Genomic DNA, 113142 nt, shown 5'->3' on the forward strand with positions numbered 1-113142 from the left:
CCGAAATTAAGTCCTAAGAACATTCTGTGGACGTCCTCTGGATGTAGCGCGCTATCTACGATCGATCTATAATTCTTGTTTTATTTGTTTGTGTGAATACGAAGCGGAAAATCATGGCTGTCACGCGTGTTCGACGGTGGAAATGGGCGTGTCGTATATACGCGACTCATGCTAACGAACGTTTTAATTGAGTTTCGAAGTTAATTTAATTGATATCGATGCAAGGTGTCTGTTACGCGTGAATGAACAAGTGGAGGGGAGTTGTTAGCAAGGTTTCTTGATTTTCCTACGTGACTCAGGACTTTTCTCCCTTGTTTGTTAAATAGTTAATGTGCTTTTCGATTAACGATAATAATAAATGAAGAATTTACAAATGAGTAACGCAAAAATTCAATAGGAAATCTGGACCACGGAATAAAAGATTCAGATTTGAACCAAAATGGAGGGATTCGATCTTTTCTGAGGATTAAATAGCTACCTGCATAACTGTGTATCAATAACGAAAATTGATTTCATTTTGTTGTTGTTGTGGCGCATTTGAAAGTCGTTAGATACAATTGCAATTGTTTTAACGACCCATCGAGACTCGTATGAACAGTTTAGCGCAATGTGGCTCATCTCGTAGAGTGATCTATGCAAGTTTTCATCCTGTTCGATGCATTATATCTAAGTTACGATTTCCTGATTGGGAAAATATTGATTTAACTAATATTTCAAAACGTTATTACGAGGAAAATTTCGTGGAAAGGGTCCATAAGTTAAAAAAGCTAAGGATGGTTATTATAAAGGAATGATTGTGTGATTTGCTCATTCGCGGGGTCTGAATTGGTCTTGGCGAAAGCCATTCACCAAGTTTCTGTGGTGTAGTGGTTATCACATCCGCCTAACACGCGGAAGGTCCCCGGTTCGATCCCGGGCGGAAACATGTTTTTTTCTTTCGATTTTTTATACCCACGCACACTGAACCCAGTACGAAAAACCTCTTTAAAAATACGCACATATGAGCGTTTAGTTCTTAAATTATTTTAAATGAATTAGAAACAAATGTTCATAATTAAATTTTTCAACTATAGATCATTGATAGATGAAGTTTGAATTTTTGTTTATTACGAGGAAAATAATTTGGCCCTCAAGAGGTTTGCACGATCTTCGAATGATACATAGCGTTGTAATAAATGTAAAATAAAAGCTCGAGAAAGGGAGTACTTGAAAAATTTTTCGAAATCAAACGTGCTTCGATACCTCGATAAAAGTAATACTTATAGTGAATGTTAAATTCACATTATAATATTGCAAATCGTGTAATTTATTATGCCCAGGTGAAAAATATTAAAATTTCATCTAATTTATAATTAGTTAGTAGAATGTTTGGACGTGATTTGCTATAGCAAAACATGTTTAGACACAATGTTTCCGTGGTGTAGTGGTTATCACATCCGCCTAACACGCGGAAGGTCCCCGGTTCGATCCCGGGCGGAAACATTATTTTTTGCGTTCGATTTTCTTTGCTGAAAACTTCTCTGAATTATTCTGCTCGATCGAACAATAATATAATTTTAATTAAACGATAATAACACAAAAAAAAAGTGATTAAACAATATATTTCACGCTACCATCTCTGTGAACTCTACACCAGTCAGTTCGTTATTATTCTTTGCAATTGCAGGGACATTATAAAGTACAATTTTCAATATATTTTTAAGCTAAACTATAGGAATGGAACGTTACGATCGTTGCAAGAATAATTTAGATATGATAATAAATTAATAATAAATAAATATATAATGGAATAAAGATCTACGAGGAAATTAGACAAAGTATTAGAAAATGGAGGAACTGGTGAACAGAGGGAATAGATTCTAATAAAAAGAAAAAAGACAGGAAATGGAGGTCTGAAATTTAGAAGCGTGGCGTAGCAGAGCAGAGACGGATAACCGCGAGCGAGTAGGATGACAGTTAGCCGGGCGATATGAAAGATTTGTGCGGACGAGATTGGCAAGGTAGAAACGGGAACCGGTGTCAACTATTTTATATACGAGACAACAAAGGTGGAAGATCCATTTCCGTTCCCGTGTTGAGCCAGCCGAACTTTTAAAAAAATGACGCGATCGAATTTACGACCATTGTACGCGTCGATCCCGGAAACTAGAGTTTCGGATACATTGAACACAACAGTGTATATTGAATTACCGTATCACTGTAAATTGGAGTTTCATTACTGCGATAAGAAAATACATTTAAAACGTAGAATAAATCGATCTTTACATTTATGGTGTACTTCGTTCGAAGAGGAAGCACTTGGAAGTCATTTTATCGTTTCTAACAATAGGTCTTCAATGAAAATTACCTTTTAAATTATTAGAAAATAATCGCGATGGCCCTGCAAGTGAAAATTTAATTTTCTAATAAAATTGACGAGTCTCGAATTTTAATCGATTTGAAAGTTTACGAAGACAGCTCAGAAGGGGTTGAAGGGCGACTGTACCTGTACGTGTCCAGTGTTGACGAATAGTTTACAACGTAAACAAGTTTTTCTCGTTATTCCCGATCGCGGGACTATGAAAAGTCAACGTTTCGAGATGCACGCGATACGCCCTAGCAAACTCGTGCTCTCATGGGTCGACGCTGTCTAGAATAGACAGTCCCGTTTGCAGAGCATCGTTTTCGGGACGGGCGAACGTGCAATCGCAACGAACAACAGAGGGTGGTTTTCGAGGGTGCAGTTGGGAACGATATCGGAAGGAAAATCGGGCCGCGAGCCAACCAACGAATCAGCGACCGCGGCGGGCTGTGGCATATCGAGGTCATCGCACGAGACCTCTTTTTCGCGTTGCTGCTGACGATTCAGAGCGCAGAATGATTAACCGTGACCAAAAAACCGAACAAATTGATCGTCCCTCGTCTTTCCAAATAAAATAAATATATTCCAAGGTACACGGGATATTCTACTCCGAGTTTACACCGATCCTGTGCATATCGTGTAAAATGCACTTTTATAATCGCGTTCTGTACGATAAATCTGTCACGAATTAATTGTCGCGATATTTTTTGCAACCACGGTCCCGATATCCAGAAAAAGGGCACAAAAGATAGGAACGTTCACGGTTTTACTGGCGATCGGTTAAAACGCGAACCATAGGTAAAACCGACGCCTGCACCGGTCTTGCTTATCGATTTCCTTGACGTCGCGGAACGCTCTATCCTTATCAAAGAGTTACGCGTTCTTCGGCGCGGCTCGATTACGCCTACGATCGTAAACATCGCTCGGCGATCTTAATAAACCAACCGAATGTTCCTGTTTTTATCGATTCAACGACGCCAAGCCTCGATTTGTGGAAGTCGATAGAACGAAATACGCGAGGTCGCGACGATTCGTCGTGGTTGTTTCGCGGCGATAAAACGCGAATTTACGGGGGGGGAGTCGACGAACGAGAGTAGTTAGTATTGTGCTACGTTTACCGTCTCGGTGGAAAAAATTGATCGATGATCGCTGGCGAATTAAAAGGCGTAACGTTGTTAACAAATCAGCCTTCAAAGATGTGTACTTGTTAGATGTTATACTAATTGCAATATCTTCGCTTGTACGGAGTCACTATTATTTGTAAATCGTATTCTTCTGTAATGTTCTCATTGTGTATGTATGTGTGTGTGTGTATATTACAGTCCATATTAGAACGTTATAAAATAAACACGTGCCAAAGCCAAAACCGTATTGTGTTATATATATAACAAGAAGATTATTTAACCATTCTCTGGGACAGTACTGAACGATTTTAGAATGTGTAGAATAAAAGAAAAGACGAAGATTTCTCTCTATTTCGAGCCTAATACAAATGTTCGCGTTACGGATCCCCAGCGAACATTAACGAGGGATCGCTGTACCATCTAGACTCCACGTCTTCCATTTTGGAATATCTCGTCGTAATTTGTAAAATGACATGTTTCTTTCGTTTGGATCAGTCGTCGAGGAATGGCGCGATAGAGAATCGTGGCAAAGAGAGGAAGTTTGTCGCCCACGATGGATCGAAAAGCGTCGAAGAAGGCGAGAAACGGTGCAGGGGTCGCGATCGATATCCTGACATCCTGGCCCACGCGCGAAATCAATGCCTGTTGGCGCCGGTGAGGGCCGGTCACCATATTGCGGCCGGTCGACGAGCCGCGAAGGCCTGGGTAATAAAAGAGGCTGGTAGGCGCGGCTGTTCGAACCGGTAGTCGCTCGTACCAGATAAGATTAGCCTCTCTTTCGACCAGCTCATTCGTCCACTCCGACGATTTCCCATCGTCGAAACGAGGACACCCTCCGGCCTTTGGTTCTACGACGATTTTTAAACCGGGATGCAAAAGGAACGACAGCTGTTTTTTTATCCACTCCGGTGGTCTTTACCTGCGAACCATAATTGTATACGACTGTCGCAGTCTGGTCAAAGAAACTATGCAAAAGTCGGTAATGGATGGCCATTTTTGATTTAGTCTTCTTGACTTAGGTTGCAAGATTCTGGACCTAATCCATGGAAAATTAGACTTCCTCGAGCACCATTTCTGAACTTGCTAGGTCTTTACCTCTGAACCATAATCGTATTCAATTTTTTCAAAGAAACATCTGTGCAAAATTCAGTAATGACTCAAGCCTCACTTGTTGCTTAGAAGACTTAGGCGTTACCCTCCACTTGTCGACACTATACAATGAACGATGTTTTTGTGCAATGATCACGATTCTACTGTCTCTTTGCTAGAAAACATGATACAAATATTTTCAGAACTCCAATGTTTACGCCCCCAAAAAAAGATAGATACGAAGTAATACAAATATCGAGTAACATTGAAACAAAAATGTGTATGTATCGTACATACATGCCCTTTGTTAAATAATTTTAAAACAAATTAAGCTGATGCATTAACTTGTCTTGGATGAAATTATAAGAACAATAAATTCAAAATCAATTTTACTCGATAGAAATATTATCGTCGAAGGGCTAATTTCCTTGTTGCAGTATAACGCGAAAGAGACGTCGACAGTGACCAGCATTGTCAACGCGATGAATAGTCCATCGTCGTCGAAGGATGTTTGGAAATTTATGCAGGAATCCCGGCCGCATTCCGTCAACATGGCGACCGTGGAACGCGGCCGAGCGATGCTCCGTCGCTCGATTCCGTTCGAGCATTCTGCTCGAGAATCGTCGCCCGTTACCGACAAATTATGATGATTTTCTTCTTCGCGGAATGCGAATGCTCCGTAAGCGGATCAACGCGATGGACAAACCCATCTCCGAGCTCGCGAGAGTATCTGCACGCGGTTCATGGCGAAAGTTTCGAGAGTCTAGAGAACAGAGTTTGGTCTCTCGATGAGTCTTTCACCCTTTATCAAGCAATTTGTATTTTAGATGCATAGAAATTGCTACCAGCTTCATGATCTAGGTTTAACAACTGTGAAACTAGAGCCAATTTTGGTTGAAAACTTCGGTTTTATACTGTGAAGTTTGAAAATTAATTATATTTGTTTTGGTTGTGCAACCCCCCTTAAAACGGTGTGTTTGTTATTCCATTGCATTCTATCGCTTGTATACGAATAAACCAATAAGAAACAAGCAAATTATATTGTCGAAGAGAAGATACAACTTTTTCCTTTACAAACTACAGACTCGTATCTTCGTTTGGAAGAAAACTACATGCCCTAGTTTCTACATGTTGTAATACGTTGTATAATCCCTGTAAATATAACCCAAACGAACCGTTTTGGTTGTTTTTATGTGCTCGAGCAGCGTGGAGGCGAGGTTCCCCACACGTTGGGATACATCCAGTGTGTCTTAAAGTTTATCAGTATGCTCCGTGGCCGCGACAAGAATTATTCGGTCGTCCATGCGTGTTTACGTCCGCGAGTCGCGAGTTTTTCCACGTTCCCCCCTGTTCACCCGATATATGGGGAACGGAAAGGACTCCGCCGACATCAAAAGAAGGAATACATTATCCTCTGGCAGCCGGCCAAGGAAATCGGTCTACGGCTGGCTGGCGTTTGCGCCCCGGCATGCGACCATGCAACTATATCCGGTGGTATCGCGAGATCCTAAGTGCAATTTCTGGCCCCGTTTATTTTCTCGTCGCAACTAGAGATTCTTGGCAGTTGCTCTGCGGATCGAGGCCTCCTAAAACGTCGCGATCGTTGCAGTTTTACCACCGGGACTACCCACTCGATCTATTTTACGCGAGGATTACCGTAAGAGTATTAATTCGTGAAGTTCAAGGATTAAATTCCATTAACGTTGAGAGAAGATCTAGTTGGGATCCGTTGAGATAAGTTTCGACTACGTTCCGAAGAGTAGAAAGAAAATGGCCCCGGATCTCCTTCTCCCTTCAAGATATAACCTTCCAATTTCTGAGATTATAATTTGATGGTTTTCATTAACAATCTATGGTGTCATTTTTAATTAAATAAACAATTAATGATCAAATTTTAACATAGAACAGTCGTACGATTAATAGAAATTGCTGAAACATCATTAGGTATGTAGCGTCAAAGTAAATGTTAAAATAAACATTGAAAACAACATAAATAATAACGGTTGATATGGTCATCGGATAGGGGATGAAATGCCCTTTAAAACGAGCGTTCGAACCAGTCGATAGCTTTATTAGTTCCCGAGATATGGGGATTTTAATTTCAAGTCGATGCGGTGGCTAGTTTCAGAGATACGAGGGTCCGAAGCGTTTGTTTCGATTCATTGAGTCAATGAACTCGCGCGCGCGAAAATAGTAAACAGTGCGTAGTAGATTCTTGGAAATACTACGACTTCCTGGTCACGTGACTGTCTCGACTCACGCGCGACAAGGAGGTCCAGCGCGACGCGTCAGACGGAGACAGAGATAGTCAAATTAAGAAAAATACCCTTTTACATAAATTACGATATCTCGAAAACGGTAAGTCGGATCGACAAAAACCAAAAACCATTTTAAAGGGGAGGCTTTGCCGCTGCCTACAATACTTTAATAATTAATAAAACACTAGTAATTTCGGAACTGCACGCGTCTAAAGTTTTAGTATTTTTAATACGCGTTAATAGGCTTTCGTAAGGCGGTGAGCGCGTGGACAGTGGAATTTAAAAAATTATCTTTTACATAAATTACGATATCTTCGAAACGAAAAGTCTGATCGACAAAAACCAAACGCCATTTTAAAGGGGAGGCTTTGCCGCTGCTAACAATACTTTAATAATTAATAAAACACTAGTAATTTCGGAACTGCACGCGTCTAAAGTTTCAGTATTTTTAATACGCGTTAATTGGGCTTTTCTAAGGCAGAGCACGAGATATAGTGATCTAGGAAGTCTAGTTCTTCCGTGGATTAGGTTCCAAACTGATCCAAAATACTGAAATAGAAATATCAAAGTTTCGATGATCGTCTGACGTTTTGCAACGAACGTGGAAAGCCATTAAAGTTCAGATGATAGATTCGTGGGTTATAGGGGTGGTTCGAACCCCTATAATCCTCCGTGTGTCTATTATTGACTACCCTGTTCCGTGTCGTACGAAATGCGGAAGAACAGGTCGAAGCATCCGAGCGTCGGGACAGCGTGACGCGTATTGTCGATATTTTTCGCGACACCACTTACGAGCGCCGCTGAAACCGGTATTTTTATCCTAACGGAGGCGCGTTATGCGTGCGGAGAACGGTGCTGGAAATTCTCAAAGTAATGGTGAACGTGGGCTGCGTGACATCCCGACGAGAGATACACCCGCGAGGAATCCACGCGTCTACGGCAAGGACACGCGTAATCACGATTACGTCAACGGGTGGGGCTCCCCTCGCCTTTCGACCCCTCCATCCACCTGCCTCTCGCGGAGGGGGAAAATTGGGTTAGAATAACATTAGGTAGTTCGAAGTTATATTTATGAATTGATAGTTTGTCGAGATACTCAAACATAAAAACCTGTAATTGATTAACACATATGTGACACCAATGATCTATTTTATATTCACATAAATAAATCAAGTATCAACCATTATTATACTATCTAAAATACTATATTCCAAATATCCAGTTGGCTAATTGTTTAATATATGTCGATGTAATTATATGAAAATTTATGCAATCTTCTATTAGTTCATTTTCAATTTCGTAAAAATTCAATTTGGTAAAAATCAACATTAAGTATAATAATTGAGACTGATAGGCCACTTAAGGGTTAAATACATTTTATTCATAGACAATTGAAGATTGCTATAAATATAGTCTATGAACGATTCTTCTAATGGCGACGTAAATGTACTTACTGTTCGATCGGAACACCTGACAGTTCCAGCGAAGTAACGAGTAATTATGCACGCTTACCGGGAGGTGTAACGCGCGTACTGCGAGCATAATCGTCGCAAGACGTCGTTCGAGCCGCGATTCAACCGATAGAATTCCATCGCAATTGGGGACAGCTGAATAAATTCCGCGGCAATACAGCCGGTCGCACGCCCACTCGTGTCGATGCGTCGAGTGGTCGATTATCTTTTAGTAGCCGATAACAGTATCGACATGAGAACGAGAATGTACCGGGTGACCCACGGCAGCCGCGTGACGGCCGCGTCGAGCGAAATAATGGCTCACGTGGCTCTCGCGACGCTCAAGGTTTTACGATCGCTCCGACGCTCGTTGGCCTGAAAAACCAGAGTCCAACTCGCCGGGGGAATCCGTGATGTCTTCGCGAGAATTCATTTACCGTGTAAAAAATTGCGGAGATCGTTGCAGGTTTTTCCATCGGCGGTTCGACGAGGGAAACGTCAAAAGCGAGCTGAGGCTAGGACCACTAGTTTCTACGTTCTTCCTTATCTTGCAATTGAAATCAACGAAGGCAGCCAAGACTGACGTTTTTATGTTTGTCTTGATTGTTTTCAATTGTAAGACAAGGAAAAGCATAAAAACGGACGTCTTTTCGGGGTAAATTCTCGTGGATTTTGACTATCCTTCTCGGTAGACGATATTTCGAATAATCTTTTTCGGTATTTATAATCGCAGAGAGTCTTCGAGATATTAGCAACAAATTTTGGTCCCATTTCCTCTACCGGAAACTCGAGCCCTTAGTAAGAACGACTTCCGTTGCCCTCCGGATAAATTGGATATCTGGCGGTCCTTTGCTCGTTTCCCTGTTTCGCGCGTGTTTATTTGTCGCCATCGAGGGTTTCGCGAGGGCCGACAGGATTTACGACGCTACTCCGAAAGGCACTTGTTCGACCCCTGTAATGGGCTCGTCGTTGTAATATTTCGTTGGAAAAATCAGGGGTTGCTTCGCACAAAAACGTCCCTCGAAGCAAGGTGCGCTCGACGCATAATTGCTTCCTCGTCATTGAATTAACCCCTTCACGGTTTTCTTTTCGATGCACATCGGTCTCTCTTTAATTGTCAACCCTCTGCGGTCTGTAATTAAACCGTAGACAGCTCGAAATTAAAACTAGGAATCTAACATTCGTAACTAAATGGATGCTATTCCATAAATACGAAAGACCGGTTTCACCAGCGAGCGCGAAGGAATTAACCAACTACGCGACACAAACGTCCAATAAACGACCATAACAAAATATTTTAATCCGTCCTCGAGCAGATAGCGCCGCTTGATACGATAATGCTCGTTTGTTCTTCGTTGCACAATCATTCTGGGGGTAAAAAGCGTTCAACGAAACACACACGATAAATTTTCATTCGCTCAACCAGCCGCGCGCGGTAAATTTTCATTCGCCCGACAAACCCTGCGCAACAAATACTCTTTAATTATCGCGATACTAAATTTCCTTTTTAACCTACTCGAAAGATTCGTTAGATACGTTTTTCGCAATTTTTTGGAAACGTGCAAGGAAGGTTTGAAGTTACAGTTCATTATTTTCTAAACGGAAGCAACACCTGCGTAAAATTCTTCCTCGTCAAAGAGTTCACCATTTGCCTTTCTCTATTCTTTTTTAATTTTAATGGTGTATTAAAAATGCAGTTTGTTCTTTATGGTGGTACCATGAAGTTTGTATCATTGGTGGAAGTTTATTATTTTCCAAACGGAAGAAGCACCTGCACGGAGCGGCTCGTCGTGAGAAAAGTTCGCCCTCTCCCTGGTTACGTTTTGTCTTTAAACCCGTCGCACGATGATTCGCAAACTCGCGCGTGAGTGACATGTGTCACAAGGTGCGTCGAACCCTTGTTCGAAGACGCGTCAAAAGTTAGCCTACTCCGGAGCCGCATACACGCACACACACACACCACGGCGGAATAGTTGCCCCCCTGTTCATTGTACTCTTCTAATACGGAGCGTGCACGGACGAATTCTTTTTCTTCGTCGACGTACGAAAGCGGGAACGGAGAGGATTCCGGGACACAATGCGACGTAATTGGAAGTCACCGGATGCTGAGAATTGGCCGTTTCCCATGATTCGTGAATTTATAGGGTAAACGTTATCGAGCGACGACCCAGTTCGCGAACGACCATCCGCTACGGACTTCTTTCGTCCTCGAAATTGCTTACGCTTTGCGTTTTCTAATTCCTTTGGCTTCGATTACCCTCCTGGCTGCACCAGGAAACCCATCTAGGGGGTGCAACAGAGTCCAGTTACGTCACAATACGGTCTTTGCAAGATACTTATTGTAAAATCCGTCATTGGTTCTATTAGCAGGCAAACCACCCCTCAGGAAGCAAATTACTAATTGTTTGGGCTTAACATATTGACTACCCATATATGGATCTCACTAAGGAGGTAAAAAAATTAATTCTGGACAGTTAGAATTCTTAAATTTGAACGAGGCTGTAAAAGTAAACAAGTTTCGTTTTCGTGGGCAATTTGAAGACTTTGATCTGGGGTTCAGTCAACGTGTTAAGCAGCTAGTTCAATAGTAATATAAAAATATGGTGCATCCAAGTTTCTAAGAGCTCTATCGTACATTAGTATGAAATCGTTGACAAGTGAATTTATATTTGCGGAAAGAGATCGTCAGGGGTTGGTACGGCCCTGATAGAGACAACGTAGTTGGCAACGCGCGATAGAGGTATCACTGGCGTCAAGTCGAGTGCCCCGTACCATTGAAATTACGTCGGACATTAATGAACCGATATCGAGCAAAACGCAAACGACGCCGGCCGTTTCGCGCGCCCTTCGTGTGCGGCGTCCGCTCGGCGGAGCCTCCTTCTCCTTCGCTCGTACCTTTCCACGGCGTATCTTTTCTTTTTCCCTCCTGTCCCGGCCTCTCTCTTCCTCTCGCGACGAGATTTATTAACACGCGGCGCGCCTCGCGGGGATACACGCGTTGCGAATTACGGGCGCATCCCGTGCGCCGCGCGAGAACCCATCACCCAGCGCCTGTTTTGCACACAATGCGACTTATGAAAAATATCTGTATTAAATAACCGCGTTTTCGACGTGGCCGTCTCATTGTTCGCCCGGTACGACGTTAAATCACCGAACCGACCCGCTTTTCGCGACCCTCGACGAACCCGTCATCGGCTGCTTCCCGAAACGGGACACCGGCCACTCGACAAAGACGCGAAATTAACCCCCGTACTACCAAACGGGGAGAGGAAGAGAATTAACCCTCGAAAATATTATTTCTTAGTAATTTAAATGCATGCAAATTTTACCAACACAACGATACGAGTCTATGTCCCAATTAAAATTAAAAACCAGTGTTGACGTACGATTCGACTCCAAATAATTTTTTGATTCAAACAAGGGGTTGATTTGCATTTAAACACTTTGATGGCCACGTGTATCGCGTGCAAAGAGCATCTAGAATTTGACTAGTGTCTTGCACCGTTAAAAAATTCTGTACGTAACAAACGTAGCACCCAAGTATCCGGGAAAGAATCTCGCCACGGAAGGCGTCGTCGTTCAGCCACCGGGACACGGAGGAATCCCATTAAGGTAAATCCATTTCCTGGTGGATCCACTCGAAACGAGCTCATCGCGACTTATCACGCTGCTCGATAACCAATCTGCTTGGAAGAAAGTTTGATTCCTCGTTCCACGCGTCGACGGCGTTTCCTAAATAGACAATCAACCTCCCTGCCCCCCAAAGAGAGCCCCCCCTGCTGCGGCCGGGATATTGTCGCGCAATTACAAATTCCCACAGTGAACGGCGCAGGGTTTGCCCCTCTGTCGACTATCTCGATCTTCTTTCCACGACGATCTCTCTCTCTTTTTCTCTCTCTCCTCGAGGTGGTTGATTCTTTTCAAGGCGGACGGCGTCGGAGAAAGAAAGAGGGTCGATCGCCGCCGCGTCCGTGAAGCTGTAAACAGCGTCGAGGGCCCGCTTTCCTGCGACACCGAGGCGCGACTTTTAGGGGGGTAGTCTGCTTTACCAAGGCTGATTAAAAACCCTTCTTTGCGAATTTTTTGGGACACCAACAATTCTTAATGGTTGATTTATAGCAACGAGAACTCCCTGACGTACGAACAAAATTGCAAAACTATGATGTCCAGTGTATAGAATTTTATAGAGATTAAACTAATAAACTAAAATTAAACAATTTTAATTTGTACTGCAACATAGTCAGTGATAAAACGGATAGATTGAATTCGAAAATTAATTAAAATTTCTTTTCAAACGGATCGAGTTTCGCGATCGCGTCGAACCGTCAGTCTGTTTCTTGAACGGATACGAATCGAGCCTCTCAGCGATTTCTTGGCCGTTCGAGCGAACCGAGTAACAACGTTAACGCGCGACGAGCAAGGTGGGAAACGTGTCGGGTGTGTATTTAGCGCGGTGAAACCTCCGACAACGGACACCGTTAACGTTCATCTTTGTCTGGCGAACGCTGGGAGTTCCGTTAGCTTCTTTCGTGACAGGTACTCTCCTTTCTCGTTTCTTTATCGGTAAATAATGGATAACGAGATTATTCGACAACGAAAGGTGTGTCTTTTGTGCCAGGAAAATGCACTGGTCGAAATAATTAGATGATCGCTCACTCCGAACGACTTTATCAGCCGGACGTATCGCGATTTAAAGCCACCGACGTACACAGCCTGTCCCTGTTTTCATCGGCCAGATGCTCGCCGGAAGAGGCACCGATTTCTCAAAATCTTTTATAAACTGGACATCGCTAATTCACAAAATATTATACTTCGATGTGTACTTTTATAAAGATCGCAATAATATCATTTGTTGCCTGTACAACACAATTAAATCTCTCATTTAATTTAAAGAAATTTGTGAAAGCATCTGCTAATTGAATTAATATTTCCCGCGCCAGTTTACGAAGGCTCTCGTGATAAGAAAAAGATAAATTGACGTTGCAAATGATAAATGCGAGAGAGAAGCGAATTTCATATTCGTTAGAATTTCAACGAGTTTTTAATGGAACAAGAAGCTGTTATAATATTTATCGTCGGTTAAAAAAAGGTATCCCTTAAGTTAATGACAGGGAACGGATAATACCGACAACGACTTCCTCGACGTCAATAAAACTACTTCGGTTCAGAGGCCGAACCGCTTTAATTAAGCGCATTCGTTTTAATTCGACTTGAAAGCGGCTGTTTAATTTGATTTTTCTGCGTCACGGCAGCATTCCATCGGCCGCGCGCAATCGTCCTTCTTAATTCGCTTGACCTTCATTTATTCAATAAATTCACCGGAGTCGGCTGTCATGCATGAAAAGAAAAAAGACAAGAGAAAGAAAATCGGAGCACCATTGAATCGCGTTTCGGTTTTATCCACGTTGAACGGAATTATCTTTCGATACAATATTGCGCAAGATAAATGAGCGTTCTAAACACATTTGATCTAACCCTAAACGCCACTAGTATCGCTAGAAATTATAATACAGTAGGGTAGAATGTTAACTGATCCGAGGATTTGATCTTTGGTATTTCTGGTTCTATTTCTATGTCAAAGTATGTCACCAAGAGCTAAATGATGATGACTAAGGGCTTCTCGTCCTTGCACCGTCCCATTAATCATATTTCCAGCTCTATAAAAACAACAGCCAACTTGTTATTTAATTTATCTTGCGACAGAAACGATTCTTTTGGTAGATATTTTAGAGTTTATCGTAAAATAAATAAATAATTAAATCGGTGTGGAAATTATCGGTTGCTAGGATCAAAGTTGCCCGCCATTTTACCCGAGTAATCTGGCGGAGGATAATCGAACGAGGAAGATAATGGAAACAAAGTCTCGTTTCTGAATGGAGGTTCGATAATAGACGATAAAGAGGCTAAAGTGTTTATAAATATTTGCGGTGTGGCGCGGCACGGTAAGTTCACAGGCGAACGCTCGTAAATCCCAGAATTAATGCGTGAAAGTGGAACACCGTGAAAAAGTAGAGTGAAGTAGAACGGTTTAGGAAAAAAATTCGCTTCTCCGACAGGTAAATGTAAATGCTCGCTGAAACAGGATGTTGCAACCGCGCAGGAGTTGAGGAATGCGCCAAATAGCCGTGGAAAAATTCGCTTTAAGGAACGTTTAGGAGGCTGACTCGAGGAAGGATTGAATTTGGACCTCCGCCATGATGGATTTTAAAAAGAATTTCACATGAGAAAGTACTACGAAAAATAAACGATATCGATGCCTAATTTGCACAATTTTTTCACTGTACAAATAGGGGTTTTAGTATCGTTTCCTGCGTTTGTCCCGTTTTTAGAACAAATGCGCTTCTTCGGCGAAGCCCCTCGATTAGTCTCGTTCGATTGGGTCTCGTGAAAAGAAGTAAGAAGTGGAAAACGGATGGAAAAGGAGATGACAATGGACGATAAAAGGAAGAAGGTACGACGCGGAGGGCAAGAACAAAAGGGCGAGAAAGAAGCTATCGAAAGGGGCGAAAGGGATAGGAAGTGGAAAACCGGGAAGAAAGGAAGGATGGCTGAGTGTACGTAAAAGGTAGAAAGACGATAGGAGAAGCTAGACACAGAGAAATCACGCTCTCTCCCATTTTAACGCGTGGTTCTTATGAATCGAGGGGAGGGCGTAACCCAGATTACTGCTCACCGAACTATAATATTGCGCGAACAGATCGGCCTGGGCATGTAACGGGTGATCCTCGCGATATTGTCCCGATCTTGGCTCCTTTGTGACCGCTCTCGGTGGTTCTCAACCCACTCTCAATCATTTAGACCGACTTTTGGACGAGTTAGAATCGGGAGCCTAAGCTTTCAACTATATAAATTATTTTTTCTATTTGTCTACGTAGAAAAATGAATCGAAAATGATATTTTTTAATAAATGTCAAAGATTTGTAGAGCATGCATATAATTTGACTGTGTTAGAGACTTAGTCTTCGTTGCTCTTTTGATTTAGGTTGTCACAATAATTTTTCGAGGCACAGGAAAGACTGTTGCAGTCGCTCGATCTTGGCGTCGCGGATCATTAGCCAGCAACCACAGATTTTTAAGGGATCGATCGATCAACGTAAAACAAATCGTTGGTAGCTCGAAACCGATATCTTAAGTCGATGATAATCGCAAGTCGCGTACCGGTGCTGTCACTGTCACCCGATCCACGATGAAACGGTCTGAACAATGCTGTCGAAACGTTGGACGCTTTCGCAAGAGGACACGGTTTATATTCGGAAACCTCGAGCAGTATCAATTGCAAGTGCGGAGGCCGTGAAAGCCTCAAGCATCTCAATTAGGGAGCTATTGTTTTAATTAATTTGTAGCTGTGTCGGAACATTGATCGATAACACTCGGGGCATTAATTAGTAATTGCGCTCCGATCGACTCTTCAGGATCGTTCCTTGTCTAATTCTTCGCGTTCGGTTCGAATCCTTAACTGACGTTCGATTCAAGATTTAATTACGAGCGTCACCAATGTCCTGAATAGAACTATCGATCACGTGTAATACATATTTTAAAAAAATCAATTCCCGAAACCGTGTCGAAGCAAAGGATTCTGGTAAAACAAAATAGAATCGAGAATATGTCTCGAAATCTTGCAGAACAGTCGACTCGATCGTAAACTGTTTACCTGTCTCAAAATTCCTGCACCAAACGTGTTGGAGGAATTACTTATAATAGAGTTTAGCTGCCATTTTGTTCACCTTTATTTTAAATCCACTATTTCTAGATGCATTTAAAATATAAAGTTTCTGCAAAGGTGTTAGACATTACAGATCTTCGACAATAAAAGGCTCAGTATCGCGATCAACTCTTTCATCCCCGAATCGTTAAAAACAGATATATCTCCAAATGTTTCGATTCGTTTCCAAGCGTACGCAACGATTCCCACATACCACAACGCCACGTACAGTCGTACGAAACGGGAAAGTGTTAAATAACAGCCGGGAGAAGTAAACGGGGAGGAAAGAAAAAAATCGCGACAACCTCCCCGGTAGGAAACTCGTTTCCATCGAGAACCCCGAGGACACGAATTCCTACGGAGTCACCCGGTAGGTATTCCCGAAGGATACCTCGGAATGAAACGAGACGGTAGTGCCCCCTCTCATTTTCTCCCCCTCAACCTCCCACTTTCCCCCTCTCTCTTAATCATTCTCTCGCTGTCTCGCTCTCTCTCTCTCTCTCCGTTCCCCACACAGACACAGGGACACGCGAACACGCGCGCGTACATACGCTCTGTGGCTGCCACTCCGGTGTTCAGGTAGTGTCAGAATTCTGGCGCGATACGAAGGGGTGGGAACCCTTGGCGGTCCGAATTCCCAACCCCGACGCGACCTTGCGCTCGCACATGCCTGCACACAACGCTGTTCTCCGTGGATCTCCCGCTTCTGTATCGTGGTTCCAGGTTCGAGCGCGTGCGCGCATCTGCATCGTCCGTGTGTCGCGGTGCACGTATGCACCGCTAAGTATGCAACGCTGCTACGTCGAGCATTCCACCGTGCACTTATGCGCACGTTCGTGCCGGATACTAAGGTAAACGTCCCATTGGTAGGACGATCGAGAAAAAAAATCCACATTATCAAACCTTCGCGATCCTGTCCAGATCGTATCTCGTTTCAACAAATTAGACTCGACGTACAATTCTTTCAGTGTTTACGTTCAACGAGAATAGACAGCATCTCATTCATCGACCATTGCTTGAGCCTTTGTCTATAACTTCTATAGATTTTTGTTGTTAGATCTTTCTTCTCGTATGTAATATCGTGATTCGAATATCTGACAATGCAATTCTCGAAACTGCTGACTCGGAAGATCTTGAGATCGCAGGCTGCGTCAGGTTACTATGACACAGTAGAACCTCGATTATTGCAAAAAATCGGGCTCGAAAGTTCCTTGCAACACACAAGCCAATCCAATGGATCCACACACGGCGTCCCTCCCCACTCACGGGCCCATCCAACCTCACTTGTTGCTTAGCAACCATCTCCATCTGTCGACGCCATGATAGGATCGAGGATCTCTTGCAATAATCGAGGTTCTACCCTGCTATCTCTCTTCTCGTATCTTCGAAACGAACACTTGCATTCCACACATGGCTACGTAAAAATTAACAAATATAATCAATACCTTTCGTATTCACAATTCTATTTAAATTGGAATCGATTCGACCCTATGGGGACCAATAAAAAAAATGGCGTCCAGTTAGGATGGGGAGCTTTTTCGATAGTCTGTTCGGTGGATTTCGAAGCACGGTCGCGTCCCGGGAAAGGTAAACGTTGGAAACCATCGTCGAAAGCCACGAGAGGATGCTCTCTGCGAAATGGTCCCGCGTACGTCGATTTACGATCGTTGGCGCACCTGGTCGGCAATAGAGCAGCTCTTGGTCGAAACACGGGCATGCACGCGCGTTCCCGTATATCATTGGTGGTGTAAGTGAGAGCGTGCAACACACGGGTGCAAGTTGGGTCGCGCGGCTGACCCAGATACGCGGAGCGTCGTTGTACGGAGCGAAACGCGATTGAAAGAGCCGCTCTAGATTTCGCTGCCGTTTATCGTTCCATCCGTGTCATCGACGGACTAGCCGCCTATCGGGCGAAAAATCGTCACGCGAGGCCTCGATCGCTACGATCGATCGCGAGCAAGCGCTAGCGTGCGCCAGCTTTTTGATCGAATTGTAATTCGGTAATTGTCGCAGACAGGTATCTGTCCCATCGTTGTTAAAATCGCGTTTAGTTTGTATCAGATTTACCCGTGGATCTATAATCGCGGAACTCCTATACTTTGTCCAACGAGACTAGACAAACAAAAGCAAACGGTGGTGAAATAAAGACTATGAGGATATAGCTAAAATACTCGAAAATCTGGCGCAAGTGCACCGGCCCTGTTCGAATTGTAAAATTGTAATCGGAGTTTATCAATCTGACCGTTCATTTTGCAGTTATTTTTGGTGGTAACCAGGTTTGTACGGAGACGGGGAAAAATTAGGATCGATACTTGGCGCACGTGCACCAGCTTCGAACGGTAAAACAATCGAAGCCATGATTTCCAAAACAGCAACTGTTTTTAACACGAAAATCTCGTTCCTAAAGTCTCTTTCAACCTCAAACGATCGTCAATATTGTATTGGGGTTAGACTGGAGCAATATGTCGGATCTTGTTCACGGAAGCATTGTTTCTATAGCGATATGTAGATCCGGAGGATGATGCAAATGTCGCGTACGTTATATGTATTAATGTAGTCTGTCATTTAGAGCCATTGAATGTAAATTTTTAGTTATCGATGATTATTGCATTGCTATTTTTGGCCCGAGTCAAGGGCATGCTCGAGACCTACTGCGCTGACTTGCAATAGAAATTTTTAGTTGCATAAACTAGCAGACAACGAAATCTTTTCAGTGATTGCACTTTTTAAAAACTCTGCTTAGAATACTTATACTAGTGTTACTTTCCAATCTGGAAGGTAGCTATAGGGAGATCGAGAATAATTCTAGTAGAAGTGGGCTGTCCATGTCAGACCTATTCTCCTTAATATTTGGCACCGCCTCGATATTGTTTGAATTGCTACATATTCTTCACTAAAATACGCGTTGTTTGCATTTTGAAACATTAAAATCCTCCAATCCGTTCAAAAGTTATGACGTTTTAAATGTACGCATGAAACTTTAGGGGAATCATTCATTCATGGTCAGACATTATATTTTCGGTAATGAATTTTTTTTCTCGAAACTGAGTAAGATTTCGGAGGTATGTCTATTCACCAAGGATGATTGTAATCGACCCCCGAAACTAAAAATAATTTTTTTAGAACGATTTAAAATTTTTTAATAACTTTTTATCGAAGCCTCAATCAAGAAATTGATATTCTTGATTTTCGTCTTATTTTGGCCTCTAGAATCTACCATACTAAATTTTTCCTAGGGGTGGTCGAACACCCTGTATAAAGAAAAATTTAATCACATCCATAAATTTACAAGAATATTGTTTCATTTAAATAATTGTGTCCACTTAATTATACTTAATTTCTGGTGTCCCAATGTGCCGTACGAGTCCCATGGAACGTTTTGTCGGACAGGTTTTCGCGTTTTCCGTGGAATCGTCCCGATGGACGATGAAAAAAATAGCAAACCCGCCGAAAGCGAGAGAGAAATGGAAAAGCGTGGCCGCGGAACGAGGTCGAAGTCGAACGGAAGACAAGATTGATTACCAAGAGGAACGTATGGAGGGTCGGGGACGACGCAGAGACAAAACAGATCGAAACACCATCCACGCTGGGGGCGGGTTTCTATTCGAGCACCCTCCAGCACGCTCGAGTGCCTTACTAATTCGATTAAACGTCCGTCCCGACCTTCCGTACCTCCGACACGTGACAGTCTAATTAGCGTGCGATTATTTCTGCGATACAGAGGCCGACGCGTCTCTAAGCACGGGCTACGGAATGTGGCAAGAAACGCTGCGAATGTCGTCATCAAATATTTATCTCCGTTCGTTCCACCAGTGGTGAGTATTGTTTCGGAGGGATTCGTTCGACAACGACTGGGCCGAAACCTCGATCAAGGATGGGGCTGCTCAACAAGTTAAACAAGCCTCTCGAGCCTCAGAAGCTCCCTAAACAACGTTATTAAAACATGGACATATGCACAGTATTTTATTTTCTTGTATAAATTATTTATGTAAGAACTTGTTAGTAAATGTAACGACTAGTGTTAGAATCGAAAGGGTTAACCGATTGGTTTTTTAACTACCTCGTCTTTGTCACGTTTGTCGAGATTACAAATATATTTTGGATTTTACAAAAATTTAAGGGGGAAAAAGTTGACAGTTAACAAGATAAGTCGCACGACCTTTTACGTGTCGCGCTGAAGATATTTATGCAACGTCGCCGCTACCAGAAATATCCTCACGCATTTGCTATTCACATGGAACGTTCTATTCGTAACGTTCGCGAAACGCTTGATAAATACATATTAAAATGTTACTGTAAACTTCGTGCACAACGTTTATCGGGTAGCTTCATTTTCTATTTTTTGACTTATGTTATTTTACTTGCATTAATGCTAAAAAAGTATTTTATATGCCATTTTCTGCAGAAGAATCCTTTGTATCCTTAGATCGAGATAATGGAGAAAATGGAGTTGTTCGATTTTAATAACGATAGAACTATATTTAGATATGTACAGTAACATTCTGCGTATGTTTATCAGTTCACAAACGTTACAAATGGAACGATTCGTATGAATAGTATATGAGGACATTTCTGGTTGCGTAAACGTCTCATATGGTACGGAAAAGGTCGCACACCTTAAATGTAACGGTTCTGAAAATATTTTGCACTTTATCGTGCAATTAAATATCCTTGCATTACCGTGGAGGACCGAAAAAAACTATAATCTTCAAAGAGAAAATACATGCAAAACGTATGCAGAATATATCTCATAAAGCAACATAATAACAATATTCCATAAACGCATCGCATCTGCAGTCTAATTATTATTACATAGTAAGGTATATAATTTGAAGTTCCATAAGGTCTATTTAATTTATTTTACCAATCAAGACTCTTACTGTAAATTACTTCAAATTATATACATTTTACTATTTTTTCAATATTATATTTCTATAGGACCGCCGAGGATAACAGAACCTAAACAAAAGGTTTACATTTAAGTTGTGTCTAAATTACGTTTCTCTATAAGAACTTACAAAGCATAATGCACAAATTCTGTAAAAAGTTCTCAGCTATCGATCGAGCACGCGGAGTTAACAGACTATCTTTAGACCATGTCTTAATCATAATCTATCTTCTAGGTACGACGCTTCTTCTAGCATTCTATCAGCGATTTTCTGCTCATGACAAAAGGTACTCGCGATGCTTACCAAGCTGGATGTGCATCGATCATCGTGACCCTATGAGAACCCCATTTATCTCGAAAACGAGAAGCTAGTTACCTCGTAAAAAGGGAAGTATATTTGTTAAACAGCTCGTCGAGACGTACAGGCTGTTCCATCACACGGTTGTGGACTTAATCCCAAGCTGTAGCCATCTTTGTGCTCGCGAATTTAGCTAGCATAACTTTTACTGAACTAAAATTGAATTAAATTGAATCGAATAAGCGCGGATAAATGCACGTTTCGGGTCAGAAAGATTGCAACAAACGGCTGCTGGAAAGTTTTCGTGCGGTGCATCGCGAGCGTCATATGCAGCGCATCGAGGCCGACGCATGACGCACTGGAGCATTATAACCACTTTACCAGTTAACCCTGCATAACCCGGTGTAACTTTCAGGTAACGTTTACCGTGATCTTCTATAGCTCGGATCATCGAGCCACTTGCACCCTACTTCCACCGCCCGTAAATGATACTCATCAAAAAGTAACGTACCAGTTGCTTCGAAAACAACTAAATCGGGACAAACTATCGAGGCACAACAAAATTGTATATTCTTTCGAAGTGACAAAACTTCAAATCGAAAGAGATGAATGAAAGATCTAGATGATCTTCTTTGTAGTTGTTTACGTTTACCTGTCGAAAAAGATTATACCCTGATAAGTAATTATCTAAATATTTGCCCCACTCTTAGCCTCCTCCACTAAATAGAGTTTTGAGCAGTCATCGAGCTTTTTCGAATCGTTCCATTTTCCAGTACGTCGGACGAAGATTCTCACGCGTCGGTCACGCGATCCTCCGAGTGGACGCGATTAATGCCCCACGATCGGCCATTTTTTTATTCGATCGCATCCCTCGAGTTGTTTCCGTCGCTTTCCTGTCACGCTCGGTCGCGTAATATCTTAATAATCGGCCGTGTATCGCGCATAATTAGCCAGTCGTGTAAACATCGCATGCAAATGGGGATACGCGGTTAATCATCGACGCGTGTACCCGGAGCGATGAATCGCGCTGACGCGATGTCGGCCGAACCGTTGCGCAACGATCGTGATCGCTCATGCCTCGGACAAACGTTTCTCTGTTCGTTCGAATGCTTCTTTTTTCGTGCTCTCTTTGATTCGCGTATCGGTAGGAACCCCAACGACGCCGGAACATTCGCAGTTTGCCCTTACGGCGGTCAACTGTCAGGGTTTTTCACCTAACAAAAGTATGGACTTACACTCTGAAAGCTGACATTCCAACTAGTATAAAATACGATTTGGTAGATAGAAGTTTCTGAGATGCAAACATTTTTGTAAACGTAACCTAATAAAGACAGAATTTTGGAAGGAACGAGGAAACCAAACGAAAGACGAGGCGTAGCGATGGACGTTTATCTATCAGGATCATCGCGAGGAACAGAGGCCAAGAATCGGCGCGTTAAAAGCGAGCTTTAATCAGCTTCGTCTCAACAGTAAAAGTCGATTTCCCGTTACCTTCCATAATTGACGCGTCGCGGCTTAATTGGCCATCGCGGCGTAATGACATCGTCCGAGGATCGATTGTTCGATGCGTGGCGAGCGCTCTTTCCCTTTCTTCTCTTCCGCAACCTGTCCCGACGGGCCGACAATAAATCAGTGGGCGCGTCCCGCGTCTTTCACGAGACGCGCGCGATTAAGAAATTTTCGCAAAAACCGATCCCGAACGTCTCCGGTTAATTGCCACCGGGCCCCCACCGATGCGAAGTCAATTAAGGCCGAACTTGCAGTATCGCTCGATCGATACGTACGAATGCGATCGATCGCGGAATACTCCTAAATCGATCGCGATCGACTCTTGATTGTCGAAAGAGAGGATCCAATATGGCGTACAGTCGAGACCGTACGCTTGAAAATATTGGAACGAAACGAGTAAAATTAGAGTGTTGCTGTTCGTATATGACAACCCAAATCTCACTATTTTCTAAATATAATTGAAATAAGTGAACTTCAATATCCTTTTATTACAAGAAATTATTTTAATTAGGAAGAACCAAGATGTCCCAGTTATCGGGCTCCTAATAATAATGAAATCCTGAGATTGTCGACCTGAGAACATTTATGCTAACTAACTATCTTCAATCTTATCTTTCAATCTTCAAGGATAAGATGTGCATCCTATAAATAACGATTTAAAATATTCTATAATAAAATGGAAATTGAAATTGAGTAGAACGAATGAAGCTTACGAGGATAGCGCGAGTTGCAAGGATATTTCTTCGTCTTAATTTATCACGTCAAAGGCACGCTACCGCCTCCATTTTTAATCCCATTTATCCCCATCGCGACAATCTTGATAGCAATCAACAAAACATCGGTGAACAGAAGATAAACTTAATGGTGTGTCTCGGCTTTAATGACAGTTTTAACGACAGTAATTACAGAGATTACCGACGCATAATAAATAATCGCAACTACACGGATCACTATAATTAACAATTCCCGGCGCGCCGACTATCGCATGCGGCCATTTTTCGTTCCCCGCGTCTCGTTTTTCGGCGAACCGAAATTTCATTTTCTACTTAAAGCGACGATACCTGAAAGCTTTTATTCGTCACGCCCATTTGTAATAATTCGACGCGAGTCGACCCATTTTTATTCGCAATTAACAAACCGAAACCACGTAACGTTTAGTATATCTTTCGTAATTTTTGCTCAGAAAGCAGTTCGAAAGAAAATTCAATAATCAGAAATTTTATTACAATTTGAAGCGCAGAAATCGTTTTCAAAACTTTAGGAATACGTGGTCGACAGGAAGATATACTAGTTTCGAGTATTTGCGAGCAAGAAAAGCCAGGAAGTTCGTTCGTCATCGCGTAAAAGTCTGTTCGAACGCTTTTCGGAGGAAAATGGCAGAGGCTACCGATCGTTTCCCGTGTCCCGGAGCTTAAAAAGCTGGGATCGCTCCACAAAGAGGATAAATGCGACTGACAGGCAACGAAGTTCGGGGAACGGCTGACGAACGGAGCAAAGAGGAGAGGAAAAAAGGAGGAAGAGAGCGTATTCAGAGGCGCGGTGGTAAATAGGTTAAACAGCGGGTCGAGAGGGCAGCCAATTTAAATCACCGCCAATTCCATGTAGCCCGATTCGATCCGGGGTACGCTTTGAATCCTTGATGGTTCGTGCCTCTTCCGTTTTAACCGTTCCTACGTCGGAATGTTTCTTAAACTTCGTTCATTCTCGAGTAACGTCTTTACATCTACTAACAAAGAAACAGTACCGACTGTAGAACATTGATCTCAACGAAACTCTGCACAAATGATCAGGGATATCTAAAAATTATGATGAATAGAAATAAGTCAAACGTCAATGTTAGAAAAGGCTACAATGACCACGTTTGTTTAGTTTTATACTCCGAAGAGGATCAAATGTGAGGTCGAAACTTTATAAATCGAATCGACTGACTGTGGTTTCTGAACCCGGAGACTCAAGAAGGCGCAGGCTTTGAAAGTTTAATAACCCTTCCGCCATTTCCGTACAGCGTCCCGGTAAACGCCCCCAGAAAAGGCGAACCAAAAGGTCACCCAATCAGTCATAACTCAAATAAGTCTAATGAAATTGCTCCACCCACGCACAATATGTAAACACGAGCTCTAATGTCCGAGTCGAGTACCAAAATTATGCGATTCGGTCGACTTTTTACGAATCGTGACGTTTAATACTTAGACGTACTACTCACTGGGAATTATTTTATCGTTTGTACCACACTATACTGATCATCACTCATCATAGAGTCTCCTATATTAAAATCAACACAAATTCGCGAGGTATTAGCAGTGAATTCACGAATCGAATTCACCGTCGACGTTTGCCCGGATCGCCATTTTAAAAAGGGATGTTGGACGTTGATAAAAATTGCCAAAATTCTGTCGAAAGAAGACGGTGGGTCGGCGTGTAGTCGCGCGACATCTCGATATCGACTCGCGGAAGAATGGGCGACGAAAGAATGGAGAAATCGGGGCTGGGAGGGGAGTACGGGGGCGATGAATACCGACGATGAGGAAGAGGATGAAGAGGCTGAGCCCTGCGAGATCTCTCGCTGGCACCGAGCCAGCCGTGGTCCGCATCGTCATCGTGTACTTTCGTCGTTCACGCGTAATAAAGATCGCCTTGGTACTTTAAATCGCCAGCCACGGCCCTGTTTCGACCGAGTTGCGGATCAACTTCCAAGCACCGCCGTTGGTGCTAATACGGGACGCAATCCGGGGGACTTATCCGCGAAACTATTCCGATTCAGGACGACACGGCGCTAAGGGCGCCTAATTTCGACGCTCAATTTCCTTCGTTTGCCACCCTTAACCCTCAACTTCCACCATCATGTAGCCTGAGTCTGCTGGAAGATTTCAATTTTCTGTCGTATCGAAGTGTTTCTTAGATTTACTCGCGTAAATTTAAAGCTTGTTGCACAGAATGTAACGCGAATCTTCGATATTAAACGGACACGACATCGTTGATAAAACTGAGATTAACGTAACGAGACAAGTTTCGAATCACCGTTTTCGTGTCCTGTTAAAGAATTTATCCAATTTGTTCTCGTCCGGGCGATAAATGTTAAAATAAAGCACCGATTAAATTTGTAAAGGGAATTCTAAAGTTATCCATCAAACGGTGAGTACGAACGCGCGCTCAAATATTAATTATGTATGCTGATTGCTGGATTTAAAACGTTAGTCGTATTTCAAGTGTTTCAATTGAAACGGATTGATATGCTTTCAGGAGTCTTCGCGTTGGAGATGCTTTCGACCTCGCGGCAAATTTGCGACAATTCTTTTTAAAGAAATGAGCGAACGTACGTGCGATTTAAGTGGGTGTAGGGATTTCTTTTATTCGTAAATTTTTGTGGAGGATAGACCGGTGCTCGGCTGGACGTCCCACGATTACATCTGAAACACAAAAAGAAAACACAGTTAATATCTGGCTGTAATTTTGTTGAAAGATGGCCTCGAATTAAATTACGATTTCGCAGGGTTTCAGAAGTAAAAATATTAGCCTCGTGCAGGCAACGACTTCTGCTTTATGTCCGTACGTGATCAAGATTACGGCTGCTACCGAAAAGTATGCAAACCACCGGGTTATGTCATCTATAGAAGCGTAGCGTTCCGGTGACGGCGGGGTCATCAGTCGTGTTGGCGGTTCGGTCCACGGTTAGGGTCAGATAAGCCCCGGGGAATGTCGTTTATCTCGAGATTCCAGTTTAGTCGTCGGGCTAAATAGCGAACCGGCTGTTCTACGTGCAGCGGATATACGTGTGCATTAAATGGGTCGTCCGCGACGCTCGTGTGAGCTCGTTCGCCGCTGCGTCGCATGCGCAGATTCGCGTGCGGTGGCCAACAATCTGTTCCACGGACATCCGCATAACCGACTCTCGTTATCGCGAGAAAAGTACTCGTAATGCTGGTCTGCACCAGCGTCCGTGGATTCGTCGTCCTCGCGTGCACGACGCTCTATCGTGCTCGTCAAAAAGTTACGTCCAAAGTTTCAGCGGGAACAAGCACTCCTTTTTTTAACGAGCAACTTACACGGGGAATACTATTTTCAGGACCCCCCGATTGTATTTCGTCTGAACTGCTAGGATGTCACGATATTTGATATTCTATCGTTGGAGAAATTAAAAAAATTGATCTGTTATGTTTTCGAAACTTAAATCGAGAGTTATTGGGAGACTCGAATTAGATGCCATTTTCTATAGGGGCATTCTAAAGGAGAAGCGTTTACCACGACTCTAAAATCAAATCAACAGTTGAATATAATACTTCGACCATTACGCTTGATTGGAGAATATCTCTTTGCGTTTTCGAGCTATTAATTTCTTTTTAACCGTTGGTATCCTTTGGGCCACCCAGGAGGAACAAAAGGGAGAGAAAGGCGTGAAAGATGAACAGGGGAGAAACGACGGGATAGGCGAACGCATTTCCCCAGCGAGTTTTCCTCTGTTTTTGCGTGCACGTCACGCCAGTTCGGGATCCAGGCGTACAGAGAGTCGCGTAACACTGGCCAGACGAAGGAGAGAGGAAGAGAGCGATTCGAGAGAGAATTATACTTGCATGAGCCAGGCCTCTCTCTGGCCCTCCGGCTTGAATGGTAATTAAAGCGTGCGAGACTTTCTTACGACGCTCTTAATTCCCAGGATTGGAAGGACCTCGGCTTATCGAATTTCCAAAGCGATTAAGAGAGATCCGCGATTCTTCAATTCCGATTTTCACTGTCGTTTCGTGAGCTTTTTGCAAAACTTACACCAGAAGGTCTCTGAAGTCACGTAAACTTATGATTATATTTTTTACATTTTTTAGAGGACTAGAGTTCTCTTGAAGATTCTCACAATGGAAAATCAATTAGATCGCGTCAATTTAATATGATTATATCTTGATAATTTAATTTATTTCTCTTTTCAACTAACTTGCAACATAAAATATATCGATATTTTATTACATAGATATAGCTCATATATCTTGAGCGATATCTGCAGTCCTCGCGTACGACAATCGTAACAGGCCGGCATTTGCATAATAAAGGTCCAATTAGTACGGCGAATCATATGTCAGAAGGAAAGAGGAATAGCGTGAACCGGACGGTAGGCAGGACCGGTCCTACAGCCGGAAACGTCGAATTTGTTTTTGTTTCCGGCGTGCTGCAAAGTCGTACGGCCGCGATCAACAGGTGACCAGTTGAATATCGGTCGAAACGACGTTTCGGCGAACTGGAGGGTTACAATAACGCGAAAATAAAACGCGGACGTCTTGATCGGTTCCGGGCGACGTCGACGAGAACGACTTTATTTATCGTTAATACCGATACCAACGACCGCTTCCGTTTTATCGGATTCGACTAAAATAAAATATTTCCTACGTAATAACGAAGCTTCGTCGAGATTGAAATAGCTCTGGGGCTTTCGATTAACGTCTTTGAACATTGTTCGTGAGGACATCAAATATGTAGACTAGCTGAGATTATGAAATAGACTCCATTTTATTCAAAAGTTATTAAGCTCTGATATTCAGGATATGATCCCAGTATTCTCTAATCTCGTTTCGACTAAAATTTAGTGCTTGCTCAAAAATTGTACGGTTCTCAGTCAAAAAATTAGCAGAAGAGGAGTTAAAAATAGGGGTTCCGAAGTAGAATAGTGAACGTCGTATCTGTCGCGAGTGTCCTAACGACCAAAGTAGCTGCCACCGGGCTTCCTTAGAGAAACGCGACAGCGGACGCGTCGAAGGGCGGGCCACGAATTGCTCACGGTTTTCACCGCTCTACGAAAACATCTGTCAGGGCGATAAATGGCCCGGCGAGGACCAACAAGAATCAGTTCGTTCCGTCGACGTATTCCGGTCGATCGACTTCCCTTTCGTCGAGCGGGATCCAACCACGTCCGTCCACACTGCCGGCAGATCGGCCCGCCACCAGAAATTCCAAGGGGCCCCCGAAGCCTTCGAGCCGTCGACGAGATAAATCATGAGCCTCTCAGCCTCCCTTTTTAGCTCTCTTTCGGCCCGTTTCTGTCCACGTGTCCGCGCGCGCCGGTGTGTGTATCGACCAAGCCGATAGAGGTATCCGCCAATGCGAGAGCAACAGACTGTGAAGACCTACGCGATGCGTACTTGTTGATTTATTGGCAGCTACACCCGCGCCCGCGAGCTCGCCCCCTCCCCCCACGCGAAAATAACGGGATTCCCTGAGCAGACTTGTCGCGATTTCTTTCATTTTTTCCCCCCCGTCTGCGACGGGAACTCGCGAACCCGCGGAAATAGAGGCGGGTTCCTTCCGAGAAACGCGAACCTCGAGTACCGTTCGCGATCTTTACCCTTTCGCTATAGTGGACGTCGCGAGTGAACAACCTCCGTTAGGCTCCCAACCTCAGGGCTGCACGATCATTTTATTACGCATTTTATTCCATCAAACTCTGTCGCCTTCGTCATCCAGCTAAGTTGAAAAGTATTTGCATCATTTTAACACATTGAAAGAAATCTAGATAGGGCTCTTGAATTTTAACGAGTCAAGGTTTCGTTTTCGTGGACAATTTGAGGTGTTTGGTCTGGTAGTCAACGTGTTAAGAAAAGAAATTTCATACGGAAGAAACGATACATAACTATGTTGAAAACATAGATGCAGAAGGTAGTCAAGTACTCGACCTATCAAATTTAGAAGATTCGCGTTGGTTAGTTTCGAGTTCCTTTGACCTGAAAGTTTTAGGTTTACTCCTCGCCGCGAGGAACTTCAACGAGCGACTCTAGAATGCGTTTAAACTTTGGTGTCGTTCTAGACAAGCTGCATAACTTGAACAGCACCTTCGTAGCTTTAGAATCTTTGCCTCTCGAGCCTCCATACTGTCTCCTGATCATCACCAGATGCCAGGTTTTTTTTTAGGAAATCAATTTTATAGTTTCATAGATACTCAGCTTGGTGAGGTTTATTATAAAAGAAACCTGGTGGTTAGATCATTACACGTTGAGTTATAGATCCGCGTCTCTGTATCTTCCCATCTCCATGGGAAACTTCTACCGAAAGTAAGATCTTAATTTCACTTGATGATTATCGCCAGTTATTCCTATTCATATATTTACACTGAATTAAAGAACAATATATGGAGTTTCTACAGCCCAATAACGAGAGTTGTGAATTCTGGTGAATCCTGGTAAACGATACAGCTAATACAAAATGTTCATCGATGGTTATTTACAGTAACCAAGTACAAAAGGTAACTCTTCGCCTATTCTCCATTGCTGTAACTCTCCGGATACCGACACCATTATTTCTTCGACATTAAGAATTTTTATATTGGCCGGTTTACCGCTGCGTGACACTCGTTTTTTAAACGAACCTGTGCCCCGAGAGGCGTTCGCGTATTCTCTGAAACGTTCTCTCGTCTGGCAGACGTCTATCGAGGAAACGCTTCGCATACAGACGTCTTGCTTCGCCTGATTGCATTCACCAAGTCCATACATCAAATGCATTACCATTCCCTGATCTGAATACTTATTCGTTATTTCTTCCGACGCGCCACAAATTAATGAATTATCGAGCGCTCTTCACAAAACAATACACTACACTGATTCGCAGAACGCTGTCGAGAAATAGCAAGGCGTTACCGAGCATCGTATACAAAGAGTTTGTATGCAATTTTAGTCTGCAACGAACGTGCTCGCAAACCTAGTCTGACGATTACGAAATCGACCTTGTTAATTAAAAGATACGTAATCTATAATCTCTCCATACAGATGACATCGTGCAGCCCTTCAAACTACCAAATCCACAGTCACGATTACGAGATCTGACAAATTCCTTGTTAATTAAAAGATACAATACGTAATCTATAATCACGGCGTATCGATGTCATCTTGGATAACATCGTTTGTCCCTTTGACCTACCAAATCCACTCCAGTTCCACAGTCGACGCGGTTGCTAACCTAGGCTCGCGTTTACGTAACCCAGACCACAAATCGGACATTCCGCGCGGCGCGTTCTCTAATTGATTGAAATTCATCGTGGCTCTAATTAGATGCGCGCGACGCGGCTGGCCCAACGTCGGATAGGAACAAGTGGCAAAGAGGTGGTGGGAGGAGCGGTGGCTCGAATCGTGCGAGAAAACAGCCGTGCCGCACGAATGCACGCGAGAACCCAAAGCGTTCGAGTTTTGCGTCCACTGTGGTTCCCCCGGTTGCGGTTGCCGTACGTGCGAGCCTGGCGATCCTAGGATTCGATAACGAACCCTCCCTGGCCCCTCTGGCAGGCTCCTCCCGAGCCCAGCGATCCCTCACGCGTTCGTCGTGCCTCCTCCACGACCTCACCGCACACCCATAAAACGCGGACGCCTCGTTTCCTCCTTGTCTCTCCAGCGATCGACTCTCCTCGTACCGTCGTGTCCGCCACCTTCGCTTCACGGTTGCTCCGAGAGGTAACAACCTAGTCACCCAGCCACTTCGCCAGCCAAATTTCGCCATCTATCAAACCCGGATGCACTCACGAAATCCACCGTCTATGAAATCTCTACCAGAAATTGCTCCTCCCCAAGTCGGGATTCGAAATGCACCTCCAAAACCACCTTCGAGAAGCGAACTTCCTGATACACCCCCACACTATAAGCGAACCATCAAATTTCATTGTTTGCTTCGCGTGACGCGGTAAATTCGATTAATTTTTGATTCGATAATGTTTACTAAAAATTGACTACACGAAATAAAATTGTACGAAACGAAATAAAAAGCCAAAAGATTGCAGATAATAACAAGTATTTTGTTTCTTTTGTATTCCACGTGCAAATATTGAATAAAAAATTATTTCTGTTAAAATGTCGTATTCAGCTCCTCACTGTATCTACCAAGAACTCTACGATCATTTCGTTGCAAGACAAAAACCAAAATGGCCGGAACTGTCCACGCCTCGAGGACGTTCGTACCATAGAAGTTTCTGACAAAAGACAATACTATGGAAGACTTGTTTCTCCAAGACGGAGTCGATCGTCCAATTTACTAATTGCAATTGTAACTCTCGGATTGCGAGGACCTGCTCAGTCGATAGAAGGAGGAGAAAACGGATGCCCGGTGTCTGTTCGGTGCCTGGTGTCCCCGCAAGCGTCGGCTCGACACCCTCGCGGACTCGGTGCCAGCAGCTATCCTCGTTCCAGCGCGTTCGTTCCGTTCGGGAACGAGGGTCGTGCCTCGGAGTTCCACTCCCGTCCGGCCGGTTACCTCCTTCGAGAACCAGAGAGACTCTTTTCATCCTCTTTCCGCGACAGTCCCGCGCAGGGACTCTCTCCCTCCGTCTCCTCGCGTTTTCTGTCGCTCTTTGTTCCTCGTCCGGTTAACTGCATCGACTGGGACTGCTCTTTTTCCCCCGTTCCTCGCGACTCTATGAACGCGTCCCTGTTTTTTCCTTTTTTTTTACCGTTGTACGCGCGCGGTTCACTGGGCGTTTTTTGTTCCCTCGCGGCCGTTTTTTTCTTTTCTCGCCGTTTCTCTTCGCGCAGAAAGAGAGAGAGCTCGTTCTCCAGCACCGGTAATGTCCAGGTTGTTACCGGGGTCCGGGAATTGTTCGAGTAATTTCAGATAACCCTCGGAAACTCGACGTTATCGGTCATGTTTAACGTAATCGTTTATACGTGATCCGCCATTTTTTTTTTTAGAGCTTGTAATTAACGGTTTTGAGAACCTGTGTGTACCAATTGTAGCGCGAACCTGAAAACTGCTATTTTCCGTGGTGTTTTCGAGATTTCGTGGCATTGTGCGACGCTCCTGTTCCCTGGGGAGCGAACGTGCGTGCGCGAGCGCGTACCCTGTCTACGTGTCGCTCGTACGTGACGATTCGCGCCGCGTACACCGGGTCAAAAATGCTCTCGCCGTCGGGACCTGATGGGTTTATGAATAATAAAAAGCGCGCCGAGTATGTATTTTCGGAACGCGTGTTCTCTCCACCGGCGAACGTTTCGCCCGTGAAACGCTCGCGTACCGCTCGTTCGCCGAATTGTCGGGATTCTGCACGGATTTCGGCATTTTTCCGTAATCGTTACGTTCGACGAAACACGCGTTCGCCGGTCGCTACCTAACCGCCTAACTGCGCCTAATTCCATCCACTAAAATTCGAATCGTTCTCCACCGAAGGGTAATTGATAGTTTGCGTCCAATTAGACCGAGAGAATTTTTTTTTACCTCCTGGTTTGTCACCGCGAGTGATTTAAAGTTTAAGAATTTACAAATTTCATGTGACAGACTCGGAGATGGTAGATTTTAAGAGGAATTTCTTCATTGCATTTTGAGTTCTTCGAACCTCGAATTTCAAGCAACTCTGGGAATAGATTTCAACTCCGAAGTCACTGATCTTATGTAATTTTAAGAATCTGGTGGCTTTGGAATCTTTATTCTTCAGTTTTTTTATTCTGCTAATTATCAAAAAAAGATACTCCATTTGAATATATTCATATTTTAATGACTGTGGTGTTTAAAGATGCAATATGCAAGTGACGCGTGTTATATTTCCGACTTGTTTTCAGAAGAGTCGAACAGTGAATTGCATCGAGATTTTAAAGCACCTCGGCGCGAAGGGGAGCAGAGATTCGACGGAGGGTTGTTTTGGTTAAAGTATGACGAATCAGAGGGTGGATCAAAGGGAAATTAGAGAGATATAGTACTTGTTCGCGAGTCCTTCTGCTTAAAAGAGATGATTAATCATTTGGGAACGGTGCATTAGAGTTTGAACCCTTGGCGGTTCATCTGTCCGAAGCATAAGCTACCAGAGAGCAGGTGCAACCTATTTCGGGGCAATGCGGCACGTACGAAGCATAATTTACGAGTACGCGAAGAATGGTACACAGGTGAAGCAAGAAGAAAGGTAGACAGTGGTGTGTTTCGTCCTGAACCTGTTACCGAATTCACCTATGGAAATATTACCGTCTTGAAGACAAACACATAAAACGGAACCGCGAAAAATCTGCTGGTAATAAAACGAAGCTTGCTCGGACCGTATAAAGATTTCATATACAATAAATTTCCGAACCCAGAGTATCCGGATTTGTTTCAATGAATATATAATGGAGTAAAATCGCGTTTCGAATTCATCTCTACATCGATGACGCTCGATTTCGTAACAACGAGTCGATGACACCGTATTCGCGACGCACGGATCGATCGAAGTACCGTTTCTAGAACCGATAGTTCGCTCGACACGCTCGAAGATTGTGATTTATCGTCGGCGAACTGTTGCTCGCTGCGATGTCGTCGACAATTTCAGAGCCTTGCGAACCCATACGCGCTCGTCTCCGCGATTAAGAGTCGATTGCGATAAATCAAACGATACCTTGCGTCGGAACTCAGAATTCCTATATTTTTTTGTGTAATCACGGAATTCCCCGCGTTGGAAGGCAACCGACAGTTTCTTTTGGCAAGAAGAAAACATTCGAAGGAGAATTCAAATTTCCCGCGCGAGCCGTGTAATTTTATTAAGAAGCATCGATCGTTTCCTTTACCACACGCGAACCATCGCGTTTCGCTCCGGAGACTACGGTTGAGCGATCGTCCGATATTTTAAACCACAGTGGTGCGTATCGAGGTCCCCGATTAACACGTTGACTGCCATGTCACCCGGATATGGGTGACACGTAAACTCCATAGGCGGTCCCGTCGCCCGAATACGCTCGAATTTTTCCGCGTGGCCATCGATATTTATTCATATTTGCACCAGGGAGCGAGACGACTAATAAATCGATCATTACAATCTGCTGAAATCGCTTCCACTTTTCGTATAGTCAACGTGTCTGTAAATCAATATTCTGGACTCCACGAAATAAAAAATAAACTATATACCTATCGAATATAGTCCAAGGTAGTCACCCTTAAATACCGAATCTATGGTTACTCTAACACACTTTCGACGATCACAAGGAGCAGAAGAGAAATTTCACCAAGAGAGTACTGCTCCGACAAGGGTCGACTTTAAAATGAGCTGCAAGGAATGGCGGCAAACTTACCTGGCTCTGACGGTGTTCGCAGGCCAGGTAACAAAACTGCTGACGGTGTGTAAAGGGCATATTCTATGACTTCGCAGTTTGGAATTTTGGCCAGGATCCCTCGATTTCAGCCCATTGTGCGACGCCCTCGTCCGCGCGAGCATTTCTGTTTACCGTAATTAAGCTCGCCATTAAAATTCAATGATTAACTTAATCGCGTTACGTTGAATGGAAATAGGAACACGAAACAATAAACCGTGCTGCCTTTGTATTACTTGTTGGAACCAAAATAACGGAGAGCCATTGAATAACAATTATTATTCACAACTTGGGAAACAAACTGTGGTTAATGACGTTACAAAAAATTGAATTTCAATCTGATATAGTAAAAGCTCCATTATCGTACGATATTTGAGACTGTCACGGATTTAGTTGATACCGATTTAGGTTTCCGTGAGCTTGCTTTGGCCGAACAATTAAAAATACCTATGATTAGCGACCAATGACCCATGACATGAGCTCGGTTATTGGTAACCAGCGATCCATAATACGGGCACAGGGCACCTTAAATAGCCTTAACCACACGACACACGCCGATATCGGTGTGTCATTTGACCCCTGAAGAAGCTAACTGAATTGCTTGCAAAAGGTCTGAACATACTCCTAAAATAACACACGGCTTTACACCCGGAAGCCTCGAACTGCTGTTCAAACTTTTCATCGCACGGAACAAAGTACGTCCTGGTAAAGCGTATTTTTCGACTATTACCGTTTGCTTGGAGAGTTGGAAACATTTCGCAACAAACGAATAAAAGTTTCACCGTTCGTCGGGAATAAATTGCAATACGTCGGTTTCATTGATTATCTATTATTCGAAATTCGTCCAACTCCGACGCAAAGTATCGCTCCACAATGGGGCATTTTATCCGGCGAAAGATTCGAGATAGAAACGGGCTGGATAAACAGCGCGCCGCGCTTTCAAACACGCGAATGTATCGCACGCGTCGTTTCCGCGCGCGCTCATGCGAATCAGCCAGATAGTGTCATCTCGGTTGATTTCAGGAACGTTGAACATGAGTCTCGGCGAACGTTTACACGAGCAATGTTTTTGCTATTTCTCGATTTGAACGAGCTCGGTTTGATCAACGATCTCTAAACGTTCTGGAAGACAAGCTGGGAAAGAAAGGAAAGACAGATAGTGGGTTCAAAACGATTTAGGAGGTTTCAATGCGCTGAATTAGTTATTAAACGCAAGTATTGTTGGTGGTAAGGTAAAACAGAGTCCTTCGAATTAAATCTGTATGGCCTACATGTGCAGCGACGCGGGTCCTGTGGGCTTCGAACAAACCGTCTCGAGCGAAACGCGTGACTAATCGGTTCCCGATTCATCAGAACCAAATGATCCAAAAAAAGGGCGTAAAAAGAGTACTCGACTATCTTTCTACCAACGTCATTGCGCTACTTTACAACGCAACACGATAGCGTAATCTGGAGCATCGCGGAATCAAATATCCGTATCTAATGAGACTGTATCGGTGCGTAGAGAACTAAAATTACATAATTAATCGAATACTCGAACCGCTAATCTAAGTTGAACTTCCTGCAGTGTTTCTTAAAACGAATTCGTAGCTTCGAAGGTTTCTTTTTCCATTGAAGAACAAAACGATGGTTTACTGTATCGTGGTTCTACCGTGTTTTAACAATGTTGCTGTTTTATTTTCAGTGTCTCGCAGGGGACAACGCGAAACCACCAGTTCTCGCCTCGTGACGGAAGAACCCAACACCCAAAGGGGTTAAAGACTCGTAAAGTCGAGCGTGGAAAGGGCGTCGGAAGGGTCAACATGGCGGGGGACATAAATCTCTGGTCGTCCTTCTTAGTGGTGGCCGCCACGGTCGAGTCGTTGGTGTGCGTGAGCGAGACCGAGTAGGTGGTGCCAGACGGCGGAAGGTAGATACACCACAAAAGCCCGTGGAACCACGCAGGTCCTTTACTATCATAATTAGGGACGGGGACAGTATAATTAGGGATTCAGAATTCTTTACGAGGACCTTAAAAATTCATAGCATCGCCACCATCGTAAATAGAACCCAGCCATCGGGAAATATGATCGAAGAAAATTAAAACGTAAGAGAATGCAATAAAATTTAATTTTCTGCTTTTAAAATACTCCGCTGCTTCGGGATCGAGGTGTGCGTCTATTTCAATTAAATCAACGTCTAGGTATATTTCATTGGCTACACAATTTTGTCAGCTATATGTTTTACTAGCTATCGAAATAAATGTGTAAAGATCCGAACAAACTTAACAACTGAAATTGGAACGGTAGTCACGTATGCGTGACACTGGCGTGTCAACAATTCTGAAAGAAGGGTTACCGAACTTTCGAAAGGTACAAAATCGAGTAAAGATGATTTTTGGTGGCCCGGTCGACGAGGTTCGGGGAGGACGGGAAATCCACGGGAGAAAAACAAGGGCCGGTCACGCGGTCAGCATCGAAAAGTCACAAAGGGCCGACACGAGGGTGAGATTAGGTGAAATGGACGCGAACGACGAAGAGGACCTCCTCGGTGTCCCGGCGAGAGGGGACGAGACAATGGCGAGGAACGGAGACGGAGAGCGAGAAGAAGAGGATCGACAGGCGCCTCGTTTCGCTTCATAACGACCTTCGGCGTTGTCGGTGTTGCTTTTCCCGACCCTCCGAGGCAAAAGAGAGTCGTCGACTACTTGTCCTACAATGAGGACCGCCGCCACGCCAGGAGGTGGTCCCTGACCGGAATAACGAGCCGAGAAAGACGGAGAGCGCGCGCGGGGCCCCGTCCGTGTCCTTCGGTCTGCTTCACTTTGCTGCATTTCGCTGCACCGCAGACTCGAGGGGAACGTAACGACCCTTGAAATCGTTTGCACCCCGAAGGAGGAAGGAAGAGACGCCGTGGTCCTTTTAATACGCGACTGCTGCGACGACCCGGGTCCACTCTATTCCCGTTCACGCTCTAGACGAGACACACCACGTGGGTGGGTCGCGGTTTCTTTTCCGTTCGAAGTTGACGATCGAGGCTATTGTTCGACGCGTTCGTGGCTCGCCCAACAGGAAACGCGACGATTCCCATTCGCGGGGACGGAAGCTTTTTATAACCATCCTCGTTCGGACTTGGACCAATTTTATTCCGAACAAAAATACGACTTTCGTATCGTAATGCCGCGATTCTTGCCTCGACTCTTTGATACCGGTTCTAAGCCTTCCCCAAAGCATTTTGTTTGAACGAGTTTTAAAAATTTTGTACTCAAAATATTCGCGTTGTAACAAACCTGGATACCCATAAAGATAGTACAAATCTCAAATGGTTTTATAGTATTTTTCGTGTACCGTCTGTTACGACAAGAAATCATAAGCGTTTAATGAGTTTTCAACGCAGAACAGGGTGACGAAGAGCAATTTGCCGTGGTTGAAATATGTTTGGTCACGATTTGGCCGAGTTCAATAAGTGAATTTGAGCCTGTGCCAGAATGGGGGAACTATCGTTGTTAACAGATTCAGGGTCGTTCGACGAAGGGCAGGGAAAGTGAATACACGTTATCGAGTTGTATCGTGAAAATTCCCTTGTTCCGCTTATTTCATTTATTTATTTACGAACGGGTTGATCGAATAATGCGTTTATTCGAACAATACATACAGTCGATCGAGTATTAATAACCTACAGCACTGTTCATAATTGTTACACGAGTCTAAAATATCCCTTGAATCTCAAATTTTAGTGCAAAGAATTCAACGTCTCTTCAACTCTATTTCTACCAAAATCGACTTCTTCCCCTGTAATGGTTGCATAAAATAGCGCTACGAGCCTTTAAAAAATACTCGAAGATCCCCAGTGACCACCAAAACGATCAACTTGTTAAACAAAAGGGAGAAATTCAAAATCGACGGATCGATAAAGCAAACAGTACTTGTTGATCGCGTATTTCGGATCTCTTCACTGCCCGGAACAGGGTATTTTGCGGCGGGCGTTCGCAGCCACGCAATTCACTTCCGGTTAACGTTCGCTGCTATCAATTCGAATCGCAAACGATGCGGTAGAGATAATTCTGATTAAGCCCCCTCCACGATAAATACAAACAACTCTCGCGTCGTGATCGGTCCGATAATTACATTCGCCGCGCGGCGATAATGATCGCGCGATCACGACGATCCGTCGCGAAATTCAGAGACCGTGTCGAAACGCGGATCGACGACCACGATTGAAAAAGACCGAACAAGAAACACGACTGGTCAAAATGTTGCGCGACAACCGCCATTTTCACTGTTTTCCGATTAACTGTTCCGAGACTTGGGGATATAATTTCCACTAGAAACTCGATCTGATCGCGATGCAATATCGTTTGATCGAAATAATCGTAAACTAACGCTTCCCTCGTTTATAATGTTTGAGATCAACGTGTCTCACAAAACATATAGTGCCTATTGCTGGAGTCTAAAATTATTATTCTGTAAATAGAATACATATGACTGTTTTTCTTTCGTTCTGATGGCTGCAATATAAATGCGAAGATTCGAAGACCACGGGCCGGGAGTTAGAGCTTCGTGTTCTTAGAATAAAGTTGAAAAAGTCGACGAGGAGCCCATTTTTCAGCATAACGGTCGACCAAAAGCGGACATTACAGTGGGTCGATCGTAAATTCGCGCGGTTTCTGCGTCACAATTTTGCAGGGACGTTAATCGTCGTCGGTGGCTCGACGTTGAAATATCGTTAGCCGGTTAACGAGGACGCGGACGCGTGTGTCGTGTGTGTCGTATCCAGGCAGCGAGATCGTCGAGCATGGATCACCCAGGGTCCAAGACAGAAACGTACGATCCCGCGAGTATTGATCCGCGATTGCACAATCATTAGGCTGCCGCGTAACTTCTGTTTGTGGACTTCTCTTCGAACGCGAAGCGAGAAGCTTATCGCTTCTGAGAAGCCATTGCCGTAGACTTCCGCAAAGTGCAAGGAAGACACTATGGAAAATGCAACGCTACAAGGTGATTCTACGCGAAACCGAACGCGTTCCGTTTCAACGCTTCGAATTATATACTTGGATACGTGTTTTTATCTTCGATGACGTTTAATCGAATTGGCTTTTGAATTATTTCCACCGTGCGTTAAGTCGAATTTGTATTATTTACCGAATCTATTCAGTGAAATTAAATTGAAACAACGAGTACACCGGATCACAATGGACCGACGTGAAACAAAGACTCGAATGAGCCCCATGATTGATGATGCTCGAAATCGGCGTATGTCGCGAACCAACGCGGCGGCACTTGCCCGAACTCGACTCCGAAAGAAACGCAAGGATGAATTAAGCCCCCGCTGAAAAGATAATTAAGCCGTTTTCTGCGAATCCGAAGTGACGTCGGTTGCATGCTCGAATCGCGTTCAAGACGAGGACGCTCTTGGCTGTCACGTGCCAGAAAAGAAACCTGTCCGCCGAAGACAACAGGTTTCCACTCTAACGCTTCGTAAATAGAATCACTGTTTACCGTAATTTCAGATACCGATTACGCTGGGAACACAAGAAGTCTCTTATTAATATGTAACGGGACGAAGGAAAAACTTGTACGCGATTCTATTAACTGGACGAAGCTTTAACTCTTTCGTAACACGATTGCCAGACCAAATCAAATCGTCCACGAAAAGTTATTTTTGGAGCCTCCTTAGAAGATCTATCTAGATATATTTTTGAAAATGAATCTTTTTAGCTCCTTAGCGAAATAATCTTTCGATTTAAAAAATAGTTTTAACCCCTTGGGTACGGATTTATTTGAGAAAATATTTGCATGTGGAACGGATATAATTTTTGGTTGCTTGGAGTAGTATGTAAAAGCAGTACATTTTACGTAAGAATTTATTTATTTCTAAAATATTGGTGACATATGTAGTATTAAGATGCCTTCAAGTAATTAGAATTGCAAAACAAAAATTAATTAATAACAACAAAATAAAACTAAATGAAATAAATTCAAGCTATAACAAAAAACCAATTACTAATAATTATGCAGAGTGTGATATTTTTCAAAGCAAGTAGGTAAATGCAGTGCTACTTTGCATTGTTTGCACTGCCACGTAGTCTCTTTCCTAATATTATGCTTATAACAAACACGGCACCTTTTTCCAGGGTGTTGCTTGGACTTAGTTGACGGAATGTTCTCAGGAAAGTGCGCCCAATTTTTCGCTGCCAAACGAAATGGTGTATCGCTACTTGACGGACGTCCACGACGTTTATAATTTGGCAATGACAATTGCTCCAGCAATTCTTCGGCAATAGCTAAACGAAAGGAAGTAATGCCTGCCTTGGTTGTGCAGTTGATTTTAGAATATAAAACATGAGCATTATAAAAGGCCATATCTATTAGATAAAAAAACATTTTCTTATAACCCTTTACACATTTTCTCATAACTGGGAAGCACGCTAGCAATTGGTCTTGTTTATCAACGCCTCCCATACCTTTATTATACTCAAGCACAGATGCCGGTTTTATAATATTTTCGCTATCGCCAACTTTATTTTTTCTCCTTTTGCCTGTGTTTATCAAATCAGCATTTGAATGTTTCGTGCTAAGTATGTGAACGTCTTTTTTATCTCTCCATTTCAAAGCCAATAAACCGTGACTGGATAAAGTTTTGACTTCTCCTTTTTTCACTTTTTTCCTAGGGAAAACAAGTGAATGACGTCTCTCAGACGTCAAATGTACCCAGGAGTTTAATTTTTGGTTTGACGTCTTAGACACGTCATCCGCTCCTAGGGGGAAAAAGTGAATGACGTGTCTCAGACGTCAAATGTACCCAAAGGGTTAAATTGGTGAATTCGGATATTTGCATCTCTGAATATCTCGCATGAAGCCTTATAGTCATTATAAGCCACAGTCTTCGAAAATGGCGTAAGTTCGAGGTATCGCGTGGCTTCCCCCGATCGGTCGACGAAGCGTTAAGGATTTTTGACCGAATCGCCACGGTAATCGATTCGATCGAGCGGACCCTGGATCGTCATCGACTCAAAGAAAGCGGTCATAAATACGGACGAAAAGACCTTTCATGCTATAAATCCGTAATCCTCCTGACCTTGTTAAACCCGTATCTCGGGAAGATCTTCAGCACGTACGGCACGGCAGGTTTCAAGAGCATACTTGCCACCTGGCTGGCGAAGTATCTTCGCCCTCCCCTCCGTTTCTCTTCCTTTCGCAGTTACGCGACAAAAACTAGTCGCATGCTTAGCTAAATGCTCTCCCGTTCCTTGTCCTTGGTCCTCGTCCTTTTAGAAAGAAGCCGAAGCCTTCAGCGTCTCTCGACCGAGCTGCTGAATCTCCACCGCGCTATTCGCGTTCCGAGATCGACGGCCGATGAAGAAGAAACGAGGCTGGGAAAAGACGTGCCCGTGGACAGACGTGATTCTCGTATTAAGGAAGAACACACTCCTTCATTCAACGCTTTCAATAATTCGATCCTACTAAGATAATTTGGGAAACCTACGAGCCGATGAAGTTAACCTGGATGGAACAGAGGTTCACATCCTTAGTTTTCGAGTTATGGATTAACGCGTCTTCTAATATATTTCTGAGTCACCCTGTGCATCGATCAGCAATAAATATGCAGAAATGAACTAGCTCCTAGTCGGCGAAGTCAATTAGAATCGCTGGTAGTAATACGAGTTCGCAGTTGGTCGTTGTCTTAAAGAGGAATCTTGTTTCGTATGGTGGGTGATAGGCTCTCGGTGACCTTGAGAGAAGAAACTCGTTTGCGTCTACACTTCGAGTTCGTTCGATTGGAAATAGTGTCTCGATATAGTCTTGTGCTATGCTCGTATTGCAAAGGGATGAAAAGTGAGTGGAGGTAGATAACTAACCCTCAACAGAAAATATTCTACCTCTGTTCCACGAATTCATTACCCTCCTTGTAAAACTATCGAAAATCAAGAATAGGGGTTGTCAAACGCCTCTACTTTACGAGTTCGTATCGTAAAGGGATGACGAATAAGAAAGATACCCAAAAATCCTTTGCAACTACCGTCTCTTTCACCGGTTTTCCTATTAAAATGGAACCAGAAACCGAGGAGAGGGGGCAGCCATCCGATGACCTTCGGAGGAAAAAACTCTTCGCCTCTACTTCGTTATCTTTCGATCGCGACAGTGCAGCAGGTCTTTCGCTACTTTCGTCTTGCAACGGGACGGGCAAGGAAGAGTAAGAGTAGGGAAACGATGGGGGGATACTAATTCCGCGATTCTCGACGTAGTAAATCTTCCGGTTGGATAAAGAAGCCGTCACAGTCGTGGCGTTCGTTCGTCGAGTCTACGGACGAAGAAGGAAGCGTAATCTCGTTGGCGACTGTGATGCTTGATGGAGCGTGACGGAATGGCGTCATAATCCTAGTCGCGGCTGCAACACGAGCACGAGCTACGTGCCGTGCAGTCCGTCGCTCGCCAGATGGGTAATAACGGTCCATCGTTCCCGTTTTCTCGCACGGTCCTCGGTGCTTTTCTTCGACCTCCCCCTATCATTGTCCCCCTGGCCGCTCGAAATATATTCCGATCTCTCGCGAGACGGATTTCCACGGCTTTGCGACTCCGAATCTCTTCAGAGAGTCGCGTTACCACCGGGGAGGGAACCGAGGAATCGAACCGCGGAGAACTCGATTTGTCCTCGTTCGATCCCTTTTCCTTGCAGGGACCAGTATGCTCCGCGCGTACGTCGGTCTAATGTAGCGTGTAGTTTTGCTTCTGTTTGTTTTGGTATGTTCGTGCGTAGTATACGGGGTGTCCAGACACCGGGCGTCGCGCGAATCAAAATTACGAATCGACAGAAATCGAAACGGGGTTCCTTTTTACGAGGAAGCTTCGAACATAGGTAGGAGTAAACAAAGGGTAATGATCATCGAGAGGAGCAGAAATTAGGAAAGAGAAAAATTGCGCTATTAAACGGTAGTCGAGAAGACTGGAACGTGTCGTTGTGTTTTCTCGATACGCGGCGTCGTTAATTAGAATCATCATTTCCGTAGAAAAACTCTTGAACTTTCGGTATCGTTCGGCGGAACAATCACGATTCTCCCTCTCGTTTCCTCGTTCTGCGCGTCGGCTGAATCCCACTGCATCATCGCGTCGTTCTCATAGGCACAATGGCCGGGCATGTGTCTAATTAGCGGTTGCCAACGGCGTTCGCGATAGAAACCGCAGGAAGAAGAGAGACCGACGACCCGCTGCTGGAAAAGCTGCTTCGATCGAGATTAAGAATCGCCCGGGTGAAATCGTTTTCTGCGTCGTCATCGTGGCCATTGTGACGTGGTCCTGTCTTATCGGTTTTCCCAAACGTGACGTCACAAAAGCCACGATGATGTCCACATTTCTATGATAATGGCGAAAAGGCTGGTGAAGATATCTTTCACGGGCAATTTTGTGATCTCTTTTGGGAGCTTCCCATCTCTTCGAGCGTTCGGGTGTTTGTGGAACATGGAAACGTTCAAAATAAATTTAACGCGCGAATAGAATGGTTTCGAGGAGCAACCTTTCGTAAAATCTCGTCGTGTGGTCAATTAAAATAGACGGGCTCTGTGTCGGGATTTCCGACGAGCAGCTTGGCAAGTGGAACCGACTCGCTCGGGTTCGGACTCAGCAGAAATACGCCAGAGTAAGCAGCACGTAAAAAATGGAAATCCCGATAAAAGGCAACGGAGTCTGAAGTTTGTTTTTGTTCGACGGGCCCGGCTGCTGGAGGGAAGACCGAGGGTGGTTCCACCCCAGATGAGCGGATAAGGGGGATCAAGCTTCTCGATTCCGTTGTACATGGATGGTCAGTGTTTCAGTCAGGTGTGACGATACACCTCTTCGAGGTACGCCGCATTCATAGTACAAATATTTACGGCGCCTCCAGAGGCAAACTTTAGAGGTCTTTCTACCAGGGACAAGCTACGGGTCAGCAATTATATTCCTCGTTTATTGAGAAATATTTAACTCTATAATTTAAATTCTAAATTTTGTTCTACGTTTTAATCTGGATGAGAACTATTTCTGTTTGTTACCTTTTTAAAGAAATCGTATTTATAAGTGTTGCTCGCGAAGAAAACAAAAATAATATAGCACTAATTATAGCATAGTTGATTTATACAAACGTTTAAAGTGCAGTTTGAATTTACGATCAAATTAAATACCGTTGACTCGTTAAAATAAACTCCGTACCAAATTAACGTTATTGATTTGCAGTCTTTTTTGGTACATACGAAGTTACTTCGTGTTCAGAAATATTTTATATTCATGAAGGGTGCATATCTTGGGATCGTTAGGATGCTATCTGGATAAGAAAATATTTAATATTCCAAGAAGGATGTGGTCTCTTAACGCGAGCTTGCCAGTCGATTAATTAGTTGTCAATAAGGAATCCTTTTTCCTTTTTGAGGATAATCGTGGGCCACGATGAGCGGTTCGCACCTGTCGTTGTAATCGATGCGGTATCGCCTTTGCGCAACCGGCATAAACGATCGCCCAAAGGAACGCGATAACGATAATAAGATGGGATAACGAGCCTATAATGACGGTAATTGAAATAAAATGACATTAGGAATTATCGAACCTTTAATTAAATTTCTCGTTAAAAGAAAATTCCAATAGTTAATCAACGCTAAATATACGAGACTTTTCTTAAAATTTGAAGATATCGATAAGTCAATATTTACGAGTCCTGTAACTTTAAATATGAAATATGAAACGAGAACTTCCCCCATTAGAAAATGTCCTACTTCGATATAAGTAATAATAAAGAAGTCTCGAACAAATAACCTCTTTCAGACTTTTATAAAAAAAATTAAATATAGATCGTGTCCCCAATCTTTCAATTAATTTTATGCATTCTTTGAGAGAACACGGTTCTTCAGGGTATGCTGGTTACAAATTCCTACTTGTTCGCGTATAATCAGCTGCCAATAAGCTCCGGTGGGCTCGTCATTCGACGATTTAAAACACGATGATCCAACGAGAGGCATTCGAAATCGTGTGCGTGCGTGTGTGTGTGTGTGCGTATAATAGGGTCGACGTACTCGAGATTCTCTCTATAATTTGGCCATTTCGGGCCATTATACGCGATATATCCGGGCAACCCTACGGCCACCCTCCCGAGGGACCGTTTTCCCTCCTTTTTCCTTTCACAATGAACGGACAGCTGCCTCCTGCGACACGCGCCAACACGCCGCACGAACGCAGCTTGTGCGTGCCGTCCTTCTCACGCAATCCGGGCTTTTCCTTGTATCACCAGTTCCGTCAAATCTTAGATACACTATACGCAAAGACAGGCAACATTCTCATCTGGACACAATTTTCGAATCGCGAATTGAAATTAACCCTTAACAGGTATCGTGGAACGTTTCTACACTCCAAAATATACTGTCAAGAAATAGAATGCACTTAACTTCCTTGCACAACTGTCTTCATTTTATGCAGATCAAATTTTAATTGTAGTATTAAATACTTCACAACGAACGAATGAAATTTTACTCGAAATCAGTAGAGACATCGAATTCTTCGTAAATAATGATCTAATAACAAATTCACACGTACGGTCAGACTCTCAACAGTCATAAAACCATCAACATCTTGAATGAACATAGTAATTAATCATAGAACCGAGTGCATGGTAAATTAAAGTTAAATATTTTCGAAATTCGAAGACGCTAATAATTCATAGCTCGCATACGGGACATAAAGTACATGTAGAAGATGGTCGCGAGGAGCGAAGAATTTTATAATTATCCTCATCGTGGACGGGCATTCACAAATCGTCGTTTTCTTGCTCGTTTTAAAGATGCGCGGTATTTTCGTTGAAACGCAAGTCGCTTCGCGTTATTTTTAACCCGACCATTTATTATTGCCTTTAACGCGGTATTGCCTTTAAGGCTGCTTAAAAATTCAGTCTAATACACATTATTATTAACCTCCCCGAACCTGGAATTTAAAAGCTACTCTCTGTCAGATTGATATTTTGGACAAAAATATTCGAACAATCGATGAATAAAAATCAAATAAAATTCAACAGTTACAATGATGATTTTCTTCTTGCACTCAAAATATAAACTATTCTATTTGACCAATAATGCTTTGCTATTAGTTCAAGCAATGGAGAATCTACCGTGCAAGGTTTTAGAACGAAACCTACTGTTTAAAACGATGGCTGTTCAATTAATAAAGATTTTACCGTGCATGATACGAGGATCCAGAGATAGGAGGGCGTTCGAATTCTTCGGTTCTTTTTTTCGCCACGCCGCGGAGCATAACGTTTCAATAATTTCCCCATCCCCGCGAACGAAACGGAGTTGTAACAATCGTCGTGTCATAAACAACGTCCAACCGGGAGGCACGATCGGCCAACGAGATAGGAAACGGTAAATCCGTCGACCGGTTATCACTCGGCACGCAACCCGGGAGGGTCCAAAACGAAACAACCAAAAATCCACGGATCCTGCCTGGGTAGAAAATCAGTCGAGATTCCGTCGAGCTGCACGCTGGGACAGTTCCCGATACGTGGTCAAACTCAAACGATCGATGATTAACAAAACTAACGTGCAACAAAGGAGTCGGAGACGCGAGACTTATAGTCTTTAATTACACTAACAACTATTTTTTCCAGAAGAGATACTTGCAAAACTCTACTTTGTACATCTTCCGTGGTACGAGTGTCCGTCGAATTGTATAATTTCCCCATTAATTTTATTTTACGCGCTGAAATTGGACCGTCGTTGACCAAGTTATTGTAGGATCCATCGACTATGATATACTGCTATGATAAACGACGATAGAATCGCGATACGCGACGTTGCACGCATGCAACGAGCTCAATTATCGTTGTTTTTCACCGAAGGCAACTCGGAACGTGCTCACAGAACGAGAATTATCGAAGAGGAGGGGGAGGAACGGAAAAATAAAAAGAATCGAGAGAGAGAGAGAGAGAGAGACGAGCAGTGAGGGGGAAAAGAAGGCATTTCAATGAAGACTCAAAGGACGCTTCGCACGAGAGGATCTGATCTTGAGATCTACGTCGAATCAATGACCGGCTGAGAGCCTTGTCTCAGGAAGAGGGTCCGAACCAAGAGAAGAAGAGGGTTACCGAAGCGACGAGTTGCGCAAAAACCGACCGAATGAATCTTCGGCCCGCTCGAGAGCGTCTCCCCTCTTCGCGAGCCGCTCCGCGAAGAAAATAAGGAAACCAGAAGAGATTCGCTGGGTGCCGTAAATAATTGTCCGTCCATTCATGGAAGATGAAATATTTAATGTTGCACTTCGACGCCGACTTTCGACCATTCGTTTCGTCGTTTAAACGTTTTAATCGAGGGGAAGCTCACGGGGTTCCATCTTCTTGCACTTATTTGGATCGGTGGGAACGGGTAGCCTCTCTTGGAGACGCATGTGCCAAATTTAACTGGAAATCTTCGGACTTTTTTTCCAAGTTCATCGAATCGATTCAGAAAAGACTTGTTAACCATGTTATGATTAATGTGGTTAACCATACAATAAATTATTATTATAAAATGTAGACACGTGTTTATGCCAGGAATAGAAGGACACCTGTTAACGAGTAGTGAAGGAATATGAATCTTAAAAGAAATGGGCGAAAATGCAGTGATGTAAGGTGGTTGCACCGGGCACGAAAATACCTGTGCGCGTCCCTGAGCAGACGCGTAATGGGCGAGGTAAATCGACCTCCTCTGCAACGAACGTGTTAAGAATCCCTGGTCTAAACAGCGTAACGTTCGGATAACGAATATTTGCATAATGGAGGCGCGGACTGTTCTTAAAATCCAACAATCCCGAGAGAGCCTCGGGGCCATGTTATTTGCAAATGCGCCGCGTGAGCATAATTTTTAACGACGTTTCCGCGACGTCACGTTTACACTTTGCCGCGGAATGTCCGCGAAACGAACGCAAGAACGGCGAAGTCATTAGACGCGGACCGCTGTATTAAAATTATTACGAGGAACAAGCGGCCGGGCTTCTTGCGCTACCGGTCAAGCGACATTATATGCTGGCTAGATGTGTCCGAGGATAGGATTACTCAGCGACACCGGAGACTCGTGAAAACCGAGCATAAGGCCTTTAAATCCGGTATCAAGAAGAACCGTGACGATTGCGTGTCGCCGAGCTCGCTGAATTGCGCCATACTTCGCCGGGAGTAAACAGTTCCTCGAGGTCACGATTCTCGATCGCTGACGACGTTCCTTGGCGACTTCGCGTCTGCTTCAACTTCCAAACGACGCACTCGCGAGAGGAGGGTGCCGCAAAACGCTCGAATTTCTCATAGTTTCGCCATTACTCCATAAATACCGAGGCTAGGGGCAACTGTTTGAATTTTAGGTATTGAACTCTGCAACTAGGAGTTCGGCAGATAAAGTTCATTCCGGTTATTGAATATTGAATGATTTTAGAGCACCTGATACGCAATTTACGTGGACGAAATCTTATTAAAAAAGGGTTATGGGAGCCTCGAGACGGACGCGGAAGCACGAGGCTAGGAGAACCTGCGACGCAATTCCGAGCGATCCGGCTAGTATTCCTGTCGGAGGATTTTGTGGCGCTCGTAGCATACTCGAAACGTGCGTGACCTCGCTTACGTGTATCCGCGGACCCTACTTAACCAATCGCTCGATAGCTCGTTCCCTCTCGTTCTGTCCCGTAGGCCCGTGTCTCCCCTCGTGAGGGCGACGAACACGCGTCCTTCTTTCTTCGTTGGTTTCCGCCGCGTCCTCCTACGGGTCTTTCCGCTTGGTCCTCCGTGTGCATTCCGCGTCGAGAACATCAGGACCGTAAGAGCCGTCTATTTAGTAAGCTGTAAATCAACGCGGAGTCGTCTCTTTGACTAACGGCCGTGCCCGCGCCGTGCTCCTCGCTCGATTTTCTCTCTTTCTGTCCTCTGTCCCGCTAGCGTTCGTCTTCCTCCCCGTTGCGCGGCGAATGTCTCTTCGTTGGAGTCGCAAACAGCCCCGAAAGAATCCGGATGATTCGATCGATACCTGCGACTGAGCTTTCCTGAACGCAGGAAGCCCATACGAACCATGGGTTGGCTTTCAAATGGCCCCAAGTTCTTACGAATTATGCAGATTCGAAGCTTCCAACTCTTGGTAGTCTTGAATATCTTGAGCGTTCAAGGTATTGGTAGAAACTTTGTTTCTAGTGTCTTCAATTTTCCTCTTGGTCCAATATATTACCGACTTGACGACTTTCTCGAGGACTACGAGAGACCAGGTGCGCCGATTCACCAGGACGAGGAGAATAATAATAACTGGAGGCTCCTTTTTTGGTAGTAAGAGCAATTTCTGCCAACGTAGATTTATTCGTCGACGTTTCGGCCTATGTTGATGGCCTTCTTCAGGCCAGTGTAACAAAAACTTAAAAACCATGGAAAATTATGTTCCTGCTTGCGCGCTTAGATGTCGGCCGACAATCACGACGTTTCCGTGTTCCAGAGATTCTTCTTTCATTTTCATTTTTGTCTACAAACCACCAATGATTCTTTCCAATTCTGTCGAATCGTTTTGCTATTGAAATTTCGGACCAGTAATAGTCAGTCTTGGCCACGGTGCCAAAATAACAACGAACAGTGGATGACGCATCATCATTGAACTTCGTCATCTTCTTGGGCTGGCAAACAGAAGCGAGCTAATTCAGTGATGGTCGCCAGAATAAATTGGCGAATCGCGCCTAAGACCTTGTTGGTACATTGGTTTTCTGACCAATGGTCCTCGAATGTTATTTACTCTAATTTATACAAATGCACCTTTCACGTTTAGACAGGAACGCGTGAAGTAATTTTTTCTCTTTAGAGTTCCCCTTGTAACCCTAATCGTAACGCGTTATCCGAGTTAGTTAGGGTACGAAATTGAACGCGCAAGCGGGATTCCGTAATTAGTATACGCGCGGAAAGTCAAACCTGGCGACGAGGCACGTGCCAACCTCCCTCTCACTTTTATCCCCCCTCTCTCTCTTAGTCATTCGATACCATATTCTCTCTCCTCTCTCTCTGTCTTTCTCTCTCCCTGCATCCGTCTCTCCACAAGATTCGAGTGTAATACACTCGAGCAAGGCCGCAGAGCGGCGTGCCGCGCCACAGATACGGATCGATCGCCTCTGGACCCACGAACACGGCCAATTTAGGCTAAGGTGCTCGCTGTATATGTAGATCCGTAATGGTTTCCTGGAAAACTGCGTCTACGGTCTGACCCCACGATCGAACCACGTGATTATTGGCTACGAATAACTGGGGAATAACGTAGATCACGACTGCGACGCAACGCGACCGACTACGACGTTCACGGTAAAAGGGTCGCCTGTATAGATCCTTCCGGAGTCCAGAGATCGTTTAACCCTTTCTGGGTAAAACTCGTTTCGCGGGAAACTGAAAACGGAGCGAAAGGAAATGTTCTATGCTCGTTACTAGCCAGCAGACTTTTCGTAAATGGCGAGCATATTAAAGAAACAAGAGAAAGAAAAATTGTATTGTTTATTCGTTTCAATACTGTTCTATAAATCTTAACGAAAGCACTCTACGAACAGTAACCGAGTTTGAAAACATTCACAGTCTCGTTAGCCTCATTTTGAAAACAAAATTTCTTATTATTCAACCACGATCTTGGAATTATCGAAGAAGAGCAGAAAGATTGTTTGAGTTTCTAATTACTTGCTGCAGCGTGCCTTTGCTTTCGGTTTGAGCAAAATGGGAAACGCGTGCGATTTCCGGCGTATATTTTGGTGGCTGGCCAGTCGACGTAGCTCGAGCAGGCGGAAAAGAAGACGACGACTTTCGAATGGCGCGTAGGAACGAGCCGAGGGCCGAAGGTCGAGCTTACCACCTGTTGCACAATCGACCAAAAGTTACGCATGAAAGGAGATTAAGGGAGGTCGCTTTTTCCGCGCGCGGATTCGCGGTTCGAGTAATTGTTTCGTCCGCAATGAACCGTCAGGCTCGTCGGTCCGTGACTATCGCGCGATTGTCCGCGTATGTTAATGAGAGACCTGGTGTCACAACGACCACCGGTTAATTGGCAGCTAGTGTTCTTGCGCGGACGTTCGAAATAAATTCTCCGCCGATTTTCGTCGAAATATCGGGCGCGAACGCAAACGTTCCGTCGCCCTTCTCCGAGCAAGACATTTATAAACTCTCCTCGACGACTATGCATTAGAAAAGTAGAATTTGCAATGCAAAATCAATGAAATGATCTAATCTATCTGTCTGATCCCTACGTAGATAGTGTTCCTCAACACAGAATCGATTGTCCTAATAAAATATTCAGCTAGAAAATTTATATGTAAAAAATATATTGCAACCTGAAGATAATATCCTTCGATATGTATACAAAAAATTGATATTAATTTATTAGTCACGAGTGAAATTTTCTGGTTCGCCCCGGAAGCGAAGAAATCGATTCGTAGAATTAGAAGACGACGTCCTACCCAATTTCCACCCCTGCTGTCTGATAATCGTTACCACGTTCCATCTAAAGGCTGACGCTGCAGTTGCGTGCCTATCGGAAATAAGGCTGCTTTCAAGGACTCTCGAGACCAACTTCCACGAAGAGTAATTAGTGGATGCGGTTGAAGAAAGGAGCGAATTTATCGTGTGTCAACTGGGCCATCTCCCGTTTTAACGAAAAGAACGACAAAACGAATGGCAAATAGAGATTGAAATGTTTCGAACGGTGCAGATCGATATTCGCGGACACGACAAATAAATAAACTGCGCTGTCCCGGTGCACGATGTCGTGAAAAATGCAATTTATATTCCTGGCACGCGTTTATTTTCATCGAACAGCCTGACAATTACTGCTGCATATTTTTCTACGCCGGGAATGGTTACTCCGAAGCAAACCATTTCCCAAAAAAATAAAACAAATATTTGTCTTACGAACATTCGTGCATTTATTAAAACAGAAATAATTCGGTTTTCGATCGAACGTGAAAATCGAGAAATTCGCCGAACGATTCGTCGTTATCGCAACGATATATAATGATTTAATGCCACTATTTGCGACGGCATCGTGCGTCTCGATTCGTCGAATCGATGAATACGCATATCGTTATTGATAACGAAGTCCAAAGGTAACACAACCACTGCTAAATGACTTCGTTTTATCGCTCGAAGAAGCTTATTTGCCGCTCGAAAGAAGACGCGTACTTGGTTACTAATAATTCCGTAATACAGGTCTCTAGTCAATTTCGAACAAATTGAAATAAGTACGGGTTATGCGGAACTTCTACTTTTAGTTCGAAAAAATCGAGAAAGTGAAACCTTGCTCACGAACAGATTCGAGTCGAATTAAAAAAAAAATCAGTAGGACTTGGATGAAATTATAGTAGTTTGTAAAGATCGTTTTACGGTAAAAAAAATATGGAAACTGTATATATGAGCACACCGAGCTCCCTCCTTAATCTCGAACGTAACTGTTCGTGGCGTTCTTTCTAGGGTTCGCGCGAAGAACAGAGACGAAAGAAAACAACAGTTGCAGCTCGGTAAAAAAGACATCTATCAGTTACAACACGCCGCGAGTTGCAGCTGCAACGACGCACTGCGGCGTATCCTCGGCGCAGGAGTGGTGTCTAGAAAGGATGTCATAAGTTACTGACAATTTTCTCCTACGATCAACTCCATGGCGGCGGTGCACCGCGTTATCCAGCCACGGTGGCTTGGAAGGGTGCCATAACTTACGAACAATTTTCTGTTATCCTCCAACCGCTGCGCCTTATCGCGCCTTGAACCGAGAAAAGTGGATAGCACTAGGAAACAGGTAGAAAGTGAAAGGAACGAATAGAAAGGAACTCGTGTACAAATTCAGCGAAAAATAAAACGAAAGAGCTTTAAACCTTTAATTGCAACCGATAAGTATTACTTTACTCACCAATAGTACGACCGTGAGCAGAGTATTCAACGCTGCGACTACCATGGTGGCCATTAGTGACCAGGCGCTACGACTCCCCTTTCGAACGCTTACAATGAATTATTGCAAAGTGATTTTTGTAGAGATCCTCGATATTTTCGTTAAATTATAGCGTGATAAATTCAAATGTTCGATAACTTACTTGGAGTACTTGTTATTTACAAAACTGAATGATTTCGAGAAAACGTAAACATCGAGCAATTTTACCTAGTTAGGTAAAGGAACCTGTTTTACAGTATTTTTAAAATAGAATTACAACAAAAATTGTATTTTTTTGCTGAGAATTAGTAAAGTTCTTCGTCGCGAGGGTTAATAAAGAAGAAAATTGATAGGAATGGAACGTTTATAATTCGCAGAGCCATTTTGGGCCACCATATTTTCACGGTACTATAACCGGCGTCGTAACGTAACCGCGCGCTCTTATCTGCGACAAAATACAAGCCGATGGTGACACGAGTCCGCAGATAAGGTGCGTGCCTTTCAAAATGGACGGCCCTCGGGTCATGCCCTCGCGAATGGATCTCCGAACGAGCCAGTCGACGACGCGTATCGCAATATTGCATCGTAGTTTCCCTCGCCTCGCTTTTATGTCGGGCCACCTGCTTTCGTTTTATCGTCGAAATTTTACTTTCGCCAGGCAACTCGCCCCGCTGGGCGATTTTAGACTCGCACGTTTCGCGAAAACGACGCGGGAAAACGCGTTGGAGCCGCCACGCTAACGCTCGGAGGCTTCGTCGAATATCCTTTTTCTTTTTTATTTTCAAATAAAACATTACGAACGTATCTCTGAAAGCTTTGTTCACAAAGTAACGTTACGTAACGATGGTCGTATTTTAATCGACGCTTCAATGAGCTTGTTAAAGGGCCGTCTCAGGTATAAAAATAAAATGTAACCGTCCCACGCGCGGCTATGGTCGGTTGACCATTTCAAAGAACTCTATAAAGATTTCAATTTTATTGTCTCCCTTGTTGTCAACGACTCGTACTTTGTACCATAAATCTCTCTAGAAATTCCAGAGACCAACTTCTTTTCGCGAATAGCGAATGGAATAGCAAATATTAATTTACGAATTACATTAGATCGAAGAGTATCGAACATAAGCCCATTGAACAAGTTTGCTATTTCTGAGATGTAGCTTCGAAACAACCTAAAGGCACTATTGGAAAAGTTTACGCTGCAGTTCCATTGTCAAGCGCGCGCGTACACACTCAATAATTCTGAAAGCCTTTTCTATCCCCGTGAAAGAAGAATCGCGCGAAAAAATCTTGCCTCGCGCTTTTGAACGAGGAATCCGCCGTGTCGTTCGCTCGACCCGTGTATTCCCTCTAATTTAAAACAAGACGCGATTCGGGCGAGGAGAACGAGACGGGTACACTTCGCGGGGCAACGTGAAACCGTCGGCGCTAAATTGGACCGCAAGGAGTACGAGTCTCTTTTCAGATAATTACGAATTCACCAGGGTTAATGAATTGAGCGCTAAACAAGCGACGGCGGCCCGCGAATGGCGTAATTGCACGCTCTGTCGCCGTCGAATTTCATTAAACGCGAGAAGAATGACGGGGCGAGGAGGGGAAGATGAACGAAAGGCGAGTATACACGCGAAAAATGCAACGCAGCGATCGTATCGTCGTGCCAAAGGCTCGGGTTGGCCTTAAAAAATTCTGTCGTTCCGCGCGCGTCGTAAATAGAATTTCAGATGCAATCGTGGCAGCTGCTGCGCGAAAATTGATAATACGCATAAATAACCCTGTCCCGGAACTCAATTTTTATCCGCCGCTCGCTTTTATTCGCCGACGTGCGGTTCCCTTGAGCCGGGGTTTACTTTGAATCATGAATTATATTAATTAGCATATCGTGTTCCCGAGTATCTTCGATGAAAACTCCTTCGAGTCTACGTGTTAACTGATATTCATGGCTGGTATGGATGTCGAGTAGCTTGGGAACCTACAGGGTGTTTCAGAAATCTGCTAAGATAGCTAAACAATGTCCTGCGAATAGGTATCTTACTTTCTTGGGGTACTAATATTAAAACTACTGTGAAAAACATGGGTGATTTGTTTGGTGAGTCTCCTGGATCGTTTCTAACCTGTGAATTTGATCTCCAATTATTTTCTATATAGTAATACGATCTTCACGAGTCGTCCTGATCGGTCAAGCTTGTCCGATTCGTATCGTGATTTGGCCGACAACGTGGAAAATGTAAAGGCACCAGGATTCACCCTTCGTCGAAAGCGATCTTTCAGTTTCGAGCGGGCACCCTTCTTTATTTTTCGGCGCGATCGTGCCGCGCGGTTCGTGCGTCTTCGAGAGACGTCGACGGGTCCCGCCGCAGCTGCCGCAAGGATATACAGGACCATCTGGTCGTTCCTCGGTCGCAACATTGCCAAGCTTGCGGGTTGCCAAGGAGGTTGTTGGTGCAACAGAGAAAGGACGACAGAGCGTGCAGGGGAAGAGGAAGGGACCCGACCGAGGGAGAGAACGGCCGGAGAAAGAGAGGAACACGGTGGCCTCTCGAGTGGGCTGTTCTCCAAATAGCTCCACCTGCTCTCGCGATGCCAACGCTCTGCTCATCCCGACGACTACCGATTAAGCGGCGAGTTTTTGACCCGTGGTTCACGAGTAATCGTCGCGACGTGATCGTAGGCCCCGGCCTGGAACGGCGGGAGGATACCGTGAGGCCCACACCTGGCCCCGGAAGCGGTCTTCTTCCTGAGAACCTCGAGACCCGCGATCCGGAACGAGGGAAGGATTACCCGCGAGGAATCCTGAAACGCAACGCCGGAGCCTCTACCGATCGAGATTCAAACGGGGATTATTTACTAGAGATTCGAGGCACGGTACAGCGGAAAATAGAACGCATCGATCGTTTAGAAAACGAGTACTGCGAAGCGTTATTTTATTTAGTATTTCCAATGTCAATGACAGGATTAAAAAATTGACGAGTAATTATTGCAAGCATTTTGAGGACACTTTGCATGTTACCCCAATTTGCTTACAGGTTAAAGAACGAAGAAAGGGAGCAAAATGCAGTAGACGAAAGTTTCTAGGCTGGGAATGTGTTGACCCGCGGATTGGACGAATTCTTCCGGGCTCGGACCCGTTTGATTTTTATTATTATTTCGGGTCAAAGGTGTTGCTCCCCGAGCCATTAAGATAATTAAGAACGATTCTGTCGTAGACGTTTTCATTAGGACCATGTCACTGGGTCAAAGTTGAACGCCGTTCAGGACGAGACACAGTCTCTTCGCGCGAAATTGGCAGGTTGACCCGTTTCGATCCACGAGGTTTCCTCTTTACGTAACAAATTTTTGCCCCATTTCGTCTCCGAGCATGCTTCTTTATTTTTTTTTACATTCGCGTCGAACAGACTCGGGAGCGAACGAGCAGTGATATATTAATTCGTCGCAAAACTCGACGGCGGATTGAACGTATAACGAGGGGAAAAAGGGGCAGCACAATGAGAGCCGGGTAACTCTGAGCGTCCCAGAAAACGGGAAAAAAGCGCGATAAACTCGACGGAGGCGTGCGAGAACCTTTCGTTTCGTCGAAAAGAAAATTGGTGGTTCTGAATTAAGAATTGACCACCCCCTAAGTAGTTGCATATTCTATACTTCGGAAGACACTGTTTATTTCAAGATTAAAAGTTCGAAGCGAATCGGCCTTTGCAGGATTAAAAGTTTGGCAGGATGGGAATCGATGCGAAATTCGAGCTTTTTCGAAGCTCGTGAACTGCGAGCGAAAGAAAGGAAACGATCAACCGCGTTTCCCGATGCATCGTCGCGCGCATACTCGACGACCCAATTACGTTGTGAAATTTTCGCGACGATGCACGCGATCGCGTCCCAGCTCCACGAACTCGAAGAATGATCCTTCGTCTGTCAATAACCATTCCTCTGTTGTCGGAAATTTATTCAATTAGAATTCTTTAACGCGTTTGTTTTATTCGTAAACTTTTCTGCGAGGCGAACATTCTACTTTCAAACAAGCTTAAACAATTTTGTAACATGGAAGCTTGCAAACCCAAATTTATTTCTATCGATATTACCCCTTGGGAATCAAACTTTCAGCTCCTTGATGAAAAATCCTCTATCCTACATATGGATGAGTAGTCCAAAACTAGTTTAAAATAAAATTTGTCCGAATTTGAGACACTCGATTCTACAATTGTTGAATGGCCATTTTTTACTCGAAATATGTATCTGGATAAGAATTTTTGCCCGTCTCTGGTTGCACCCTTATGCCTCGATCATCCCCCTCCTCCAACGCGCTCATCCTCTCGATCCCTTCCGTCCGCGACCTCTATTAAGCGTTATATTCCGCTATCCAGCCAGCGATGGAGGATAGTTCCAGTGTATTGGCATGCTGAAATACGGGGCGCGTTCGAAGCGCCGGCAGCCGTCAGGGTATTGATTTACAATGCTTACTCCACTCCACCAGCGACTCCCATAACTACAGACCCCTTCTCCGTCACTGTCTCTCCCTCGTTGCTCTTCCGCCTCTCGCTACCGTACCCTTTCCCCGTGACCGACGCCGATCTTCTTCACCGATTCTAATAGCGATTGTCGGTACCGCGTCTCCGCGAAACGATCGAAACGGGACCACCGACAGTGGAACAAAACCCGCGAAAATATCGAAACGTACAGGGGTAACTGCCCCACTGATCCAACTCATTTGCATCTTATTAAAAAATAAAAAATGTACGTAAAAAAATACTTTGTGTCAAAATGTTACCTCGTTTCTGCAGATGTTTGAACGTTCCAAATGTTTTCCAGTTTAGTTGAACAGCACATCTTCCCACAGTTTTAGGAATGTTCTTGAAGAGGTGTCCATTCTGCAACAAAATATATATTTCAATGTTAAGTTCGAATCGATCGAAACAAAAGGTCTTTTAAAAAATGGGTCCCTAGCTGTGGAACTTCGTCCAATCTTAAGTTTTCTGCCTTAAAGACGAAGCGTTCCCGCAGCCTTTTGTTTCCTGGACGCTCGAAGATTCTACGTCATCGCGACCCCATTGCTAATTTCCGAAATTCCACCAGAGTTTCGGAGGGTGAACCAATAAAATTCGCGGAATGACCGAAACCTATCTACGACGATGACCCGATTGTTCCCGCCACTCCGTTACGTACGAGATTCTGATGAAAAGCTTCAGATTATATCGGATCATCTCGGTTGTGCATCTTTGAGAGCCGTGGCTCTGAGTTCTTCCGCTGATTCCACCAGAGATTACTGATACCGACGCTTCCACCGGCGCTTTTCACAGCGTGAATAGATGAAATTCACGAAATGATTGACGCCTAGTCCGGAGTGCGACCTAGTTGCTCGCAGAATATCGCATCTGGAATACGCGGCCATAATCTGGACAAGTTATTATCACAAGCGTACAGTATTGCTATAGAACGTGCAGCATGAATCCCTGGACTCTATAGCATTCAAGATTGCATTTCGTGAGATACGATGACCCTTGTAGCGGACTATGTAATCGGAAGGATACCAGAGAAATGGAACTCTAGATAATTAATGATAACTTTTACTCTAATTATTTCTTGTCCGACCTTTGTCCTAGGCTTATCTTTGCATATTGTACTTCCTTCGTCGACCACATGACGGTTTTTAAAAAACTGACTTCAGATAATTTGCATCACTGTTATACAGGGAAAAATTTGAATGGAAGATTCTACAGGCCAAAATAAGACGAAAATCAAGAACACCATTTTTTTGATTGAGGTTTCCTTAAAAACTTATTATTTTTTCGGCGAAATTAAAAAATTTTAAATCATTCTGAAAAAATTATTCTCGGTTGCGGAGGTAAATTACTCGTACAGTGACAAGCCCTTTGTCGAGTTGGAATCCATTATACTTTTGCAATATTTGCAACAAAATAGGTCGACGCGTATTAAAAAAAAAATTGTGTTCGAGGTACAATACGCAAAGGGGTTAAGAGGACGAAGCATTTTTAATTTCAGCCTGAAAAAAATGGACATTTTCATACACGGACCGCGCCGGATCAATGGCCCAGATCAACGACTGGAATTTTATTCTCGAATGGACGTTTGACGACCGTACATCGTATCATGCTTTCATCAAGATATCGCTCAGGAATATTGCGCGGATTTGCGTAATCGTGGCTGGTGCATCGGCGACACGACAGAATGCACGATACTGGGGAGAATGATCGAGAGCAAATACCTGTGGACGAACGTGGAATGAATATTTAAGAGGGATTCTGTATCTTTTTTTCAACAATCTGTTTGTTTGCTATCCCTGTGCCAGACGTATCGACGTCCCCGCTCGCTCTTGTTCGAAAACAAACGCGATGTAGCAATCATTGAAAAATGTTTGCACCGGATAAAAACAACGGAGAGATGGCATCGAATACTTTTTCTAAAAATCTAAAATGTTTACATAAAAATACATTGACCATCTAAAGTCACCCACGTTCTTGAAATCTGATTTAATCGATACCTATCAATAACTGTGGCTTTAGAGCAGTTAAACGTTCTTTTTTCTAGTACAAATATGTATTTAAATTTATGGAATAAATGAGAGACATCTCCGTGTAAATGTTAATAGCCATTTTAGAGTTAATGCGGAGTTTCAATGCGTCCTGTGTGTATTTCCATTGCGTCCCTCGCATGCCCTAATCGTACCGTTCGATTGTAACATGGGCGCATTAGATACGGCGCTACACAATTGAAACCACGCACGGCCGATGAATGCACATCTCGAACTGGTTAATTCGAACACACCGACACAGATCAGACAAACCGATGCAAATGTTTAGGCAACTTAGTTTAACAAGGAACACCGACGAAATAACAATGAGATGTTTGGACGTTTCGGTCACTCGTGACCACCCGAACTTATCTTTCCATTTCGCTAAGTGCATTACAGACACGCAACGCGGAGAAAAATGTTCGCCCAGCCGGTGTTCCGTCGTCGATTCACCTTGGAATTTACCCCGTCCCAACTTCAACGAAGGAACTAATAACTCCGCTTTACCAGGCCGATTCGAGAGGTCTATTGTGAGGCCGTGGCACGACGATCCGAATCGCGTTGCAAGGGAAACGGGGACGAAGAGGGTTTTAGCGAACGAGATCCCTTGCTTTCGGAGCGTTCTTTCACAATTGTGCCCCGACCCGCGTCATCGGTGCAGATACCTGGCCGCAGGACGATAATAAGTTCGCAAATAACGAGTTCGTCTCGTCCAGGATGACTGAGGAGAGAAGTCGCAATAAACTTGTTTACAGCTCGCATCTTATCCTCTTGTAACGTTATTACGAATCATTTTTCAGCGATGATCCTTAACCTCTCGCAAAATGCTCTCATTTTATAACGAAGTACAGTGGTCAAAACGTAAGATTCCTTCTTATATGCCACAAGAAATTTAAATTTCTCCCGTTGAAAAAAATTGTTCAGAATAATTACCAATTTTTCTTCGTCAAAATCGTCCTGACCTACATGTGGGTCAGCCATTAAACCGTGTTAGCGAGCCTCGCGCCAACCGATTTTAGGCCACGATAACGAAAGATTTAGCTACACAATACGCGGCGTCGTTTACGAGCAATAAAGCAACGTTACCTCGAAACTGCTACCCCGAGCGTTGCCCGCCGATGCACTGGGAAAACTATTCGCAAAAACGACTCGTAAACGTTGTTTCGCGCGAGGTATTCGCCCACCGAGAAAAAGGGAACAAAGGGGTGAAACAGGATATGTAAACAATTATAAAAAAAATCTCTACGGGGGATCCGGGCAGGATAAAGCCTTCCGAAAGGAAAGCTCGTCGGTCGTAAATTATTGTCACGCGTCCTTCCAGCTCGAACAACTTGGGAGACTCGTCGGTGTAAAGGTGGCTCGATGAAAAGGAAGGAAGACGATCCCGAGCCCGGACTTAAGCCCGAAGGATTTTCAACGAGAGAGACAGAGTCGCCAACTCCGTACCTGCCGAACGAGAATTATGACGAGCAGGGCTGGTCGTAATAAATATATTTACACCGTCGTCGACACGGTAATACCGCAACCAGGGACGACCCACGTGGCCGCCCACGCGGTCCAGGAAGTTTATTACCCGATTATCCCGCCTGGTAATTCGTTTTACGCGGCGGTGCCGTGAAAGCTCCGGTCACCGACGCCCAAAATCCCGGACCGTGGCCTGAGCCGGGGGTTAGTCGAAAAGTTCGGGCGAAAACGAACCGTATCGAGCGCTGGGAAACATCGAACGGTTCGAAAAAGATTGGCGTCGCCTTGACCGTATCGGCTCTCGTGCGACGAAAAGTCGATAGCACGTCTAACGCGAGCTATCTCGCGTCGTTATCTCGAGCATTTTTACGCGAGACAAGCACGCATGGGACACGAGACCCGGGAACGTTTTAAGGGAACTTCGCGACGTTCGAAGTCAAAGGGTGCACGAAGTAACGGCGTCGCGACACGACACCCAGACGAACCCGACCGTGGAGGTGAACGTTCAAGCCAGGCGTCGTCCATGAGAAAAGATGATCCGAGAGGGACTGTAAATTCTCCGGTAGCAGCTACCTGCGTCGCCTGTTCGGCCGGAAGTAATCGATAAGGCGGCTTAAATTACGGGTAGAATTGTCGTTGACTTCAAGGAACAGCGAGCAAGTGCTAATAACCCAGATGCAAATTGATAGTGCTCATTATCATAGTAACAACGGGCGTACACAGGACGGTCGGAGGCTCGTAAAACCCGCGGCGCGAAAGGGGCCGCGAGATTTATTTCGCTCGTTTAAATTCTCCCTCCCCTTCGTCGTGCCACGCGACAAACAGTCCCGCTGGAAATTGAAGAGTTTCGGGACACTTCGACGAAAGAGGAAATTAATCGACTGCGAATTCGATGCACGTCGACGAAACTCGAAACGAAATATTTTTGTTATCGAACTGATTCGATTTTTGCTGTTAAATTGGATTGGGTCTGGAAATTTTTATATTGAAGGCGAAAGGAGCATTCAGAATATGTAGAATACTATATTAAAACACAACTAATGTCATTCGATTAACGCAAGTTGTTCTGATATGGCAAATTTCATTACTTTGTGGCTCTCCACAAATTTGTCGTGGGAAGTTTGCAATCGCTCAAAAACGTGTTTACGATCGAGTATGAATATTTTCATATATCTTAAAGTGCAAACATTAGGAGACGGTATAGAAGTCAGGGAAACGTTAAGAGCCAGACTATGAAACATAATTTTCATTACGGTGTTCAAACGACAGCTACAACGCGTCGTAAAACGTACCTGCGAAACGGTCACCTTTATAGGCATACTTATAGCGGTCATTAGACTTTGCATAATTAATTTAATGACGTGTTTCTTGTCGTTACCGACTTTTTTCCGTAATTTAAAATAGGTATCAAGAAATTTTATAACAGCTGTCAAGTTAGCGTTCGTTCGTACTTTCATTTTTACTGCAGTACCTAATTTCGATATTATTATTAAGGTAATACCTCGCTTTAATTCTTAATAAAACCATGACACACTTCTTCGGGATTTTACAAGCACGAGCGATAGAAATATTTCTTCGATATCGAAGAAGTATTATGGAGACTACAATCAAAGGTCTTCTTGTGTCAAATTTAGTATCTATTTTCAGTTTGAGTTCGTTAGCACTATACGTACACAGTAGAACGTCGATTGTCAGAAATAATAGGCAGCCAAAGTACTCTCGATAAACAAATTTTCCGATAGTTGATCTACGGAGACAGAAATAGGAATTTTCTAATACAAGAATATGGAAGCTGATTTCTTCAAATAATACGTATTTATTACGCGAAGATATATTTATTTCAACGAAGATTGACACGGTAATGTATGCATTAAATGTCAATAAACGAAGTTAAGTTTCACGATCTCTCTATTTCTGTTCGCATTAATAAATATGTGCGAATAATTCTGACAAAGAAAGGTTGTAGGTACAGTTCTTTGGCAAAAAATGATCAAAAAATACCCCGAAAGTGTCTACCCGAATCAGTTTATTTCAAATGTTGTGTCACTTCGTGTTCTTTGGAAACGTTTGAAGAAACAAAGAGCAATCAGTCTTTTCTAAAACACAAACAACGCCGATCGAGGGTTTCCGACGAGGATCGATAGAAATTACTTGTCGTAAGTGGAAAAACGTGGAAATTCTATAGAATCTGGCCGCGCGGCAGCGCCTCGACGAGGTGTCACCTGTTGAATTCAACCGCTTCGCGAAACACGCTTCGCGCATTTTCCTGGAAATTACATGTTGTCACGATGGAAAGAGCGGACAGAAGGGAGTGCCAGAGTGGCGTGGTAACAATGATCCCGCGACTCTAAAGCTGAGCTCCTTAATGGGGAAGTCAATCGAATGGAACAATTTGTATCGCTCGGGCCAGCGTGCGAAATAATAGACTTCGACGTTGGCGCGAACTGTCGTGTCTATTGGACGGAAAAATCTATAGATGTGAAATATGAATCGCATTCGGTTAACAAGTAGACATCGATCGGGGGTGAAACTAGACTAGGGAACGGAAAACACCGGCCTTTTGAGATGTTTGACCTTTTCGCGCGTTATATCCATTGTGCGACTTTTACGTGCACAACGAGTCACGTAAATACTTTGACGTACCTCTACGATTAATTTTATGGGATCCTTATGAATGGAACTGAAGATTTAATTAAGATTTTGATCGATGTGGGCTCGAACGATTCAAGAAAAATTGGAACTTATGTAGCCTGTAAAATTGTCTACGAAGCATATAGAACCGGAAGATCGTTAATAATTTCGCTTTAAAAAAGAAGGTCGGGGGAAAGAAAGATGCAAGAAAGGGCCGCCCTAATGCATACTGATTTTTATTCTTCCAAATGCCCGTTGTCCATTATTTACTCGTAGGCGGCAGTTAACGCGTTAGTCGCGGTGAACTATTCAGGTCTGCACGATCCAAAATGGTTCGCTCGCGTGACTACGTCCCCCTTTGCCTCGCTTTTGTTTCCAAAAGCACTTACTGCCGCGTATTGCTTTATTCGCGGACGAATGAAAATTATTTCCGGTCAAATACATCCGCATAGCAGAGTTCATTAAAGCCCCGTTCGAACAAAGTTCGTCGTTTTCGTGAAAACATTTCCATCGACCAAGTACAACGCTTTCAATTCTATTTGTATAGGATCCCCCCTCCGGTATGCTAGATGCTGAGGATCTTAAGAAGGCATTTTCTATGGCTCCTCGATCGAAAGGAGGAATGTCTCGGATGATTGTCGCGGAAAAGTAATCTTTGGAAGATAAATGTAAAGACGAATATGGCAAAATATGAGGTACCCGAGGCCGTTCAGCTGTGTAGCATGAAACGCGAAGAAAGATGGGATTCTTTTCTGTTAATGGACATGGATGTTGGCATCAATTCTGGATCAGCGTAATATACAGTTACTCACCTATAAAATATCTTTTTGGCAAGAATGAATCTCCAAAAAATTTAATTTTATCGTCGCTCCTAACTTCCACGAACTTCTTCGGACACGCCAAGACAGTGTTTCATGTTCGAGACACCGTGCATTTAAGGGTTAATAAGTTCGAAAGGCCAAGTGTGAATAATCGCCCGGATCCACGAGTCTAGATTCGGGTAGCTGAACGTTACAGATATCCGGGTTCCCCGACCGGATACCCGCATCAACCTGAATGGAAGAGGAGTGCACCAGGGAGAGGAGAGCCCGCGGACGAGACGGAGTCGAAGGAATCTTCCATTCGTTTCGCAGTTTCAGATACGGCGTAAGGATCCCCGATTGTCGTAATCGCGAATGTTTCCACGTTGCGAGCCGCGGCCGATAACACGGAATAGATAACCGTCGTAACGACCAGGGTCGAACGGTGCCCGTGCTCCCGTGGCCCGTGACAGTTACTTAACTCCGTGCACCATCTGTACCGGAGTCGTGCCATTACGGTAATTAGGGTGTAATTGGGCATAAATTGTCCGACGCTGCCTTCGGGACGGACGGAGCTGAGGAGGCGGAGACAAGAGGGGGGCCAACGGGATGGTAGAGGGGTGGGTGGAGGAGTGAGGGAGGCAGGAACGAGCGTGAGAGAGAAAGAGAGAGCGGTCTGGCTAGCGAGGGAGGGGAAGGGGTGGGTAGCAGTGGGCAGGGAGGGGAGGAAGCGTAGCGTGAACGTAGCGAGAGCGAGGATACGCGGCCGTGCGTGCCTCACGGTGCGTATATATGTCGGGACACGCGCGTTCACGCGCACGTACCCTCTCTTCACGTGACTCCTGCGATTCTCTCGTCTCGCTATCGGGACGTTCTTTTTCGCTTCGATGCGTTTTATACACGGTGACGCGGAAGGAAGTACCGATATTTTTCTAGCGAATTCTCCGGCTAATTTTAGACGAAGAACGCCTGACGCGTAACGCGGAGCAACGCGGCGACTCCGTGATCCAACTCGGTAAATAATCTGTTGATAACGAAGCGATCGCTCTTCGATCGTGATCATCAGCAACGCTGTGGTCCTTGAATTTAAATTTAGTACGTATCCGAGCGAGGTATCAATAATGTATGTAAGGAACTGTCGACGTGCTGTGTTCTCTCTCGCTCTCTATGGCCCCTACCGAAATCTGTTAGAGCAACCCGTTAATAAACGACTCCCTTTCGAGGAAACGACCGCCTAATCGACCGGGAAAAGTAGGCAAACGGGACGTAGTCGTTGGCATGTGGGAAACACGTGCTACGGGACCGACTTCACCTTCGGATTCGAACCTGGCCTCTCATTAAGATCGAAAACGTCTCCAGTCGGAGCGAAACGAATGCTCAAGGACATTCTTCGACGAAGGCACCGACGGTTTTGTCGTTTGCAACCGGAAATACAGCATCTTCTCGCGACTACACTAAAAATCTGGGAAATTTCAGAATCAAAATTAGCTAAAGAAAGTGATAAACTATCATCTTGAGTATAACACTGTTTGATCTAGAATATATATTGTATTAACTAGATTAAAGTACACTATTCCGTGGAAGGGTACAAGAAGATGGTCTTCGAGTTCCGTAAACGCACTTCCGTTCAATTTAACCCTCGTGTAACCTGATTTCTGAACGTTAAAATATTATCAAATCCTACGAAAATCAGTGTCGAAGCGAACGAGGGTTGGAACAGCAAGTGGCACCGTCAACCCCTAGGTGCTCGCCCTTCGACACTCGTCGATATTTAATGAGACAATCAAGAAACAGGGGAAACTGTAGCGGGCCGATGGAAAATTCACTTTACTGCTACGTATCCGACAGGGATTTTTCCGCCATGCAGGTACATTATTAACAGAGTCCATTCTAAAGTGTCCTTGTCATAAGAATCTTTCCAAACAAATTGGTTGAAGTGCCTATAAATATTAAATTACCTCGTACGAATCTGAAGTTTACTATTATATTTCGCTAAACTATAAAACTATTTAGCAGAAACCAAGACCTCACCACTCTGAAAGGGATAGTTTGCGTGGGTTCAGATGAAGAAGGGTTGGAAGCGTCGAAGGGTTAAGCTTGTGGAGATTTGAAACACCCTGTAGTTCCTGGCGTACTCTCGAAGGAAAACGCGGAACCGCGGAAACGAATCCCATGGGGGAGTAGTAGCAGTCGTTATCGAGCCGCGTTATACGCCGAATTAAAGGGGTATGGTGAAATACCATGGGGTCGCAGTCGAAGCCACGCCTCGTTCTCTACTGCTCCTCGCTTCTTCTCACTCTCCCTCGGCCCAAAGAAAAATCAACCAAACTACCAGTGATTCGTCTTTGGCGCCTCGTCTCGCTCGAAACATTCGCAACAGGCTTGTTAGTCCCTCAACCACCCCTTCAACGAACTCGTTTCTAGTCATTTGTCAGCAATAACTTCGAACCCGACGATAAATTTCACCCGGACGAGGGTAATAATTGGTCATACATCCTTGGATCAACGAGTCTTACAACTCTTACTTTCTAACTGAACTAAAATACTGTTGTTCGTGAATTTATTGCACAACAGTGGATTAATCTTCTTTCAAAATGGTGAACGTTCGCGATCGGAGCAACGATCGAGTCGTGAGAAATTTGCAATTCTATCAAACAATTATAATTTGTGCCCACGTTCGTAACCAAAACCGCGATCGATACTGCGTGATAATTAATTTCATCGATCCGGAGCCTCTGTCATCGAATTTGCAATTTTACTAAGTTTAAAGTAAATAAATATTAGTCTTTGCAGCGATAAGAATCTAAATTATATGTATATATTATCGATACTTTCTACAGGCGAAACGAGAGTTGTAAGAGTTGTTCTAATAAATTGTTATAATATTCATCGATGGGTGTATGAACTTTGTATGCTATTACCGAACCTCGTCATTGTAATTTAACATACTCGCGTAACTAATTACGTATTACATGGTAAACATCTTTTCATAATTGATATTAGAGTAATCGATCAATCGGGGCTGCGGTTGAGCATGTAAATGATAATACTAAAAGCATGTCAACAAAAGTGATATCAGAACAGATTAAATTCGATTGCAAGCTTATAAAATTCATAAACAAATAGAGAAGGTAGGACAAAGATGACCACTCGGAGATTAAGTTAGCAATCAGGCGAAATCATGGGATAATTCACGAACGAAGAAAATTAGCTCGATTCTGGAAATTTAATCCGATGTTAGGGAAAAATCGGAGCAACATCGACGAGTACAATTTCTTCTCGTACCGGATAGTTACAAGTTACCATGCAATTACTCGCGTTCCCAGTCTTTTGCCAATTTGAAAGCGTGGTTCTTGCATGCTAACCAGCCAACGAGCGGAGTATTTTTGGCAAAGTGCCACGCGGTCGAAAAAAATTCAGAGGTATCTTTTATCAGGACACAGATACGTCCGAGCAGGGACGATCGGTCTTGTCTTTTGGCCTAAGCGGGATCTCGAACGTCCGACGAATTACGAGAGGAGAAATGGACCCGTGCGCAGCAAGCGTACCATTATCCCGCATCGCGGCGCGTGATTATGTAATTACAATGTTAGGCTCCGCCGACAGGGTTCGATTAATCAGAAAATGAAACAGAGTTTCTTGTTTTTATCCTTTACGGCCTACCGATCCTGTTGCGCACACTTCGCGCCGCTTAATAAAGGGCCCCGATTGCGCGGCAGTTATATCTCAATCATCTTAATGTCGATCACATCGTATTTAATCGCCAGCTTCGTGCTCCTCGATTGTATCACGATTACAGAAGAATACTGCAGCCGGTGGAACAAGAAATCACCGTGTACGGGGGGTGTTAAGAAAAGACTCGGAGCCCGCAAAGCGTAGAATATTCACCAAACCGAATAAAAAATGCTTATCGTGCGATCTACAGTATAATACCTACAATTTTAACTCGCTTTAACCTGCTAAAACGAGGCGCGCTTGGTAATTGCGTGCGTGCTTTGTAACAGAGTAAACCGATATAGTTTTTAATGTATCTGCTACTTAGTAAACCAATTATGGTTCACAGCATTCGAGACAATTATGGCTGCAAAAAGAAAATTCATAGAGGCTCACGGAGGTAAACTTTGACTCGTAAGATGGTAGAAACTGACCAATTTTGGGCCAGTTTGGCAACGATATGTTTCTGCGGGTCTGTTATTCGCGGCGAAGACAATCTGTTCGATCGATGGATCGCGGTTCGATTAATTCGTTCTTATCCAGTGGCATTTTCAACCGGAGTCTCGATACTTGTTACGAGACGCATGGAGCCAGTAGAACCCGATACGATTAAACCCGGCGACCTTCTTTTTTTCCTCCCGTTCATTCCCCGCGGTTATATTAATTGGACAGCGCAGTTAACCGGCGGCCAAGCGAGCAGTAGCACGCTCACTTAGTCCTGGCCCAATGGCTAATGGATAAAGCAGACGAGTTATGCTAATAAGCGTGCAAACGCTCGCCAGAACGCATGCGCCCCGGGTCTCATGAATATTCATCGCGCTATCTGATTACGTCACTGATTGCCGGTATTCGAAAGTGTTTGCTCGCCGAACTCCGCCGTTGTATCGCGTCGGCCGATCGTCGACGACATCCTCCTTTGTCTCGAGCGACGCGGAAGGTATCGAAGTCCCTCGGAAAGGCGCGCGTACGATCGGAAAATCCGCGCCGCGACACCGATCAGCCAAAACTGCACGTTCGATGGATACTCTAGTCTAGACATCGATTTTTCGAGAACGATTTAAAATTTAAAAAGAAGAAGTAAATACCTGAAACAAATTCAAAAATTAGTATTGTGTATATCGGATGTTCTGGGTTAGGGAATTTGTCTTGAAAGGATCGTGACAATATGTTGTAGAAGTCGTAAAGACTATGAAGGACGAAGAGAAGAAATCTTTATGCAGAATTCGCTGTATAAAAGTCTGGGGAATGCCTAATTCTTTAAAATGTAGCAATATTTTCCGAATCAGTGGCATTTATAATTATACGTTCTATTATCAAATGTGAGTGTTATTATTTCGAAGAATTTTGATAACGAATTTTAATCGCCACGACGACTCGTTGAGCGGTTTCGTACGCGAATGACACGCGACTCGAGCGAGCAATAAATATGGCGGCGACGATAATCGAAAGTTCTGTCGGTTCGATGGGGGAAAACCGCGTGCAAGGAAAAAAGAACGACCAGGAGACGTAACCGGGACAATTTCGAGCCCTGGGACGAGTGATCCCGCGCGACAGCGGGAAACCCTGATGGATAAATGATCGTCTCTCCGTAAGCAGGGTGCGAAAATAGAAAATCCGATTGGCCGGTGCGAAAGAGAGCGGAACAAAAGCATCATGCAGAATTCAGTGTCGGCCGCTCCTCTATAATCGGAGCGGAGTATCGATCGGTTACCACCAGATACACCTGCCCGCGTGCAAGGCTTTCCCTGTGCTCGTTGTTGCCACCACTTCTCCCCCCCCCACTTCATCTTCCCTCTCTCTCTTCGCCAGTTCCTCGCTCCTCTCTCTCTTTCTCGTTCACGGCCTCTGTCTCTCTTTCTCTCTCGCCCTCGCTCTCTCGCCCCTACAGGAATTTCGCCCAGGGCCACCTTGTTAATCTCGCCACGCCGACATCGCCATCTTTACGGCGGCAGCCGGCCAGATCGTGGTCGATACGAGAAAACTCGCGATAATCCGCTATTGCTCGGTACCGTTCACGCGCGATCGAAGAACAAACGATGCCCGAAAATCGATCGATCGACGAGAAATTCGTACGGAGATCCGGTAGAAATCCGAAACAACGATATCGTCGCGGCCATTTTATCGCTCGTCGTCGATTGGGTATTCGAATTTGCGAGATTTGGCGATGGAGCAAACGGTACTTCAAGGTAGGGATTCGGAAGTGTTTGGAAAAGGACACCAAATGTTGATTTTTTTAAGATGAACACTTAATCGCCTGGGGTTTCCTCGTATTGTTCGTTTCTAAGACTTCAACGTATGAATAAGATACGTTTATTTCCTTACAGAAACGTGGGAAAGATGGACTCGGTTGTCCTATGGTACACAAACACAAAATTCGAGGAAAAGGCAAAGATTCGTACATCTTCTTCGCTAAGGACGACTTGGTATGGTTTAGATAAACAGAAAGTCTATTCTTTCTTTACAAGACTAATATCAAGACGTATCCCATGGATTTTGCTCAAAGTGATAGTCACGTTTATTCAGTATCGAGCAATCCAATCAGATGTTCCTGATTTCCATACAAAATAGCGACGCTTAGATTGGCACCGGAGATCCATCAAATGAGTCATAGTATATTTTTCATATGCAAATGCCCCGGCAGGTGATATCGCGAAAACAAAATTTAACTCGCTGATCACGTCAAGATGTCTGTCGCGAACATTTGCAGAATGGAGTCTGCAGCTGTGGCGAAACTTCGTCGCAAAGTTGACAAACAAAGATCCGAACGTTCTGATCTACAGTCGTTCGAAATGGTTGCGTCAAGGAGAAGTCTAATGGCGTCGATAACTGGCTATGAAAATGATTCGACTAACAGAAGATTCACGTTCGAAACAAACGACTTAAGAATTACACGACGCGACACTAATTGTTAGCTTATAGTAGCGAAATGTTCAACAAATGATTTGGTTTCGAATTCTAAGAAATACAGAGTAAACTAATGGGTTACATCATCGATGGCGGTACTCTTGGCAAAACAGGAAATACCATGTTTTTCTTTACAAGGAATTAGTGAATTCGTCACCTCGACTTTACACTTTGACTCACTGAATCATCGATAAAATAGCATTTTACTGGAACGAGACAACTTGACTGGGTAGACTCGTACCTTTATCTGTTGAAATATTTATGTATTTAGCTTTATAACGTTCAATAATAATGTATACACTAACATTATAAACAATAGAGGAGATGAATGAATGAAGAATAATTGATACCTGGTATCATGGTAGTCCCAGAAGATCGTAGAGTGCAGAAACAACTTCCAGACACTAATCTTGAAAAATATTCGATATTAACACGTTTTCGACTCGAGTTATTCTCTCTTTTCTAGATTTGTTCTAATAAAACTACAGTTTGAGTACACGATACGATTTATAGCTTCTCTCGATAGATTACGGACAATATTAACGCGTTAACAGCCATGGTGGTCACTAGCGACCGGCATTTTAAACTTACAACGTTTTAAGAACCATTGAATCACCGAATATATCGATTTTTCATACTAAAATTTGGAAAACTACCGTGGCAGCCAACGCGTTAATGAATTTTCTACGCCGCGCCGTACCTTGGATAGCAACCGTATTTACAATCAACGACCCGTCGACGCGTAGCGACGTTCCAAGGAAAACTGAACAACAAAGTATTCGTGACGATCGTATCGCGAGTTCAGGTACGAATTTTAGGGGATTTCTCAAACGCGATTGACTATTATTGCCTGAGCAACAAGGACGTCGCCTTCTCCGGAGCAAAACAAATGCGGACACTATCGCGGTAATTGAATCAAACTGTGTACAAAGTAGGGCCAAGCGTACGGTCAGGATCGTTTACCAAGTAATAATATAACGAACGTGAATTTAAATACATAATAAGAAACGGAAGAACGCAACAATTCGGTATGCGACGAATGATACAATGTGAACTTGTAGTAAATTATGAAGTACATTTCGAGAACAATTAAAAGGTTCATTCGCTGTCGTTGTTTCCAAAGATCAACATTAAAAAGGAATAGACTAACAGATCTCGAAAATGTAAAAAAATACGTGGTCATAAATTCAAGATGAATATTTTTCTGAAATTGTGATGAATGTAAGTGTTTCGAGCAGAGTAAGAGTTCATCGATCTCAATGCAAGTAAAGTATCATCTCGAACAGCGACAGAGCCTAATTCGAACGAACATTTGGAGGAAAACAGAGGCTCTGATCAAAAATTACGTTCGCGGCCAAGAATGCCTTATTATTCTCGAAGGCGGTGCGTGCGCGGAACGTAGCGTTCCCAAATTAGAATCCGTTTCTTATCCACCTCGGTTCGTCGCTGGTCGACTGGGTCTGCGAGGAGGATCCCGGTGAGGACGCACCTGGAGACGTTCCAAAAGACATTCGTTTGCGCGCCAAAATCGCCTGACGCTGTCAACGCCAAGGTGAAATGAAAAAAGCGCAGACAGCTTGAACCGTGGCCCGATACCTTTTATTTGGTCCGTCGGGTATCCGCGCTAACGAACGCCCGGAACGTGTCCAGGACGAAACCGCGGCCAGGAATTTCGGGACTTTTTGCTCGCCGTTTTTTCGAACGCGTCTGCTTTGCGCCGATTCGATGATTCAGGTTGCCTCTCCGATCGTTGAAGCTTGTAGAAGACTCGTGAATGGATTCGAAGTAGCAAACCAGTGAACGGAGCTCCTTTCGCCGAGCCAAACGAGCAGAGAGTTTAATTATAGCCTTATCTTTTGGTAAGTCTTTCGACAAACCGAACTTCACTATCGATACAATCACTTTTGTTTGAATAATGATTACATAGATCCACGAATATGCGAGATTCGAAAGAAATTCAGAGATATAGGCGGATCTGGGGGAGGGGCGTTGGAAGTCCCCTCTTCTCAAGAGTTATGAAATTATTCGAATAAAAATTGATTATTTGTCTTTCGAGATCATCGGAGCATTCTCCCCCAAATTAACATTGATTCTCGTTTCGATCGATCCACGTCTAATAATCGGAGATGATTGCTCGACGCTCGAGCAGTTTGTTATTAACATAAAACGAGTCGCCGCGATTCAGTCATTACTGAAACTAATTTCAGGTAACTGGTTCGAGTAAGCTGTCGCGGATCGTTTGTTCGAGATCTAATCTCTCGACGCGAGCGCATTGTCTTTATTCCGGGAACGCCGGGATTGCGAGTCGTGATTCGATCGGATCAGAATCTAATTGAACCAGACGGTAATAAATTACAGGTGCTCGCCGCGGCGACGGTTTCCACGGAACAACGAGATCGTCTTGGATCATCGTGACAATGCATGATCGGCATGCGCGCGCACGCTTTGGATCAAACGATGATTTCACTGCAATACCATTTCGGTCGGCACGCGGTGCAGTTTCTGACTCAATCGAAGTAGAATTAACCGAGGTGCGCCACAAAGGACTGACGCTAGGCTGCGATTCGCGCCAACGATCGCGACAAATAAATTTTCTCGAAGCGAGTTTCGACGGATTTATGTTGTTCGCTGGTCGCGATCGTGGGTGTACGCCGTCGTTAATTTTACGTTTGGACAAACATTCCGTCGGACGACTTTATTCTCGAAGAACAAAAGCGTCCTCTCCCGGTCTCGTAAAAATATCGAACTGGGAATGTATCATTGTTCCAGATTTCTATAATTACTTGGTTGTTGAGGAAAAGCAATCTTCGCTCTTCCTCGTGCCGCGGTCATTCATCTAGTCTCTCGAGTGGGGCACGTTGATTGATTTGAAAATGATTTCCAATGTCTGTCCCGTCATTACAAGCACGAGTAAAAGTAGAAGAGTGTACTTCTATTATAGAATTCACTATGTTTTCTCAGACTACAATTTACGTATTACGCGTATTTTCCGGATATTTTTAGGATAAATCCATAATCGTTGGTTGAACTCGTCGATGCGAATGGGCGTATTAATAATCGCAATTACTGGAAAAGAGTAAGGAAACGACAGACGAAGTTAATTAGAGTGGGCTCGTTCGCTTTGCGACGGGGGAATAAATAACGCACAACGAGTTCCAGCGGCTCAATTAATAATTAACGCGATCGGTGTTCCTCCGTGGAGTACGTCGCCACTTTTACCCAGTCGCGATCAAAATAGACGATCGCACGCAGACGGATCGCCGTCGTATTTTCGCGTTTCGATCCGGTTGTAACGACACGGAGAGAAAGTGTTTCTGTTCAACGCCACCGATAGAACATTTTACCCAAACATTGTTTTCCCGAGGCTCTTCGTATTCCACGCGTTTCTTTCTTTCGGACACAGTAATTTTCCAACGTGAAAATGTTAATATATTCCAGAGGAAACCGACGAACGTGTTTCTCAGAATGTAAAAAATTCGCAAATGCCTTTTCCTCTGCGTGGAATCGGAAGACGCACCTGCTCGCGGGGAAAATTAAAAAGAACCAAGAGCCGTTGGAACGTAGGTACGTAGCTGGAATGCGGTTCCTCCTGCAACTTTGCTGACTATGTATGTTTATCAACGCATGGGAAGCGTGTGATAGCGACGGATGTTTGCTACAACACGAGATAATAGGAAACAATTCAAACGCGACGATCGTACCCGCGCGCTGGCAACGATTGCGGGAGATTTCAATAATATTCGAGCGATATCTCTCGATAAACTGTCGCATAAAATTATTCCGCGCTGGAGATTCATCGTCGATCGTCTGATGCAGTGGTTCTTAACCTTTTTTTTTATCAACGAACCCCTAAATATTATTGAAATCAATGTTGGATCGCTACACAAGACAAGAACAAGCTTACAACGTCAGAATCGTATAATTAACTCGAAAATCTTACTTTTGGAAGCAAGTAAAGTGGTTTACGCGCCTATTTTATCGATCGTTGCTAGGGGAAATGAAAGGGTTAAAAGATCGCGGTTGCCACAGGTGTTCGGGTAATCGCGAAACACACGGGGCAGGTCATTCCCCGTAGCTCGAGCCGGCGACTCCTACAAAGATAAGCCGACGAGCAGCAAGGGGGCACCGATAATCAGACCGCAGGCAGTTCTAGCTTCCAGCCGTTATTACGACAGCGATCGTGCGTGAAGAAAGGAACAACGAATCGTCGAAGCCCCCCGTAATTCCATCCGCGAATTCTGGAATAGCTGCGGAAGAGCGAAACGTCGCATTAGCCGGCGGTGCAGCTTTTGTTCGCGAAAATCGGCATCCGGTTCTGGGCGCGGACACGGGCGTAATTTCCATTCTCGTGTCACGGGAGGCTATTTTTTTCGGCTCTCCTGTCAACGAGAAGCCAGCGACGCGGGGAGGAACAGACGGGAATCCTGCGAGAGAACGAAAACACCGAGTCTCGAGCAGGCAAGAGCGCGAGAGCGGAAGTCGAGAATGTGGGGCGGTGATGGGCCACTTCCGGTGGTCCCGGTACACGACTCGCAAGCCAAGTCAGTCGGACTGTGACCGCGAGCGTCTCTGTCTGTCGGCAAAACCGCAGACAGACCGTCTGTCTCATCATTCCATTAAACGGACACCAGGCTCGCTGACACGTCGGTACCAACGGGCCCGATCCCTCGGGACACCGTGAAATAATCTTAACTGCCTGTTATTGGCGCGTCGAGTTTCCACGGGAGACACGACACCCGTAAACTCGACGATTTCGTTGGGGAAACGGACCACCAAAACCTTTATCGCGCGATGGACCAACCGGTAGATCGGGGATTTTCACATGATTGGTAGCGTTTCAACAGAAAATTCACAGTTTTAAAAAACACTCGGTAAAAGAATCAAGATCCTCGACAACGAATGTCACCGAACTGGTAATCGTGAAAGTTGGAAACCGCGTTGCAATCACCGTTTCAACGACCGCAATGTCGCGAAATATAATCGAGTTTGATTTTCAGTGACATTTTCGAGGCAACCAGTCGAGGCTCGTTCCTTATCGTAACGTGAATTTCCAGCTTTGCCTTATCCGCTTCTTGAACTTATCTTTACGAGTCGTTCGGTCATTCTGCATTGTTTCACGTCCGTGGAACAGAGCTGTTGCGAGTTCTGCGCGGTTCGAATATCGGAACTCGACGGTGGACCATTCAGTTCCAAGCTACCAGCATTTTTTTTAAAGCTATTGCTATTGCTAGAATCGAATAAATCCTGGCTAGAAAATAAAAACAGAATGTATCTTCGTTTGTACGTTCTCCAGAGACGTTCGTTGCTCGAAGATAGGAATCCTTTCTGATTCCTGGATGCTTTTACTCGAACTATTATTCAAACGACCGAGTTCAACGTACTCGGTTTACTTTCAGTTCGAACGCACGAAGTCGAAGATCGAAATGTTTGAAATTACTCGAGGTTTCTGCGTGACTGCTTGAACTAACTGGCTGATAATCAAGTTACATTTATGCTACTCACGGTGTAGATTTTTTAACCACTATATCCGTTCTCTTCATACTGTACATGTAATATTATATCGGTCCATGATATGTATATTTTATAAGACTATTTTCGTACTGGTATCTAACCCTGGCTTCTATCAAGGAATTATTCCGAAAATAAATAAACGCACAAAATAAACCGGAAGGTTTCTATACCATACTCGTTACAATCTATCATTATATACATTACTAATTTATTCGGTAAATATTACTGATTCGGTTCAGACGAAACAATTCCTCTTTGAAGAGGTTAAACGATCCTGAGCAGTGGAAGGCAGAGGCACAAAATTCGTTGAACTTGGAAATAAATGCAACGTGAATGCGCTGAAAGGGAACAGCGGAGTCTCGGAATCGATTAAAAACTCGACAAGACTGGAAAAAGAAAGTAGCAAGAAATTAATGAGCGAGAAGGGGCAGAGAATTTGTTAAACGTAAAGGGAAGGGAATTTATTGAAGGTGAGAAAACGGGGGGGGAATCAACGACGAGGGGTCGAAGGGACAAGACGAGAGAGCGAGAGAGAAAGAAACGACCTCTTGACGCTAACACGAAAGGGTAATTATAATCGTCTCTCTTTCTTCTTCTTCGCTGCCTATCGTTCTCCTTGTTTCGCTCTCCCTTCCTCTCTTTCGCTCCCGCGGTAGGTTCATGGTGGCGCCACGAACGGAAGAGAGAGACAGCAAGTGCCACTCATAGGAGCGTAACAATGGCTTTCCATGCCGGCTCAACCAACCAGACGACCGACTGACGATCATGACGAATCGTTCCCCGTGGGATTAGCGGCATCCAGCCACGAGGGTTGCTCTCGATATGTCTCGAAGCCGTTTCGATTCGATACTTCGATACTTCAGCGATACCGAGAATCGCGAACGAACGGGAGTTACGAGATTTTAACCGCTTCTCCGCCGAGCTTTTTCTCGCTAGTCGATCCAAAACTTCCTTATTTCTCTTTTCGAATGTTTAGAAGCAATTACCAAAGTTATTATTATAATCGTTAAGTATGGTTTCATTCGTAGATGTATCGATGAAGTTAACTCAGACGCGGTTCAAGAGCAAATATGAAATATTAAAGGGTAATAAAAACTATCACGATACTCTTTGAACTTGCCTCTAAGACTCACTTCTTAGAGTACCAAGCTATTATACCTTTTGTTTATTGATTTGAGTAGACCATGAACACCAATGGATTTAATGTAATAACACAGTGTAATAACGTTTCCAGAGTGCTGGCAGTAAACTTTTGAACTTGTGCAGTTTTCAATCGCGACGACAATATTGCGAGCGCGCACGCGACACGTCGATAATTAAAACGTGGACTTTGCACGCGTACGTCTCGGTTCGCGACGATTTCCATTTTATTACTGTTCGCGTTACCGGCAGCCAGAAGCCTCGATTCGTAACCTGAATCTCGAAGTGCCGGTGAATTTATTAAGATGCATTAGATGTAAAGCGATTCACTCGTTGATCGTTCCGACAGTGATACATTCCTCGGGGCCGGGCGGCTCGCTTTTCTTATCTCTAATTCCTTTAAATATGCAACGAACGAGGGGAAATGCTTGCCGTCGAACCGTGAAAAACGAAAACGCTAGGCAAACAGGAATCGGTATTTTGTATTCAAAGAAAAAAGGGAGAAAAATGACGAGCGGACGGGTGAAACAGGAAAACGGAGAAAAGAGCATGCGGGACCAACGAGAACAGCAGAAAACGTTCGGCGAGACGTTCACGTCGAAAAATTCCAAGATACGACCGAAAAACGAAGACCTCGCGAATCGCCAACTGCTTCCAGACAGTGCAGCCCAATCAACAAAGTCACAAATGTAACGAATAAACAGGAAATTTTCGAAATTCTGCAGTGATATTTACCAAGGTATTCCAAACCCTATTTGTAGGTCGCAAAAAGTTATTTGGGTACGTTACTATCATAATCATTCCCGATCTTGTAGCCGGATCAAATAATTTCTCACGTACAATTTTTCCTGAATCTCTTTTAAAATGGTGTTTCAATGTTTCCAAATATATCCACCGATCTATGATAGCGTGTATAAAAAGTAAGTTTCCTACCTCGGCTGCTGCCATTGATCATCAAACCGTCACCGATCCATCTCCATGTTTCACCGCTGAACTCATATTTTTCAGTCCCAATGCTGCGCCACTTTTTCTCCGCATTTCACCCTTTTCGCCGGAACTGTAATCAGAACATTGAATTTGCTTTCATCTGGGCATAAAATTATAAATTCGTGACTTATAAAAAAATTGAATATTAGTTTTCTTTAAATTTTGTTCCGTGGCATTGTATTCTTTTTAATCTTTCGTACCTATGCTTGGTGGCACGATAGCAAAATTGGTTCGTGAGTCAACATACGTTTGACATACCTGGTGTATAGGAATGGAAGGAATTATAGAATGCAGACATGTAGGAGAAGGAGGCAAGAAATTTGAACGTATGTTGGATTGGGTTTTAGTCATGAATGGTATGAATTCAGTGGAAACGAGTGGATGGCTGAAGTTTTGCCTGAAAGAATTCAGGGGCCTGGAAAAATGTTCTGTAAGATACTATTACGAATAACAGACCACCTTGTACGTATCGTATTAAGTTATCGTATCTCGGTTACTGCAGTTTTGAGAGCAAATGTATCGAAACGCGCATAACGCTATGTAGATATCCAATGTGCGTTTGACAGTTTCCGGGAAACTTTTGGCGAAAATAGGGGTATCGGAGCAAAAGTATGAATTATGGAGAACCCGAAGCCGATACCCGGCAAAACTTTTATAAAATCGCCTTGGTAGTTAACGTAATATTATCGGAGCCACGTTGTATCTCTTTTCTGTGATTCGCGTTTTCCATCCGCGTTTCCGCGATCGCTGAATTTTCACGCTGTTTTTTAAATACCGTAGTTTCCGGTGGAAAGGGGAAACATCATAAAAACTGCCACGATTATTAAAAATGTGTTAACAGCGCGCGGTGCTTTTACCATGTTATTACTCGCGTTTTCATTTTGAATGAATTAAAAAGTGGCTCGCGTTGCCAGTCAATCATTTCGCTTCTACCACGCAACAGCGTTTATTCCAATGAATTGTTTTACTGCTTTCCGAAGCCATTGTGCGGCCACTGTATACAAAATAATAACGTTAGCCATTGGGAATGCTCTAAAGTTACACCGTTCAATTATCGAACATATCTATTTTTCCATTACGATTCGTACAAACGTCGGGGGCATCTCTGTGGCAAAATGGCGTGGCGGTGGACGCGTTAATTCGTTGTTTGGATTTCGACCGCGTTTACGAGAAACGGTTCCACGGTGCAGGGCTCCGAAGTCACCGATAAATCCGACCTGTTGGTCGTACGCGATGCGAGATGCGTGTGCAATAGCGTTAGGGTACACGTCGGCGCTGTAGATCCCAGCAGAACAGAGCTCATCGCGCACGGTGAAAGCGAGCGAGACGGAGAAGGAGGTTTCTTTATCGCGGCCAAAGCGACCGCGCGAACCAGACGGAGAGGAGAGACTGTCTTCGAAGTCGGAAAAAGACAGAGTCACGAGTTAGAGCAGAGACAGCGTTACGAGGTGGAACGAGATAGGCTCGTGTGCCAAACAGAGACAGCGTTACGAGTTAGAGCAGCGTTTCCCAACCATTTTCGGCCGAACGCCCCTTTACGAAATCTTTTTCAGGCCGACGCCCCACCACCAACGCGCCAATTCTATTATGCACTTTAGGAGGGACACGATGCTCGGGCATAACAATTCTTTTAAAGATTTAACTGTTGAAAAATGATTTTTTCTTCGATTCAAAATAGTTAATTCTATAGATAAAAGTTTAACCAATGGATCGTAAATGTTCCAATACCAATTACGCGATCGACGTGTCAGCGTATCAGCCAAAGGTTGGAATACATTTTCACCTGGAACAACGGTGTTCATAAAGTAATGATATACGTATACAACGACAGCGTTCAGCCTGCAATGTTAACGCCCTCCTAATGTGCCTAAACGCCCACCTAAAGTTATTACATTAACACCACCCTCTTGAGAGACTCTAGCGCCCACTGAGAGAAGGGGGATGCTGCCACCCACGTTGGGAAACGACGAATTAGAAAGACACGGACTTTCAAGTCAGCCGGAGACAGTTTTACGAATCACGTGTCTCAGTGAAACAACAAGTTGGAGAGATACATAAATAGATACAGGCTTACAAATTGGAAGCAGAAAATCTCACTCATCAGCGTGAGATAGTCATCCGGGGCTAGAGAGATACGTAGATATAGACTCACAAATTAGAGCCAGGCTCACGAATTAGAATGTGGCAGCCTAGCGAGTCGGAGAGGTGTCAAGACACAAACCTACGAATCGAAACAAAACGATCCAACCCGTAAAGAGTTAACGCTCTCAAATCGAAAGGAGACAGTCGAAATTAGAGAGGCGTACAGGTAAGAGACTCACGGATAAGGAGAGAGTCTCGCCTATCAAAGCGAGATACGCTGGTTAGGATAGAGACAGAGTTACGAGAGAGGCGCACGGTTTGAGAGTTACGAATTAGAATGAGACATTCGCGGGTGGAGTGGGACAGCGTTATCAGTTGAACGGAGATAAGGTGATAAAGACAGCACGCGCCGAAACGAACGAAGGCAGAGGAGCGCGGCAAAGAAACGCGCGGCGTTATTTGACGAGCAACGCCATCGGCGCGAGAGAGAGGGAGAGCGTTCAAAGTGAAACGGAGGAGAGAACGTAAACGCGAGAGAACCGAGAGGGCTGGCAAAAGAGCCGAAGGTCTCGTGCTCTCTCGATGCAGACGGATAACAGGCTCGCGGCACACAGGGACGCGCGCTGGTGAGCGTCGTCGTGTCTCTCGCCGCGACGTATCCGCGGAACGGCTCTCCTCGCGAGAGCGTCGTAAAGCTTGGGTTCTTTTTGCGACGCCCGGAGGCCAGACGCGCGCCGCGATGCACCGCGCCGGTGTACTGTTTCCTAAACTTTCTAGCGGCGCTCGGTACGGCACGACCAGCCTGGATAAACCGGACGATGCCGGTTCACCAGCGTCTGCTTCGCCCGATATCTGGATCTACGGCCACGGATCGGGATCGATTCCACGCGTCGATCGACCGTGCTACGATCTACGATAACGAGGAGCTCGAAGAATCGACGATCTATACACGATAAAAACGATACACGTTCCTTGCTACAGAACTATAGTACGACAAAGTCAAAATAGTACCCCTGTCGAATTTAAGAGGGGAAACTCATGTAAATTAGTAAAACGAGAAACGATATTTGGCAATTTTTTTACAGCATAAGGGTTTGATGAAACTTCTATTGACAGAAAGAAGATTGGGCAACGATTCGTAATCGATCGATAGATGCAACGATAATAATAATAGTAATCATTAATCGTTCAGCCGTCGATGAGATTGATCAGCGATCGGATGGAGAATTACTTTTAAGTTTGACCAGGTTCGCGCTCGGCTCCTTTGCTATTAACTTATCGATCCGATCGGAATCAAAGTTAACCATTCCGTTATTAATTATTAGCGAGTTAATCGTGCCTGATGATTGCGTCTCCTTTGATTATGTGGGATCGGGAAGATAATGACTCCGCTCTGTTCCGTTCCGCACAATTTTATTGTTGCTGTCGTACAACGACGTGACTCGTGGTGCGGGTTACGCTCGACTCTCTGGTACGATCATCGCCACCGTACCAAGAGGCCTTCAAAAACAAAAGACGGTCAGAGACGACGACAACGGCTTTTCGGCTCACGCGGCTCTGGTCGTCTCGTGTGCAACCATCGTCTCGTGTGCAACCATCGTCTCGTGTGCAACCATACATTGTAGCGGCTTCGAACGGCTAAGGCGTATGTGGTGCCTTGGCCGCCACACTACCCCCCTGCCAGTAATTGGCACAATTACGAAAAATTGACCGACTACATTACCACTACCATTTACTCTATTATATAAAATACGTTATCCTAACTAAGATTTACATTACAGTATTTGAACAGAGTTGAAAAAAAAAGGAATTTACATGGAGTTTAATATATAATACGTAATACCTAAAAATACATGAAAGTACATAAAAGTGATGGAAAAAAATAAATGGTATATGATACTTATTATAATAATGCGCAAGCCTTAAGTACTACCGCGTAATTTGAAATCGCTCGGGAAAACGTACGCGTCTACCTGAACGCGTGACACGTTGCTGTATAACCGGCGCATTGTCAGGTACGTTTGTTTGTGTGACCGGCTGATTTTCTATGCTCACGGGATCCGGTCTGTTTTCTGCTAGCATATAAGCAGGCTTTAGCCTTTCAATTGATATATTTATTTCCTTACCTCTAATGTTTATTGTAAATGTTTTTTCGCCTCGGCGCACTACGGCGTATGGACCTTCATAAGCGGGTTGTAAAATAGTTTTGGCTGAATCTGTTCGGATGAAAACATGTGTTGAACTGCTAAGATCTTTGAAAACGAATGTACGATTAACGGAATGGCGTGATGCATTAGAGGGACTCAATTTAGAAAAATGGTTGCGTAGTCTATTAGTAAAATCGGAAGCATTTTCTGTGCCTTCCGCTGAATGCGAAGACAAGAACTCTCCCGGTAATCTTAATGGCTCGCCATAAACTAATTCCGCTGAGGTAGCGCCGAGGTCTTCTTTCCAGGCGGAACGAATACCGAGTAGAACCGTCGGAAGTATTTCTGTCCACTTGTCGGATCCGTGGCACCTTATAGCCGACTTGAGCTGTCGGTGAAAACGCTCTACCATCCCATTGGCCGCTGGGTGATACGCCGTTGTGCGAAGGCGTGTGGATCCAATTAAATTGTTCAGCGCAAAAAATAATTTGGATTCGAATTGCCTACCCTGATCGGTGGTAATCCGTACGGGAGCACCAAACCGCGCTACCCAACCGTCATAAAAGGTTCGAGCTACGGTTTGGGCCTCCTGATCGACCATGGGGAAGGCTTCCGGCCACCGCGTATATCTGTCTACACAGGTCAGACAATACCTGAAACCTTCGGACACCGGTAAAATTACTATGTCTAAATGAATGTGTTCGAATCGCGCAGAAGGTTTAACAAATGTAGCCAATGGTGCAGTCACATGACGGGAAATTTTTGATCTTTGGCACGGTATACAGCAACGTGTCCACGTGCGAACATCTCTTTTAATCGACGGCCAAACATAACGTTGCGTTATGAGCTTGATCGTCGCGTTAATACCTGGATGTGATAATACATGTAACATATTAAAAACTGCGCGTCGGAAAGGAGGGGTGACATAAGGTCTTACATTCTTAGTCGAAATATCGCAAAAAATTTCGGAAGACGTGCCAGGCAACGAGACTTTGCGTAATTGCAGGCTAGATTCGCTATTCAACAACCGCTGCAACTCCTCATCCTGGGCTTGCGATTTTGCCAATTCTTCGAAATTAATCGAGTGGTTAACCGTTTCCACTCTGGACAGTGCATCGGCAACGACGTTGTCTTTACCGGAAATATGTTGAATATCTGTAGAGAATTGCGCAATGTAATCTAGGTATCGGAATTGTCGAGGAGAGCATTTATCTAATTTCTGTTTGAAAGCGAAAGTTATGGGTTTATGGTCTGTAAAAATCGTGAAATGTCTGCCTTCGAGCATATGTTTGAAATGTTTTATTGCTAAATAGATAGAAAGTAGTTCCCGGTCGTAAGCTGAATACTTCTTTTCGGCAGATCCTAATTTCTTAGAAAAGAATGCTAATGGTTGTCGTTCGTTGCCGACGCACTGATGTAAAACAGCTCCTACGGTGTAATCAGAAGCATCGCAGGTAACCGACAATGGAGCGTTGACCGCAGGATGAGAAAGCAGGGTTGCGTTTGCTAAACTATTTTTGGTATTTTCGAAAGCCTGACGCGCTTCCGAAGTCCAGGCTATCGAGGTCTTGCCCTTTAAATTGCCGGCTAGAAGGTCGTTCAAGGGTGCTTGAAAGCGAGCGGCATCTGGGATAAAACGGCGGTAAAAATTAAGCATTCCCAAGTACTGCCTCAAATCCTTCGCGTTTTTCGGAAGGGGAAATGACTTTATGGCTTGTACCTTGCCGGGCAAAGGTTGAGTGCCGCTTTCATTTACCCGATAGCCTAGAAATTTAACTTCTTCCTGTCCGAACGTGCATTTATTCGGATTAACAACAATGCCATAATCTTTTAATCGTTTAAATAATAATTCTAAATGGCGCAGGTGATCGGCTTGGGATTCTGAGGCGACCAAAATGTCGTCTATATACGCGTAACAAAAATCGAAACCGCGTAAAATTTCGTCGATAAAGCGCTGAAATGTTTGCGCGGCATTTCGTAACCCGAACGACATGTACGGGAATTCAAAAAGCCCGAACGGCGTTGTAATGGCCGTTTTTCCGACGTCTTCCGATGCAACCGGAATCTGATTATAAGCTCGGACGAGATCTATTGTGGAAAATACCTTTTTGCCACTCAGTTGTTGCGCAAAATCCTCAATGTGACGCACGGGGTATCGGTCGGGAATTGTCCGTGCGTTTAACGCTCTATAGTCACCGCAAGGCCTCCAAGCTTCTTCGCCCTTCTTCGGAACCATATGAAGGGGTGCTGACCACGCGCTCTTCGAAGGACAAGCGATGCCCATCTTCACCATCGCGTCGAACTCCTTCTGGGCAGCCCTGAGCCGGTCCGGTGCAAGCCGCCGCGGCTTGCTGGAAACGGGTGCTCCAGGGGTTGTCTCGATGTAATGCACCGTTTGGTGCGTAGTCCTCATCGGGGTGCCGCTAGGCCGTGTAAGTTCCGGCATCTGCATCAGGAGCTGGTGGTAAACGGTAGTCCCTGCTACTGTCTTCACCGACGGCGTTTCATCCTCGGCTCGTGTTCCGCGGACCGTTAACGACGTGGTCCGATCGACGAGGCGACGATTGCGGATGTCCACCATAAGATCGAAGTGATCGAGAAAGTCTACCCCGATTATGGGTTTTGTAACATCCGCAACCACGAATCGCCACACGAAATCCCGTCGTAGGCCGAGGTGCAGGTTTAACGACACTGTCCCGTAGGTGTTAATTACACTCCCATTCGCCGCCGCCAGCTGGTACTCCGATCTTTCTCGCAATCCGCATAGCAGGCGGCGCGGAAAAACGCACAAATCGGCCCCGGTATCCACTAAAAATTCCGTCTTCGAGCTGTTGTCTAAGATGAAGAGGCGGCGTGATGCTGGATTTGTGTCGCTGGCCGCCATCAACGACTCCCCAGGTCGTTTCCCTGATCCGTGGCGTTCCAATTGCACGGTGCAACGCACCTCTGCGCGGCCGGACCGAACCGCCAATGGTACCAGCATTTCCCTTGATGGTCCATTTGTCCTCCCGCGGGCCGCTCTCGCGATCGCGATAGAGATCGTCTGCGGTAGCGCGAGTTTGGATGATTTCGGTGGGTCCACCTGCGACGGGAAGATTGCCCCTGGTCCACCAAGGATTCACGGATGGCAGAAATTTCCTGCCTCAAGGAAAGAGCCAATTGTGACATCTTAATGTTTAACATGGCCTCGATGCTCGGGCCCGGCGGGGGTATTTGGCAGGATGTAGATACGCCCGTAATCGCGGCCTCCGTGACGTGTACCCGCGGTGTCATCGTATCCGCAACAGCGTCTGCCAACTCTGCCACCTTATCCAGCGGGGTGTCCCGCTGCGTGGCTAAAATCACCTGCATATTAGCAGGTAGTCGGCCCATCCAAAGCGTCCGCAATACACCGTCCGAAAAAGCCGTACCGGCCAATCCGCGCAGGTGACGAAGAAATTGGGACGGTTTTCTGTCCCCGATTTCCTCGTGTTCCAATAACCGCCGCGTTTTCTGTTCCTGCGACGCACTAAGCCGGCGAATAAACTCATTTTTGAGCGTCGTGTACGGATCCGTGGCCGGAGGATTCATGATAATGTCTCTTACTTCCGCGGCGTGTCGCGCACTTAACGCGCCGAGAATGTACCCGAATTTCGTGGTCTCCGACGTTACATTGGATACCTCAAAACTTCTCTCTACCATCGAAAACCACATCTCCGGGTCTCCCGGACAAAACTCGGGTATTCGTACAGCGACGCGATCAACTGCCAACGGCACACCCGCGGATGTCCCTGCGTTAACGTTAGGGTCAGTCATTTTACCAGTCTTAGTCACAAAAAAAAATAGTTTCACCGCACACACACACCGCGCTTACTATTTGTCAGACCGTGTCCTTTTCTTATGTCCTTAACACTATACACTTATTTCTCTACACTAACTAATATTGTCCGTATACAAAAAATGTCCAAATTTTCTTAAAAAAACTTTACTTGCGCGGCGAGATCACGTCGGGGTCACCAATGTGGGATCGGGAAGATAATGACTCCGCTCTGTTCCGTTCCGCACAATTTTATTGTTGCTGTCGTACAACGACGTGACTCGTGGTGCGGGTTACGCTCGACTCTCTGGTACGATCATCGCCACCGTACCAAGAGGCCTTCAAAAACAAAAGACGGTCAGAGACGACGACAACGGCTTTTCGGCTCACGCGGCTCTGGTCGTCTCGTGTGCAACCATCGTCTCGTGTGCAACCATCGTCTCGTGTGCAACCATACATTGTAGCGGCTTCGAACGGCTAAGGCGTATGTGGTGCCTTGGCCGCCACAATTATTTCCGTTGTTCATTAATCATAACTATCGATTACTCGATGTAATCATTAATCAAATTACGTTTTGCCCGTACGCCGCTCTATATCAGAGACGGGCAGTCATTATTTCCTGACTTTCCAACTAATTAATAAACGTAACAATGATATTGAAAACCATTGATCGATTAATCATCAGGTCGTGTAACGCTTGTGACCTGCGATTTTAAGTAACCTTCGGTCGAAGATCGGTTTAGCTATTACCGGCTCCATTTTTAAGATCGTGGTTATTGGCTATTTATGTTATTGGTTAACGATAATTACCGATTACTAGATCCGAGTATTAATCGTTAATCAGTTTTTGATTTTTCGTACGGTTGCTCTATGCTTCGCGACAGAAGCAACCGAGAACGACGAGGCTGTGCTAGAATCCCGCTACTCGGGTAAAGATAGAAAGATGAACGGAAAGAGAGTAATCAGAAGGGGGCACCAGCCGGCAGGGGTGATCCGTCGGAGAGGAGGAAAAATGAGAGGTAGGGGTTAGATCTTGTTACGCGGCGGGCCGCGTGGCTTTCCATCGAGAGCCGAGAGCTACCTTCCGAGACGAGGTTGTTTTCGAGGACACCTAATTCCACGAACCTTCGCCGGTCGATCCCCAACGTCGATACAGATTCCTTTCCCGCGTTCGATATCTCGTCCAGAAATTCCTCGACGTCCCCGAGCGAAACGCGCCGGAATTGGATGAGTAGTCCCCATGGACCCCGAAGAATTTGATTTTTTAATTAATTCTGCACCGGTAGGCATAGGGACATCCTGCAGTTTTCCTTAACAAACATGCTCGTATGCACGACCAGCAAACACATTTTTCTAACTCGTATTTCTAAAGCGCTCCGAAAAGAAGAGAATGGAAAATGGTAGAAACGTTGACATGTATCGAATAGAGCTTAACTGACCAGAGTCGCTGATCCCTTGGTAGGGGAACTGTACAGTATTTGGTTCCATCGAACAAACACTGTACAAATAGTTCGATTCTTCGTTAGCCCTAAGCCTACCGAGATGCGGTTAGTACTAATCCCTACAGTTGCTCAAACTTTGCACGTGACTCGAAATGCAACGAATGCTCTTACTCTACATTCAATAGAGTCACGCATAGAACAGAAAACGCGTTTATTAATTCTCAGATTTACGTTTCGTTCGTTTCAAAAACGTAAACTAGTTTAACGAATCGTAATTATCGTTATGATTGCGGTGTACGTTGGATGCGATTCTCGGCGCGGAATACATAGAACACGTCCGTAGTGTCGTATTACCCCAGATTACTCAACGTGCCATTCAAATTTAGTGCTACTCCAGGGTTGAAGAGACGGCGCGCGAGGGACGAACTCTAAAAATACCGACGAGCGTTCGTCCCGTACGATCGAAAAGGCAGAGCCCAGTTACGCGAGACATCGGGAATCGTTGTCCCGCGTGCCTTTGGCGCGGGCAAGATCCACGGCCGCTCGAGCCGCGTGCAAACATCGAGACACGGCCGAGGGAACAAACCGAGGTCCAATAACGCGCGATTCCTGATAGCGAAAACGGAGGGATGGTCGATCGGGAGGGGGAGAGAACGATTCGTTTCGCGCGGGACGGGGACGACGCGATAAAAAAGGACCGCGGCTGGACGCGGAAGAGAGACGCGAAACGGACGATCCTGTTGTCAGTAACACTCCCCGTAGAATACGTAGGACCTCGAACTCGTCCGTGGATCGATACCAGTTCCTGGTGGACTCGCGAAAGGGGGGCTTCAGGAGGGGGTCCGCGGTGGAAGAAGAGGCGGCGGAGGGATAGGCGGCGGTGTTCGTGGGGTGCGGGGGTGGACTGACACAGGGACGCCTCGGGGGTGTTTCCATGGCGACGGGAATTATCGTTCGGGGTGGGTGTAGGGTCTCCAACCCTCTCTCTCGCTTTCTCTAGCCTACGGATCGTAACCGCGCGTCTCCCTTCGACGCGATGCGCCCTACCTTTCTTCCGAACTTCTGATTTTCAGCCACGCTCTCCAAAGGGTTGCTATTTCGACCACCCGTGGGGGGAGGAGGAGGGTCGAAGAGCCAGGAAGAACCTCGGCGAACGCCGCTGGTTTCACCGGAATCGAAATTCTCGCGGGCGTCGAGGACGCGGCGACGCGTCTCGGAGAACTCGGCGACCAACGACCGGCCAAGACGATGAATTCTTCGCGGAAATCAGCCTACGATTCCCAAAATACTAATATTGTTAGTTAGAAGTCTACTCTCCGATTCAATCTGGGATATCGATGATCGCGTACTGCACGAAACTGCGAAGATTGCATCTGACGGGGGAACGGTTCGATCTGGCCCCCTCAGATTTTAACGTTCTTCTGCAGAATGATAGAGCTCATATTCATATAGAAATATGCAGAATATTGGATATACACACTCAATAATTGAAGTGGTATATCTTGGGTTATACATAAATACCTCTGGTTAAATGAGAAACATGTTACATTTGCAAATGAAACGGAGAAATAATGCAACCGTGTGCTTATAGACGCCATTTTCGTTATGATTTCTGTGAAACAGATATATTATATAACATATCTATACAATTATCGAGTGTCTGCACCTAATGCTCCAAGCATTGCACGGAAACGCTAAAATATCAGGGGGGCAGATTGGGGTTCTTCCCTCGAGCGTGACGTTCACGATGCGAGAGGAATCCATTTTTTCGCCCATAAAATGCGTGTTCATGATAGGGATGCTATTAATCATTAGTCTACGTGCTTCGAAATTTTAATCAATAGTGAAATTTTCCAAAAATTCCGCTCGCTAAATCTGATTTTTACCATCGAAAGTGTTGAAATGAAATTTTATGTAGATATCGACGATAAAATAAGCGTTACAAAGAAAGACTCTTATCCATTACAGAAAATAAACGACACTTTAGATGCAATTGCTAAATCACCATGGATTTCCACAGAGACCCCCCTGCAGCGTGAATACTGGCAATTGTTCATGGCTGAGGAAGATCGTGAGAAGACTGCCTTTTCCGTGAGTACTGGTTTGTGGTTTCGCATTATGCCATTTGGTCTTTGTAATGTTCTTGCTACGTTTCAGCGACTCGCGAAAGAGGTTCTTCGAAATATTCTATGGGGGAAACGTTCATTATAGTTGGACAATATTTATTATCATGTTTCAGGAAAAGTAAGGAAGCAAGTCTCGTTACGAAACCAAAAAAAGTTTCTTCTTTAAAAAAGAAGTCGCCTATATCGGACATATCTCTTCAACGAAGTTGTTCCGTATTCGGCATAGCTTCTTCTTAAGAGCAAGAGTCAATTAAAAAGTTTTCTGTAACAGTACTCATGTTATCGAAGATTTCTAAGGAACTTTTTCTTCGACGGCAAAGTCTTTATGCCGATCAACTGAAGGAAATCAATCGTTCGCTTCGACCAAGAAGTTCTTACGTTTCGAAGGAAAAACTGACACATTTTCCTATTTTCTGTTACTGATCAAGAGTTTGTTTCCATCGTAGATGAATCTAATGCGAGTATTGGAGCTGTTGAAACGTTAAACCATGATGGAAACAACGAAAATTAAGTGTAAAAACTGTACGCGATAGCTTGAACTGTTATCCTGACGCTGTTTCGGAGTTCTGAAGTTCAAAAATGAAAAATTTGGCCAGCTTTTTGGGATTTCCGACCACTGTGGCTCGGTAACGCGTTCGAAACAGGTTCTCCCTGTACGCGGGCAAAGAAACGAGCACGACGGAATCATCGCCGGTCTCGTAAACGCATCCGCGAAACGGGGGAAAGAGAAGAGCAAAGAGCTGCGGAGGTTGATGCAGCCTCGGCTGGAAGCAAACCTTTATTTCGCGTATACTCGAATACGCGTGCACGAGTTTGGAAGACTAACAAAAATCAGTATGCATTAAAATGCTGAATATTTATTCGTAAAAAAGTAAAATAAGCAGCAAGCTATTTTACAGGTGACGGCTGTGTGTAGAATCGCCGCGAGAATCCTCAAGTTTTCGGGAGTTTAATACAGTTTGACTGTGTAGGGAAGCCTGATATAAAACCAATCGAACACGCCATTTGCACGACAAAAGTAGAAAATGTTGTTTGGTGGTAACAGAAGGGAAACAAATTGCGAGTTCGATAGACTCCCGGGAGCATTGGAAAACGAATCCATGCGTCGTTTGCAATGGCCGTGTCTTCCAATATCTTTTTTGCGAAACTACACGCTCTGCGACTGTATACGTGCAACTTTTATTTAGTACCTGCATTTATCCAAGTAAATAAACGTGTACGCAACGATTTATACGAGCAAATACGCGCCTGCCTTTCGAGATGCAAAAACGCGATGAAACGAAATGAAATTCTAATAAATTTGGCTAATAGATTTTTATATAGATTACTTATATATTCGCGGATTTTTCATTCGTTGTAGCAAGTGAATTTATGACGCATTTGTTAGGTTCGTATAAACGATGCGGTTAGGAAATTAATGTAAGGTTTGCAGTAGTGTGCATAGTCAACAATACCTAACACCAACGTACGCGAGTCTCTTCAATGCAAATTCAAAAGCGTCGTCGTCGTTACTTCAGAAAGTTTTCTCGTTGCCGACATAATTCGTTTCGCATTAAAACTACCGAGTGTTTACTCGTTCAGATAAAACCGACGAACCTTTGATACTCGGTTTTAAGATCGAGAGATCGCTAGCTGTCGCGAACGCTCGAGCGAAAAACGCGCGTTTGACACGAAAAGATTATCCGTCTCGACGACTCCTCGACGTACATCGAATGGATCGTTCGATCCCGGAACAATAAACGATCCAATTTGCAAAAATACGGGCGGTCTCGCGAAACGATCGAACCTGATGATCTCACCTCGAGATATCGATACTAACGTCGAGGTCGTCGGGTCCCGTGCTGTGGAAAGTTCCACTTGGCTCGAGAGAGGCAGGCAACTTGCGCAGAAACGGTACGAGATTTCGTACGTTCGCGCGCAGACGAAATACGGCCAATTAATATCTCGGCTCCTGAACGAGATATCCGGATAATTCTTTTTGCCGTCGATTTTACACAATTTCGCCGATCTAAGTTTCGAGTTTCGTCGCGATCGGCCCAGAAACAAAGACGCTACGACGAATTTCTGGAAAGCCGAGCAACGGGTCGTGCCCAGGAGAGACATCGACTTTTCTCGGAAAGTATCGATACCTTCGACTCGGGAACGATTCCTCGACGATCGACAACGGCTCAGATCGAAGATATAATCGAAACTAGAATCGTAACGAAGAAAAACGAGCGTAACGAAGACAGAAGCGTTTCCACGGCTATCGATGCTCGATTTTCACGATCGAGACGATCCATGGTAAATTTTAACGAGTCGTTCGAACGATTAATCGCGCTTAACGGGGGCTAGTTCGGATTTTAAGGAGGATGTAAATCAACAGCGCGCCGCGTTTTCTGTCCGCGAACAAAAGGAGGGTGTGGCGGATTTACGCGAGTTTACGGCTCGAAATCTAAAATAGAACGGCCCCGTAAAGGCCGCCACGGTCGGTGGCCGCTAGGATACGTGAAATTTAAGACGTAGAAAGTCCGCGAGTTTATCAATCACGAACAGTTTCGCGCGTGAAACTGCTCGACATCGGCTCCCGTTTGACCGCTTCCACCGGCTCCACGTAGAAATTACTTGCTCTTCGACCAAGATATCACCAAACCACTGTTTAAGCGGACTCCTAGTCGTTTAGAAACTTTTTAAGAACCGCCTCCCTAAGAAGAAAGGAAAATTTCTACGCTCGAGATAAGCGACAGCATTTCTTTTCACGACTGTTACTTAATTTTGTAATACACTTTGAGCGAAACGTCAAGAATGAAACAGACGTTGAAGTTTTCCACATATTTCTACGTTCGAGATTTTTGTTCGCGCCCTTCTGGGATTGTAAAACGTCCCCACCCCCTCCCCAGGGGTTGCACCCTCCACTTTGGATAACACTGGTTTAACCCCGTGCGCGTTGTAACATCGAGCGAGACTCGCGATACGGATTACGAGCCAAACATGGCTACGCTCTTCATTTTCGAGGCTAATATCGCCGGAGGAGAGTTTAGAAAACCGTCGAGGAACAGTGTATCCGTATCGAGTCGAGCCAAATATACAAAAGTTACGTTTAACCGAGCCGGTGTTCGAGTTATCGCGCCGTGATTGAAATTCATCGGTTGTACGCGAAGCGGTGCGCCACGGCATACATGATTAATTATGTCTGCGAATGCGATTACATTTTTATACAATGAAATTTACTGAATTAAGGAACAGCTGACTCCTGAAACGACCCGATGCACGTAAACGAACCGAAAGTTATTGTAAATTGTAATAAATACAGAGATGAAGCGGATAAGGCGGAAGAGTACGTTTCCGTCTATTGTTCCGTGTGGAAATCTTGCAAACGATAGAGGGAATTAGTTTCCTGGAGATCGGAGATATGTACGATAAATTCTTATATGTATGGATACAGGTGTACGTTGCTATGTATCGTGTGCGTATACTTTATTATAATTACAATAAGATTTATATGTGATGATTTATATACGTAGAACGTGAAACGGGAATGCTCCTTTACCTTTCGATTTTGTAACGAGCGAGCGTAATCTTCGATTGTATGGAGCAGGTTGATTCTGTTTTTATAAATACGTTTTCGTTCACATAGAAACGAGGTGTAGAAAGTCATTAGAAAGAGAAGCAACGTTAGAGGGCCAATTTTCTTGGTGGAACCGTTGCGTTTCGTTTCAAATCATTCGCGTACGACGAGGAATAAAAATTCAATGGAAAATTACGTGCGATCCTCTGAAATGGGGAACGCAGAAGCAAAGATTGCGCGATACGTCCTAATCGCGAAATTATGCGTGAAAGTGGAGAATCTGGTTATCATTACGATAAGTGGGAACGAAAATCCAGTTACCCTAGTGGTGATTGCTAAAGTATCAATCTACGGGTAACTGTAGAACGTCGTTTACGCAATAAAGATAAAAGAAATAGCCTATAACATGCACAATGTAGTTTTCATATTACTGTTAAGTAACTAACTGTTGGATCTTGAAAACGTGCATTGATACACTTTGCGATCTTCGAAACGATCGCGAAACCCGGAAATCAGCTCGACTCGGCACGATTTCAGCCCATAATTCCTTCTACGTTAGAATAATGGAAAGCGTTAAATCCGAGAATGGATATTGACGCACGATCTATCCAGGTTTGAGTCAGACGCAGTGTCGACACCATTTCTTTGACGCACTAAGCATTTTAATGGCCGAACGCGAGCTGTTGAAAGCAACAGTCCATAATCACACCGCTTCGCTGCTGGAATGTAATTAATTTCACGCCAACGACCGGTAGCAGAAGCTTTTTGGACGATCGACGGTTTGGAACCACGGTTAAAGTTAAAAACTAACTACTAGAAAACACACCACACGTAGACATTGCATACCGCGTAAAAATTTGCACTCGATGTATGTATGTTTCTATGTTTTCCTATAGAAACTGTAAGAAGTGTATGTGTTTGGACCATGGGACCGTTGGCGTCGATGGTGTTTAGTCTAAGCTAGAGTAGGTATCGAGTAAGGTGTTTAGGTTTAGGCCTATCTTCATAATGATCTAAAAAAATGCACGTTCGAGGCGTAGGCGCATTTCAGCTTACTCACTCGATACCTATTCTAGCTTAGACTAAACACCATCGACGCCAGCGGTCCCATGGTTCAAACACATACACTTCTTACAAAACATCCGCTTGCTTCGTTCGAGTACTAATTAATTCGTAGATTTATAAGGGAATAATTTCTTTTTGGAAGATAAAATAAAATTTACGCAGTGAGGGGATAAAAGAATTATGGTTCCGCGGAGAAAAATCAGAAGAGCACGTTGGACGCATCGGAAACGAGATCTAGAAAATGGGGGTGGAGAATAGAGCAAATCGAGGCGTCGGGGAATGTAGCTCCAGCTCGAAGCTGGTCTGCCGGGACGTGTTTCGAGGGAAGGCCCCTGGAACCTGCCGAGCTAACAAAATGGTAGGACCCACCGCGCCAGGGTCAAAATCGAGCAACAAAGCGCTGGCCGCCTCTGGCTCCTATAGGGTGTACGCGAAATCTGGGACTTTTACCGAAACACGCAACACCGATATTATGCCCGTATCTTTTCGGTTATACAAACTTAAATATTTATTTATTTATATTATTTATATAAAATAGCCATTAGTTCGAAAGGCGTTTATGAATCTAAATTCAGAACGGAATGGAATGAACGGTTCCTTGAAATAGTGGAGGCTGACTCTAGAAAAACTTGCGACGTCTAGAATCGTGTAGCGTAAGTATCATCGTGGCCAAGTGCCACGGTAAATTACGAAAAGAAGACATATTATTTAAGTCACCATTACACAACATCGAACAAGGGAACAACGTTAAACACTTTCTGTTTAACTGCCAAGACATATCTCTTCCCTGCAGTAATTGGCAATGGGACCGTAACACCTAATCATGGAAGAATCCCAATCTCTGAGATTTTGGCACTTGGCCCCCTTCCGATAATTTCGCTCATTGCTTCGAAATCGCCGCGGAATTACCATGTCGATCTGCCCAAAGCGATACGCAAGCAACTCGAAAGGCAGTTCTTATCAGCGTGGATGAATCCACAAATCCACGGTGGACAGTTTTTTCCCTGTGGCAGATTACCTAACCGCGGGCTATAGCGATTATTATCAGCGACGCGGCTTCTCCCCACCTACCGTCGAGAGAAAGCCACTTGAAAATCGAGTAAGAGCGACGCTTCGACGCTGATACGACGCCCGTCGTCGGTGTTTATCGCGCGACGTTTCTCGTTGTATCTGTCGCGCTCACGGCGTGTCGCTAGGCTACCACATGCGTGCACCGCGACATTCCTCGCGCGACAAAAAGGAACGTCCTCGGCTTCTTCCCACGCGTTATCGCGCGAGGCTGCCAGCCAGCAGTCGTCCTCGACGTTCGTAAATTTCGGTCGTCGCCGTCCGAAATCACGAGCCGTGCTCCGACACGGTCGATCTTTCGGACTTCTATCGACTTTCTCGCCGAGAACCGCCCTTTTACCATAAAACCACGGCCCTGTACAGATCAGTCCCCGTTAGGGGGCCAGAACATCCACTCAAAAACGCAAACATTTCGGTGCATCAACCCCTTTAGGGTCGTATAGTTTCCTAACTTGTAACTCAAATGCATCGATTCGTGTCCTGTAGATGTATGTTGTTTATTTAGAAGGGACAGTGTTTAGGCAATGTGTACATCGTAATATGAGATTTCATTGTGTACTTGCATAGGTATGAAATTTCGCGTACGATCCACCATTGCGATTTACGCAACGTAATCTTTCGACGATGCACAAACGTTTGCTATATTCTTGTGTTAATAAATGATTTTGTCTCTACTCGAGTGATTGCATGAATAAGGATGTCGTTTCTGACTTTTGAGAGATTATTCCTAGATTGAAGGGTTAATTATTACAACTGCAGACTTTTCAGTGCCCGACATTACTCGTTTCGATCGAATATTACTTAGGTATACGTTACTAAATCATTATTAACGTCAACTTAACTACAGAGGTTGTCTCTTCCGCCATTAACTACTCGGTACAATTTGGCAAACAATTATCCCGTTAAATATCATCAATTATTAACAGATATCATTCGAGATGACTGAATAAAAGAACGCTCTTCCTCTGCTAAGTAATGAGCGGAAGTTTTTGAACGGAAATCTTTTCAGCCGCGCCTATTATAACTTGGAATCATTATCAACGCCTCGCTTTTAATAGCCTGCATTGCTATCTTTTGTTGGAATTAGAAGAAACGCCATTAAGTCGTCATTAATTACTCAATTAATCGAGTGTCATCGATTTCACCGTTAGTTAATCAGTGCCTAGAGAACTTTCCCCGGACGAACACCTCGCACTTCAATGTCTAGTTTTTAGCATCTCATATTTCCCACTTCCATCAGAATCGTTTCAATCAACGTCATCGCAAACATTGCCGTTAACTTATTTAATTTCATCTAGATTAACGAACAGGAAGCATTCTGTCGTTGTTAATTGAACAGTGTCAACGCCTGAATATCGAAAGTCTTTCCCCGATGGGACCTACTTAACTTAAAGATTGCTTATTAACCCCTTTCAGGCCTAATAGAAACGTAAATGTACACATATTCTATCTATGGAATCGAAGGTACGATACAATTTGTTAGACGATATCACCAACAAGAGAGCTCAATGTTAACCCTTTGCACTCGCCTGTCCCATCTGAAGGGACAAAGAATTTGGATGTACCCTCTAAGGGAATGCAACGATATTATTGCGTTAAAGTGATAGGAGAAAATACATAAGCGCAAAATGTAAACAAAGAGATGTTTACTTGGATATTTACTATCTATTTCGTAAGAAAGTCTGTTCGAGTCAGTAGCAGGTGGTCGAACCTAAGAGTGCAAAGGGTTAAGTAGTGTTCGTACATGTTTGTAAGAGTTTTATGCCAAAAATTATTGAAACAAATGATCGCCTCGAAAGGCTCGATATTCTGGACAATTCAGAGTCGAACTCACCTAGAAGAGATGTTCTTTCGGCCGGTTAATCGGTACAGGGCCTCGAACGCGGCGAGATTTTTTAGTCGGTTTCGCTGGCGCGTGTGTGTGTGTATGTATGTACGTGGGAGCAGCGGCGTTCCGCGCGAGGCAGCGGAGCGCACTTAAGCGCCGTGAGAGGAGTTCGCGCGATAACACGGGCCCGATAACGCGACGGACGTATACACTCGCTTCATGGTTGTAACATCGTGGCGAGCGCGAGTTTGCCGTCGTGTACGTGCGCGCGAACACGCAGACGCCAGGCGGCTGTACGTGACTCGTACACAAGGCGCGGTGCGTCGCTCCGTATAAAGAGCGGTGCATTGCGCCAAGCCTCTGCGCCGCGCGCTCCCGCCGCTGAATTAATAATCGAACTTACGTGGGTAGGTGTTCGTCTACCGGGTGTCTGCCCGCGTACTTGACGAATCGCCCGCGACTACGAGAACCACTCGATCACACCACGGACTGGTACACGTTATCGCGATGGGAGAACGTTCCCTGAAAATGCAAAGGGAAATCGTATTAGCGGCAAAGACGGCGATCAACCACTGCGTTCAACCCTCCAACCCTTTCCCAACTCTCGTAACGTCAACGGAAATTTATAAAACGCATAATTTTCTATACGTAATATTTTTAACAGAATAAGGGCGGGCAGGAAGGCTAAACAAATATTTAAAATCACATATTTGAAGGGATGTAACAAACGTTACGCTTCCTTAGTTCGATAGCAGTAAAAAAAAATAATTTCTACTCGTAATAATATTTTTAATTTGATCCTGAGAAAAATATAATAATTTACTTGTCGAAGATGTACACTTGTAGTTAATGGGAAGAACTGTTAACTAAATTGTAGTTAATATAAACAAATTTGAAACAATGTTATCGTGCGATCAATTTCGTGAGTCACCGTGTATCGTCGTGCTATCTCGTCGGTGTGGGTGAGGGAACTGGATTGTAAACAAAAATGTTGAACAAATCGAAAAAAAACATGTCCGTTCTGCATGAGCCTGCATACGCCAACTAATCTGCTAGTGATATGCTCGATTCTCTTTTTACACGGTTTAAATTTAACACGATACGGAACAAGAGTAATCGATTCTGTTATTTTTTTTTCGCGAATTTACTTTTACGCGGCTTTGAAAATCGATATAACCGAACATCAAGCCGACATGGCCAATTTCAATGAAATTTGACATTAATAATCTTCATCGATTTGTTCCGAACCTTGCGCGAAATTGACGAACGTATTGCATCATTAACGTTTCGTATATCGCGGATATTATACATTTATGGCGTACGTTAACGCGAAAAACATATGTAAATTGTATGCGCAATATGTTTCGTAAATTAATGTAACAATATTAACAAATTATTTTGCATACATTCTACATACACTTTTCACATTTACATGCGCCATGAATACGTAAAATCCACAATCTAGCGTGCGAGGTTTAAATACCAGGATGTGTAATGGAAAATGTATAATACGGACACAAAGGAACGTGAAACCTCGAACAATGGAGAAAAAAAAATATTACCACTTCTTTATTTATGCTTTCGCTATTACGATACTGCCAAAAATATAGCGTTTCCAACAATGGCTCGGGTATTTGTACCAGACGGTATCATTGAAACATTTTAATACGCCATGGCGGCGAGAGAACGAAACAAAAAAGTTCAGTACGCTTTGTACGATACGGCAGGAAATTTAATGAGATTCCCTTTGACTGCAAAATGCGCGCGTGTGTAGTATTGTTTCGATAGAAGTATGTACAGCTGGAGCTCGATTAACCGACTTAATCGCGACCGAGGCGAATTGGTTGAATCGAGATCCAGCAGATAATCGAGACTCAAGGAGAAATTAATGTGAAATTGTTATATACGTGTCTGCAATTTGTTCGTATCAATTCTATACAAGTGCTTTACTTCACGGAGCGTTTGACGCTTTCGGAAAAAGGAAGAATCATTTCCAAGCGCCATGTCTTTTCTCTGTGTAAACGAAAATGTTTCTTAGAACGAATATACTTGTCTGCATCAGATAACAGAGGTTCGACGATAAACCGCAGCTAATGGAAATTTAATTGTACCTGATGTATTATCATGACGTTAGCTGCGGAAATACATTGAAAACAAACCTGACGATCCAATAAAGAATAAAATTAATAAATATTATATTTATGGCTATAGGAAGTTAGTTCAAACCAAGTAAAGCCGAACCGAATAACCAGGTTAAACGTATTCCATATCCATGATATTTAAAGATACACGAATACTTGAAAAGCTGCGGTAACAAATCTCTGAACAAGTATCGTTCGTTTAACGCGCAAATAGTTGCAAATTACTACGCGCAAGTACCACTTCACCCGGTTACATACTACACTCGTTCGCGGAGGAGGATGTTAACCTACACGAATTGAACAAAGTTTATCCATGAATCAGGATGTTATCGTTCGTACTATAAAATTGCCACAGCGATCCTGGAAAACGTTAAAATAGCACATACCGATTGAAGATCCTGGTCGATGACAAAAGTTTGTAAATCCACAATACACGTTTCGTTAATTTCGTACAATTTATCGAATTTGCGTGTTCGAGTTACGAGACGTTCGGAAATAATAATCAATTTTAGAAACGTTTCTTCTCGTACATAATTGGATCATTGTGTTTATCGGTGGTTGACACGCGATTAATCCTTTAACAGTTACGAATTACAGAATGCATATGGCCGCGAAGTAAATCGATAACGCGGTTTTGCACGAAACGAAACGCTTAAGTGAAGCGACAAACGATAATTGAGAAGTCATAAGTAATTTATGTCCTAACCTCTTTCTTATCCTTTCGATTGATGGAATTATAAACGTGCATCGAGAGTCCATCAATAACGTCGCAGGAACGAAGACATCGAAATAATTGTAACGGATTTGTTTAATTGGACGTCGTTCGAACATTTCTGTAAAACTAATCACCATGTTAATTATGCACGCACGACAAGCGTCTTTTCGATCTGGAAACATTTCGGTATGCGACATGGAAAAAAGTCAGGGTCCGTACCTTCGAAACCCGACTGAAGATGTCTCCACCGGTCTAAGCTATAATATCAGTTTTCTCGAAAACTACCCATCGATCGAGGATAAAGGTTATATAACTAAACATGAAACACGGTAGAGAATGATATGCAAAAGGATTCATCCCGATATCGTTAGCGGATTCTGAGATATTAAATGGTCACTTTTTCCAACCTGACTGTTGCTTGAACTCGGTTCTCCCACTCTCTCTCGAAGCACCACGCGCGTCGTTAAAACTGCTCGAACGATCTTTGCATCAATTTCTTACACGACTGAACCACAAAGGACACCATTTTCACTACGTACTTTTTCAACGTGCGAATTGATCTGTCAACGGTCGATCGCGGTATACGAGTTACCATATAAACTATTCAAATGAATACAGAACGACCGTTGCACGGAAGATTCCACTTGCAGTTAGTCGATACATCTTCGATCTCCTTCCACTACGTGAATGTTGCTACAACATGAAGTGAGATCTAGGAGCGATATATCGATATACATATGTTGAACATATCGATCGTACGTGCTTGCAGCACTGAACAGTTTGCAACCCTGGCAGATAATTATATGCTATTAAAATGGTAAAAAGGATGATCGTAAATATGAAACATTCGATCTGACGACATTCACGACAACGAAACGACGCAACGTTGCCACGTATTGTTCGTGTACATGGTTATTGAAATCTGTTGTACTCGGAATAATTTCGTGACATTTGCAATCGATATGCGCCGACATGATGTTTCAGACAATGTAGATGCTGTATTTACAATCGAAAGCTTATTCGTGCTTCGCATTACCAATTACCGACCGATGTACTGCAGTCGTTACTTCTTAACCTATACACTTTGCATCTTTTTAACCTTAAACGCGGTAGACAGATGCATACAAGGAATCGAATAGTTCACGGACCTAGCGCGGTACAGATGCGTGGCATCCTAGCAATCCATGAGAGAATGTCATGCACTACGGGAGCGGTTTCGATGTTCGATAACAGATTTTTAGAAAGACATACGACGTACCATTCGATTTAGATCCACGAAGAACGCGCCACGCCCTGCCTTCGACGTTGCCGTGTGCGCGATGGACGGCCCGCATAATGAGAAACGCGAATCAGTGGCCTCATCGTTCTCCCGTATCTTTGGTCGCGTGCGCTGCGGCTTCGTGCGCGTTTGCCCTTGCTTATCACGTTCTTGCGCAGCTTTAATTAGCTCGCCGCCATCTCTTGGTCACTACGCTGCTTCTAAGCACTTTCGCTCTTTCTGTTTATTTTATAGAATCATATCTCCTCGTTTAAGCCATAGAAACAGACTTGTTGATCTCTGGTACAGCTTACTGCCACTAACCATACATGGAGCGACGAGCACTATAGGACACACTTTTTCTAGACATACGCGTATCCCGCCATCTATGCAATTCGTGTTTTCGTAATTTACCATATCGATTCCGATCTATCATATTAAATATACCCAGAGATCAAGAACTTAGTCGATAAGTGGTTAGTTCTCAATAATATAGTGTAATTGAATTAGAATCTTAATGGTATGCTCGTTAGTGGCATGATCAGTATCTCAATTACAGGAACAGGAGATTAATTTACTCATTACGTAATCGATATCATATTCTAAAATTAAAACAGCTCTCATCCGGTATTTATCGATGCTTACTGTGTGCACTGTAGCATGACTATGGTTTCAAACCAACGTTATTGAACTTCGACTGTAATTTTAAACATGTTAAAAACTGGGCACGCATCGCAATTGCGTTATGTGCATTGTAGTAAATTTTAAATCTGAATTTACAAATTGTGTATTTCAAGATTACTTCAGTCGACTAGAATCTTAAGAACCTGCTGTAAAGGTACTTACTAAGATCGAGGATGTTACTTTAAAGGCGCGAAATACAGCAGAGATGATGACGAAGAACAAAGGAGAGGATTGCTTACGTCGGGGAAAGAAGGAAAAGGAGGGGACGAGCCATAAGTTGCGTACCCGTGGCACGCCATCTACGTTGGCTTTGTATATTCCATGGTTGCGCAATGTGCGCGACTCGAGAAAATCCGACGCGCGACGCACGCTCGCATTTTTACTTTTGTGCATCGGCCACAGGGTTGCGCAGCACTTCATACGACGATTGATTGAGCTTCAAAGGGAGGCAAACCTCGAATCGGATGGAAAAGAGAGAAGGGGAAAGCGAACTCGTGAAAGAGGGTACGCAACTCCCATCCCGCTACTATCCATTCGAGCAAGGGCACATCAGGCAACACAGACGAATTACGAGCGTTACAACCACAGGGTGAACGGAGAAAGGTGAAGGATGGAAGGAGAAGGGCGGAAAACATGGACAAAGAGACGAAGAAAGGGGAAAGGTGCATGCACGGAGAAAGGGTGGGGAAGAGCACAGGAGAGGAAGATCGGTCTCGGTGCAGAACGTAGTGGTTATAAAGAGAAGCGGCATCGCCGCACGGCTACTTGGCTCTCCAGGGCCAGGATATTTCAATACCGACGGTGGTCGGCCACCGCCGACGCGGGCACAGAGAGGGGAAATGGTTGTGACGATGTGCGCTCGTATATATGTAAATGTATATATATACTTTCCCCTCGTACCCCTCACCCACGTGCCCGCCCTACGCTTGCACATACAATATATACGACTTTACACACCCGTGGGCGTTAAAGAGAAAGAAAGAGAGAGAAACAGACGTGACGAAGACCAGTGGCACAGTAGCGCTCCGCTATTCGGGTTTCCTGCACGAGGGGAAGAGCGATGGGGAGGGAGAAAGAGTCTGTCTCTGTTTTAACATACAGAGGGGGAAAGTTGCGGCAAAACGGAAAGACTGGTGTCTGTGGTACTGCAGGGACGCGCGCGGCGCGGCGATGGGGACCTCGAACTGAACCGTCGACCGACGATTGTCCGTGATCCCGCCTTCTCGACGAGTCGAGGGGAACCGACGTGGGCTGTGCCACTCGCCGATTGGTCGACCCGTCGTGCGGGGTTCGGAGCGTTGGTGGCGCCTCGAGAATCTCACCAATCGAGCGCCACCGTCGTGGCTTTTTTATCCTGCTATTTACGCTGAAGGACGGAGAGGAGCAAGCTCCCCATCTAACTCTCTCGCTCTTTTTGTATCCCTCTCCTTTTCCATTGCTCAGCCGCTCTCCCTGTGTGTTCGTCGGCACGGGAGAGGACACTCTCGTTTCGGGATCCGTTGAGGTTGCACACGTTTCACGAGAGGAGCGCCGCTCGTGTATTGTGACGCGCTTCATTCTACGCTGTTCTTACTCGATACGGAGCATTCTCGTATTCGCGATTACGTCGAATAATCTGTTTCAAGCGTCTGTTTACTGTAAAAGCATCGTATGCGGCGACCGATGCCGTGCGGTAGTGTTATGTAGTGTGTGACAGTACGTCACAAGAGGATACAGTGTTGCCACATCGTGGGCGCGAACACACAGCAAGAGCGGTATTTTGATTCGTAAACGTTTATGATACGATCGCGAGTGCATTTATGGAGGGATACAAGGATTAATTCGTTCCAACGATAACGGAAAATAGTGAACGTTACGACGACACAGTAAATTCCGGAGTTTATCGGTAGAACGCCAGTGACATTTGGTGCGGTGCTATCGACGAAATAGAGTTGGCAACGTCGCATCGACTGCTCTCAACACAAACACACGCATACACGTACCTAGAAGGGAACTTGGGGTGGCTGGGTAGCAGGCAGGCGGCAGGCAGGCAGGCAGGCAAGCAAGCAAGCAGGCAGGCAGGCAGGCAGGCAGGCAGCTTTCTTGTTCCGAGGACGGCGCTCCTGGTCGCGCCGTCTCTCTTTTCTACCTCCATTGCGCTTGCTCTTCTCTCCCTCTTCTCCCTTCCCCTCTCGTCCTCGGTCACTCAATCACACTCTCCTTGTTTTACTTTCTCTCTCGCTCTTACTCGTATGCGGCGCACGTACCGTTGAGAGCTTCTCCCTCCTCCTTCGGTAGTCTTTCTCTACCGTTACCCCCTCCCCTCCTAACCTCGAGCGGGTCGGGCGAGTCCACTAAGCTTGCGAGGGGAGTTCGGCAGACCTCGGCTCTAGTCGGCCTCGATCTGCAGAATGTACTAGACGCTGTGAGTCGATCGCTCCAGTTTTCGAATATTCGCATATAGGAAGCCTGTCCGGTGTTCACAGGGCTTCCAAACGTCTTTCCGCGTTTCATTCGCGGATTCATAAGTCGCTAGTGCCTATATCGACGTCAATTTTCACCATCAGCTTGGGACGCACTCGACCAGCGTATATCCGTACGACGGCCATGTTTGGTGTTTACGAGGTGAGGGGAAATCGCTGACGTCACGAGCCCCGATCTTGCACGAAGGGAGCAGCAGCACCAGCAGAAGCAGAAAACGTGTTGCCGGCCAACACAGACACCAAGTCCGTACACGACTTGAAAAAAGACGAAACGCAGTCGAGTGGCCCGATTGCTCGACGAATATCGTACGCGAGATTATTGTGCGTTGAACACACGAAGAAGAAACTCACGGTGCGCAAACTGTGCCGCCTGAAATTCCCTTCTCGATGGGACGTGCGTGTACGCCGACTTCGCTCGTGTTCGCCGGTCTTACCGCGACTACTGGCCTTTCAAAAAACATCGGGCGCATTGCCGCCTCGCCGCTGAAATAGCAGCCACTCTAATCACCGTCGGTCGACTCCGATCAGTGCGGAAAACATCGAGCAATGCCGAGTGTTCTCGTATTCGAGACAACACGTGCCGCATCTTGCTTCACACAATTTTCATTGAAAATGTTTAACACGTCGAAGATGCGATCGAATTGATCGCCCTTCGGAAACACGTGGTCATCGTATTTCATGTTGTGTAACGTCTGCTCCAAAACGCCAACGGAGAATTCGGAGCACTCATTGAAATTAACGCAACGTTTGCCTTGTTAAAACGACAATTGTCTTGGTCGTTTTGTCGTGTTTACGTGTGTCATCCAAATTTAATTAAAGAGTGCCGTGTGGTGTCCGATCTAGTTTCGGTACATATGGTGTTACATTACTCGGTGTGGTTTATTAGTGACGCACATCGCTCTTTTATTGGATATAGTAGCATCTCCCATACACGTACAAAGAACAAGGATTAAAACATCATGGATCTGGGTGACAGAGTTTACGCTGCGGAACGGATTACGAAGAAGAGGTTAAAGCGGGTAAGTAAGGAACTGCGAACCGTCACCGGCAGATAGCGCCACAACATGGAATCTGTTTGTCTATGCGCCGTTGCCACTTCCTCCCCTCTCACGATCTCTTTCTCTTTCCCACTATCGTTCCGACGATTCTGCCCCTCCCGTAGCGATTTCTACCTTGCACGATGCTTCCCGATATCTCTCGTTGAACCTTAATAGACACGTTTTTACCAACGTATACTCATTTTTTATAAGAGACATTTCATTTTCTCCAAGCGCACGCATGCTTTGACAAAAATATACGTCCAGGAGTATAAGATTGATAACAATTCTGCGAAAAATTCATTGACAAGATGCGTTGCTCTTTTACGCGGACAAAGAATTCTCAAAAAAATCATACGTTACGCATCCAAGAGTTTAATACATTGTACGGGTCTTTGGTATTGACGTATGGAATTTTTAAACTTTCGTGATCTGCGCAAAAATTGATGTCTCTATCGTGTACCGGCGATCTTTGGAGTACACTAACGACACGTCGAGACTGGCAACGTTGTAAATCGACATAAAACACGCGAGAGACTTCTCAGCTGCGACCGGCTCATGCGCGATAAACCGACGTGTCCTATACCTGCACAGTTATGTCATTGTTTTCCAACTGTCACACTGGCTGCGCACCACGACCGGTCGGCATGCTTTCGTTCGTTGGCCGACGGCCAATAGGTGAGCAGTATGAGCGGCTCTCGTGGAAGTCAACGCCGCCCGTTTTATCGACCGTACGCTATGAGATGGATTCGAAGATCTGCTGCTCTTTGACGCAGACGCGCGAAACAGATCTTTGCGATCGGTTCGATTTCGACGTCGGCGCCAAGGCTTTTTCTCGCCGGTTGATAGGTTATGCATATTCGATAATTCGACTAGGAGTAGATTTATTCTCCATCCAGATTTCTTAATACACTAGATTTCGAGTTTACTTTATTTAATTCACTGTAAAATCCGTGTGTACATATGTACGATACAATCTATCAAATTTAAAAGGATTAGAACGATTTGTTAGTTCAATAGACAAAGATCAAAATGGATTCTAAATTGTTCTTTCAATTCTTTTGGCGCGCAAAAGAGGAATGACTTAGTAAACACGAATGTGAATGGAGTACTGACGACGAAACATAAACGAATATCTCTCGAATCGAGTAGAATTAAATTATTGGAGAAACTTGTCGCGCGATACCGTTACCCATAATTTGTTTCATTTTGTAATTATTTTTATAATTGCATTGTGTAAGCAAGCTATTTTCTGTTCTGTTGCAGGGCAAAGTGGAGTATTTTGTGAAATGGAAAGGATGGAGTAAAAAGTAAGTCTACAGAAGCGATCGAATCATTAATAGGTCCATTCAAAGAAGTTGCGAATATAACTTTCTTCCTCTTTTTAGATACAACACGTGGGAACCGGAAGAGAACATATTAGACGTCAGGTTAATCGAATTATACGAAGAAAGTCTAAGAGGTGGGGAAGTGGTTGTTACAAGAAGACCTAGGCGGAGGGATGCCAGGTACAATGTAAGTAGATCATTAATATGTTATAAACAAATAGCGGTTATTGTTATCTTTCAGTTTAGAATGAATTAACTGAACGCGGATAATTGTTTGTAGCAATTAATATCTTTCATATTAATGCATAAACATGTATTTTCGTACTTACAGGAACAAGTTCTGGCCAATTTAGTTGTCGAAGAAGAACCTGGTGGAGACGAAAGAGTCGGCGAAGATAGTCAAGACGAGTCGACTACCGGTAGTACATCAGCTGCCCGTTTGAATCCCGTTGCACCTGACGAAGATACGCTTCCAAGTTCCCTCGATGGGCACGAATCACCCACGGTTCCGGAATTATTGGCATCCTCGTTTAACGTCGATTCAGATAGCTCCAATAGTAGCGTGGACAGTCCCCTGCTGCCAAGGAGAGAACCAACGGGTACAAAAAGAAAAGCTGAGGTTCTCAGCAAAGAATCGGGGAAAATCGGCGTTACCATTACCACGAGCAGTCCAAGCAGCGGTAGTGGAAGTCCGCCGCCAAATAAAATCCCTCGGTTATTACCTCTGAAGACTAATCCTGCGTCTCCTCCTTATCATGTGAGTGTTGATTTATCTTCCGAATTAGGGCTGAAAGAAGAGAGAAAGAGTAATTTATCTCATGGGTTTCGTTTGTTTCAGAGTCACAAAATTAATGGTAGAAGGCCGTCGTCGTCCAGCGTGAAGTCCACGCCGGAGGAACCGTCGCCAGCGGTACCAACGACGCCAGCACCAGCGGCGCAGGACAAAAAACGTCCTGAGGCGGACGTACCACACGGTCCACCACCCTCGCTACCGCGTGCACCGCCGGCACCCCTATCTCCGCAGATAGATACACCTTTGGAACAGCCTACCAAAAAGAGGCATTTGTCGGAACAAAAACAAGAGAAGTCGAACGGGGCCGTGACTGTGGACGCGAACGGTCATAAATCGCCCAGCCCTACGGACTCTTACACGAACAACAATAGGTTACCGACTGTCGTGAACGGGCATCATAGTCATAATAATAACAACAACCATAACAATAATAATAACAATACTAACAATAATAATACGTCGAGTATAAAACAAACTGAAATCACGAAGACAGACGTGTACGTCCCTCTCTCCAGCCCTGGTACGGATTACTGGCACGCGAGGAATCCAGTCGCCGATCAGGTGTTCATTACAGACGTCACGGTGAACCTTAAAACCGTTACCATCAGGGAGTGTAAGACTGAGAAAGGATTCTTCCGGGAGAGGGATCCGAAAAGCGATATCTATTAACGTACTACGAATAGAGACCTTTACTGTGAATTTTATCGAACTACTGTAAATATAAATTATTTTCACATGTCGAGTGGTAAGCCGAGAATATATTGACTGTACCAAGCGATTAAACTTTTCTAAGTAACGGACTTCGCGGATCGTCGAGGATTGATGGGGTGAGTGATATCGAGAGAAAACTCGCCGCTCAGTTTCCGGTACTGTACCGTTCCGTGTGAAGTTCCAAAAGCCAACAGAAAAATAGAAACGTGAGCCTCAAATTCGATTCATCGTTACGCGATATTCGTGGATTTTATTAAAACTGAAAATTTAATAGTCAGCTTCAGTATTGCAAGGGAATACGTGTAAATCAACAACAAAGATAGTAAGACCGTAATCGTTGGGGGTGTACGAGAACCCGAAATATCGGGTCGGGTCGGGAACACGAATATTTTTCGGGATTGGGACGGGTACCCGAAAGTTTCGAGATTCTCGAATTTTTAGGACTTCCGAAAATCCCGAGAAGTCGATGAACAGTGTGTACACAATACCCAAGTATGTACTAAGCACGCAGTCACACGTTTGTTTACATCAAGTCACATGATTCTTAGAGTCGGTGTTTCCAATAACTTGTCGAAAACTGGCAGAAGACATTGAAAGAATGTTGTCCATCACGAATTCTTTTTAAGGATTTCAAACATTATCGGGAATCTCGAAATATTCGGGAACTGGGCCCGTCTCGACTGGACCTCTTCCCGATTCGTCCCGACCATCGGGTTCTTGCACACCCTTAGTCATCGTACAATGATTATACACGAGGAACGATAACTTTATGGATTACTGTCGCGTTGTACGATGTACACTTATACATTTTAAAACGCTTGATAGACCTTAACTGTACTAAAGATCTGAAACAACGTTAGAGGATAATACATTTTCTCATTGATTGCATTTCCGCTTCTATTAGAATTCTGCAGAGGAAACTGTGTGAAATTAGTTAATTTCGAATTTTACTATGATAAATAGTACAGATCTGGAAAGAAATATTTTTCTAATTCGTTTTTAGAATATGGAAGCAGCTTTGTAGAAGCGAGTTCGAAGCGAAAAAAAAAAAAATTTTTCGAGTATAAGAAAACCAAGGTTGTTTATCTTGACAACGTATTTCTCAGCATTATGATATTATATTGTATTTACTGATAAATATTTAATTTGTTTTTCCGTTCTTTTAGCGAATAATATCGTGTCACAAACGAAAGGTGATGTCATTCATTAGTAGGTGTTAGATTCATCTAGAGGCATAAACACATTGATTTCTTCAAGTTGTTGTAACATCACAGATTTTAATGCACAGAAAGCAAAAAGCAATGCATGTTTGTCGACGGCATAGCACGCAATGACTTTGTAACCTGTAACGTGTTTCATCAGTTTCTAATTTTGTTATGAATTGATTTCGTGTTATTTAATGTTAGCTGTTGCATTTTTTTTTTATACCGTCAAATGTTTTTCATTTCTATTTAAGGACTGACTGCGCATAAAGTATTCGATGAGATAAAAATAATGAGAACGCAGAGCGCGATTCAATCCCAACGGTATCGAAGAACCTTCACGCGTACCCTGAGAGCGTAATTTTATTTCTAGATGTGTTGTCGAGTATGTCACCAAATAGATGTTCCTACCTCGAACGGTCATCTCGAACATAAATTGAGTACAACAACCAAATTCTAATCTTATCGAACTTACACGCTATTCGAGCATCATTTAATTTTAACGATTTCGCACCGTACAGTTCGCGTACACTTTCAGAACCAGTAAATCCGTGATATAGTTAAATAATATAAGTATAAAACTTAAAACATATATGTTGCTTATTTATTGTAACTAATATAAAAGTTTTTAGGTTTTTACGTTTTTAATATAGTATTATTAGACTGTGTACGCAATGCGTCCCTTTAACGAAGCCTGGATCAATTAAACATTTCTGTGGTACATTAGGCAGAAGAAGCCTTCTTATAATTTAAAGCATTGGAAACACTATCGTGGACAAAGTGTTCCTAAGACCGCTTAATATTTTGTATAGACTGTACAATCTAAAATAGCGATTTATCTTTTTAAAAATGGGGCTATTTGTGTACAATTAGGTCGCGGTCCCTTGCGATGAAAATTGCATGGGATCGAATATACATTTAAATTGTTGTAATGTAATATTGTACATTGAGAAATGGAATTCTGTAAAAAGTGTAAATAGGCAGAAACTTACACACTATGATAAAGGAGCGAGAAACTTGCGTTAGCTTTAGACCTTTCAGTTATTAATTGTAAATAGATGAAGCGAAAACCCCTTTAAGTTGTAAATGTAAATCGCAACTGCAGGTCTAGAGGAGATCCTTTTTAGCTTTAGAATTTGAGATAGACTGTGCGCGTACCTTCGATATTGTTTCTGTACTTATAGAATATTCAGACTACTTATACGATACACATGGGAAAAAAAAACTGATAACCCAGCGATTACGCAGGCATATACGATATGTGAACCCCGGTAGTACCAAATTCAACGGTAATTTTAGTTCTGTCTGGTACAGATTCCTTATATTTCAATAAAACCTTTACTTGAACTTTGCCCGCGTGCAGTACTTGTTTTCCATCCATTTGAAGCCGAACGTATGTTTTATTTACTGAAGCCTCGAAACCTGACTCTTTTTTTAAGTTTCAATTTATGTTATTATCTAATGTGTAAAGTTAAAGGAGAATAAAATAACAGTTATTCTAAAAATTTCTATCGAACATGTGTTACGATTAACGTTAATGTATATAATTTTTATTAAAATTTCGTATTGGCCTTTGACGATCGATCGAAGACGTCGTAACGCAATCAAAGTTAAAATATGATGGAGCTGTTGACAGTTCTTATTTCGTAACACTCGCCAGGTCTAGATTATACGTGTCGGAATTCATTCTCAAAATTGAATGGAATATGTGAAATAAATGATTCAATTTTTTTAATTAAATTTAATTTATTTATAAAACAAATATCGAATAACTATTTAGTGATGGACCGATCAAAGTATTTTTACAATATTTTTTTAAATTTTAAGACAGGCCTTTGGACTCATCGGTATGTAATTGTTTAAATTATAAGTATTATCCTTTATCTTATTACTCATATGTAAAACAGACTACCTATACATACGTATACAACGTATCATACATCTAATACAGATGACAGTTATTGTTGAATATTAATACTATCGCAAAATTCTTGTATAATCTTAAGATCTCTTATGTTAGGTCCTTTTCAAATATGCATAATGTCGTTAAGGTTTTTATAACCTAATTTAGTACAGACTGCGCTCTTTTGGCGGCAAAACATCCAAATTTATAAAGAAATGATTGATTGATGTAGATATCTTTCTGCCTATTCTTTTGTAACTAAATTATCAATTTAAGGATTAAACTATTATTTGTTAAATTTGCATTACGTTTTGAGAATACATTCCGATCGATATAACCTAGACACAAGTACTGAAAACATAAGATTAATTCTGCAATACTTGAATTTCATAATAAATCAGTTTGTTTCTCTAAGTGAAGTAAAGACAAAATGCTTTCTAAATATTATCACTACATCTTCCGTGAAAAGACTGTTTACAACAACAAAAAACATTGCGTGTAACTACAAAATGAAACCTAAATGCTTACAGCCAAAATATGTAAATATGTTAGTTTTCCTCTATCAAAATAGAAATGTTGTATAGAATATCATTAGTAAAATATCTTGAATAAAAA

General features: G+C 44.1%; 1 protein-coding gene, 1 long non-coding RNA gene and 2 other non-coding genes across 5 annotated transcripts; 3 read left to right on the forward strand and 1 right to left on the reverse strand.

Moving 5' to 3' along the window:
- The first annotated feature begins 852 nt into the window (after positions 1-852).
- On the forward strand, positions 853-925 carry Trnav-aac. The gene has a single exon. It is a non-coding gene; the product is annotated as a tRNA-Val (tRNA).
- Positions 926-1409: 484 nt separating this feature from the next.
- Positions 1410-1482, forward strand: Trnav-aac. The gene has a single exon. It is a non-coding gene; the product is annotated as a tRNA-Val (tRNA).
- A 22049-nt stretch (positions 1483-23531) lies between these two features.
- Positions 23532-102474, reverse strand: LOC122398598. Of its 2 annotated transcripts, none has more exons than XR_006259202.1 (5): positions 102408-102474; positions 98697-98815; positions 79139-79262; positions 58281-58380; positions 23532-26067 (listed from the first exon to the last, which is right to left on the reverse strand). It is a non-coding gene; the product is annotated as an uncharacterized LOC122398598 (long non-coding RNA). The 2 variants fall into 2 exon arrangements; XR_006259203.1 differs by lacking the exon at positions 102408-102474 and adding an exon at positions 101557-101813.
- A 2117-nt stretch (positions 102475-104591) lies between these two features.
- LOC122398620 (polycomb group protein Pc) lies at positions 104592-112279 on the forward strand. The gene is made up of 5 exons (XM_043398689.1): positions 104592-106572; positions 107857-107900; positions 107979-108105; positions 108250-108675; positions 108757-112279. The coding sequence occupies exons 1-5, from the start codon at positions 106513-106515 to the stop codon at positions 109378-109380; spliced, it is 1281 nt and encodes a 426-aa protein (XP_043254624.1). The 5' UTR covers positions 104592-106512; the 3' UTR covers positions 109381-112279.
- The last annotated feature ends 863 nt before the right edge of the window (positions 112280-113142 follow it).

The sequence above is a fragment of the Colletes gigas genome, unplaced genomic scaffold (assembly GCF_013123115.1).
Source record: "Colletes gigas isolate AHSC1104 unplaced genomic scaffold, ASM1312311v1 Colletes_gigas_Sc00011, whole genome shotgun sequence".
In the NCBI taxonomy this organism is placed as follows: domain Eukaryota; kingdom Metazoa; phylum Arthropoda; class Insecta; order Hymenoptera; family Colletidae; genus Colletes; species Colletes gigas.

What these genes read in the sequence shown, in the direction of transcription:
- LOC122398620 (XM_043398689.1), top strand. Translation starts at nt 106,513, where the DNA reads ATGGATCTGGGTGACAGAGTTTACGCTGCGGAACGGATTACGAAGAAG. An exon ending in TGGAAAGGATGGAGTAAAAA is followed by an intron (nt 107,901 to 107,978) that starts GTAAGTCTACAG and finishes TCCTCTTTTTAG; the next exon opens with ATACAACACGTGGGAACCGG. An exon ending in CTGCGTCTCCTCCTTATCAT is followed by an intron (nt 108,676 to 108,756) that starts GTGAGTGTTGAT and finishes CGTTTGTTTCAG; the next exon opens with AGTCACAAAATTAATGGTAG.